Source organism: Lactuca serriola, chromosome 3, assembly GCF_051521515.1.
Source record: "Lactuca serriola cultivar US96UC23 chromosome 3, Lser_US96UC23_V15, whole genome shotgun sequence".
NCBI lineage: Eukaryota > Viridiplantae > Streptophyta > Magnoliopsida > Asterales > Asteraceae > Lactuca > Lactuca serriola.
The window spans coordinates 256,066,225-256,198,482 of record NC_136410.1 but is presented as its reverse complement, the minus strand read 5'-3'; the positions used below and the strand labels follow the sequence as shown (position 1 = coordinate 256,198,482).

General features: G+C 38.3%; 4 protein-coding genes and 1 non-coding gene across 5 annotated transcripts; 4 read left to right on the top strand and 1 right to left on the bottom strand.

Annotated features, from left to right (window-relative positions):
- The first annotated feature begins 34,328 nt into the window (after positions 1–34,328).
- Positions 34,329–35,970, top strand: LOC145093915 (uncharacterized). Its single transcript, XM_079032159.1, has 5 exons — positions 34,329–34,505; positions 35,099–35,213; positions 35,297–35,386; positions 35,490–35,588; positions 35,693–35,970. Exons 1-5 carry the CDS (start codon positions 34,438–34,440, stop codon positions 35,801–35,803), a joined length of 483 nt encoding a protein of 160 aa, XP_078888285.1. The 5' UTR covers positions 34,329–34,437; the 3' UTR covers positions 35,804–35,970.
- A 1,497-nt stretch (positions 35,971–37,467) lies between these two features.
- On the top strand, positions 37,468–40,045 carry LOC145096197 (uncharacterized). Its single transcript, XM_079033959.1, has 3 exons — positions 37,468–38,610; positions 38,687–39,153; positions 39,226–40,045. Exons 1-3 carry the CDS (start codon positions 37,468–37,470, stop codon positions 40,043–40,045), a joined length of 2,430 nt encoding a protein of 809 aa, XP_078890085.1.
- A 22,106-nt stretch (positions 40,046–62,151) lies between these two features.
- ARP9 (actin-related protein 9) lies at positions 62,152–66,618 on the top strand. Its single transcript, XM_079032158.1, has 18 exons — positions 62,152–62,282; positions 62,398–62,470; positions 62,759–62,877; positions 62,979–63,038; positions 63,105–63,170; positions 63,265–63,552; positions 63,656–63,776; positions 63,891–63,955; positions 64,038–64,127; positions 64,237–64,287; positions 64,562–64,693; positions 64,782–64,871; positions 65,331–65,401; positions 65,488–65,707; positions 65,825–65,874; positions 65,956–66,001; positions 66,099–66,149; positions 66,378–66,618. The coding sequence occupies exons 1-18, from the start codon at positions 62,280–62,282 to the stop codon at positions 66,519–66,521; spliced, it is 1,740 nt and encodes a 579-aa protein (XP_078888284.1). The 5' UTR covers positions 62,152–62,279; the 3' UTR covers positions 66,522–66,618.
- A 241-nt stretch (positions 66,619–66,859) lies between these two features.
- On the top strand, positions 66,860–66,987 carry LOC145096506 (U11 spliceosomal RNA). The gene has a single exon (XR_013703911.1). It is a non-coding gene; the product is annotated as a U11 spliceosomal RNA (small nuclear RNA).
- Positions 66,988–77,579: 10,592 nt separating this feature from the next.
- On the bottom strand, positions 77,580–80,577 carry LOC145093912 (1-aminocyclopropane-1-carboxylate oxidase homolog 1-like). Its single transcript, XM_079032157.1, has 4 exons — positions 80,427–80,577; positions 79,178–79,224; positions 78,008–79,099; positions 77,580–77,942 (listed from the first exon to the last, which is right to left on the bottom strand). Exons 3-4 carry the CDS (start codon positions 78,827–78,829, stop codon positions 77,691–77,693), a joined length of 1,074 nt encoding a protein of 357 aa, XP_078888283.1. The 5' UTR covers positions 78,830–79,099; positions 79,178–79,224; positions 80,427–80,577; the 3' UTR covers positions 77,580–77,690.
- Between the last annotated feature and the right edge of the window lie 51,681 nt (positions 80,578–132,258).

Below are 132,258 nucleotides of genomic sequence, written 5' to 3'. Positions count from 1 at the left end.
CACCCTCTTCTTCTTAAACAAAGGATACAAAGATCCAAAAGTGACTTCTTCTCTCTCAAAGCGATTTAGCTCTCTTAGGGTTCTCTCAAGGGACTGGTAGCCGCAATGGGAGGCTATAAGTGCCCTTAAATAGGCTCCAAACTCGGGGAATTAGGGTTTCATTAAACAGCATGGACTCGCCGAGTCCGGACGCAAACCCGCACCCATAACCGCGATCATACTCGGTGAGTTTGGGCTCCAACTCGCCGAGTCTCCTCACAAATCACCAAAAATACAATAAAAAATAATACCTGGGAATTTGGGATGTTACAGTACTGAAGAGTCTGTTGCACGTACTCATGCGCTTATTTTGGACGCGGACCCGCATAGGTACGCTGGGCGTAGCTGGCCCAGATGCAAAACCCTAACCGTGGCTTGAGGACTATAAAAGGAATGATATGGTCTTGTCCCCACCCACCATTCCATAAAGAGAAACCCTAGGAGAGCAATATCATCATTATTAAGTGCCTTTTGTGATAGTGAAGAAGAAGAGGATGTTCATTCTTAAGTGCCTTTTTGTGTGTGGGTGTCTTGAGCTAGAAAGTGCCTTTTTGTGATAGTGAAGAAGAAGAGGAGGTTCATGTGGAGGCTAGAAGTTGGAGTACAAGCTTGGATCTGAGTTCTACAGAGGGCGGAGCTTCACTTGGAGGTAAAAAACTCAAAGCTTTCCTTATCATTTTTTATTTGTGCTTCATGGACCAAATTTTAGAGGTTTTGGTCCCAAGGTGGAGACTTTATGAGCAAATGGTCTCCATAAGCTTAGATCTGCCCTATTTCAGAGTAATATGAGTTGTGGGTTCATAAAAATCCAATCTTGGACGTTAAGATTAAGCCATGCATGAGATTAGGGGTTAATGGGGAAAGAGGTTACATGTTTGAAGTGAATGGTGACCTTTACAGCCATGCAAAGGCTTAAAGGTTTCGACTTTATGGCTTAAGAGGCATTAGAGAGCTTAGATCTGGAATATGAGCCTAGGTCTTAATGGATTCAGACTAAAAATGAAGGAAATATGAAATTCGGACTTACGCTGGGCGTAATCCCAGTACGCGCTGCGTAGGGGGTCGAGTCCCCCGATTCTGGTTAGTCGGAGTACGCCCCGCGTACTGCTTGCTGTTGACTTTCATTGACTTTTAGGGTTGTGGTCAACATTTGGACTTTTGGGTCAAAGAGGGGTAAAATGGTCTTTTACCCTTCTGTGGGATTGTAGAAAGAGTAACCTAGCCTTTGGGAGCCGTTATTTAATTGAGGAAATTGTTTATGTGGTTAGGCGGAGGCTAGATCAGTATTTCAAGAGCGAGATTATCCAAGTTACCCGGGGTGAGTCTTTTCACTATACATTACCTAGAGTGGTATCTATGTGCAGACTGGAGGGTCTTATGTGTATGTGTATGCTTGAGATTTTGTATTGTGATATATGTATGTTATGTGTTGTATAGACCGGACCGAAGGGTCCAACGATATAGACCGGACCGGAGGGTCCAATGATATAGATCGGACCGGGGGGTCCAACGATATAGACTGGACCGGATGGTCCAACGAGTTACGGGACTGGAGGGTCCCGCTGAGACACATCGATCGGAAGGTTGTATCGAGATATAGCCTCGAGTGGCGTATGTGTTGTATGTGATATTTTGGGGAACTCACTAAGCATTTATGCTTACCGTGTTATGTGATATGTGTTTCAGGTACCAACGAAGATCGTGGGAAGGCGCTGACATGAATCGTACACACTGAGGGATTTATGTATTGAGATCTTGGGATTTTTTTATTCGGATAATATGTGAAACATTGGATTTTGGAATTTCCTTATGAATGAAATTATGTGTTAAAAATGAAAAATTGTTTTGAAAATTTACGTTGTTACAACATCATATTTATATTTTTTTAAATGTCATTCCTTTTATGTAGGGGTTTTTCCTATTTATACAATTTAAAATATAAAAATTAATGTTCCAAAACTCGTTAAACGTTTCCAAGGCCGCCAACTAGTGCCTAGCGAATATTGAGTCTAGGCGGAGAGTATTCGGATGGATAAATTATATGAACTTAATTTTAGAAAAATTATATATATATATATATATATATATATATATATATATATATATATATATATATATATATATATAAGTTTAATAAAAATTATAACAAAATAGAAGAATATCAATAACAATTATATATTTTTTTCTAAAAAAGTCAAAATTTTCAAGTTTTTCTAATTTTGAACGATTTCGAATTTTTCCGATTTTAAACGAATTGGAGCCGATTTTGACTGCTTTTGACCGACATTGACCAATTTTTGTTGATTTTGACTGCTTTTGACTGATTTTGATAGAGTTTGACTGGTTCCGAGTTTTTTGGCTGATTCCTAATTAAGTACATCGGCCCCTACCCGATTCCGATTAATCGGCTGTCTAGACCGAGTTTTGCAACACTGATAAAAGTACATACTTTTATGTTTTCTAAAAGTATAAATATAGTTTTCGAAAGATTAATGGTGAAGTATAAATACATATTTTTTTGTCATTAGAAGTAGAAATACATTACTAGATGGATATGTTGTTTTATTTTATTTTTTAGAAATCTAAATACATATTTTTATATTTTGCAGAAGCATATATACACTATTTATAAGTGAAAATACATATTTTTATGTTTTTAGAAGTATAACTATAATTTTTTAGAAATATTAATATATATTTAGAAGTATAAATACGTATTTTTATGTATTTAACATAAAAATACATATTTTTATGTTTATGTAAATGTAAATTCTTTTGTTCATATAAACACATTTTTTTATTGATATACCTCTAAATATATAAAAATCCATATTTATACTTCTAAAACTCATATCAATATTTCTAAAAATGTAATTATTTTTCTAGAAAATAAAAATATATATTTATATTTCTAAAAAATATATTTATACTTCTAAATACATATTTATACTTCTAAAAAATATATTTATATTATTAAAAACACATTCTTATATTTTATAACTTATAAATAAGCTTAAAAACCCCATATTTAAAGAATTAGCATCTAACAAATTGTGAATATGATGTTTGAGTAAACGTTTTCCTGTATAAATACATTTTTTTTCCTACATGAATACATATAATATGATCGAAAACAAAAAAATAATTAGGGTACAAACGTAAAAGATTTATAAACTTAAGGGTTTTTGTAACACCCGTAAGTTAGGGCTAGATGATTTAGGTGATTATAATAAATAAATACTCATTTTATTAATTGTTAGCGGTACGCAAGAAATAAATACGTGTTACTGACTATATAAATCTTTTATCATTGCGCAATAAAAATAAATTTTTTGATAAAAGATTATTTATGATAAATAATCTTTATGAGAGTTGTATCAGTCGCGAGGAAGATTTTGTGGGTATATAGAATGCTCAAATCTAATTGTGTATGAAGAAGTTATGATTGTTCGAAGTTACACATTCGACCTTATACGGCAACGTGTGCCGTAAAAAATAAATTAGAGATAGGTTGCTTGTAAGAATAAGTAATCTAAATGAAAATCGTAGTAATAGTAAAATTGATAATATACATATAGATAACACCAAAATCTGACTTTGTATGAAAAAGTTATGATTTTTCAAAATTTCGGTACAACAGTGCGTGACACTGAAATCGAAATTAAAATCGGTTGGGTATTAGCCAAAACAATGTTATCGAGAGTTGAAGATCTTGTAAAGACGAATCTGTCAATATAAAGACAATCAAGAATGAAGTTCGCATGAAAGAGTTGTGATTTTTTGACGGATTTTAACAGTCTAATATCTATAAAAACACGAATTTAAAATAGAGTTAGAAATAGTTGTTGAGACCTAAAGAAAAGTTATAGTGCTCGTCGAGAGGATTTCAGGGAAATAAAGAATATCAAAAACGGAACGGGTATGCGAAAGTTATGGTCATTCGAAGATTTCAAGAAAATACTTGACTTGATGACGTGGCAGCTCGAGAGCACGTCATGTGGCAAGTCGGCGACCAAGTCTCCGGACCGACATGATCACATGGCTCCAAAACTTCTTGGCACATGGCGCCATAGAAATGGGACATGTGGCGCTCTTCGAGAAGATGGGATGTGGACCACCAGAATTTAGACACGTGGAAGTGGAGCAATGGAACAACACCATCCATAGGCATGGCGCACCTATGGTTAGGGGCGCAACACGCCTCACATATAGTCTATATATAGATGCCGAAAATCACTTCTTTTCTCACACATTTCAAACCAATTCTCTCTGAATCTCTTCCCACCCTTGAGCCCAACTTTTTCCGAGATTCTAGCCACTTTACCAAGGCTCTAAGATATCTAGAAGCCCTACGAGAAGAGCTTTCGATTCGGAGTTCAGCCCGCGTAATTCCTGACTTTTCGCTAGAAACTCTGTAAGTTAAGCTAGTGTACCTTATGTTTAAGTTCATTATCGTTATTATAAACCTATGAACAAGATTTACCATTGATCCCATGTCATAATATTGATTAATCTACTTACGGGAGTGATGTCTAGGCTATATCTAGTGATGTGTATAAAGTGGGATTTCCAAACAGTATACTATGTATACCAAATGGACTGTACCTCTAATATGATCTTACCTGGTTATTCCTTATTTGATAGATCTCGATGTATTCATTGTTATTGTTAAGGAATCTAGGAATTAGTATAAATACGAACGAGTATTGAAGCATAATAATATTCGTATTTAGGATGTTGGAAGGGATAATCTGAAGTGTTAGCAGAGGAGATAGCTTTCCCGTGGATCTCCCACCTAAGTCAGGTGAGTGCATAGTTACTTTTATGAACATGATTTTAATACAAGTATTTATTAAATGTATTAAATATATTTTGAAATTTTATATGTGAATTACATGCCTATTATCTAGAATATATGTTAAATGAATATTTTATGATATACGTTGTGCGAGCCAGATATGGTTCTACATGTATTAAGATGTATATATGATATTATTACCTAATAATAATAAAAGTATAACTACTAAGAAGAGAAATGTATATTAATACCTAATACTCGGTGTTAAATGTATACACTAAGTTAGGATAGTGTTGCCTAAACATGGTTGGTATTGGAAGTTAATTATAAGCATTATAGTCTTGCCTAGTGATAATATAAGACTCATAAAGAATGCTTAGTTTAAGTTAAGGTAAAGAGATGTTAGATTTACCATGTACTGTAAAGATATGGCATATGCGGGAACTCTGGGATGATTATGGGTATCACAATCTTGTTTATTGATACCCTAAGACATAAAAGAGATGCTTAATTCAATTAAGTTTGGATATTGGGTATCATCTTATCAAGGGTACGTGTGATATGGGAATGGATAATAGAACTTTGTTCGATGATATTGTTGATCGGTGGGGCACGGTTTACGTACATGAGTGCTATATTACTATTCCCGCTCCTTTTCTTTTGATGAGCTTTGTGGGTCATCGTTTCCATTTTTGAGATTATCGGATGAGCTTCGTGACTCAGGTCAACACTACGTATTTTTGATTCATTTTTTCGACTGATGGATAGAGTGCACCAAAGGACCACCGTTAGGCATGTCTGAGCCATCTAGTGGAGTATTGCTGACCACCCTTGACTTATCTATCTTGTGGTGTAACGAAACACACTGATCCTAGAGTATTGATATTGTATATTCATTTGAGTACTCCATTCCCTTCATTTGTTCTCTTTCTTGATCCTCGTTGGCTGTCAAGGAATCCCCGAAGCAGTATAGTCGACTCGTTGTTTATAGTGATCCATCATGATAGATCTTAAGATCACCGTATAAGATAAGTATGTGAGGATAGATAGGACGTGATAGATTGTTTTATAGATATGAGATTTATATTAGTGTTATTGGATGGCAATTGGTTTTGCAGGTTATTAATTAATATAACATTATGGGATTGAAAACCCTATGTATCTCACCAGGTTTCCCAACATGACCCACTCATTTTATATACATCACATGTAGCGATGTTTAGACTGTTGAAGACTGGAACATGATGCAAAGTGATTGAAGAGAAGACCTGAAATAGTATTGAGGACCGTTAGGTCTTTATGCTATAACATATGATGTGCAACGTCTCGAAAATAATAGTATTTTTTCTTTTCTTAATCAGTGAAATCATTCATTTATTTTTTCAAACCAATCAGCGTAAATTGTATTTTTCAAACATCTGAGTAATATATAAATAATCGGTGCGGAAGAGCCATAAGGGGATGTTGTGCAGTCAAGCTGATCCCTTCCTTTTGAAACTGGAAGTACCTGAAAATGTCAAACCACAAACCGTAACCACAAAAGTTAGCGAGTTTCCCAAAATACCACATACCATACATAAAATTTCCATGAACTACCCCCATGGTCTTTTCCCTAGAATGCAATGGGATACCCCCAAGGTCTTACAACCAAGTGTCATGGGCTACCCCTATGATCCTTACTTGAAATGTCATGGGCTACCCCCATGGTCTAACATCCAAGTGACATGGGCTACCCAAGCTATTTGTGACAGCAAACTTCGAGGATGAAGTCTAATTCATATGGAGGAAAGTTGTAACACCTATGTCAAGTATGAGCTAATATAGTGATGTTTGAATTTCATTCATGGGTAGCCACAATGTGGCGATAGTTTTCTTGGTCGAGAGGTTTAATGACCCACCATGGCATGGCTATAAGGGCCACAACGTAGTAGGTGATTTTAATGAAACCCTAGATTTCCAGATTGGAGCCCTATTTAAAGGAATAAGGAGGCTAGGGTTTGCTCACCCTCAACCTCCACCAGCCTCCTAAAGCTCTAAAGAAAACTCTAACCTCTTTCTCCTATTATTGAAGCCCTTTTTGGTGTTCTTGAAAGTTTTAAAGATATAAGGAAGAAAAAGGAAGTTAAGATCCAACAAGCAAGTCTCAATTCTTCATCCTAGCACTCTTCTAGACCTTTGTAAGTGTCCAAGACTTGATTTTTATCATGCTAGGTTGCTAGATCTTGAGTTTTAGCCCATAATCTTCTTGTTATTGATAATTGGAATGGTGAAACTTCATAAAGGTTGCGAATTTATGAATCTTTGGAGCATTTAGTATGATTGTGGGTTTGGATCTGAAGTGTAGTTGAGTTTTTGAGCCATGCATGAGATTTTTTTTATTAAAAATCCATATTTTGGACCCATTATGGCTCTAAGATATGCATTGGACATGCATGTCTATATATTGATGGGTTTTAGGTAAAACAAATAAACTAGAAAACAATTCCTAAGTTCACATGCAACCTACTTGGGATCTATGTTTTAACTATTTAACATACAACTTTGAATTTCAAAACAAGAACCCTAAAGGAGAGGGGCTAATTTCGAAATTAACAAACTAGGGTTAGGAGTTACATACCTTTCAATTGTTATAGCAAACAATTGACAACTCCCTGGATCTTGATCTTGATCTTCTTGGAAGCTTAGCACCACAAGTGTAATGCCTCTAATGGAATCACACCCAAACTAGAAAGAAGGAAAGTAGGAGAAAGGGGAGAGGGAGTATGCAAAATCTCGGCCTTAGGGTTTTTTCAAAAGAAAGAGTGACCAAAATATGAACCAGGAGGCTTCTTATATAGCTGAGGGATCTAGGGTTTAGTGGAAACCCTAGTTATCCTTTGCTTAGGGCCTAAGCAAACCCAAGGGCCTTATCTTGGACCCCTTGGATGAATTCTCTAGGGTTTCCCCTAGGGTTTTCGTCCACCTCCTTCCAAGGGGGTTCTGGAACCTTCCATTCAACTATCAGTTAATTGCAAACTAGTCCCTGCACTTTATAATTAATTCTTTTAACCCCAAAATTAATTCCAATTAATTTCTGGTTAACAATTAATTAAACATAATGATTTCTTATTAATATATTAATCTTTTAACATATTAATAAATTCATTTATATTAATTTATTAATCTTATAATAAATTAATATCTCTCCTTTCATAATTTCCTTGTCTGGTTGCTAGGTTTGAGGGCAACCCAAAAGGAATGTGCTGCTATCAATTCAAGTATATACCAATTATAGTTATGGGCTTAGACACCTAATCCAACAGTCTCCCACTTGGATAAGTCTGTAACTATAATTGCTAATATGCCTTCTAAATTTGACCAGCAAATTGTAGCTTCCAAAAAGCTGCCACCGAACTCTGACCCAGTCAGTTACGTGTCCTAAGATAAGTGATCATATAATCCTTCGTTCTGCTAGATATCCCCAGACAAAAGACATGGAATGTAATCAATCTCTTTTGTCCAGAATCTATGTTTCCCGATTCCTGATTTGTGATGATATAGGACTTCTAATCGAACACATCAATTCAGTCCTGGCTGGGCCCAGCACATAAGTCAACACCAAATCATCGAGGGGCCCACATATATCGCTTTTCCTGTTAGGGAAAAAGGAACGAATAAACATTGACTCATATTCTTGTATCGTTTACTCATCAAACCATACATGACAATACGTTTTATAACACCAAGTTACTGATGCGTTTTCGTATTACAAATGTATAGCCGAATTGCAAATTACAACTCATATATCTCTGTTCCAAGATTATAGATATTATCGTCTCAGTATTACTCGTGATGAATTACATGAAGTAATACTCTGAGCGTGGGTTTATCCAATACTCAAATCCTACTCTCTGAGTACTCATGAACATTGTAGGTATTCTATTGCCATGTCTATCCTTAGACAATCTGCAATCCAATTCATGACAGTCTTAATTCACTACTTACTTCCAAAATTACGAGCGACTGTGGAGTTTGAACAATCATATTATTCGGGAAGTAAAACATGCAAAATATGAAACACAACTATAAACAATTAACAAAAGGTAGTAAACCCATAAATAATACTTTATTATTTAATCACCAAAAGTCAATTACATTTACTTTGTTACAAGTTTCAGGACAAAACTAATCTAACTACTAAAAATAATATCATCTTTCAGACCTATGCTCCGAGCATGCTGTATATGCTTAACCCTACTCAGACCCTTTGTGAGGGGGTCTGCTGGGTTATCTTCAGATGATACCCTCTTTACAACAAGATGGCCTTCTTCTATTCTATGCCTGATGAAATGGTACTTTCTGTCGATATGTCTGGTTTTACCATGATCTCTCGGTTCATTTGTCAAGGCAACCGCTCCTTCATTATCGTAGAACAGTTCCATAGGCTCCTGGATGGTTGGAACAACTCCGAGATCCCTGATGAAGTTCCTTAACCAAGCTGCTTCTTTCGACGCTTCACTTGCTGCTATGTACTCTGATTCACAAGTAGAATCAGCCACCGTATCTTGCTTGGAACTCTTCCAAGTAACTGCTCCTCCATTCAGTAAAAATACCCAGCCCGACTGAGAATGGAAGCTATCTCTATCCGTCTGAAAGCTGGCATCACTGTAACCATCTACTCTCAAAGTATCATTGCCACCAAGCACAAGGACCCAATCCTTCGTCCTTTGCAAATACTTGAGTATATTCTTTACGGCTGTCCAATGAGCTCTACCCGGGTTTCCCTGATAGCGACTGACCATGCTCAAAGCAAAGGCCACATCAGGGCGAGTACATGTCATAACGTACATGATCGATCCGACAGCGGAAGCATAAGGTACACGACTCATGTCTGCTATTTCCTCGTCTGTACTAGGGCATTGAGTCTTACTCAATTTTGTGTTGCTCTGGATAGGCAGCTCTCCCTTCTTGGAATTTTCCATACTAAACCTCTTTAGTACCTTATCCAAGTATGTGCTCTGACTAAGTCCAATTAGTCTCTTCTTTCTATCTCTCAATATCTTAATCCCAAGAATATAGGTAGCTTCTCCAAGGTCTTTCATGGCAAAACACTTTCCAAGCCAAGACTTAACTTCATTCAAGGTTGGAACGTCGTTACCAATGAGTAATATGTCATCGACATATAACACCAGAAAAGTTACTATACTCCCACTAGCCTTGATATACACACAAAACTCATCTTCACTTCTAGAGAAACCAAACTCTTTGACTTTCTCATGGAAGCAAAGATTCCAGCTGCGAGATGCTTGTTTTAATCCATAAATGGATTTCTCAAGCTTACACACTCTATTGGGAAACCTTGCATCGACAAAACCCTCTGGCTGATTCATGTAAACATCCTCAACCAGCTTTCCATTAAGGAAGGCAGTCTTAACATCCATCTGCCAGATTTCATAGTCATGAAAGGCAGCTATGGCGAGCAATATCCTGATAGATTTGATCTTGGCTACTGGTGAGAAAGTTTCATCATAGTCAACCCCTGGGGTTTGTGTGAAACCTTTCGCAACCAGTCTAGCCTTGAATGTGTGTACATTTCCATCCATGTTTGTCTTCTTCTTGAAGATCCATTTGCAACCAACTGTCTTACAACCTGGTGCATTATCAACCAAATTCCAAAATTGGTTGTCATACATGGATTTTATCTTGCTTTCCATTGCCTCTTTCTACTTGGAAGCCTCTGGGCCTACCATTGCTTCCTTGTAAGAGACTGGTTCATCTAAATGATGGGTTTTGGTCCTAAGAACATCCTATGTGCTCATACAAACCCTAATGCTTGGATCTAGGTTTCTCTATTGTACATGCAATTCATCCAAGACTATAAACCCTAATTCTAACATTCAAGTAATCATATTAATATAAGAATAGGTTTATAATGTTACCTTTATTGTTATGTAGCAATAACAATCCCAAATCTCCTTGTATTGACTTTGGAAGGCTTAGAGTCACAAGTGTCACTCCTCTAATGGTTCACAAACACCATAAGCAAGAGGATGAAGAGGAGAGAGGATGGAGGCTGCCCAAAACCGTCTACAAACCCTAGAGAAGTCTTAGCCACGTTTTTGTTCCTTAAGGGATCTATATATAGTGAGGCTATTAGGGTTATCTAACAAGGAAACCCTAATTTGGTTGCTTAAGCCCTAAGCAACCCATGGAGCCCTTTCCTTAAGGCCTTGGACGATTTCATATGGGCTTCCCCCATAGAATTCGTCCACCTTATAATAAAAGGCAATCCATGGCCCAAATTGCAATTATCTTATAATTACAATTCCAGTTCCTTAAGTTTAATTAATCTCTTTTAGTCACAAAACTAATTACCAATTAATTATTGACTAATATTAATTAAACATTATGATTTCTCCTTTAATATATTATTCCCATAATATATTAATATAGCATATTTAATCCTTTCTCTCCATAATTCATCCTATCAAGTTGCTTTGGTGAAGGCAACCCAAAAGGACCATGCACCATCGGGTCAAGTACATACCAAAATAGTTATGGACTTAGACACTAATCCAACACTAAATTCACCAGTGTCCTATCACTGATGAATGTGTCACCGTCTGAAGTGATATGAAAACCATACAACTCAGGTGGCACACTCACCCTAATGGATCTACGAAGAGGTAATGATTTATCAACTGGTTCAACATGAACTGTTTCCTCTGGTTGAGTGCTAGTGTCATCTAAGGTTCCTTCATTGGTTGACTCTTGAATCTCTTCAAGGTCAATGGTACTCCCACTGTCCTCTTTGGATATGAGCTCTCTTTCTACAAAGACTCCTCTTCGAGCTACAAACACCATGTTCTCACTAGGTCTGTAGAACAAATATCCAAAAGACTGTTTTGGGTAACGAATGAAAACTCATTTCTCACTTCTTGCTGCTAGCTTGTTATGAGTCTCTCGTCTTACGAAAGCCTCACAACCCCAGACTTTAATATGTGCTAACGGGGGAACTTTCCCCGTCCACATTTCATGAGGTGTTTTGGCAACCTTCTTTGTTGGGACAAGATTTAGGATGTGGGCGACTGTTTCTAAGGCATAGCCCCAAAAATGAATTGGAAGTGGAGCACAACTCATCATAGAACGAACCATGTCTATCAAGGTTCGATTATGCCTCTCGGCTACACCATTTAACTGTGGTGTCCTAGGAGGAGTCAATTGTGAGACTATCCCACATTCCTTTAGATAGTCGTTGAACTCAATGCTAAGATACTCTCCGCCTCTATCGGATCTAAGTACCTTTATTTTCTTGCCTAATTGATTTTCAACCTCATGTTTAAACTCTTTGAACTTTTCAAAGGTTCCTGACTTATGTTTGATTAAGTATACATAACCATATCTACTATAATCATCAGTGAAAGTCCCATAAAATCGATTAGCATCTCTTGTGGTTGATCTGAAGGGCCCACACACATCTGTGTGTATGAGATCCAACAGACCTTCACCTCTTTCACAAGACCCTGTGAATGGTGATTTTTTCATCTTTCCCAAAAGACAAGATTCACACAGATCATTTGATTTTAGGTCAAATGATTCCAAGACTCCATCCTTTTGGAGTTGGACTATGCGTTTCTTGTTAACGTGTCCAAGACGACAATGCCACAAGCATGCCTTGTCTGCACTATTAGACAAGTCAATATTAAACACACTATTTCCTAAGCTATCAACACAAGTCACTGTTTCATACACGCCATCACAAGGTAAAGCTTCAAACACAAAAACACCATTCTTATAAACAGAAATTGAACCATTCAAATCATTAAAAGAATATTTAAAACCTTGTCTGAACAATGCATGAAATGAAATAATGTTTCTCGTCATCTCAGACGAATAGCAACAATTCAACAAATCTAATCTAACATCATTATTAAGCAAAAGTTGATAAACTCCGATCTTGGTTACTGGTGAAGACATCTTGTTTCCCATGATCAAGTTTATCCTACCTCGCTCTATCTCCTCACTTTCCCTTAGCCCCTACAAATCAGAACAGATGTGAAAACCACACCCTGTATCAAGGACCCATGAACGAGGAGAAACGAGTTATTAGAAGAAATAGTGTAAATACCTGCCGAAGATGGCTTCACTTTGCCATCTTTGATGTCCTGCAGATATTGTGGGCAGGTTCTCTTCCAATGCCCTTTTTGATTGCAGTAAAAGCAAAAAACTTCCTTTGGATCAGAGACACGGGGAATGGAAGCATTGGGCTTGGCTTTCGGGCCATTGCTAGATGACCCTACTTGGACCTTTTCCTTCCAGTTTTTCTTGGGAGGACCTTTCCTCTTTTTCCCCTTTCCCTTTCCAATAGCTAGAACAGGAGCACTTGCAGGGGTGGGGGCTATACTTTTACCCTTCATCCCTGCTTCAGCAGTCTGCAACAAGTTGTGCAATTGGGCCAATGTCTGCTCAGTGTTGTTCAAATGGTAAGTTAAGATAAACTGACCATAACAATCAGGCAACGAGTTCAAGACCATGTCAATGGCCAATTCTTTATCAAAATGAATGTTGAGCTTGACCAAACGCTCTATGTAGCGTTGCATTCTTTGCTCATGAGACACAACCGATTCCCCCTCTTTCATCTTACAAGCCATGAGTGACTTGACTACTTCAAACTTTTCTTGACGAGCTCGCTTATGGTACTTTTCCATAAGGTCCTTGTTCATCTCAAAAGGCCAGTAGTCCTCATAGTACCTTTGCAGTTCAGGGGACATGGTTGCGACCATGATGCATGCCACTTTGGTAGCATCATCATAGTGCTTCTTGTATGCAGCATACTCTTCGGGAGTGGCTTTGGACTCATCAAGTTCTTTGAGCTCTTTTTCAAGGACATACTCTTTGTCCTCGAATCTGAGCGCCATCTTGATGTTACACATCCAATCGTTATAGTTCGAGCCATCCATAACGACTTTAGCGCAAATGTTGAGCAAAGAGAAGTTGTGGCTGGAGGATGAAGAAGCAGAAGTGTTTCCAGGAGTAGACATCTGAAAAGAAGGATAGTTTTAGTTTAGATTTCAAGACACCTCAATATAATAACCCAAAGATATCATATCAAGGTTAGGACCCAACTATGACAATTTACAACTTAGAAATGGGATGCCGAGATCCAAGTTCAAATCTCATAAAGGTAGGTGAATGACGATTCACCAATTCCACCATTAGACGAAATGAAATTCCTAATTCTTTTGAGATACATTAAAACTATTTAATGGCATGTTTTAATCTCGGATTATGCTCTACTATTTGTGACTGGGATACCGAGGATCACAAACTAGATGTGAATAACCATGCAAATGTGTTTGGTAACCTTATTGTCTTTATCATTAACTATTGATGTGCCGGTAAACCACACACGCTCCATCAAAATGATAATTATAAGATACCCATTACTACTCTTTATTAGTGCCTTTTAGTGTGCTGGTTAACCACACACGCTCCACTAACGACCAATAAAGCATAATGTGCAATTTCATGGATTAGCATACTTGTCACATTTTTCCTAAAGTAGCTAGAGTTGGGATTTTTAAAAATAATGTTCTAGTACTTTCTTTAATAGCATTATACTTTTAATGAGAAGTAGTTGTCCTATCAAATATGTTCTGCTAACGACCCTCTACTAATCAAGGAAGCGGTGGGTGAGAGTGGACACCCATTCAACTACCATTTTATAGGCAGTTTCCTTATACCCCCCTTATAGATTAGCTTCGTGAATGAGGCATACTAGCGATTTGACTGACCATATTCTTATACATATATAATATTAAACTTTTAATTATAATATATATAAGGTGTGTTTTAAAATATTTTAAAACTCCAAGGGTTTATATAAACTTCGAAATTTAAACTATTAAATTTAAAATTTAAATAAACCAATTATTTAGATTTAATGTTTATCTATTAATTAACTTTTAATTAATTTATTAAATCTTGTAAGGATTATCTAATCAAATTAATCAATTAATTTAATCCTAATCCTTATCCCTCTAAATTTCGAAAATTAGGGGTAAAGGATAATTATCCAATTAATCTAATCAAGTAACAATTATCCAAAACAAGAAACCCTAAAATTTCTAGCATATTTCGAAATTCACAAAGGAGGAGGCTAGGGTTTACAAAGGAGGAGGCTAGGGTTTTCAAAACCCTAACCCTAATTTCGATTAGGGTTCTTTGGAGGCTAGGGTTTTCGAAAACCCTTTGATCCACAACCCTAAAAATCGAAAAAAATGGCCATTAGGGTTTAATAGCTATAAACCCTAATTTGCAATTCAACAATTGTAGCAATTCAATTTAAAACAAACAATGGCTCTGATACCACTGATGGGTTTTAGGTAAACCAAATAAACTAGAAAACAATTCCTAAGTTCACATGCAACCTACTTGGGATCTCTGTTTTAACTACTGAGCATACAACCTTGAATTGAAAAACAAGAACCCTATAGGAGAGAGGATAATTTCGAAATTAACAAACTAGGGTTAGGAGTTACATACCTTTCAATTGTTATAGCAAACAATTGACAATTCCCTTGATCTTGATCTTGATCTTCTTGGAAGCTTAGCACCACAAGTGTAATGCCTCTAATGGAATCACACCCAAACTAGCAAGAAGGAAAGTAGGAGAGAGGGGAGAGGGAGTATGCAAAATCTTGGCCTTAGGATTTCTTCAAAAGAAAGAGTGACCAAAATATGAACCAGGAGGCTTCTTATATAGCTGAGGGAGCTAGGGTTTAGGGGAAACCCTAGTTATCCTTTGCTTAGGGCCTAAGCAAACCCAAGGGCCTTATCTTGGACCCCTTGGATGAATTCTATAGGGTTTCCCCTAGAGTTTTCATCCACCTCCTCCCAAGGTGGTTCTGGAACCTTCCATTCAACTATCAGTTAATTGCAAACTAGTCCCTGCACTTTATAATTAATTCTTTTAACCCCAAAATTAATTCCAATTAATTTCTGGTTAACAATTAATTAAACATAATGATTTCTTATTAATATATTAATCTTTTAACATATTAATAAATTCATTTATATTAATTTATTAATCTTATAGTAAATTTATATCTCTCCTTTCATAATTTCCTTGTCTAGTTGCTAGGTTTGAGGGCAACCCAAAAGGAATGTGCTGCTATCAATTCAAGTACATACCAATTATAGTTATGGGCTTAGACACCTAATCCAACATATATCACCCACCTTTATGTTAGATCTAGTATTAGAAACCCTTATGGAGTGGTTGGGTTATGGACTTTTTCGGATCAAGGGATTAATGGTTAAGACATTTTTGTATTTAGCCTTATTGGACCTAAGGTTTGGGATTTTTGACTTTTGGGGTGGCTCTAACGGATATAGTTTTGGATAAAGTTGGAAACTTTATCCTTTTAGACCATGTTTTAGACCAAATTTGAGTTTTGGAGCTCTTGGAATCGAGGTAAACGACTTAACCCATTAAGTTGTTGAAAACCTAGTGCCCATGATGTGGCCTTAGGTCGCTGCATTGTGGTAGTTGGGAAAAAGCCTGTTGTCTCGATGTATGAAGGACACGACATGACCATGTATGGCCATAACATGGTGGTTGACTAAAGTCACTCCTATTTTTAGAAGAATAGCTAAGGTTTACCTTGTGTAATGGTATAGGTGGTGTGTAACATCGATATTTATGGCAGTAAGAGGAGTAGCAGCTGAGTATCGACTGAGAGGTGAGTCTCTTCACCATACTCGGGGGTCGAAGGCACCAATGCTGACCCACTAGATTATGTTTGTAAGATGATAGTTGTCTTTGTGACACTTTTTGATATGCATGTATGTGCATGTTGTCTTTGTGACTCTTGCTAATATGAACGTATGCTTAGATGTAGTGTATGAAATAGACTCATATCGGTTGAAAGATACCAAAAGAGTTGAAATAGACTCAGGGTGAAATAAACTTGTATTGGTTGAAAGATATCAAAGGAGTTGAAATAAACTCAGGAGTGAAATAGACCCGTAACGGTTGAAGGATACCGAAGGATTTGAAATAAACTCTGGGTGAAATAAACTCGGTTTAGCTTCGTGTTGATATATGTTTAGTAAAGGGTATTTTGGGGAAATTCACTAAACTTTGTACTTATGGTATTATGTTTATGGTTTCAGGTACATCTGGTTTGAAAGGGAAGGGTCCGACATGATCGCACCACATTCACTGGTGTTCCACATTTTATGATCTTGTACTCTGATGATTGTATGACATATTTTATACTCCATTGGGATTTTCTTAATGATTGAATGATTGTTTGTTTGATTTAAAAGAAAAATTTATACTTATAATTTTTGGGACGTTACAAGTACGTTGATACAAAAGTGCCTTCTTGGTTCATGATGGTGAGAGTCTGATTCAGTTCATATGCCCTTAGTGCACTTTCTTTGCCAAATCTTTCATGAAGGTCTGACCATATTTAAGAACCAATATTTGCATATTTAACGCTAAATATGACCCCTTTCTCCATTGATGTGGTGAGCCAACCCTTCACCATATCATCACACCACATCCATGCCATGTAGTGTTCCATTGATGAAACCTACTTTGTTTTTGGCGAATAAGGAGTTTAACATCTCTTGCGACCAATCATTGTAGTTGCTGTCGGTGAGCACATCATTGACTTGCAACTGTCTAGGGTAGTGTGAAGCATGTATGTAATAAGGGGAGTTTTGTTGGTGATTTGTAATCGTCAATGTTATTTAAGTGTAATGGGATTACTTTGTTAACCAAAAGTGATCTTGATAAATATTAAACAAGTAAGGAAGGTGTGGAGTACACACTTGTTTAAGTTTGATCAGGTTTCAAAGAACACTGTCATTTAGGGGCGAAGCCCCTAAACGAACGGGGGTCCGGAGGAAGCGCCCCTGGGAGCGGGGTCCAAGGGGCAGAGCCCGGATTTTTTTTATAGGGAATGTTACTATATTAAAAATGCATTAGAAAATCAGTTTTTTGGAGAATTGACCACTGGTTTGACCCTTATCCAAATATCCATTTTATGTCAGTTTTTATGGTTTTATGACTGTGAAACTATCATATGATAGTTTTCAGCCAGAGATGTAAAAGTTAGTTTAGGTCTCATTTCTGGTACATAAAAAAACATCATCAAAACACTCTCTATTTGTAACATCCCGACTCCCAGGTACAATATTTATGCATTTATTTCTGAGATGTTTGGGCTAACTCGAAGAGTTGTGTGCCCAACTTGTCGAGTAGGGTCGAAATGGCCACGTTGGTTTAATTACTAACTCGACGAGTCAGAGATCCGACTTGTCGAGTTGGCGCTGTGTGAGGAAATCCTAAATCTCCAGGTTTGGGCCCAATTTAAAGGACCTTAAGCCCTCATTTTCGCCTCACCAACCACCCTACTCCCCTGTGTGAAACCCTAATCGTTTGTAGTGAGCTAACAGAGAAAAGAGCTAATCCTTGGGCATTTTGGTGCACCTTGTGAAGAAGAAGAGAAGAGTATCAAGAAAGGAACGAGAAGAGGTTGTGGGATCTGGTTTGATTTCATCCAGAGCTTGTGTTGAAGGTTAAAAGTCTATACCTTGCTTACTAGTTTGATTAGATCTCACTTTATGGAGTTTTGGGGCTTATTCCTTCCTCTTGAGGCTTGGAGTGTGCCAAGTGATTTAGACTTCAGATATGGACCTTGTGAGGTCCCTAGAGTCCAAAGGTCCCAACTTTATCCAATTAATAAAATAGCCTTCGTGATTAAGGCCCTAAATGAGAGTTGTTTTGGCATTTCAAGCCCTAAGTGCCATGCATGAATGTAAAGCTTGCAGCTTTACATGACATTCGAGCCTTAGGAGGCTAGATCTAGAGTTTGTGGTCGTAAATTTGATTTAAAACGTTTGAATGAGGAAGTAGACTGAATGGACTCGCCGAGTTAATGAGCTGACTCGACGAGTCGGCTAGGGCTTTCCCCGATGAGTCTGCATATGGGTAACTCGGTAAGTTGACGAGACAACTCAACGAGTTAAGTTGGATTTTCGCGACATATCAAAGGAAACAAGGGGACTTAACGAGTCACATAGATGCACTCGGCGAGTCGGGTCAACATGGACTGTTGACTCGAGTGTTGACTTCTGTTGACTTTAGGGTTCTGCTCATGTCGGGGATTATGGGGACCATGGAGGGGTAAAATGGTCTTTTATCCATTTCAAGAGTTTGAGAGAGGAAACAATTTAGAGTCGTGTTTTAAGTGTTAATTAGAGATAATTATCCTATGTGTTAGGCGAAGGCTAGTTTGAGATTCGTGTACGAGGTTATTTGCTTGCTTGCTTACGATGTGAGTCTTCTCACTATACTTACCTAGAGTGGAAATCTTTGTGTGACCGGAGGATCTTATAGGCTTATATTGAGTATTGTGATATCATGCATTATGTCTTTGTGATTTGTGATGTCTATTATCCAGAGCTTACTGAGTTAGGACCATAGGGTCCACCCGAGTTGTGGGATCGGAGGGTCCCACCAAGACACATTAACCGGAGGGTCTTATTTGAGTATATCCATGAGAGGTTAATGATATATGTGTGGTATTTTGGGGAACTCACTAAGCTTCGTGTTTACCGTATTATGTGTTATGTGTTTCAGGTACTTCTCAGGATCACAGGAAGGCACCGACTTGATTGTACACACACGGGTTGGAGATATATTTTGGAGGATCCTGGATTGTGTTTTAAACAATTTATGAACATGTGTTTTGATAACTCGATATTGGGGGGGGGGGGGTTATGGTTGTGTTAATAAAATTAATGTGATGATGGGCATTACAAGTTTGTGGTGATGTCTTTCGGGTTCACCAACGCACCGGCGACATTCATGGATCTCATGAATTGGGTGTGCAGGCCCATGTTGGATTGATCGGTGATCATGTTCATTGACGATATTCTAGTGTACTCGAGGACCAGAGAGCAGCACGGGGAGCATATGCGAGAGATTCTTGGTATATTTAGAGCTGATAGGCTTTATGCCAAATTCTCTAAGTGTGATTTCTGGTTACGAGAGGACCAGTTCCTGGGGCATCTCGTTAATCATAATGGGATATTGGTCGACCCGGCAAAGATTGAGGCAGTTTTGAGATGGGAGGTGCCGAGATCCCCATCCGAGATCAGGAGCTTTCTGGGTCTGGCAGTCTACAATCGGAGATTGTCAGAGATTTCTCCAAGATCGTTGTTCCTCTCACCAGATTGACCCAAAAAGGGTGTTACTTTTGTCTGGGGGCCCAAGCAGTAGGCCTCATTTGAGATTCTTCTCTAGAGATTGTGCGAAGCTCCAGTGTTAGCACTTCCGAAGGGAGTGGAGGACTTTATAGTTTACTGTGATGCATCTATATCAGGATTGGGTGCGGTGTTGATGAAGAGGGGGCATGTGATAGCTTATGCATCAAGGCAGTTGAAGCCTCATGAGAAGAAGTATCCCACCTACGATTTGGAGTTGGGGGCGGTGATGTTCGCCCTCAAGATCTAGCGTCATTACCTGTATGGAGTCTGGTGCACCACATACACGGACCATAAGAGTCTGAAGTACCTCATGGACCAGTCCAACCTGAATATGAGACAGAGGATGTGGCTGGATGTAGTGAAAGACTACGAATGTGAGATTTTATATCACCCCGACGAGGCTAACATGGTAGCCGGTGCCTTGAGTCATAGAGCCGAGAGTGCTCTGGTTCGAGACGTATGCATGAGGATGATAGTGATGACTCCAGTCCTAGATGTTGTTTTAGATGTCTAGGCCCATAAATATTATTGGTATGTACTCTACCTGAGAGTAGCATGGTCTATTTGGGTTGCATATCATCAGGACAATTTGTTAGGATGGACTTTTGAGAGAGAAGGCTATATATGATTTATTAATATATTATAAGTTATAATATATTAATATGAAATCATATGTTTTAATTAGTATTGATCAAGAATTAATTTAGTGATCAAAAGAGACTAATTAAATCTATGGGGACTAATTATAGTAATTAGTTATATTTATATGTGTTGGGCTTATGATCCATGTTGGACGAATTTTATGTATGGATACATAAAGAGTTGGGCCACATGAACCATGGATCATAACATCCATGGGTATGGATTTAGGTTACACCCATGACCCTTGGAACCCTACATATAAATAGGTGAGTACATAGCCAAAAACGGGACCAAGGTTCTTGGAGATCATATGGATGGTTTTTGGTGTATGAAGATTCTCTCTCAAACATCTACCTTTGTCCATGATGTGTTGTGACTTCATTTGAGGCTTCCACACTATTGGAGCTAAGCTCTTAAGGCTAAATACATCAATACTTCAAGCTACATAAAAGGTATGTTACCGTAACTAGTATCTTATATGGTTTATGTCAAATGCATGCTAGTTATAGGTTTAATGCCTTGGAAACATCATTGCATGTTTAATTAGTGAAAACATAGATCCAAGGTATTTAGGGTTGTATGTGCACCATAGGATGTTGTAGCATACAAAACCCATCACTAGATACCATCTGGGAGGCTCAGGTGGAGGCTGTGAGGCTAGAGAACCTCAAGAGGGAGCGAGTGATCGAACATGTTTCCGAGTTTGGGACGGATAGTCGGGAGCTTATGACTTTCCATGGGCGGATTTGGGTACCCTATATAGGAGGAGCTCGGCACATACTGATAGAGGAGGCACATAGATCGAGATTCTCGATCCATCTACGTGCCACTAAGATGTATTTGGATCTGAAGAGAGATTATTGGTGGCCCTGTATGAAGAGGGACGTGGCATGGGTTGTTGATAGATGCTTGACCTGTCGTCGAGTTAAGGCGGAGCACCAACGTCCACATGACCCGTTGTAGCCTCTAGAAATTCCCCAGTGGAAGTGGGAGCAAATTTCCATGGATTTTATCACCAAATTACTGAGGACCGCGCGAGGTGTCGACGCGATATGGGTAATTGTAGACCGGTTGAAGAAGAGTGCTCACTTCCTTGCTATCAGTGAGAGCTCTTCTGCAGAGAGATTGCTCGAGATTTATGTTAGAGAGGTGGTGGCACGGCATGGGGTGACGGCATTGATAATGTCAGATCGGGATGTGTGTTTTACTTCCAGATTCTGGAAGAGGTTTCATGAGGAGTTGGGTACCCGATTGCACTTCAGTACCATGTACTACCCACAAACGGACGGGCAGAGTGAGCGGACGATTCAGACGCTTGAGGACATGCTGCAAGCATGTGTTATGGACGAGCATGTGTTATGGACTTCGGAGGAAGTTGGGACACCTATTTGCCCTTGCTTGAGTTTTCTTATAACAACAACCACCATTCCAGTATTGGTATGCCTCCCTTTGAACTCTTATATGGGAGGAGGTGTCGGACTCCAACTGTTGGGGAGAGGTAAGGCGGAGAGTGATAGATAGCATTGAGATAGTGCTAAAGACGACTGAGCAGATTCAGCAGGTCAAACAGAGGTTACTAACAACCTAGAGTCGCCAGAAGAGTTACGCAGACCGAAGACGATCCGAGCTTGAGTTCCGGGTTGGAGATTTTGTCCTTCTGAAGGTATCCCTATGGAAAGGGGTGATCCGATTCAGGAAGCAGGGAAAGTTGGGTCCCAGATATATCGGTCCTTTCAGAGTGTCTGCCTGAGTGGGGAAGGTAGCTTACCGGTTGGAGCTACCTGCAGAGTTGAGCCAGATTCATAACACCTTCCACGTGTCTCAGTTGAGGAAATGTGTAGCCGATGAGACGGCAGTGACAACCTTAGAGGACATTCAGGTAGATGCTAGCCTAAATTACATTGAGAAACTGATAACAATTTTGGACAATAAGGTGAAGACCCTAAGGAACAAAGAGGTGCGACTGGTTAAGGTGCAGTGGGAGCACCGCAGAGGATTCGAGTAGACTTGGGAGTCAGAGTCAGAGATGCGCGAGCAGTACCCAGAGTTATTTCTGGAGCATGACTTTGAGGGCGAAGTATGATTCTAGTTGGGGGTAATTGTAACATCCCGACTCCCAGGTATACTATTTATGCATTTATTTATGAGATGTTAGAGAGATGACTCGTCGAGTTGGCGCTGTGTGAGGAAACCCTAAATCTCCGAAGTTGGGCCCTATTTAAAGGACCTTAAGCCCTCATTTTCGCCTCACCACCCACCCTACCCCCTGTATGAAACCCTAATCATTTGTAGTGAGCTAACAAAGAAAGAAAGCTAATCCGTGGGCATTTTGGTGCACTTTGTGAAAAAGAAGAGAAGAGTATCAAGCAAGGAATAAGAAGAGGTTGTGGGATCTGATGTGATTTCATCCAGAGCATTTGTTGAAGGTAAAAAGTCTATACCTTGCTCACTAGTTTGATTAGATCTCATTTTATGGAGTTTTGGGGCTTATTCCATCTTCTTGCGGCTTGGAGTGTACCAAGTGATTTAGACTTCAGATCTAAACCTTGTGAGGTCTCTAGAGTCCAAAGGTCCCAACTTTATCCAGCTAATAAATTAGCCTTTGTGATTAAGGCCCTAAATGAGAGTTGTTTTGGCATTTCAAGCCCTAAGTGTCATGCATGAACGTAAAGCTTGTAACTTTACTTGACATTCGAGCCTTAGGAGGCTAGATCTAGATTTTGGGGTTGTAGATCTGACTTAAAACGTTTGAATGAGGAAGTAGACTGAATGGACTCGCCGAGTCAACGAGCTGACTCGACGAGTCGGCTAGGGTTTTCCCCGATGAGTCTGGACATGGGTAACTCGGCAAGTTGACGAGACAAATCAACAAGTTAAGTTGGATTTTCGCGACATATCAAAGGAAACAAGGGGACTCAACGAGTCACATAAATGCACTCGGCGAGTCGGGTCAACATGGACTATTGACTCGAGTGTTGACTTCTGTTGACTTTAGGGTTTTGGTCAAGTCGGGGATTATGGGGACCATGGAGGGGTAAAATGGTCTTTTACCTATTTCAAGAGTTTGAGAGAGGAAATAATTTAGATTCGTGTTTTAACTTTTAAGTGTTAATTAGAGATACTTATCCTATGTGTTAAGTGGAGGCTAGTTCGAGATTCGTGTACGAGGTTATTTGCTTGCTTGCTTACGAGGTGAGTCTTCTCACTATACTTACCTAGAGTGGTAATCTTTGTGTGACCGGAGGATCTTATGTGCTTATATTGAGTATTGTGATATCCTACATTATGTCTTTGTGATTTATGATGTGTATTATCCAGAGCTTACTAAGTTAGGACCAGAGGGCCCACCCGAGTTGTGGGATCGGAGGGTCCCACCGAGACACATTGACAGAAGGGTCTTATTTGAGTATAGCCATGAGAGGCTAATGAGATATGTGTGGTAGTTTGGGGAACTCACTAAGCTTCGTGTTTACCGTATTATGTGTTATGTGTTTCAGGTACTTCTCAGGACCACGGGAAGGCATCAACTTGATTGTACACACACGAATTGGAGATATGTTTTGGAGGATCCTGGATTGTGTTTTAAACAAGGGAAAATGACTTAGGAGGGTAACTACTTCTTATCCGTGTTCACATATTGACAACTTTTTTTTTTGTACATAAGAAAGCAACTAACTTGTTTTAACTGTTTAAATTACACCAATATTACCGGCTAATACCTGTTTTAACCGGTAACTCAAAGGTAAAATGACTTAGGAGGGTAACTACCTCTTATCCGTGTTCACATATTGACAACTTCTTTTTTGTACATAAGAAAGCAACTAACTTGTTTTAACTGTGTAACATCCCAAAAATCATGACCAAAAAATATCGTTTTTAATTTAATACTAAAACCATAATTTCCAAACCATTAATGAAACGACCCAAAAATACGACCCAAAAATTTCATTTTTTTAATATAACCAAAAACCATAAACTGAGTGTCATATCATAAAACCATACGTGATGTATCCCAAACATAATAAAAACACTGTGCGGAAAACTGTATCATATCTATGTCATATCAAAATCAAAAATTGAATCAACTCCCAGGATAAAAGCTGAAGCTGTGGTGTGTGCGATGCCATCATCCCGAGCTCTTCCCTCTGCTTGTGGAAGTACCTGAAACCAAAACTGAAACTGTAAGCACGAAGCTTAGTGAGCTCCCCCAAACTACCACATACCACACAATAACATATAAAGCACGTACTGGGCCTTGCCCACTGCATCGGACCGAAGTCCGGCTAACCGGGGCCTTGCCCCCTACATCGAACCGAAGTCCGAAGCTGGCTGAAACATCGGACCGTAGTCCGAAGCTGACTGGGACCTTCGTCCCCTACATCGAACCAAGTCCGAAGCTGACTAGGACATCGGACCGAAGACCGAAGCTGACTGAGACATCGGACCGAAGCCCGAAGCTGACTGGGACCTACGTCCCCTACATCGGACCGGAGTCCGAAGCTGACATCGGACCGAAGTCCGAAGCTGACTAGGACCTTGTCCCCTACATCGGATCGGAGTCCGAAGCTGACTGAACATAGCATAAACATATCATCTATCATAAACACATAACCCTGTCTGAACCACAAAGGCATCAAACATACTGACTACTACATCGGACCGAGGTCCGAAGCTGACTGCTAGCTAAACGGGCCGACATTATGGCCTTAGACCCATTACTACTGGAAGGAACACTCACCTCGTGAACTGGCTGCTGTGTGAATGGCTCTGGAAGCTAACTGCTGCTGCTCCGGTATCTCCCCGGCTACAAGGCCATAAACACACTCAATCAAATACTAAACACTGCACTGGGGTAAAATGACTCTTTTACCCTTGGTCAAAGTCAACTCTCCCGGTCAAAGTCAACCCACAGTTGACCTGACTCGCCGAGTTGGGCCACCAACTCGCCGAGTCTCTAATCTCATTTCACAACCCCACTCGTGGCTACTCGTCGAGTATGGCATCAACTCGACGAGTACTCTTTCTATCCAAGAACTCAGACAATCTTCATCCGACTCGCCGAGTCATATGAACAACTCGACGAGTTGTTCTTGAGCTCAAGAAGATTGCCTTGGACTCGCCGAGTTTTATGAACAACTCGCCGAGTCCCTCCATTATTGAGTCTACCCTCAAACTCGCTGAGTCCACTCCACTACTCACTGGTCCCACTCGACACCGCTCAAAAGGAAGAAATCGGGGACTCGCGACTCGACTCGCCGAGTTGTTCTTCCGACTCGCCGAGTCACAACCATGCAACTATTCTACACTCGATTCTGCTTGAATCCATTACATACAACTGATAGATCTGAGTCCAATAAGCTGATTTACCACGTAAAGTTTCCAACTTTACGTGTACAAACACATGAAAAAGGGGATAAAGGCTAAAAAGGCACTTAAAAGGGTAGATCTAGGGTTATGATGCAAAATAGCTCCATAAAGGCAATAGATATGGGCTCTACAACTCCTAAATGAGCAGATCTAAGGATATCTCGACATAATAGGGCTTCCATATCAACATAAGGCTTGAGAATAGCATCAACTAGATCTAGAGGGGTTTTTAAAGCATAAAAGGGAAGGAAATCCAAAGAATACCTCAAAGAACTCTGGTTTTCCCCTGAATCTTTGCTCTACAGCTCTTCTCCTTGCTCCTTTCTTCTTCTCCTTCTTCAAGCCTTCACAAATGCACACAAGATCACATAAATCACTCAAGAACGAATTAGGGTTTTCTCACAGCTCTCTGAGGGTGAAGGAGGCGAGATTGGGGGCTATAAGGTGGCTTAAATAGTGGGCAACCCGGGGATTTAGGGTTTCTCACAGACAGGCAGACTCGCCGAGTCCAGAATATGGACTCGCCGAGTCGCCAGCTAACACGTGCACGAAAATCCCGTCCCTACTCGGCGAGTCAGGCTATGAACTCGCCGAGTCCCTCTTGCAAACTTCAAAGTAAATACCATGGAATCATCATACCGGAGACGGGTCATTACAATTAATTGAATACTCCGGCATCGGGCCGCTCCGGACATCAGGCCCCGCCTGGCATTGAGCCTCGCTCGATATACAAATTTTTCTCTCTTGGGCCCCGCCCGCTAAACACATACAATCATATAACATGCTAACACGTAAAGGAACATACTCTACTGTATCCCTATTCTAAGAAACATACTCTACTAATAATGAGATACGAAACCTCATCCGTACTCAGCTAGTGATGAGATACGCGACCTCGCCCAAACCTACCTCCCTGCCAGGCACATACAAGTATCACACAGACAACAAGTATAAACTAACATGCAAACATTCCTCGGGCACCCGCCTGACATCGGACCTTGGTCCGGAATAACATACTAGCATACAATGCCTAGGGCTAACCCTCGGGTCTTCCTACTCATAGACTACATGGGATGGCATTGTGGCCTTAGACCCATTCACACGGAGATGAGACTCACATTGCACTGCTGAAGCCTTGGCTGGAACTAGCTAAGTACAGACGAAGTTCCATATCTCATTATTAGCAGAGCATGTTTCTTAGGACAGGAATACAGTAGAGTATGTTTCCTTATGTGTTAGCATGTTATACGATTGTATGTGTTTAGCGGGCGGGGCCCAGAGACAGGCGGGGCCTAAGAGAGACAGATCTGTATACCGAGCGGGGCTCGATGCCAGGCGGGCCCGATGCCGGAGAATTAAATTAATGGTTTGACAATTATGGTTTGAGTATTAAATTAAAAACGAAATTTTTGGTCATGACTTTTGGGATGTTACACAGTTAAAACAAGTTAGTTTCTTTCTTATGTACAAAAAAGAAGAAGTTGCCAATATGTGAACACGGATAAAAGGTAGTTACCCTCCTATGTCATTTTCCCTTTGAGTTACCAGTTAAAACAAGTATTAGCCGGTAATATTGATGTAATTTAAACAGTTAAAACAAGTTAGTTGCTTTATTATGTACAAAAAAGAAGAAGTTGCTAATATGTGAACACGGATAAAAGGTAGTTACCCTCCTAAGTCATTTTCCCTTTAAACAATTCATGAACATGTGTTTTGATAACTCGATTTTTTTTGGGGTTGGGGGGGGGGGGGGGGGGGTTATGGTTGTGTTAATGAAATTAATGTGATTTTTAAGTGAAAATTTTGTTTGGAAATTTATGGTGTTACACTCTTCTTGATCTCTGAGTATTATCCGATTTATGAATATTGGAAGTACCACTCAAATACTTTAATCTGAAAGTGTTTAACACAATTCTCAGAATTTCCAAGCCTTCTATACCCAAATTTCTAACAAGTTTGTATCGATGGTGTTGTTGGTTCCATCGGTCTTCAAAGGAGTGGATCCTCCATCATCTCTAGCCATAGTGCCTTTGTTATAAACATATATGATCTAGACCTGCTCTGATACCATAAAGATTTTGGTATTAGAAAAAATCAATTCATTCAATAAGCAATCGATAATTTTTATACAGGAGAAACTAGAAAGTAATAAGGAAACTAGAATCCTATATTAAAATAAAAGAAGCCATCTATAAGAAAAATAGATAAGCCTTGGAGAACAACGCAGGAAGGATTCGATTTCCTTTATAGTATTAATCCAAAGACTATTTTGTAAATAGTTAGAAGTTAAAAGTTGTAATGTTAAATGTAAAACCTAAACTGTAATCATAAATTAACTCAAAAATTTTCTAAAACTATTTACATAATAAACTGTATGCATTATGTGCAACGCACATACATTTGTCCAGTATATATAATAATAGATACATATTTTTAAGCGCCACATGCATTTGAAACCCTAAAAAAATGCATCAAATTTCAACATAATATATCTAATATATTAATTTAAATATGTTATTAAATGTGAAATACTATAAGATTAATGTAGACATAGAAAACGTGTCGTGTTGTGTCGGGTTCGTGTCGTGTCGATTCGTATCGTGTCAAGACATTAAACGGGTTGAAAGAGCTTGACCCTAACCCGACTCGTTTAATTATTATGTCATGCCGTGTCAACCTGTTTATTTTCGTGTCGGTTTCGTGTCAAGTTTCGAGTTAAGGTTTAGACATTGTAAATATGTTGTGTCATGTCGGGTTGAAATATTTTAAAGGTTGGAAAATAGGAGTTGTGAAGGCAAAAAGGAAAAAGTGAAACACTGGAGTTATGAGATGGAATGACAAAACTTATAGTAAGTTTAAAAGGAAAAATGAAAAGAATTAAAGTTGGGGAGCAAAAGGGATAGGTTGTGAGAATGATTAAAATTAAGTAACTTTGAAATTTTGAATATTACTTCTAATTATTGAGTTTGACCAACTACAAGTCTATAACATATAATATATTTATAAAATATGAAATTTATAATAAATAATATATAATTAAACGAGTCATATTCAAGTCATCTTCTAGTTGAAAGTCTTGACCCTAGCCCTACCCGTTTAATTATCGTGTCGTGTCGTGTCAACCCGTTTACATAAACGTGTCGAAATTTCTGACCCTAACCCGCTAATTTCGTGTCGGATTTGTGTCGAGTCATATTTTGCGAGGTCTAGATTAATTGTAGCTTTTTTGAATTTTCAATTAAATATTGTTAAAATGTTAATTTAAATATAATGTTAAATACAAAGTAAATAAAATGTCATTTATGTATTATATCAAATCCAAAGTTATCAATATAATATACTTAAAATGTTAATTTAAATATAATATTAAATCCAAAATATAAATAAATATCATTTATATATCATATTAAATCCAAAAGATAAATCAAAATATCGAATAAACTTAAAAATAGTAAGAATATTTTTTAAAATTAATTTAAAACATTTAAATGTTTTAAATGTAAAACCTAATTTGACATGTCAAATTAAATAAAAATACCTAAAAATATTATTTATAATAGTATTTTTTTCTCAAAAACAAGTGGTTTCTTTTATTAGTTTCACAATAACAATAGTTAAAAATATCATAAAGTTATGAATGACATTACATTACATTACAAATTGGTCAAATAATCAATATTTAAATTAAATAATAATAACTATCAAAAGTAAAGGTTAAATCAAACGTTCACAAATCAACGCGAGTAATGACTATTAAATAATAAGATTTTAATAGATATTATAATATGATTTAAAATTGTTACAAATATATATAACAAATTATGTAAGAAAATATTATTTCTTTTTTAACATATATAACATAATTATTTTTAAAATTATTTGTAAAAAATTTAATTATATAATTTTATTTTCCGCGTTATATGCTTATTGTTGGACACATAGCGTTTAAAAATTTGTAGGAGCTTTTAGCATTTAGCCTTTAAGAAAAACTCAAAAAAGACCTTGTTAGCATAATCTTTTAGCTTATAAGTTAAACAAAGCGTTACAAATTCAAAAGCTACTTCAAATAGCTTTTATTAACTTTTAGTTTTTAGTTTTTAACAAATTTTACATATTTAAAAGCTAACAACTACTTTTTCCAAACACTAATACATAAATAAAAACTATAAATTTTTGTTACCAGGTAGTTTTGTCAAACACACATCTGTCGTATGATGTGTTGTCGTGTTCAACAAAACTAGTTGGTAGCAGGTAGCGTCATCAGATAGCTGATAACTTTTTGTTAAACGTTATGTGAAATAGTTTTTTTGGATTTTGAACGTTTTGTTTAAACTAAAGGCTAAAAGTTTTTTTGTTAAAAAACAGACATTTAGAAGCTCTAAGTTCCAAAACGATCCCAAACGTTTTGTGACAAACACACCCTTAAGTCAAAAGATGTCCATTGTCTATAAATACAAAGGGTAGACTTTAAACAAGTTACACATAAAATACCATAATTTTTTTTTTTATCATATTCTTGTTTATTCATTGCTGCTCATACATTTATCATAGAAATATATTCTTAGATATCGATTTAAAAATACGGTATAATCAATACCAAGATCGAAGGTATTTTCCAGCCTCTGACTTTCTCGATGATCCAGATATCCATCGTTATCTTGTGTTTGTTTATTATGATATACGCTTTGTCCTTTAAAATTCACCACACTCCGTAGTTCAATATTGGCGTGCAGTTCATTTCTCAGCCAAGTCTTATTTCTTAGTAATAAAATAGGAAATAATATATATGATATTAAAAATGCTTTCTCAATTTATTTTATATGTAAGTGTCCGGAAGGTGCTAGTTTTTAACTCCTTTAATCTTAAAAAAATAGTTTCACCAATAATTATATATTTAAATATTTCCAATTTTGCTAATATAATAAACTATTATCGATATTCTAAATATGTTCAAATTGTTAATCGTTAATAAATAATATTTATAAGCCCGAACTATTTTCACCAAAAAATGATACATTACTTAAAGAGAAAAAATATTATAATATTATTAATATCTCAAGAAAAAAAAATATAAAAGTTAAATACAAATAAAAATATATTAATATTATAAATAAATGTATGTGTTATATATATATATATATATATATATATATATATATATATATGATTATTATTATTATTATTATTATTATTATTATTATTATTATTATTATTATTATTATTTTGGTATTTTATATATATATATATATATATATATATATATATATATATATATAAAATACCAAAATAATAATAATAATAATAATAATAATAATAATAATAATAATAATCTCAGATCTTATAGTATAAAATTTATGAGGTGCACTTGCGCCAACCTTTATTGAAAGGTGACATAGAAAGTGTGGTGGAGTTGTGGTACGTTGTATGAAATTGAGGAATGAGTTGTATGTTCTTTTTACTTCAAGATTCACTTTATTCATTTATTTACTTTTATTTTTAACTTCTAAAGAAGGATTCCAAGGTGTTTTTATTTTAATATTATTTCTACAATAATTTTAAGATAAAATTTTGCACCTGGACTTATTTCTTTCGTATGTATAATGTTAATATTTTAATTATGCAACGTATAAAATAAATAGATCGGAATGTGTCTAAAGTCTAAACATATCGGGATGGGTTGACTCCGGACATTGGTTGTATGTTCTCTTTATATTTACCATAGATAGTAAATATGTTTAATTTGAAACTATATTATTATTATTATTATTATTATTATTATTATTATAAGATTGTATCTTATTCAAAAGTATTTGATCAACTTTTATTATTAGTTTAGGATCTGTCTTCATGTCAAAACGAATATTAGATCTATTTAAGAGACATTATATTATTTATGAGATGCTAATGAATCATTATTTGATATGCTACAAATCTTAGTGTTAGAATATAAGGTCGTAATAATTTATAGTTTAAATTTTATTGTAATGATCAGAACAAATATTTTAGAATTAGATAACATTTTTTTTATAAATAAAACTGAATTTTTTATAATTAAACTTCACACATTAACCATAAGACCTTAAAGTTGTCTTTATCTTAACTCTTAAGCACTTTGTATCTTTGTATGAAAAGAATCCTTTAGTTAAACCTCCATTGTCCCCACTTATACATCACTTTACATCCTCACAGTATTGTCTAACTTGCATTTCTAACCCCTTACCACTAACTTCTGTAAATACGGGTCAAGTGGGATAAAAAAATGTTAAGAATATTTTCATTCAAAAGCAACAAACAAAGTATTAAGATTTTAATGACTAAAAGCGAACGATTTAAGATAATAGAGGGATTAGTTTTGTAACTAATAGAAACTTATATAAACTCACGCGCGTACCTAAGAAATGACGTCGCACTTGTTAAGTAATAGCCACGTGCATGACGCGTGCGCAGCCGGCTGCTTGCTATTGGTCCAACTACGTGTATGACCACTAGATGCCACGTGGTACGTTGTTAAAGGACGTGGACACCACGTAGCTTGAGGCCGCGCGTATGATTAAGCGTCATGTGATTTTCAAAATCCATTGTTTACTAGTCAGCTATGAGCAAAGGGTCACCTTCTTGCCTTGATGATATCTTGTCAGTCAAAATATTGCCTCTCACAAATAAAAATGACATTCTACCCCTTCTTTTGCACTTGAGATAGCAAACCAATAATAGTACATTTATGTTAAAACTAAGAGGAATAGTAATATGAGCAGACTTTTCTTTAAAAGAAAATCAAAATTAGTTGTTTATAACCTAAATATTCAGAATTTTAACCTTTTAAAACCACTATAAATATTAACATTAACCTTCATTTGTTATTACATTCAAACCTTCACAAATTTTCAATTACTTCTCTCAAACTCTCTATATTTGAGCTTCAAAATGTTTCTCGAAAAACTCCAAGAAGCTACAAGAAAACATCTACAAACCCTTCTTCTCCAAACCCTCCATCACCCTTGTTCTATCAACCTCATATATATCATCCGATCTATTTACCACCCATGTAGATTATCATAAGAATAATTCATATGGACCTAACCAATTTCAATTTCAATCCCAAATGTCACTCACACCCCAAAATGACATTTCTTATTTGCCCGAGAATGAATGTTGCATTGTTGAGAAGGTGAATGCAAAAATTATGAAGAAATATAATCTCTAAGATATGCGGGCTTTTAACTCGTGTTCTAAGTATTTTCATTATGTTTTACTGTGTTTTAGATGGTGTTATTTTCCCTTCAGTCAATGAAATTCTAGTTTTTAAAAAATCGTTAAGTTAACCCATCCCGCTAAATGACATGGTAAGGATGGTGTGTGGCAAAACTTATTTGACAATGATATAGCAGACACAAAATTGAGGTTGCAGTGCATCAAACGTTATATCACTCCTGCCAGCCCAATAATGATGTGTGTGTGTATGTATATATATATATATATATATATATATATATATATATATATATATATATATATACACACACACACACACATACACATACACATGTCAAAAGGAATGAACAAAACTAAAACCGAAATTGCAAAATCAAAACCAAACCTAAACTGTTGGTATCGGATTTAGATTTTTTAACCGAAAATTTGATATTAATTGGAATAAAAACGATTATAATTAAAAGGGAAAAACAACAATATAATTCCATATACAAAATACAATCGAACAAAAGTAATCGAAATAGATATAGGGTTTGAAATATTTTCACATACAATTGAAGAATTGGAAGTGATGTGTATTTTATATCATATTTTTAACCGACAATTTATCCTAAAATGTACAAATAAATTTTATTTAAAACGTAAATAATAATATAATTTTTTTCTGAATTTAAATATGATATAATCTATTGAATCTATTCAACATAACATAATATAATATCATATCGTATTTTATTATCTTGTTTATGCTGTACATTTAATCCCATTTATAATTATATTCGATCGTAACAAAAAAACTTCAAAACTATAATACTACATATCAACAATCCGTTTATTCTTGCCCTTTAAATTTTGACTTTTTAAATGAGAATATTGAACAGGGGAACAAACCGTTCATTTTTAAACCAAGGGTCCTCATTTTGATAAATACACGTAACTTTGAGGGGTAATAATGTAAGCTGTTTTTTAAAGCGGTAGATTTGCCCAAAATTTAAATAGGATCCCAGTGCCCATCTCTTCTCCACGACAGTCGCCTCAGTCTCTCTTTCTTTGTCTTCGCCTCTTTGAGTCTTTGTAAAATTCCAGAGAGAGAAACAGAGCTTGCAGCTGCATCAATGGCGTTCTTATCTTTCGTCGGCCGTGTTCTTTTCGTCTCCGTCTTCGTTCTATCTGCGTGGCAAGAGTAAGCTCCATTTCTTCAACTTCAGATCTGTCTCCTTTGAAAAATTCAGTGTGTTTTGTACGTCATCGCAATCTTCAGTACTGTATTATCCGATTCTTTTTAAATTTCACCTTTGTGGTTTCGGATCTGAAAATTTGAATTCTGTTGAGTTATTTTTCTCAGTATGTCTTCGAATTAGATGTGGTTCTAAGATTTTTGATCCATGGAACTATAATTGTGATTTACTATTTGATACGAAATTTCATGGGAGATTTATGGTCTGGTAAGGTTATTAGGTGTTTTGTTTCCAAATAGAACCAAATTATTTTGTAGTTATGGCGTAAGTTTGCTTGATTGATGAAATTGAACTCTTCGATTTAATATCACACCTTGAATTTTACTATACTCGAAGCTGAATCTAGCTCCTCCCATGAAAATAGCACAAATAGATCTTGTCATGCAAGCTATTAACCTTTTGTACTATTTCATATGATAGCTTCGACATCATTTCAGAAATCTTAACTCTTCAATCATTGCAATTAGGAGTAGATGCCCTTTTCATAGTTGATAATCATAATGCTCATTTCCCTCATGGTGTACTTTGTTTCTTACAGGTTTAATGACTTTGGAGTCGATGGTGGATCTGCAACAAAAGCCATTACACCAAAATTCAATCTCCTTTCAAAGCATTTCACAACACATACAGGCTTACAAGTGCCTGATTTTGAGGTAATACATTTCACAATTTACTAATTTACTTTCAAACATCTTTAATTTACATTATCATGGATGATTACAATTTACATATACAGATCAAAATCTTGGTTGCTGGAGCCATAGCTTTTAAAGCAGTTGGAAGCATTCTTTTCATCTTTGGAAGTACCATTGGTGCTACTCTACTGGTTAGCAATTATTTCCAAAAAAAAAAAAAAAATCAATTTTTCTGTTTCTATTTAAAAAAAATTCAATTAGGTAATCTGTAATTGTTTTAACACATGTTTACAGATTGTGCATCAGTTGATTGTTACTCCCATGTTATATGACTTCTACAACTATGACATTGAGAAGAAGGAATTCCTCCAACTTTTCATCAAATTTACACAGGTTAGAAAAGAAAAGAAAAAAAAGGGACATACTTTTCTTTGTTTACTTTTATAATTTAATCTTTTATTTAGAAAATAAGTTTGATTTTTGGTTGGGTTTTGTAGAGTTTGGCATTGTTGGGGGGGCTTTTGTTCTTCGTTGGAATGAAGAACAAGAACTCTATTCCGAAGAAAACTTCTGCAACAAAGAAGAGTCACAAAACAAAGACTGTTTAAGAGAGAGAGATGATTTTGTTTGTAAGGTTGCATTAAGATTTTTCTAGATTTTTGTGCCATTTTATGCACTTCTTTTGTATGGATTATGTTTAGTTTTGTTGTTGTTACGGAATTATGCAAACATTTTTTGAGTTGGTTTTTAGTTTAAGATTTCTATTATTAATTTATTTCGCTCTCTTTTCTTATCTTTACTTTTGATTATTGTTTTTTCCATTTAAAAAAATGCGTTTTTGTGTTTAATGATGTTTGAGTGAATTAGTTGTTAATGCCCAATATATATATATATATATATATATATATATATATATATATATGGAAAAATGAATATACATTACAGCCCCACCTAAGTTTAGGTACTAAACCTCATGAAAATACATTGTTTTACTATATAAAGATTGAAATTAGGGGTTCAATATTAACACTTGAAGATGTACATTAAGGATCGACAAAATAGTTTTGATAAAGAAGCAAGAATATTGATTATTTTCGGCCTTCGTGACAGTGGAAAAAAGTAATGTTTACTAGAATGAAGAAATAAACGATAATGGAGGAAAAAAACATAGATGATAAAACCATAATAAAGGAAAGAAATGTTATAGTGGATGGTATATTACCAAGTGAAAATCAAAACGAGTATATTTCCTAAGTTAAAGCAAAATATTTTAAAGATTTAGTACCTAAGCTTAGGTAGGGCTGTAATGTATATTCTCTAACCCCATATATATATATATATATATATATATATATATATATATATATATATATATATATATATATATATATATATATATATATATATATATATAAAAGTAAAGATGTATCGCTCAAAACGAGGTTCGTAGGCTAATCAAAAGATTGCTTTCATGTATTGTGTAAATGCTTAAAATTAAGAGCAGGGGTTATTTTTATTTATTTATTTATTTTTAATTAGTTGGAGGAGGGTGTTTGGGATTATTTATTAAAATGATTTATTAATTTATTGGTATTTTTTTTTAAATGAATAAGCTAAAAAGGTGTTTGGTTTTATAATAAATGCTTTTTTATTTGGTTTTTTGAAAATAAGTTAAAAAAGTATTTGATTTTGTGATAAGTGTTTTTTCTTTTATTTGGCTTTTTTGCCGAGACATAAAAAAGAGGTTTGAGAAGTAACACATACTTGGCTTTTGAAAATTACTTTTTACCCCCTTTTTACTATCTTGATTTTAGTTTGGTTATTTTATAGGGCTAATGGCACAAAAACCCTCAATTTTGCACAAAATTGACGGATTTGCCCAAAGTTCAAATTTAGGTCCATTTTTGCCTTGAACTTGCATTTATTGTGTCATTTTTGCCAAGTAGCCGGTTTCCCTCTAATCAACCGGTTACCCACTTGCTTAGGTGGAAGGCTAATTAACGTCGTTTGTAAAAATCTCCAATTCCGTTAGATACGTTGTTAAACTGTCGCATCTCATCTCCCTCTATAACCCGATCACTCTTCACCTTATCCCATTTCATCGACTCTATACATAGAGAAAAAAGGGTTTTCTTGGAGACGATTAGGTTAAAAGTGTTCTTCAACATTTCTTCGAAAGGTAAGGTTTTTACAGGTTGACTGAAATTACATTTACATTCAACATTTGTTGAAATGTGTTCCTAAAGTTAGTGTGTTGATGCAGGAGGGTGTAATGGATTCATCAGACGAAGGGTACGCTGACCCCTTTGCTGGCATACATGAGCCATTTGCTGGCTTGACTGAAATGGATTATGAACTCCACGACATTTACATGGACCACGAACCAGAGGAAGAATTTGTGTCCTCACTTGATAAATGTAAGGATATCTTCCTAAATGTTCTATTAAGTGATGAAAACCTACGAAATTCTAGTATGGCAGATGAAATCAGAGCACAAGTATACCATGCTACTGATTGGCAGAGTAACGAAGATGAACAAGAGGTATTGAAAAACAACTATAGAATTCATGACCCAACCATCAAGTGGGACAAGATGGTACCAAAGCTTGGTGACATCTTTGAATCCCCTGCCCAACTAAAGTTTTGTGTCACCAATTATGCAGTCTCACATGGCTATAGAATATACTTTGAAAAATGTGATAGTCAAAGAATTGTAGCTAGATGTGGAAATAGGAAGGAAGAGAATAAATGCCCTTTCAGAATTTATGTTGCATGGATGTACAAAGAAAGATCTTTTCAGATCAAAGCTATGAATGGTGACCATAAATGTTCTAGGCAGTTTAAGTTTGGATCCATTGTGTCCCCTGAATGGATTGGAAGACATTATGTGACTGAAATTGCAAATAAGCCAAAGATGAAACTTCAGGAAATGATTGACGACATCAGACAAAGGTATAGGTGTGTGGTATCTATAGGACAAGTTAGAAGGGCAAGGAAATGGGCCAAAAATTTAATAGAAGGTAAACTCACTGAGCATTATGCAAGGATATGGGATTATGCCCATGAATTGTTAAGGTCAAACCCGGGGTCCACATGTCAAGTTGGTGTAACAACCAATCCAGATGGAAAGAATTATTTTCACAGGTTTTACATTTGTTTCAAAGCACTAAGTGTTAGTTGGAAAAGAGGATGTAGGAGAGTAATTGGGCTAGATGGGTGCTTTCTAAAGGGGCAGGTGAAGGGTGAACTGCTAACAGCTATTGGTAGAGATGCCAACAACCAGGTCTATCCAATTGCTTGGGATGTTGTTGATGTGGAAAATAAGTCCAACTGGACTTGGTTCCTTGAGCTACTCAGTGGTGATCTAGACCTTATTGATGGAAGGGGGTTGGTAGTTATATCAGATCAACATAAAGTAAGTTTCTTTATAACATATTAATCCTTTTTCAAATTACTTATAAATACTTACATGTATGCTGGTTTTTGTATAGGGTTTGCTGCAATCCGTTAAAGATGTATTGCCACATGTGGAGCACAGGCAATGTGCCCGACACATATATGCAAATTTTAGAAAAGCTTACACTGGGTTGGAGTTCAAGAAGCTGTTTTGGGCTGCAGCTATGAGCTGTGTGGAAGGTGATTTCAAGAGACATATGGACAAAATTAAAAAGCTCAATACTGGTGCATATGAGCATCTGATGTCCAAAGAACCCGAAACATGGTGTAGAGCTTACATGAGTACAGGGTATGCATGTGAGGCAGTGGAGAATGGTATATCAGAGTGCTTCAACTCCATCATTGTGGGTGCTAGGAAAAAACCATTGATCACAATGCTTGAAGAAATAAGGATATACATCATGGATAGGTTTGCTCACATGATTGAGGAAAGCACTAGATGGAATACCCGTATATGTCCAGCAGTGTTAAAGAAGATGAAGCTTTTTGGGAAGAACATGAGGTAACACTTTAACATGTAACTTTTGTTTTAATTTCATTAGGTAACACTTGAACACGTAACTTGTGGATGTAGGTTTTGGTTAATAATTCATAGTCAACAACATGTGTTTGAAGCAAGGAGAGGATGTGATAGCTACATGGTGGATTTAGATGGAAGGCATTGTACCTGCAGGTTATGGGATCTGGCTGGGATCCCATGTGTTCATGCAATTGCAACCATCAACTACATCCATCAAACACCCGATGAGTATATTGATGACATGTTTTCCAAGGAACAATTCCTTAAGTGTTACTCTGCTAACATTAGTCCAGTGAATGGTTCAAATCTATGGCCTCAAACTGAATACATAAAGCCCTTGCCACCAGTGTCAAGGAGAATGCCTGGTAGGCCAAAGGTCAATAGAAGGAGACATGTAAGTGAAAATGATGGAAGAGTACACACCCCAAGAACTGTAAGGTGTGGTAAGTGCTTTGAGTATGGCCATAACCAGAAGGGATGCAAGAATGCAACCAGGGAACCTATCCCTATGCCACCAAAGAAGAAAGGAAGGCCAAGGAAGGAACAAGATGAACCCAATCAAGCATCATGTGATAGGTCCGAGAGGCAGGAACCTGTCCCTATGCCACCAAAAAAGAAAGGAAGGCCTAGGAAAGAGAGGCAGGAAGCAGTTCCTATGCCACCAAAGAAGAAAGGAAGGCCAAGGAAAAAGGTCCATTCTGACCCAAATCAAGCATCAGGTTCTAAATCTGTTAAAAGCAAAAATGATGGTTTAGATGGTCATGTTGAAGGTAGGGGATGTGAGGAACAAGTGAAGGATTTGTTTGACAATGAAGATATTGATGATGACAGTCTGGTTGATATGATGTGCACTTTTGAAGCTTCTCTTAGCTAACCAAAGGATAATTATCAGAAAAGTGATGGATTCCAAGATGCAATGGATGCTATTATTCAAAGTATTCTTCATGCTAATGATGACAAAGGTGTTGAGGAAGTTGAACCTGACCTGACAAAACAACTTGATGAGGTTGAAGATGCAATGGATGCTATTCTTAAAGGTACAGATGAAAAAAGTCAGTCTGAGAATGAGGGTAATCCTGAACCTGAATTCATTGAAGGAAATGCAAGTGATGTTCTCCCAGAGATGGTGATGCTAGATCTAGAAAGTGTAGCAGACCTACTTGGAGCAGGATATAGCATGGCTGAAATAGAGAGCTTGAGAGGGGTTAAAGTTGAATTGGATGATATGCCAGCAGTTGAGATGGTTAGTTTCACTCCAACATTTTATAATTGCTAACATTAGTATCAAACATGTTTATATCTTTTATTAATAAGTATTCTTCAAATTTTTATTAACAGGATGTGAATGAAGTTGAGGATATTCCATATGTTGATGGTGTGATGGAAGGAAATGAAGATGATGGTCTTATAAATGATGGTGTGGAGGGAAATGAGGGTCATGGTGAAGGTGATGATGCTGATGAAGTAGCAGGTGAGGGTGATGGTGAGGTTGATGGTGATGGTGCTGGTGAGGGTGATGGTGATGGTGCTGGTGAGGGTGATGGAGAGGGTAATGGTGAGGATGATGGAGAGGGTAATGGTGCTGGTGCTGGTGAGGATGATGCAGCAGATATGGAGGGAAATGATGCTGATGATGAAGGTCATGTACCACCTAGAAGGACAAGAAAGCCCTCAGAAAGGATCATCCTGCAAAAGCTGAAGAAACCTTGTTTTGACAAAGATGGAAGGGGTTCCACATCTAGCTATCCAGTAGATTTGGAGTAGTTACCTAGGTATATGGGGGCAATAGTGGGGATGGTATCATTGGGCAATTGTATAGGTAGCCCTTTTTGGTTAGTTTTTGATATACACCCACTACTTGCAGCATACATCCATTTGTTTAGTGTTACATTATTGCTTGCCTTTTTTGGATATTGTTTAGGCTTTTGGGTACATGTTTTGGTATACAAAATGGATGGCTGCTACATGATAGTAAAACTTATGTAATGGATGCTTTATATTAAGGTTTATAATGGATGCCCCCTATTATGGTAACCATGATGTTTTTATTTTATTTTCTAGTACATGTTAAGCATTAGCAATGTACTTTCATTAGTGCAATTCCTTTTATGCAAGTTATTGCAATTCCACTCATGCAAAGTTTACTTTCATTGTGAATGTAACCAAGGGTATTTTAGTACAATTCCTTTTATGCAATGTACTTTGATTATACTTCCATTCATGCAACATATACATGTGATAGCAATTAACTACCATTAATAACATTACCATTAATACCCTTAATACATTACAAACATGCAACATTCAACCGTATGCAAGTTAGTGCAATTCCATTAATACCTTTCATGCAATTCCACTCATGCAATTCCATTAATACCATTAGTGCAACATTCAGCCATATGCAAAGTAAGATAGCAATTAACACCATTAATAACATTACCATTAATACCCTTAATACATTAGTGCAATTCCATTCATGCAAAGTTTACTTTCATTGTGAATGTAACCAAGGGTATTTTAGTACAATTCCTTTTATGCAATGTACTTTCATTGTATTTCCATTCATGCAACATATACATGAGATAGCAATTAACTACCATTAATAACATTACCATTAATACCCTTAATACATTACAAACATGTAACATTCATCCGTTCAAAAAAAAAACATTACAAAGATGTAACAATTCTTGATTATCCTTAATATATTACTAATACAGGAAAACCAACAAAACTACATCTTAATAACTACTATTCCTAGCATCAGCGATATAACCACTAACAACCCTATGATCACTTCTAACAATGGCTTGATCTTCTCTGTATGACACATCTCCATATTTTGACCTAGTTCTTCATCCGCCCATTTGAAAAAACCATAGTTGCCTCCTTTCACCTACAAAAAAAAAATAGGGTTCTATAACATACGTTCTCTTTGGGTAGTTAGAGCAGCCCTAAAATTTTAGGGAGAAATTAGTACAAAAATAAATAGATTTTTACCTGATAATTAGGGCAGCCCCAAAATTTTCGTCCTGGATTATCAGGTGTTCGTGAGACTGATACACCACAAACATCACCACAGTCGCATCTTATTACCTTCTTGTTCCTCATTCTTGTACCACCATTAAAGCTTGATCTTGAAGACAAAGTTGTCATTTTTCCGTTGTAGTCTGTGACTAATTGTGGCCTGTGGGGGTCGAAGGGATCAATTGCACACGAGGATGTCTATGAAAGAGTTATTAAATGATAAATGCCAAGTATCTTCCACCTAAGCAAGTGAGTAACCGGTTGATTAGAGGGAAACCGGCTACTTGGCAAAAATGGCACAATAAATGCAAGTTCAAGGCAAAAATGGACCTAAATTTGAACTTTGGGCAAATCCGTCAATTTTGTGCAAAATTGAGGGTTTTTGTGCCATTAGCCCTATTTTATATGTAAAAAGTGAACCAATTTTTAAAAACTGATTTATTGATTTTTACCAATATAAAAAACTAATGTAAATATTTTTTTAAAAAAAATTATTTTCCTATACCATCACAAACACACTCTTAACGTCACAAAAGAACCTGCAAATAACCCCGAATTTCACAGGTCAAACCATGAAATTTCAAGTGCATGTGAAATGGGTTTGGATATGGTGGATCTCCACCATATTTAGAGGTGCACAGACATGGTTTTTGTTTTTTGTTTTTTTTTTTGTTTTTTTTTTCTTATTCAAAACCAGATAAACCTGTGTCTATGCAAAAACATATATATCTATAGAAATCGGTTAGGATCAGTTTGAAAAAAAAAAATTTCACAAAATTTTAGAGCACATTTGGTAGTAAAGATATTATAGGTTTTCATGAAAATGAAAATGAAAATTTTAAAAATGCGTTTGGTTGATTCAATTTTCAAAATTTTTATAAAAAAATAAAAATTCTATGTTTTTCAAATTGTATATAAATTAGAAAGTGGTTTCTAAAGTTTTCCAAAGCTTTCTAAATTTCTAAAATAGAAAATTAAAACTTCACTGATTACAATTAAACGTGTTTTCTAAAATTTTCATTGAAAAATAAAAACGAAAACTCAACTCAACTTTATGAAAACGTTTTCTAGAAAAATGAAAACAATGTTCCACAACCAAACGCATTTTTATTATTTTGCCGAACTTGCTTTCGATGTTGGAATTTAACGAAACTTCAACAGTTGATTAGAAGCGAGACTGTTTAGAAGGTAAAAAAAAACATTTTCAACTTTTAGTTTTTAAAAAAGTATTTCATGGATGTGGCTTGTTGCAAGAAATCCTTGAGGGATTCATAAACTCAAGGAAATAAGAGAATCTTGTGGAACTTTGGATATGGGATTTATTAGATGCTTAACTACTTAATTAGACCATATTCATCGTAAAGTATGTTCATAATCATGAATTCATACTTGGGATGTGGTTGGAAGCTAAACATGAATAATTACTTGATTCCTAAGTGATTCTAATGATTTTTTAGCCATAATGTAATACCAAGCTTTGGACATGTTTCTCTTAAAATGTATTAATGTTTCAAGTTTTGAATTTTTGGTGGCCAAGCGTGGTGAATGAGTTCCACAACATGGCCATGGCAAGTGATTTTGTGAAGGCTAAGTAAGTGTCATGGTGTGGCAATCTATTTGCCACGGCGTGGCCGCTGTTTAATGACAAACCCTAGTTTCGGGATTTATGCCCTTATTTAAGGTATGTGATAGCAAGGGTTGTCTACCCCCAACCTCTAACACTCTCCCTCAGTCTCCATAAGCAAACCCTAGCCTCCATTGCTAACTCTTGAGCTTTTGTGGTGTGTGGTGGTTTTTTGAAAAAGAAAAAAGGTGCCCTTGAGCTTTGTTTCAACAAGTAACTCTCCCCATCCTCCTTGTACATGCTTTCTGGACCTTGTAAGTCCTCAAGATCTGATTTTTATGCTACCAACTTCTAGATCTAGCCCTTTTGTCCCTTAATCTTCATGGTGTGAGAGTTTGAAAGGTTGGATTCCATAAAGTTGGCAACTTTATGGATCCTTGTGGTCATCTTAGTGTTATTTGTTTCCGATCTAAGGATCCTTGGAGTTTTGGTCCCATGCTCAAGCTTTGAGTTAATAATTGTCATGTTTTGACCTAAAATGGAAGGGACATGCATTGGACACGCATATCCATAAAGCTATGATTTTTATGGTCCATTAAGTGTAGGAAACCCTTCTAGAAACATTGAACGAGTAACTTTAATTGATTAAGTGCTTAATGGGTGTTTGCATGTCTTGAGTTGCCTCTAAAGACTTAGAGTTTTGACTTATTGAGATGTCTTAATGGATAAAGTTGGAAACTTTATCCATCAAGACCTTGGGATGAACTAGATTTGAGCCTTGGAGCTCGTAGAATCATTGGAAAACAACTTAATATGTTAAGTTGTTCAGACCAGTCCCCAAGGCATGACCTTGGGTTGCCACGACGTGGCGATTGGGTAAGGACCCGTCATTTTTGTCTCTATGCTGCCACAACGTGGCCGATGGATGGGCACGACTTGGAGATTTATTGATTTGGAGTTTTGACTTTTTGACTGTTGACTGTTGACTTTGATCAAGTTTGACTTTAGATCAAATGGAGCATTTTGAGTTATAGATTAAGACTTGGTCCCTATTTGTTGTATAGGTGACCTGTAGAGCCGATATTTGGATCTATGATCATTTCAGATATCTTCTAGACTTCGAGGTGAGTTATCCTCACTGTATTCATAGGTCGTAGGCACCAATGTCAGGCCACTAGATTATGTCATGTATCCTTGGGTATAAGATATTTCTATGCTATAGTGATATGTTAGACTTGTGAATTTGTATGATTACTTGTACTTGGTGGTTATTATTTATCTGTTGCATATGTCGCCATAGGGCGGTTGGGTTGAGACGGTACTATTTTGTGTTATAAGCCAACAAACCCAGGGCAATCTAGTCGAGATATTGTGGGCCAGGGCAATCCATTCGGGAGATTGTAGCCAGGGGTAATCCAATCGAGAGGTTGTATGCCCAAGGGTAATCCAATATTATAACGTGGGCCTTTTCATAAAAACTTTCAGAAAAACCTGATTCGGAACGATTTGAACTTTCAGAAAAACTGTTGCCTTTTCTTTTAAAACCTTTGAACCTTTATTTTCAGAATACGAACATACTCAACTAAATATTTAGAAATCAGATTTTTCTTTGGTTCAGGTTCACTTTATAAAATTTCAGAGCAATCAATCTTATCCTCCACATAAATTTCATTAATGCCACTTTCATCATCAAATTCAAATACATTTTCAACATCAAGAGTATTTTCTGAACTCAATTTAGTGCAAAATGTGTCAAATTTCGGTACAGTATCAGATTTAATTTGCCCTTTATCTTTTTCACTCAATTTTTTTTCAGCATATCCTTATGTTCTTTGGACCGTATGTAAGCTTCAATTTTGTCTAGCCTAATTTTGTAAGAATCTGTGACATCGCCAGAGGAAACAATGGATTTGCTTTTGTAGCAGTATGCATCGATTTCGTCCTTTTTCAGTTCGAGAAAGGTCAAAATCATTTTGTGTATATTATTTCCTATTTCACAATCAAGATGCAGCCGAGTAATATTAAAATAAAGACGTTTAACAATCAAACATAAAATATTTTGTTGTTTCAAAAGCCCTAAATTGTCTCGTTGCAAATAAATCATATCATCCCTAGACCTAGACAGCTCTAACTCCAACTTTTCAATCCACATTCGTCTCTCTTCACTCTTGTTTGTAACCCTGCTGATTTGATCAGTTAAGTTAGAATTACTTAAACACATTCTTTTTAAGTTATCACTAAAAGTGGAAACAATAAATTTTAAATCATCTAATTCAGTTTCGTACCGAGAGACATGAATATTAAGAGTCTCAAGAATAGAGTGTACCTTGCTGATCACTTTCTCGCACTCACTGATCTGCTCAAGGACAGGTCTCGCAGCAAAACAGTTGTCAGAAGCATTGCCGTTGTCGGTTGCATATCCTCTTTGATCCGGTACATCATTGCGAACCATCAAACATTTCCCCTCGTACTTAGGGACTTCGGACTTTGCTACGAAACACTCTCCATGTGTAGGCTTGCGAACTTCTTCATCCTCTGAATCGGTTGACCAGACTTCAACTCTTCCAAACTCATCAACATCTTCCTGCACAATTAAAGCAGGCTTAACATTACCAATGTTTTTCTTCTTTCTAAGCTCCTCTATCTTTCTGAGATAGTAAGCTTCATCATCTTCTTCGTCTTTCTTCTCACTCATTCTTCTCAACATGCACTCTTTGGCCAAATGATTTTTGCCAAGAACTCACCTGGCGAAACGTGTCTGGAGGTAGGGCGAACCTGATAATTCTCATTGCCTTGACGTTGCTTAGAAATTTATCCTTTTCATCCCGAGGGATGTCTTTAATGTCAATAAGAAGAGCATTATATTATGCTTGAGTTTTGATGACTCTCCTAGTTCCCATGTGCATGAAAGTTCCCTCTGTCACGGCTTTCCAGATTGTTGTTCCATGGTCTTCGATACCTAAAACGCATTCTTCAAAGTGTAAAGCCCAGACTACATAGTCTCGTGGGAAGAGGATAGGGATTCTGGTTGTAGATCTGATGTTGCTAGAAAGATTGAAAGATAGAGTGTGTGGATCTTCGTGTTACATGTTGTTGATTCACTAAAAACCATAAAGAATCAGATGTGTAAAACTAAAATCGATTTTAGGGCAAAATAAGGATCAAGATCCAACGTCTACAATCAATGAAAACGATGAAGACGACAAGAATAGATCCAATAAAAGTGAAAAACCCTAATAACACTCGACAAAGAATTGTGTATGGTTTACACAATCTCCTGTTATGATACCACGTGTTAAAACAAATAATAATTGATCGATAGATTCTCAACAGTAATGTAAATCAAACAACAAAAGCAATTATCGAAGTTGTGTTGAATGATTAAAATCAATGCCTTAGAAGAGCTCGATGAAAAACTTCTCTGTAAAGGCACGGTAGGGAATCACAAAACGATTAACCCTAATACAATACATGCATGTAATATTTATAGTCTAACCCTAGCTCATAATGATCGATGGACAGGCCCAGTCTGCTAATAATAAAGACTAATTACAAGCATAACAAAATTGACACAACATAATAAATATCCCAACAGTAGCCCGTTGCTAGACGTCAGCTCATGTCTATGTCAGTCTATAATGAATCTTGTGCAAGTGGGAGATTGTTGAATCTATATGCCCAATAATCATTATGGAGTGATATTGCAAATAATATATGATCCTATAGTGTAACAACCCAAAATACGACCCAAATTTTTTTCGTTTTAACACTACTAAAAATCATATACTGAAAATTATCTCATAAAAACCATACATCAATATCTCAAACCAAAAACAAGTATCATGATAAAAACTGTATCAAATCACATCTAAGGTAAAACTAAACAATCTCCTAGGAATAAAAACTAAAGTTGTGGTGTTTGCGATGCCATCATCCGGAGCTCTTCCCTTTGTTAGCGGAAGTACCTGAAACCAAAACTGAAAACCGTAAGCACGAAGCTTAGTGAGCTCCCCCAAACTACCACATACCATACAAACATATAAACAACTACTGGGCCCTGCCCACCGCATCGGACCGAAGTCCGAAAACTGCATCGGACCGAAGTCTGGAACTAACCAGGGCATTTCCCTCTGCATCAGACCGAAGTCCGGAAACTGCATCGGACTGAAGTCCGGAACTAACTGCATCGGACCGAAGTCCGGAACTGTCTGGGGCCTTGCCCCTACATCGGACCGAAGTCTGGAAACTGCATCAGACCGAAGTCTGGAACTAACTGAACATAGCATAGCATAAATATATCAACTCGCATAGACACATATACTGCATACTGCATCGGGCCGTAGCCCGGAACACATAACACATAAATCTTGTCTGAGCCACGAAGGCATCAGACATACTAACTACTGCATCGTACCGAAGTCCGGAAACTGCTGCTAACTAAACGAGCCAACATTGTGGCCGTAGACCTGTTCCTACTGGAAGGAAACTCACCTCGTAATCTGGCTGCTGAATGAACTACTCGGGAAACTGTCTCCTGCTGCTCTGGTATCTCCCCGGCTACAATTTCCATAAGTACACTCAATCAATTACTGATAACTATACTGAGGGTAAAATGTCTATATTACCCCTAGTCAAAGTCAACCTCTTGGTCAAAGTCAACATGCAGTTGACCTGACTCGTCGAGTTGGGCCGCCAACTCGTCGAGTCCCTACTCTCATTTCTCGTTTTTGCTCGCCACTACTCGTCGAGTTTGGCATAGACTCGACGAGTTCCTCTTCGATACTAACACTCAGTCAATCTGCATCCGACTCGCTGAGTTGTATGAATAACTCGTCGAGCTCTCCTTCATCACATGAACACTCTGGCTGTGAATCGCCGAGTTGTATGAACAACTCGTCGAGTCTGTTCTTGACGTATGAAGATTGCCTTGGACTCGTTGAGTCAGGGCATTGACTTGCCGAGTCCCTCCATGAATGAGTCAAATCTCCGACTCACTGAGTCCACCTATAACTCACTGGTTTCGCTCGGCATAACACATAAAAGGGGAAGAAATCGGGGACTCGCGACTCGACTCGCCGAGTCTGAAGAACAACTCGCTGAGTCGCTTGCATGCAATCACTACTCCGTTGATTCTGCTCAAATCCATTGCATACAACTTATAGATCTGGGTTCCTAAAGCTTGATTAACACGTAAAGTTTCCAAGTTTACGTGTATATAGGCATCAATGCGGGTTTAAAGGCTCAAAATGCACTAAAAGAGTAGATCTAGGGTGTTCATGCAAAAAGGGTTCCATAAAGGCAGAAGATCTAAGCTTCTGGAGCTCAAACATAGATTGATCTGAAGGCTATTCGATAACACATGCTTTCAATACTACTACCAAGCCAAAAATGATAAAAAAAAAAACAAGCCAAACAAGAGATCTAATTGAGGAATGACAAAGGTTTAAGCTTGATACCTCAAAGAAGACTGTGATACCACCAAAAACTCGGATCTACTTGCTTCTCCCTTGATTCCTCCTCTTCTCTTCTCTTCTTCTATTCCACAAATGAACCACAACTTCACAAAGTGAGAAAATCACACCAAAACGATAAGGGTGGCTAGGGTTTTCGTATGAGGCTTTTCTGTGGGTGAGGGAGGCTACTGAATGCCCAAAGAGTTGTTTAAATAGGGTACAAACCCAGGGATTTAGGGTTTCATCTAGACTGATGGACTCGCCGAGTCCCGAATGTGTACTCGTCGAGTCGTCCACTTACACGTGCTCGAAATCCCGTCTCTACTCGACGAGTCGGGCTGCTGACTCGTTAAGTCCCTCTTGAAACTCGAAAAAGAATAACATTTAAATAACATACCATAATCGGGGTGTTACAACTCTCCCCCACTTGTCTCAGACTTCGTCCTTGAAGTCTGTTGCTACTGCTGCATCTGGAAACAACTCTGGGTAGTGCTCCCTCATCTCCTCCTCTGCCTCCCACGTCCACTCAGACCCTTTCCGGTGATGCCACTGCACCTTTACCAACTAAACCACCTTGTTCCTCAAGGTCTTCGTCTTTCGATCCAAGATCGCTACCGGTCTCTCAATATAATTCAGGTTGCTATCAACCTGAATATCTTCCAAGGGTACAACTGCTGACTCGTCCACCAAACACTTCCTCAACTGGGAAACATGGAAAGTGTTGTGGATCTGGCCAAGCTCTGCCGGAAGATCCAACCGATAAGCAATGCGACCCACCTGGGCCAAAACCCTTAAAGGACCGATGAACCTGGGGCCCAGCTTGCCCCTCTTTCTGAATCTGATGACACCCTTCCAGGGTGATACCTTCATGAGGACCATGTAGCCCACCTGAAACTCCTAGTCTGAACGTCTCCTATCGGCGTAACTCTTATGGCGACTTTGTGCAGCCTGCATTCTACTACGAACCTGCTGGATCAACTCTGTCGTCTTGAGCACCACTTCGGTGCTCCCAATGACATGCTGACCGACCTCGCCCTAACAAATCGGGGTCCTGCACTTCCTCCCGTAGAACATCTCGAAAGGAGGACGGTCAATACTCGCATGGTAACTATTGTTATACGAAAATTCCGCTAATGGAAGATACGTATCCCAACTGCCACCAAAATCTAGGATGCATGCCCGTCCGTCTGAGGGTGGAAAGCGGTGCTGAAATGGAGACGAGTACCCATCTCGTCGTGAAACCGCTTCCAGAATCTGGAAGTAAAACAGACATCTCGGTCTGACACCACCGAAACAGGCACTCCATGCCGTGCGACAACCTCTCGCACATAGATGTCGGCTAGCTTCTCCGCCGATATGCTCTCCTGGATCGGTATAAAATGAGCACTCTTCGTCAACCGATCCACAATAACCCAAATCGATTCCATTCCACGTGCAGTCCTGGGAAGCTTGGTGATGAAATCCATGGTGATATCTTCCCATTTCCACACTGGAATGTCTAACGGCTGCATCTTGCCGTGGGGCCTTTGGTGCCCCGCCTTGACCTTCCTGCAGGTCAGGCACCTCTCCACATACCAGGCGACATCCCGCTTCATGCAGGGCCACCAATAGTCGGGTCGAAGATCCCTATACATCTTCGTTGCCCCTGGATGGATGGAAAATCGGGACTTATGAGCCTCGTCCATCAACACTTGCCGTACTCCACCCCAGTACGGTACCCATACTCTCCCATGAAGGGTCAACAATCCTCAACTATCATAGTCGAAGGAAGCTACTCGGCCCATAATCCTCTCACACTTTTGTCTCTCCTCCTTGAGGCCCTCGACCTGAGCCTCTCTGATCTTCTCCAATAATGGAGCTATTATTGTCATCCTCAAACATATGTCCCTGATCGGGGCCGTTGCCGCCTTGCGGCTCAGGGCGTCGGCCACTAAGTTGGCCTTTCCTGGGTGATAAAGGATCTCAAAATCATAATCCTTTAACACATCTAACCATCGCCTCTGCCCCATGTTCAGATTCGACTGATCCATGAGGTACCTCAAGCTCTTGTGATCTGTGTAAATGGTACAACAGACCCCATAGAGGTAGTGTCTCCAAATATTGAGGGAAAACACCACTGCCTACAGCTCTAAATCATATGTAGGATAGTTAGCCTCGTGAGGCTTCAACTGTCTCAAAGCGTAAGCTATCATACGGCCTCGCTGCATCAACACTGCTCCCATACATGTGATCGAAGCATCACAATAGACTACAAAATCCTCTACTCCCTCTGGCAGGGTAACGATCGGTGCCTCGCACAATCTCTTTCTGAGGGTCTCGAATGCTGCCTGCTGCTCAGGCCCCCAACGAAACACCACCGACTTCTTAGTCAGTCGGGTGAGCCGTACTGCTATCTTGGAGAAATCCTGAATGAACCTCCTGTAGTACCCTGCCAAACCTAGGAAGCTCCGAATCTCAGATGGAGATCCCGGGACCTCCCACTGCATCACAACCTCTATCTTGGCCGGATCTACCAAAATACCCTTCTGGTTGACGAGGTGTCCAAGGGAACTGCACCTCGCGCAACTAGAACTCGCACTTGGAGAACTTTGCGAAAAGTCTCTCCCTCCTCAAAATCTCTAGCACCTCTCTCAGGTGCTCCCCGCGCTGCTCCTGAGTCTTGGAATAAACTAAGATGTCATCAATAAATACTATCACCGACCGATCCAACAACGGCCTACAAACGCAGTTCATGAGATCCATGAACGCGACTAGAGGATTGGTGAGCCCAAACGACATCACCACAAACTCATAATGACCATATCGGGTCCTGAAAGCGGTCTTCTGCACGTCCTCATCTCTGACTCGCATCTGATGGTACCCGGAGCGTAAATCGATCTTGGAAAACCAAGACGCCCCCTGCAGCTGATCAAACAAATCATCTATCCTCGGAAGTGGGTAACGATTCTTCATCGTTACCTTATTTAACTCCCGGTAATCTATGCACATGCGGTGCGACCCGTCCTTCTTCTTTACGAACAAAATCGGTGCTCCCCAGGGCGAACTGATCGGCCTGATAAAACCTTTGTCTAGCAGCTCATGCAGCTACGTAGACAACTCCTGCATCTCTGGGGGAGTCAACCGATACGGTGTCCTGGCTATCGGAGCCGCACCAGGGATCAGGTCAATCCCAAACTCGACCTGTCTCTCTGAAGGTATTCCAGGAAACTCCTCTGGAAATACATCTGGGTAATCTCGTACTACCGGAACATCGTCAACTGTCGTCTTGCCCTTCTCCCAGGCATCTAAAACATAGGCAATATAACCGACGCAACCCTGCTGGAAATAGCGCCTCACTCTCGCTGCTGAACACAGAACTGGTCCGCGCTGTGGCCTCTCGCCCTGAATCATTAACTCTTCCCCACTGGGAGCACGAACCCTCACTAACTGCAGCTCATAATCTATCACCTCCCCATTGAGGCTCAGCCAATCCATGCCTACTATGACCTTATTCCCTTGCAGGGGAATAGGGACCAATTCCACCGGAAACTGCTCATCGAATAACTGTAGGGAATGTCCTCTGTGCACTCTCGTAAACCTAACGATCCTGTCAGCTGCTATCTCGATCTCAAGTGGACAATCTAGCTCCCCTGGAGCTCTGCTAAACCTCTTGCTAGGCGCAAGAGAGACGAATGATCGGGTAGCCCCCAAATCAAACAATATTGTAGCTGAAATGTCGTTCACTGAGAACGACCCTATACAAAACATATATCCATAAGAAACAATCAATAATAAAAGCAGAGATAAGGGGAAAATATATACCCGTTACCACGTCAGGAGTCGCTCGCGCCTCCTCTGCTATCAGTTGAAAAGCCCTACTCTTTGCCGTTGGCATCTCAACTTGGCCCTGACGGCCGTCTGTAATCCTCAAGGTAGCAGGGGGCAGATGCTAACACCTTCCCCGCAGCAGCTAAACTCGGACACTGGGAATTTTTATGTCCCCTCTGATTGCACTGGAAGCAAATCAGATCTGATGTCGCAATGGCGGTAGTATTGGTTGTACAATCTCTGCTCATATGCCCAGTCCGACCGCACTTGTAGTAGCCGGAACTCCTTGCCTTGCACGCCCCGTCGTGCAATCTCCCACACTTGCCACACCGACCGTGGCTCTGCTGACTTCTGGATCTGTGATCTGAAACCTTGGGCTTTTTGCCCAAACTCCCTGTACCCGAAGTCGCCTCCGACTTCCTCTTCTTCTCCATCTCGAGGTCAATCTATCTCTCCCAAGCCCTAGCAATCATGTAATCCAGTTTTTTACAGCTAGACCGGCTCACAAACTGACGGATATCACTTCGCAGCATCTCATGATAACGAGCCTTCTTCATTTCCTCATCAGCTGCGTACTAAGGAACGAGAAGTGCCCTCTCCCTGAACTTGGCGGTAATCTCCACTACTGTCTCTGTAGTCTGGGTGAGGTCCTGAAACTCCCTGGCTAACTGTTGCACCTCAATAACCGGAGAGAACTCAGCTCTGAACCTGGTAGTAAATTCAGTCCAGGTCATGGCATCTAACGCTGTGTCATCTCTAATGGCATGTCCGACCTCCTCCCACCAATCCCGTACCCTGTCCTTCAGAAGATAGGCCGCCAATCTGACCCTGTCCCCCTAGGGACACCTGCTCGTGCGGAAAGCGTTGGCCACATCCACCAACCATCTAGTACTCGCTATGGGGTCCCGCGCCCCGTGGTAATATGGAGCTCCACATGCTCGGAACTCCCTAAACGTAAGCGTGCACGACCCCATCATGGCCGCCACCTCGGCACGGAAAGTGCCCAACCTCTCATCCATCAGCTCTAGGATACCCTCCTTGATCGAACCGAAAATCATAGGAGTCTGCTTAAGTATGATACGAGTAATCTCTGAAGAGAGAAACTCCCTGGTCTGCTCATCTAGATGCTCGGCTCCCAAGCCTGATCCTGATCCCTCTCCGGCACATGAACTGTCGCTTGCTGGTCTAGGGCGCAAAACCACCATTCTGAAAAACACATTACGATAAACGTCAGAAACACGGATATATCTCGAGGGATCACTACTACTACTACAGGTCTTCCGGTCTCATCTCAGCCTTCCTCAATTCAAGTACGGATCCTCTGCTTCCAGTAGTATGGGCCCCTACTACCTTCCACATCTATTCGTACTCTCCTCAAGAACCGCCTTGACTCCACCAAGCCATTACTATTGCTGCTGATCTCTATCATCCTAGGCTTGCCCTAGGGAAATCTCTGACTCAACCAAACCAGTCCTCAGCTGCTGAAGGCCTCCTTGTAATGCCAATTAGTCATCACCTTAATACCATCACATGTGACGAGGCTCAGATAATCCTTCGAGTAAAAGACTCGTCCCTACAACGGTTGGACTCAAACAAGAGCTGCGCAGTAGGGCCAAATCCAACACTCTGAGATTATTCAACCTTGATCACATATGATGTGATGTATCCACATAATGGCTAACTCCCATTACTCGGAGTCCCACAAAGCACGAAGTAAGCAACATTTGGAAACGGGAAACTACTCAAGCAATTTTATCCTCATAATGAGAAACTGTACTAGCATACAATACTGAGCTCATACTATCAGGCGTAACCTAAACAAGCTATCCTGTTGCTGTCTACTCAATACTAGCATACAAATCTCATTAAGCTGAAGCACATATAGCAGGCACATAAGGCATCTTCCTAGATCCTTAGTCCTATTCTAGCATGTTGTTCTATTGAAACTGAAACGGATAATCGTAATATAGACTTGTATGGGTAATTTGGGAGTACTTACTTGAGCTCGGCTGATCGCATGCACCACACCCTTTTCTCTTTATCAAACTCTTTTTCTTTCTAAGTTCTTTTTCAAAAATGTTTTTCTTTTGAAAATATTTTACCATTTCCTTAGTTTGAGTTCAGACACACCCGAAAGTGTATCCGAATCCCTCAAACCAAGGCTCTGATACCAACTTGTAACAACCCAAAATACGACCCAAAATTTTTTCGTTTTAACACTACTAAAAATCATATACTGAAAATTATCTCATAAAAACCAAACGTCAAAATCTCAAACCAAAAACAAGTATCATGATAAAAACTGTATCAAATCACATCTAAGGTAAAACTAAACAATCTCCAAGGAATAAAAACTGAAGCTGTAGTGTGTGTGATGCCATCATCCGGAGCTCTTCCCTTTGTTAACGGAAGTACCTAAAACCAAAACTGAAAATCGTAAGCACGAAGCTTAGTGAGCTCCCCCAAACTACCACATACCATACAAACATATAAACAACTACTGGTCCCTGCCCATTGCATCGGACCGAAGTTCGGAAACTGCATTGGACCGAAGTCTGGAACTAACCAGGGCATTGCCCTCTACATCGGACCGAAGTCCGAAACTAATTGCATCAGACCGAAGTCCGGAACTGTCTGGGGCCTTGCCCCCTGCATCGGACCGAAGTCCGGAAACTGCATCAGACCGAAGCCCGGAACAAACTAAACATAACATAGCATAAATATATCAACTCGCATAGACACATATACTGCATACTGCATCGGGCCGTAGCCCGGAACACATAACACATAAATCCTGTCTGAGCCACGAAGGCATCAGACATACTAACTACTGCATCAGACCGAAGTCCGGAAACTGCTGCTAACTAAACGGGCCAGCATTGTGGCCGTAGACCTGTTCCTACTGGAAGGAAACTCACCTCATAATCTGGCTGCTGAATGAACTGCTCGGGAAACTATCTCCTGCTGCTCTGGTATCTCCCCGGCTATAATTTCCATAAGTACACTCAATCAATTACTGATAACTATACTGAGGGTAAAATGACTATTTTACCCCTGGTCAAATTCATCCTCTTGGTCAAAGTCAACATGTAGTTGACCTGACTCATCGAGTTGGGCCGCCAACTCGTCGAGTCCCTAATCTCATTTCTCGTTTCTGCTCGCTACTACTCGTCGAGTTTGGCATAGACTCGACGAGTTCCTCTTCGATACTAACACTCAGTCAATCTGCATCCGACTCACCGAGTTGTATGAACAACTCGTCGAGCTCTCCTTCATCACATGAACACTCTGGCTGTGACTCGTTGAGTTGTATGAACAACTCGTCGAGTCTGTTCTTGAGGTATGAAGAATGCATTGGACTCGCCGAGTCCCTCCATGAATTAGTCCGATCTCCGACTCACTGAGTCCACCTATAACTCACTGGTTCCGCTCGGCATAACACATAAAAGGGGAAAAATCGGGGACTCGCGACTCGACTCGCCGAGTCTGAAGAACAACTCGCCAAGTCGGTTGCAGGCAAACACTACTCCGTTGATTCTGCTCAAATCCATTTCATACAACTTATAGATCTGGGTTCCTAAAGCTTGATTAACACGTAAAGTTTCCAACTTTATGTGTATATAGGCATCAATGCGGGTTTAAAGGCTCAAAATGCACTAAAAGAGTAGATCTAGGGTGTTCATGCAAAAAGGGTTCCATAAAGGCAGAAGATCTGAGCTTCTGTAGCTCAAACATAGATTGATTTGAAGGCTATTCGACAACACATGCTTTCAATACTACTACCAAGCCAAAAATGATAAAAAAAACAAGCCAAACAAGAGATCTAATTGAGGAATGACAAAGGTTTGAGCTTGATACCTCAAAGAAGACTGTGATACCACCAAAAACTCGGATCTACTTGCTTCTCCTTTGATTCCTCCTCTTCTCTTCTCTTCTTCTATTCCACAAATGAACCACAACTTCACAAAGTGAGAAAATCACACCAAAATGATAAGGGTGGCTAGGGTTTTCGTATGAGGCTTTTCTATGGGTGAGGGAGGCTACTGAATGCCCAAAGAATTGTTTAAATACGGTACAAAACCAGAGATTTAGGGTTCATCCAGGCTGATGGACTCGCCGAGTCCCGAATGTGGACTCGTCTAGTCGCCCACTTACACATGCTCAAAATCTCGTCTCTACTCGACGAGTCGGGCTGCTGACTCGTCGAGTCCTTCTTGAAACTCAAAAAAGAATAACATTTAAATAACATACCAGAATCGGGGCATTACATATATGGTCACACCTTTATCAAGTTGGTACATTTTGTATATTTATGTAACGACCCAAAAATCATAACTATAAATTTCTTTTTAAAACATTACTAAAACTATATTTATAAAAATGTATCATAAGTCGTAACATAACTTTCGAGTATTAGATTCAAAACATAATCTCATTATCAGAGTAAAACATTTCCCAGGCTAACTGACTATGGTGTGTGCACTGCAATCTCTCCGAGCTCCTCTTTTGAAAACTGAGTACTTGAAACCAAAACTGAAAACCGTAAGCACAAAGCTTAGTGAGCTCCCCCAAACTACCACATACCATACAATAACATATAAAACACATACTGGGCCTTGCCCACTGCATCGGACCGAGGTCCGGACTAACTGGGGCCTTGCCCCCTGCATCAGACCGAAGTCCGGAAACTGACTGGGACCTTGTCCCCTGCATCGGACCAAAGTCCGGACTAACTGGGGCCTTGCCCCCTGCATCGGACCGAAGTCCGGACTAACTGACTGGGACCTTGTCTCCTGCATCGGACCGAAGTCCGGACTAACTGGGGCCTTGCCCCCTGCATCGGACCGAAGTCCGGACTAACTAACTGGGACCTTGTCCCCTGCATCGGACCGAAGTCCGGAACTAACTGAACAGAACATAACATAAACATATCAACTAGCATGAGCACACATATACTGCATACTGCATCGGGCCGTAGCCCAGAACACATAACACATAAATCCTGTCTGAGCCACGAAGGCATCAAACATACTAATTACTGCATCGGACTAAAATCCGGAAACTACTGCTAGCTAAACGGGCCGACATTGTGGCCTTAGACCCGTTCCTACTGGAAGGAAACTCACCTGAACTGCTGAGCTCTGCTGATAATCCTCTGGCTGCTACTCGACAATCCCCTGAGCCGCTGCTCCTCTAGCTCTCCGAGCTATCAATATCAATGTGACACTTAGTTTGACAGTCCTCTAAAAGTCAACTAAGTCAACTCTGGTCAAGGTCAAAATCCTGGTCAAATTCAACCTTCCAGGTCAACCCTACTCGCCGAGTCCACCTACTGACTCGCCGAGTTTATATGCTCAGGATCCTTCTATTCGCGACTCGACTCGCCGAGTCAGTCCATGACTCGCCAAGTCCAACTATTTCCGAGTCCTGACCTGTCCAACTCGTTGAGTCTCCACCCGACTCACTGATTCGAGTTTCAACTCGAAGGGTTTGGGGTTTCGCGACCTGACTCGCCGAGTCCAAGAATAGACTCGCTGAGCCCAAGGCAATCTTCAACCAACTCGTCGAGTTGTTCTTCCAACTCGCCGAGTTCATGCCTAACTTCATCCGAATCGACGAGTTGTTCATCCCACTCGTCGAGTTCCTCCTCATCTTCATGCTACTCGCCGAGTCCACTCGAAGGACTCGCCGAGTCCATTCAGATCTACATACATGCAGAGGACTTTTGAGTCATGCATGGACTCCAAACTGTAGATCCACTCTTCTAAAGCCTATTCCTTACGTAAAGTGGCAAACTTTACATGTAGCTAACGAGATCTAGGCTCAAATCACTATAAAATAGGGTTTGAGACAAAGGGGCTCAACAATCAACCCATAGACTGATGCTTTATGATTCTCTAGGCCAAGATACACATAGATCTGAAGTAGCAACTTCAGATCTGGGCTTCTAACTCGAAATGGTTCATAAACTTGTCCTAAAAGCCCCAAATCCCATGATAAAGGTTGATCTATATGCAAAAGAGGGAAGGTAGCGACTCATTACCTTCAAATGCTCTGGAAGACCTCACAAACTCTGGATCTACTGCCAATTCTTGAATCCCCAATGTGTGCCTTCTTCCTTCTTCCTTCAAATCACCCAAAATGGCAAGAAAGCTTGAATGAGCAACAATGGAGGCTTAGGGTTTCTGGTTCTGGACTATAGGGCCGCAAATGAGCCCTAGGGAAGAGAACAAGATGCTTAAATAGGGTACCAAGTCCCGAAATTAGGGTTTCCTCGTTCAGACCCAACTCGTCGAGTTCACGAGCCGACTCGCCGAGTTGGTCACTTACTCGATCCCCCGGATCCCGCTCCGACTCGTCGAGTTCCTCCCTGGGCTTGACGAGTCCACTCCTTGACTTAAGGTTTCTTTCCTTTTCTTGGACTTTCTGATCTTGGGTGTTACAATTTATTATTAACGTGATTATTAATAAATAATATCGATTATTGTATTTTAATTAGGGAATAATTATTGTTTTATGAAAATATTAGTTATAAGAGAGTATAACTAGTTATTATTTCATATGGTATGAATTAATAAGTCATACATAATATTTTGGACTAGATGGATTCTTTTTTCTTTTACCTAAAGACAAAGTTTATATTTTATAAACTTGGAGTTTATAAAAAATAAAGAATCCATCCTCTTATGAGAGGCATGGCCTAAATATATATATATATATATATATATATATATATATATATATATATATATATATATATATATAATATTATGGAGGTTTCTTGTCAACCTCCATGTCTTACCCATGCTTCTTGAAAATAGGAGTTTACTTTATATTATTTTAACGTAAAACCATTACCTTCCATGGTCTATATAAAAGACGCATGAGGCTTGAATTTGGAACAAGAAAAACACTATCTTCTTCTTCCTTTCTTCTCACCAAAACCGTAAGTAGCATGGAGCTACTTCTCTTGTTTTTCTTTTGTAGATCATTCAAGTCTTTGGTGGTTCAAAGTGCTTCTCCTTTAGTGCTTATTTGAGTTAAGCACTTAAAGGCTTAAAAAGTACTTTATACAAGGAGGAACAAGCATTCCAAGTGCCTTAATCTTGATGGTGGATACTTGTAGAGAAGATCATGTTCTTTGATCTTTACATCTTCATCAACACCCAAAAAGCAAGTGGGTTCAAAAGCTTCAAAGGTTATGTCTAAAACATCCCATGGTTGTTTTTATTTCATTCTAACCTCTATAAATAGATCCATGATGGTCTGGTTTGTTATGAACTAAAAATAAACTTGTTTTTTTAAAGTCTTCGTTGCCGGTTTGTGTGAAAAACAAACTTATATTTCGTATCAAAAACCAACACGTTGGGTGTACCTGGTAGTACCTTGAGCGTACCAGGCTGGAGCCTCGTAATTAGGAAGGGATTTACTACGTTCAACATAGTGTCTGAGTATGCTAGGCGTACTCATTTTGTGTTGACATCCTTTGACTTTTTGACTTTTTAAATTTGACCTAAAGGCATATTGGGTAATTTATATAGTAGTTGAGATTTAGGTTCCTGTTAATTTTACTGGTAACCAGTAAAGATGGCTTTTGGAGCAGTGATTGGTGTAACTATTCTTTTCAAACTATGAGGTGAGTCTCCTTATTGTACTTGTGGATCGAAGGCACCAATACCGACCCACTGGATTATGTTGTAGGATAGTAGTGGTCTTCGTGACACTTACTGATATGCTTGTATGTGCTTGATGTCTTTGTGACTCTTACTAGTATGATCATATGCTTAGCTATAGGGGTGAATAGACTCGTACCGTTTGAAAGATACTGAAGAGTTGGAAGGGACTCAACAAGTCGGAAGGGACTCAGCAAATCGGAAGGGACTCAGAAATTCGGAAGGGACTCATGGGTGAAATAGACTCGTTACATGTTTTAGTATGATATGTATGTATGGTATGTGGTACTTTGGGAACTCACTAAGCTTTGTGATTACAGTTTATGTTTATGGTTTTAGGTATTTCCATTTCCAAAAGGAAGGGTTCGACTTAATCGTACTGCATCCTCTGGAGTTTTATTCTGCGCTGAATGTTTACAAATTACTCTGATGTTTTGATAATACTTTGACTCTAATCGTCTTTTGGAACAATGAATTAATGACTTTAACTTATTTAAAATGAATTTTTTACTCGGTATTTTTGGGACGTTACATTTATACTAAGACCTCCTGCTAGTCCGTACGTAGGACAAGGCCGTCAGGTCCGACAGGATCCAATGCCTTGATTGGTTAATCGTGCTCCTCGTTGTGCCATAACCAACGATTGGTTTAGGTGGTAATTCTCTAAGCATACTCCTTGTTGTTTGGAGTCGTTAGGTTTGTCGCGGGGTGGAAGGCGCCCGCTGCAAGGTTGGTCCTTTTGTGCGGACGCCCGACTTTGAAGGGATGTCCGCGAGCGCGAGACTTCGTCAGGGCAGCTACGCTGGGAGTAGCTTGGTCTAGCAGTTTGCCTTGAAGAACCTTTAGCGTGGTTGAGTACAACTCCTGGCCCATGCTAAGGGACATGTTATCAGGGTGCAGAATGAGTTTTCAAATCTAAATTTAAGACAAGTTTGATTGAACTTGTGAACGATTAATGAAGTTTTTCTTGTGCATTAGGGTAAGGCACAAGTCAGGACACATACAATATTTAAATGATGACATAGGAGATGTGTTATGTAACAAATTTAATTGTGAGTTCTAATGTCCGATGATGGATTTTCAACGAAGATCCAAACAGTTTTCTAATTAGGTGTTTTGACAAAGTTGTAAGAGTGGAACAAAAAATCATTGTTGTAAGAATGAAACAAAATCATTGGTTTTTTGATGAATGTCCAAACAGATTTCAAAACAGTCAATACCGATTTTAAATTATTGAAAAGACAACATTTCATTATACTTATCAAACCCGACTCATAAAAATGATCAATCATGTAAGAAAGACTTTATGATATATATGTAACAAACATCTATTTTAGTTTTTAAAACCATTTTAATCAAATAAAAATCTACTATTTTAGATTACAATGGGAAGTTAAAAAGAAAAGAAAAAAAAAACCTTCACCAGAATATTTATTTAGTTTAAATATTTTATATAGTTTGTCACCATGTTAACCAGATGGAGGTTCAACGATTCGGAAGAACTTCCTATAACATTCCCTTTACTAACCCAGATTGCTACTGATAAGAACAAGCGGCACTGGTATACTCTAATTGCAGTCCTCCATGGTAAAAGGAAGAACACGCCCTTTTCTATCATCTTTTTCTTCTTCTTCTTCTTCTTCTTCTTCGTTACTCATTATCTGTTCCAATTCTTAAATTTTCAATTTCAATTCCTATGCAGGATTACTCCAAATCAGTAATCCCTTCACACCTCCTCGCCGACCGTGGCTCTAATCTAGTTGTCATCAATCCAGGTAATTACCTTTCTAAACCATAATCTGTACGTATTTCCGTAAGATTTTTATGATTTTTTCTGTAATCATCAACACTGATACTTTCTATTAATCTATTCACTCTTGGCACTTGTCCAAAGCGGTTCAACTTTCTCGCCCAAACTAAAATTTGACTCCAATCCCGCTATTGATTTATGCCCAATTCATCAATGGAAGGGATTTTCTTTCGTCTTTGAAAAAACTTCATTATAACACTTTAGTTTCTCATCTTCTACCCAAAATATACGAAAATTTTGCTTTTTATTCTAGGGTCTGGAAATGTACGAATTGGATTAGCTCAACAGGATGCCCCATTCAGTATTCCTCATTGCATTGCTCGTCGTACTACAGGATCTAATCAATCACCCAGAAGAAACGTGCAAGATCAGGTTAGATTTTGTACTCCTAGGGTTCTTAAACTTAATACCTATATTCTATTATCCATCATTGTCTTTCCAGTTAATTTCTTGTGATGTGATGAACTTACCAGATGCTTAATTCTCAAGTTACAACATCCCAACATGCAGAGAGGGAGAAAGCCTATGACATTGTAAGTTTTTTTTATTCATTTATAAATCTATGTTCATGTTTTTTGAAGATGTTTCTCTTGTTGTAGATAGCATCCTTATTAAAGATACCATTTCTTGATGAAGAAGTAGTAAACAACTCTTACTCACGAAAGGTAACACTTCCTTACTATTTGATAAGATTCTACACATTATTATCAATATAATCAATCTAATTTTTTTTTTATTATATATTTTTATTATCTTTAGACTGGTCGTGTTGATGTATTATCTCAACAAAACAGTAAGAAAGAGAGTGCCTTGACATGGACTGATGTATCCCAGAAAATTACCGATTTGCCCTTGCCAGAAAGTTCATTAGAGAAGAATGAGCTTCTAGAAGGTGAGAAGCAGGAGCCAGAATCAAGTGAGTGCAGGTACAGGGAGTTTGTGTGTGGTGAAGAAGCTATGAGAATATCTCCTACTGAACCTTATTGCTTAAGGCGTCCTATACGTAGAGGACATTTTAATATTTCTCAACATTACTCCATGCAACAGGTACTCAGAAGGGTATTTTGGTCATTTAGTAAAAAAAAAGATTTGGAATTTTTAGTTTTTGTTAATTTCCATCTGTTTTTTTTAAAAAAAATTTGTTTTATAGGTAGTTGAAGACATAGAAGCTATTTGGGATTGGATATTGATTGAAAAACTACATATTCCTCAAAGTGAAAGAAACATGTATTGTGCTCTTATTGTAGTACCTGAAACATTTGACAATCGAGGTAATCATGTTTTTAATCTTTTATATTTTCTTTTTATTGATTTATGATTATGATTTAAAGTTTTAAACAACAAAAACTACAATTTAACTCTTATTTTGGTTTATATTTTTTCAGAAATCAAGGAAATATTATCTATTGTATTACGAGACTTGCGATTCAGCTCAGCTGTAGTCCACCAGGTAATTTTTTATTTTTTTTATTTTTTAGTTTTTGTTAAAAACTTAAAAAATAATACCAATTTTCTTTAACTTATTAATTCAGGAAGGTCTTGCTGCAGTGTTTGGAAATGGATTATCAACAGCATGTGTTGTGAATATTGGTGCTCAGGTCACATCAGTTATTTGTGTTGAGGTGCAAAAAAAATTTAATTTTTTTTGTAGAATTTAATAATTTGCATAATTTGGAACTCAAAAGAAATTTAATTATTTGACTTTCAATTTTTATTTATTGTTGTTGTCAGGATGGAGTTGCTCTCCCTCATACACAGATCACATTACGTTTTGGTGGAGAGGTTTGAAATTTTGAATTCTATTTTCAGATATAATTAATATATTACAAAAACAGTCCCTGTAGTTTTATGATATTAACCATGTTTAGTCCAAAAATAAAACTTTTTCAGTTTAGGTCCTTATTTCAATGTTTCATGTATTGTTAAATCTAACTGATCAAATGTTTTTTTTTTTTTTGCCCTTGGACCAAATCTGAAAAAAAAACGGATACCACAGGGACCAAATCTGTAATTTATCTGAATGTGAGTGGCTTAAGTGTAAATATAACATTTTCAGGATGTATCAAGATGTCTTTTGTGGACTCAGAGGCACCATCAAACATGGCCACCAGTTCGCACAGATCCTCTTACAAAGCCGATAGATTTATTAATGCTGAACAGACTCAAAGAATCTTATTGCCAAATATATGTGAGAGATCATTTAAAATAAATAATTATTTTAAAAAATTAATAATAGTTCACTTTCTAATTTTATAAAACGGTGAAAATTACAAAAGGAGGGTGAGGTTGAAGCTGTTGGGGTGGTTCATTCATATGAAGACGGCTTGCCACCTGGATCTCATAAAACAAGGCTCACCGCTCTTAATGTACGGAACCTTTTTTTTTTATCTGTTTGTTGTACTGTGTTTGACATGCATTGGACTCTGACTGATACTGATGTCAACGAGACAAAATTACAAATTTCTTGTCTCGTCCAGAAAGGTGGGACATGGACTCGCTCTCGATCTTTCGTCTGTGCAAAAGACGTAATCGCCCTTCTCATCCTCACCGTCGAGAATAGCCCTAGAAAGCCTTCTAGGGCTAGTTTTAACGAGGACGAAGAGGGCATTCACGTCTTTTGTACAAACGAGAGATCAGAGCGAGTCCATTTCCTATCTTTTTGGATGAGACAAAAAATTGTAATTTTGTCTGATTGACATCAATATCAGTTCTAGTCCAATGCATGCCAAACACAATATAAGTCTCTGTTCTGTATTACTGTAAACGATAAAGTTAGTTATTATTTATTTATTTATTAATTATGTATAATAATATAATAATAATAGGTGGCGCCAATGGGACTTTTCTATCCAACACTTTTGGTTCCAGATGTTTATCCACCTCCACCTCGTTCATGGTGAGTGTTAACTTTGTATCCATTTTGTAGTGAAAAAATGATTTGATTTAATATTATTATTTATTTTTGTTGTTGTTGTTGTGTAGGTTTAAAGATTATGAGGATATGTTAGAGGACACGTGGCATATCTCAGATGGATCATATCCAGGTGTGAATAATCCGTTACAGATGTGGGATAATTATCCGTATTCATCAAACCAACAGAAAAAAGAAGATAATATTGGGCTTGCAGAAGCAATTTCAAAGAGTATTCTTTCAACAGGGCGTATAGATCTTCAAAGAAAGTTGTTTTGTAGCATGCAATTAGTGAGTTCTATTCCCAATTGTAATTTTGGAGCAATTTTGTATGTTAATTTAATGAGCTTAGAAAAAAAAAATTGTATTTTTAAATTTTAACCAATGAGATGTTTTTTAATATTGTAGATTGGTGGAGTGGCTTTGACAACTGGTCTTATTTCTGCTGTAGAGGAGAGGTTTGGAGTTATTACTTTCTATTTTCAAAACTTCAATTACTTTACTAGATTAAAAATATAAGAGATGTATTTATTTTGCAGAGTTTTACATGCGATTCCCTCAAATGAAGCAATTGATACCGTTGAGGTTATTATTATTATTATTTTTTAATTCTAATAGAGAAAATTAGCCAAAAGGTTTTACATTTATTTTTTCTTATGCAAAATTTGTGTTTCTTGAATAGGTCCTACAATCAAGAACCAATCCGTCCTTTGTTGCATGGCGAGGCGGAGCTGTAAGTCAAAACTCCACCTTTCTATTTTCGATGATGAGGGTATTTATGTCTTTTTCACCGACAAGAGATTGAAAACAAGTCCACATCCCGTTTCTTTTAATGGGATAAAAAGTTACTAGTTTTGTCCTATTACTATCGGTCTGTGTCCACTGTCCTAGTCCAATGCATATCAAACACAGTACAAAGGTTATCATGTTCTGTATAAATGCTTACACTTATTTTATGTAGATATTGGGGGTGATCGATTTCGTTCGAGATGCTTGGATACATCGAGAAGATTGGATTCAAAATGGGATTCATATAGGCGGAGTCAGAAAATACAAAGATTCTTATTATCTACAAGCACAACCAATGTGTTACATTAATTCCTAGAATTTGAAACGTGTTTGTGTTTGTGTTTGTGTTTGTGTTTGTGTTATTACTTATTAACCTCTTCATTTTATTATATACTAATTTCATATTACAATGAGGATTTTGTTATTCAAGTTTCATATTCCTAAATCCTAACTTGTAAAATCCTAAAATCACTATCAAACTTCGAATATAAAAATGTTTTCTTTTGGTTGTTTGTCTCGCATCGACTAGAAGGTTATAATTTTCCATATTTGATGGTTTGTAATTTTGGGGTGATTGTCCCACATCGAGTGGAAGATGAAAGTTTGGTAGGTGGAGGAGAGTATAAGAAGGGGGAAGGTGTAACTTTTAAAAACTAAAAGGGTCGGTTGGCTAAATATGCCACGCTTACCTATTAATGGTGAGTGCCGTATGGATATCAAGACATATGGCCGACATAATTTGTGGAAACTCATAGGGTTGGCTCCCTTTGGCCGACCCTCCATATTTTAAGTGAAATCATTTTTTGTTATTTTGTAAAATATATAATAAAATCATAATATTAATTTCGTTCGTAAGGTACACAAATTGTGACTATAATATGAGACGCCACGTTAACTTTTTTTTTTTTTTTATAGTTTTTTTTATTTCTTACGTTGATTTAAGATTAGATATAATATTAAATGCAAAGAAAATCAACAAAATAACCTATTCGTAACATAAAAAGAAGCATTTTATCCTATCTCTCTAAGTAACATACAAATAAACATTCTTGTTACATTCTAAAACCATAACAAGACCACTATTTTTGATAGCCATCAAGGGGACCCACGTTCTTAAACGGGTCAGGTTCACCTTTTAGTCTACTAGGTGCATCCATATAGAAGTCTCAGGTGCATCCCACTTTAGTCTACTAGGCGATGTGGATACTTTTGGATAGATATATTTATGCACGATTTAATAGTCATTTTCAAAAAACCAAACATACGTGTTAACTTCATATAATCATAAGCCAACCTGCTCCCACCAATCTCAAGCTCGCTCCCTCAAACATCCCGTAGCAAACCTCACATTTGACCCCTCAGGGCAGAAGCTCGTCATCTGGACACACTCAATGTCATCTATCCAATGCCCAGCTGCAATGAGGTGCTTCACCCCAAAGGAATCTGGTGCCCCACATCCCTTAAAATCCTTGAAGGAGAGAGTGCGGGCCCCAGACTGGCTAGCGGCCAGATCGGCCCTAAAGATTCGAAGGCGATCCTCCATTAGCTCGATGATACCCTTCTTGATCGACCCAAACATCATCGAGGTCGCATCAAGGATGACTCTAGTAACCTCAGATGCAATGAACTCGCGTAGCCTCTCATCAATCGGTTTTGTGCTCATGCCCGAACCAAATCCCGATCCTGAACCCTTTGCCCCATGACGTGTCACCATCATACTGAAACATAACCACATAAACAATTAGCAAATACACGAGAAATTTCACACTCTCGAGTTCCCTAGATTCATCATGGTCTTCCTAGTCTTTGGGTATAAATCTTGTGCTTTTAGTAGTACGGACCTAATAATACCTTCCACACCTATTTATACCCTCCTCAAGGACTACCCCGACTCCTCCAAGCCACTCTTCGTAACTAGTACATTCCTCATACTATAAGGCATCCTACACACTAATGCATATCTTAAAGTTTTCCTAGGACTCCCTTCCTTACCCCTCTCTGCTATCAGCTGCAGAATGAACTTCCATTGATACCACCTAACTACTACATAAACACAGTTACATACTACCGGTACTAGATAATTATTTGAATGACAGTCCCCAAACTACAACGATTGGACTCAAACAAGAGCTACGCAATATAGTTACACCTATCCTTCTAAAATTATCCAATCACAATAATATGTAACCTAACGCATTCATCCACTAGTTAGTTAGTACCAATAGTATTACCTGAAGCTCAAAGCATGAAACATTCGAGCATCAGGCAATTCAACTCAAAACATAACCTATACATGCCATCCTATCAAGTAATTGATCTGATACCAACATACGAATCTATAAGCTCATACAAATAGGCACATAAAGGCATCTCATCTATCATTTTATCATGCAATTCTGAGTAGATCCTTAGCCTCTAATCTAGCATGCAATTCTCATATCTTAACATAAAACATATAACATGTATGAGTATTTTGGAAAGACTTGCTTGAGCCGGCTGATTGCACGGATCACACCCATTTTTCTTTTATTAAAATCCTTTGATTAAAAATGTTTCTTTTTATGGAAAAATATACCAAACCCTCTATTTGACTCCAGGTACACCTGAGAGTATGCCCAAATCCCTCAAACCAAGGCTCTGATACCAAATTGTAATATCCCAAAAATACAAATATTTTTTTTTAAAATTCATTCAAACAGAGGATACTCATATCGAAACAGTCAGAAGTGTATCTCATAGCAACACATTATCAGAATACAAATTCCCAAACCCTCAAAATGTAGAAAACATAGGGTGATGAAGTGCGATAATGTCGGGTCATTCCCCTTCGAACTGGAAGTACCTGAAACATAAACTGAAAACCAAAAGCATAAATCCCCCCCCCCTCCAAAAAAAAGAAAAAAAACATACCATATAATCACACATTCAAGCACATCTGGGTGCTTGCAATCCCCTTCGGTCTATTTCAACCGAATACAATCAAGCATATCTAGGTGTTTGCAGTCCCCTTCGGCCTATTTCAACTGGATACATTCAAGCATATCTGGGTGCCTGAAATCTCATTCGGTCTATTTTAATCGGATACAGTCATATGGGTGCTTGCAATCCCCTTCGGTTTCAATCGGATACCGGTTGTATTTTACCCCTACCGATACCACATAATCTCATAACAAAAGAATCACAAAGATATCAAACAATTACAAGCACAACAAACAATTGTCACGAAGACAATCATCATACTACAAACATAACTTAGTGGGCCGACATTAGTGCTCTCGACCCATATATAAAATGAAGGAAACTCACCTCTCGATTGATAATCAACTACTGCTGCTCACACTATCAGCTACATCGGTGCTACTCTACCCTAGATAATCATGCAAGACAAACCTTAAGTCTACCCTCCAAAACCAAGAGTTAAAGTCAACTCTGATCAAAAGTCAATGTCTAGGGTCAAATGTCAACTTTCCCCTTAGTCCACTCTCACATCGTGACCACTAAGGTTCACGTCGTGAGGATGGACTCGACCTGGACCTACTCAACGAGTCAACTCATTTTCACTTATCCAACAGGATCCTCAGATCGGGACAACCATCTTGCTCACGTCGTGAGATTCCATTTTTTACGTCGTGAGATTGGTTCTGACTAACTTTGAGCATTAAGTTATTAATCCTTTAAGACATACCTTGGGACTTTCTAAAACACCTTCCTTGACCCTAAGGACCATAAAAATCGTAGCTTTTCAGTCATGCATGTCCAATTGATGACTTAGACACTAACTAGGTCAAAAGAAATGTATTAAGATCAAGACTCAAGCTTGGAGTCCAAAACTTGCACTAAAACTCATATCCAAGGACTCACATATAGAAGATGTATTAATAATCCATAAAGTTGCCAACTTTATGGATCTCATGCATGTTAAACAACCCAACCATGCAAAGAAAGGTTCCAAAGCTTAGATCTAGCATGCTTAAGGCAAAAAGATAAGAGCTTCATGACTTACAAATGTTCCAAATCCAAGTGGTATACGCTAGATTGCCAAAATGAAACACCACAAGAGCCTTCTTCTACTTCAAAGAACCAAAAACCTCCAAGTAAGCTCTTCAATATCACCGATAATGGCCAAAGGTCTCAATGAGGTCGAATTTAAGGTTTTCAAGGGGCTAGAGAGTGAAAGGGGCTGAGGATGGGCGGCCTAAGCCCTCTAATTCCTTTAAATACTAAAAAATTAGGGTTTTGGGTCATCAGGCCTGGCTCACATCGAGAGACCTTATGGCTCACGTCGTGAAGTTTGAAAATGTGGGTCAAATAGTCAATGGTCACTCTCACACCGTGACCACTATAGCTCACATCGTGAGCCCCCTTAAAAAATGCAATTAATTGAGAATTTAAGTACCTTAAGGTTTCAAATGTTACATTCATATTCTTATTCTCTACAAATATCACGCTGAAAATTGAAAACGATGCATTGAAAACGAAATCAACCTCAAACGGATAAAAATCGGTAATCGATTCCTCAAATTTAGTCATTATCCTATGTCAGTCAGGTAAATTGTTTCTCAAATTTTGATTATTTAGGATTTGAAGGTTTGATTTTGACTTTGGATTGGACTACCAAATGGAAAATGAGGTTATTATGGGGCATGACATTGGGTGGAGAATCATTGTTTCCTCTCGTCTGATTTATGAACCCTAATCCTCTAGTAAGCACTCGGTTTCATGCTTTTCCTTACCACTAAAATTAATCAAAGGAGCAGACATCTTGTCATTTCAGTGGTAAAGAAAGAACACAATTTATTAGCTATAATGCTAATTGCTTGAACTTAGACTGTAACACCCACTTATTTATTAAATAAATAAATAAATAAATGAGGGACTCGTAGCCCTAAAATAAATAATTATGTATAAAAGGATGGTCTCGAGGGGCTAATTCTAAAGATTTTAGAAGATAGGGGTTGTTTGGTAAAAGATGGGACTTAATTTGAAAGGGATTTTCGAGGTCAGGGTTTAAATGGTAACTATGGGGGTTTATTTTGAAAGAAAAGGGAAAGGAGGGACTAAAGATGGTATTATGGAAAGTAGCTAAGGGGACCGGGTATATAAACCCGTCACCCATTCTTGAACCCTAACCTTAGCGGCCTTTATCAGCCGCCATCCTCTCTTTGACCATCTCCAACCACCGTTCTCGTTCCTTCAACCAGTGAAGAAGAAGGTTGCCGATGGAAGCTGTGACGACGAGCTACCGGAAGAAACAAGCTGAGGGCTGTCGTGGTCGCTGCTCTCGGTGGCATACTGAGTCGTTTTTCCCTCTCCGTTCTCCTTCTGTTGTGATGGTCTCAGGTCCTCCGTCGCCGCCTGTGTAATATGTTGTTGCTCCGGTCACCGTTTGCCACCCGAGAGGCGGTCGAGTTCATGTCTCACGTGGGTTCAAGGGCGCTGTTGTTTTAGATTCACGGGGTGTGTTGTTGCTTGTCGGGAAACTGATAGAAACCACTGCCACCACCGTGAGGTGGTGGCTGTCATCGCCAAACCTCCGCTGCCGGCCGCCATACGCCACCAAGAAGGTGGTTGGGTCCTTTTTGCAACCAGAGCATGTGTATGTGGCTATGTTTTTCCATTGTTGGCGTGTGTGTAGTTGAAGTTCTTGGAAATGGCATCACCACAACCATAGGGTGGTGGCCGCCGCCATGAAGCACCATTGGGGTGTGTTTAATTAGATTAGTGTGTGTGCGTGTGTTAATCGGATTGGTGTTGTAAATTGTAACCAAAAATGGAATAAAAGAAATTGAAAACCACCATCTTAGGGTGGTGGCTGTCGCCTCCCGCCGCCACCGGCTGCCGTGTCGGGTGGCGGTGTGCCTTGTCTCGATTGTGTTGATCTGTTTGGAGGGTTTGAAACCCTAATGGGCCCAAGGAAGCCATAATGGGCCCAATAAGACATAATGGGCTTAATAAACCTTAATGGACCCTAATAAAACCCTAATGGGCTTAATGATATTCTAGTGGGCTTAATAGGCCCAACAAAGCCCTAATTGATCTAAAAGCCCAAGAAATTAATTAATGGACTAGTATGGGGTTGGAAACCCTAATTAGGGTTTGGAAAACCCTAATGCCATGAAACCCTAATTTGGGGGAATTAATCGGGACACACAAGAATTATTTAATAACTTGAGATATTAAATAATAAACTTTGGTAAAGATTAATCTAAGCGATAATGGACTTAATGGATTAAGTCCTTAATGGGTTAAGTAGGAAACTTAACCCTAATCATCATTTTATGTGAAACCCTAATTTCACTTGGGTTTATTGTTGGGCCTTTCTATTGGGCCTCAATGTTTGGGCTATTAAATGGACTATCCAAGATCAAGCAAATGGTCTTGAGTAATTTAATGGGCCTAGGGTAAGGCCCATGTAAGGGACTTGGGCCCAATTTGGAAAATTGGGCCATAGATGGGCCATAGTTTGGGCCTTAATGATTATATGATGTTGGGCCTTAGAATGAGACCATGCATACGCCTAGGCCCAATTTGGAAAATTGGGCCATGTGTTGGGCTTTGATTCCTAGTTGACTTTGGGCCTACGGATTGGGCCTTGGGCTTGAATAAGCCAAGCTAGGGGTAATGTAGTAATTACCCAAAGAATGTACTTATGGTTATGTATTGGGACCCAATTATTAATTGGGTGTTATTTTGGTGTTGACAGTTCGGGAATCTGTCAGCCAGCAGTTGGGGTCGAGTCTGCGGGACTTCAGCAAGTGTGGGATTGTGTTTTCAGGACTTCAGCAGTGTGAGGTGAGTTACCTTCCAGTAGCGGTGGGTCTACGGCCACAATGTCGGCCCACCAGTAGGAGTTGTATGTTAGATGATTGTCTTTGTGATATCATCTAGGTTTGCTACTACATGATATGTTATATGCTGGCATGATATGTTATATGTGATAGTAGTAGAGTTCGGTTGTTAGGACCGAAGGGTAGGTCAGGCACCCCAGATATGCCTGACAGCATGTGATGATATGTTTATATGTTGGCATGATATGTTATATGTGATAGTGGTAGTAGGAGGGGAATAGTCCCCAAGTTCGGTTGTTAGGACCGAAGGGTAGTTCGGACACCCCAGGTATGTCTGATAGTATGTTTGTGTTATGATATTTGTGATAGTAGCTGAGTGGGGGCAAAACCCGTATCTCAGAGATAGTGGAGTGTGGGCGAGGCCCGTATCTCCCAGCTAGCGGAGTGTGGGCGAGGCCCGTATCTCCTAGCTGTTTAGTATATGATTGTATATACTTGTATGTTATGGTTTAGTAGCTGAGTGTGGGCGATGCCCGTATCTCAGAGATAGTGGAGTGTGAGCGAGACCCGTATCTCCCAGCTAGCGGAGTGTGGGTGAGGCCCGTACCTCCATGAGTGTGGGCGAGACCCGTATCTCCTAGCTGTTCATTATATGATTGTATGGTATGTGGTATGATGGGGGAACTCACTAAGCTTTGTGCTTACGGTTTACAGTTTTGGTTTCAGATACTCGTTTTTAAAGGAAGGAGCCGGCTTGATTGCAGCGCATCACACTATGTTTTCCGCACAAAAGATCTTTGGGATTACACTCTGATATGGTTTTACGATAAATGCTTTGATTATTGACACTTTGATTTTGATATGAGATATGAACATGAATGTTTTATTACTGATGGTTTTATATAATAATGTATTTAAAAATGAAATTTTTAGCCTTGAATTTTGGGATGTTACATAGACAATGACCGTTTGTACTATAATCTTGAGGTTTTTAACTATGAATGGATGCAAATCATAAAACCTCATTTGCTATTTATAACTTCAATTGATTACAAGTTAAGAAGAAATCAACAAGAATGACTATAAATGGTTTCTTATTACTGTGTATGCAAACGGGAGATAACTTAGAGAAAACAAAAAAGCCTACAACTCAAAACTTTGAATGAAAACAATTGTTGTATGTCTTAATCATCTAAAATAACCAAAAGTCAAGATACTTTATAGTATTTACTTAATATGAGTTCAAACTTATCCCTTATTTATACACTAACCTTCCGAAAATAACTTGTCGCTAAAAATCCCTACATTTTGGATTACTCATACGAGTATTATGGATTTTTGGGAAATTTAAGCATCTAATAATTACTAGGCTTAATATATTTTCAGTGAATATGTGAATTAGCTAATGTCACCCACTCCAATACAAGAATTTTATATTATTTTTTACCTGTAATAGCATTGTATTTTTATTTATTTACGGATAATAACAATGTACTTACATTTGTGATATATAATGTCTCTCTCTCTCTCTCTCTCTCTCTCTCTCTCTATATATATATATATATATATATATATATATATATATATATATATATGTTGCTATTATGGATATAAAGTATTGATTGCAAGTTTCTTTTATTCCAGTAATAATTTTTGTATACTTAATAAGGAAGTTGTTGACATGGTGCACATTTGATGATGAACTAATAAATCGAATTAATCAAGGAAAAAGTATCAGAGCAAGGGAAACAACAAAGGTAAAGATGTTGAACAGGGACATTTAATATTTAATATTGTTTAGTAAACCTTTTGTATTGCTTATTTCGTTAGATTAAAATTCTTTTGAGATGTTTATACCATTTAATATTGATATAATATTTTAAATTATAAGCGATGTAATCATCTAATTTAAAATTTAAATTTTTTTTATGTATGTTTGATTGGATAAGACTATCATAATAAATGACGTTAAGGTTTTAATTAATATATTTTAAACTTTTTATAGAAATATTTATTTTTTGTAATTATATGTTAAATTTGAAGTTATACTAACTTTAGAATTTTGGTATATCTTTTAATTAATAATTCATTTAAAATTATATATATAAAATAATTGATTAATAATTATTAATTTTTACTATGAAAGCTTAATTAATTTTATAACCATGGTTCCTATGTTATAGACTAGTGTCATAATAATAGGCACGTAACAAAAATTAATATGTTTCAAATCATTGATATCGTTAAAATGTAATTTTATTTGGGTTTGAGTTTTAAAATGAGTACGTGCATTGTTATGCTCATAAATGTAGTCCATAATTAAAAAACAAGCGGAAACAAAAATAAAAAAATTAAGCATCTCAAAAGAATTGCTAGGTCACCTTAGACAACTAAAATGTAAAGAGTAAAAAGATTCAGTTTGTGTACATGATGCAATGCATTAACATGGCGTCTTTGAAGTATGCACATTAGCTTTAGTTTACTGTTTTAACATATATCTTTGTCAATTAAAAAGTAAAAATGTTAAACATGTAAAAGCTTATTAGATTATAGGTTTAAAACGGGAATAACTCGGGTTAACATATTAAATGTGATGATATAAGACCCCCCCAAAAACGTGATATGATTGATATGAATTAGTTTGAACAATTTACTATGACGTGTATTAGTTTAAAAAATATTAATTTTAGTTCCATATTATTATGATGTGCAACAGGTAACGCATTTGATAACTACATAGAAAAAGAATATCTAATATTTTGGGCAAATTTTAATAAAGTCTTAAATTTTATTTTTTGAATAAAAAAGTCCTGAGTTTTTCACCTTTTAAATAGAAAAACCCAAGAAACCGGCTGATTAATTCACTTTAGCCTTTTTTGACGTGTTCAGCAGGTCATGAGACTAAATTGTTAATTTTTTGAAAATAATGAGACCTTTTAGCAAATTTCGTCAAAATTTTTATGTAATGTATAAACATATTTTTTACACATCTATATCTACTTTTACGTATTTTTGTATTTTTTATGTTTTTATATGTATATATTTATGTATTTTTATGTATTTTAAATATATAAACGTATGTTTTTATTTATTTATATGTATTTTTTAACAATTTTACATATTTTTTATGTATTTTTATGTGTTATGTATTTATATGTATTTTTATATACTTTAACATATTTATGTATTTTTTTTTAAAGCTTTTTATATAGATGTTTATATATTTTAAGTGTCTAAACATATTTTTTTACGTGTATATATATATATATATATATATATATATATATATATATATATATATATATATATATATATATATATATATATATTAAGTATTTTACATATTTTTATGTATTTTTTAAAGTTTTTTAGATAGATGTTTTTGTGTATTTATTTATTTTAAATGTATAAACGTATTTTTTTCGTATTTATATGTATTTTTAAGTATTTTACATATTTTTTTTTGTGTATTTTTAAGTATTTTACATATTTATTTTTGCGTATTTATGTATTTTTTTAGTTTTTTTTATAAAGATGTTTATATATATTAAATGTTTAATTGTATTCTTTTTACGTAAAAAATATATAAACACGAAAAATAATACAATTAAACATTTAATATACATAAAAATACATAAACATCTACATGAGAAAACTAAAAAAAATACATAACTACGCAAAAATACATATAAATACATAATACATATAAAACACACAAAAAATATGTAAAATACTTAAGAAATGCATATAAATACGTAAAACAATACGTCTATACCTTTAAAATACATAAATATACAAAAACATCTATATAAAACACTTTAAAAAAATACATAAATACGTAATACATAAAAATATGTAAAATACTTGAAAAAATATATAAATACATAAAAAATATGTTTATACATTTAAAATACATAAACATCTATATAAAAAGCTTTAAAAAATACATAAATAAATAAAATACATAGAAATACATATAAATACATAATAAATAAAAAATAACCCATAAAAATACATAAAAAAAATATGTAAAATGGTTAAAAATACATACAAATAAGTAAAAAAATACGTTTATACATTTAAAATACATAAAAATACGCAAATATATACATATAAAAACATAAAAAATACATAAATACGTAAAAATAGATATAGATATGTAAAAAAAATATTTTTATACATTATATAGGAATTTTGATGAAATCTGCCAAAAAGTCTCAATATTTTCGAAAAATTAACAATTTGGTCCCATGACCTACTGAACAGGTCAAAAAGGGAAAAAGTGAATAAATTAACCGGCTTCTTGGGCTTTTCTATTCAAAAAATATAAAAGTCGAGACTTTTTTATTCAAAAAATAAAATTTAAGACTTTATTAAAAATTTGCCCAAAATATTGAGATTTTTCTGAAGATATCCCGTAAAAAAATAAATTAATTTTTGTTAAGAGTTTTTGCTGAAATGATAAATAGGAACCAAAAGATATTCCACTTTAAATCTTTAACGAATCAAGATCTAGGTTTTTGTTTTTTTTGTGGAATTTTCAGTACTTTTGGATGACTTATTAAGCAAAAAGTAAAATGGGGACATTTAAAAAGATAAAATGATAGTTCGTTAATAAATAATAGGTAAAGTAATAACACTTTTTCATTTTATAGAAAACGACACTGAGTTTGATAAATGTGTAAGCGTGATAAAACCTAAATCCTCCAATGAAGCAGCTGAGGAACACCATCAAGGGCCTTGGAGATGGAATGTTGCCCGTATTCATGGTAGGTGGTTTCTCTGTACCTCGGTGGGTTCTCATCGGAAACCAGCTCCGGCAATGGTCCCACCACCTTCTCCGACGGCGCTAAGGAGGTTCCGAAGAAACACGCAACCGACACTCTCGGCCCTTTCACATTTGCCACCACTCTATGCTCCACACTTCTCAGTTTATCATTCGATAAAATCTGAAGAAAACCTAAAAACGTTACACTCCGATTTTGGTTTTTCAGAGTAAAAAATTTGAACTTGCCTGTAATAGATCACCGATGTTGATCACAAGCGCACCAGGTGTTGGAGGAACATCAATCCATTGATTTTGATGGAGGATTTGGAGTCCTCCGATTTCATCTTGTAGAAGCGCTGCTAGAAATCCATTATCTGTGTGTTTTGCTGTACCCATAGTTAGATCTGGTTGTGGACAAGCAGGATAATAATGGCCGGCGATTAAAATCCCTTTGTCAAAATCCAGATCTCCGAAGTAATTATCGTTCAACCCCAAGGCTTCTGAGATCAATCGGAATAGTAAGCTGCCTAGTTTCAGCACATGATTCGAATACTCGATTTGTATGTCCCTGCAAACCTCCGGCAATTCCTCAGGCGGCGGAGTTGACGGACCCATAAATGAAGAGAATGTGTCTCTCCAGTTCGTGGCGGGGGAACTGTAAAGATCGAAGTTGCTATTATACACGACGCTTCTCGAAAAATCTCTCGAGTATAACCGTTTTTTCACCTCCAGATCTTGCTCGTGAAATCTACGAACTCCTTGAAGCATCTCGTCCATAACACTCACAGGGATCCCGTGATTCACCACTTGAAAGAAACCTAGATTCTCCGATGCTGCAAGGATCACCTCCACCGTCGATGCTCTATCGGTTGATCCAAGGTCAACGACTGGAATCTCGAAAGTTGTGGAGGTTGTGGGGGAGGTTTCCGGTGGATGGATGAAGATGCGAGGGATTTGGCGGATTCCGGCATCGACGAGGCCTTTAACACCAGTTTTTGTTTGGTCGAAAGCTTTGAGTTCCGTTGGTCGATCGTAGCCTGGGACGACCGAGGCGGTGGCAGCAGCCATTTTTGACTTTTTGTAAAAATGATGGTGTGCAAAGGCTATATGAGATATGTCCGTTTGAGAGAGATGTTAAGTTGTCGTATCTGTCTTACGCATGAGGGCATTTTGGACATTTCACCTAAGGGTTTACGTAAGATTACTGGAGTATTTCAAGCCATTAATTTCTTTAACTTCAAACTAGATTTCAAAAATCAAAATGAAAAGTGTTCCTTCTTGAAGATAAACGAGAGGACAAGGTCGGATCATATTTAGTTTTCGAAATTGTTCCTAAATCTACAAGAAAGAAGAAATTGCCATGATTATTGTTTATCGACATAAAATAAAGAAAGATATTGAACTTCATTTCCATACCTTAAGCCCAATATAGGCTCCTAGGTGTCTTCACCCTTTCACATGATCTAATCAAACAAAGAAAAAACAACAAAGTCAAATCACCAAAATACCCTCAGGCCTCAACTAGCTAGTATTAGTAATGATACCTCAACTAATACTAGTTGAGGTATCATTAGTAATGATACCTCAACTAATACTAGTATCATTACTAATACTAGTAATGATAAATAAATGACTAAAATGCAGCTAGTATTAGTAATGATAAATAAATGATTAAACTGCAAATTTGGTCCTTGTGGTTATTAAAAAAATATGAATGAAGTCTAAAAAGTTTCCTACTTGCTCTAAAATCATAAATTTTCCGTGGATTTGTCCCTGATTAATTTGAAATGACTTTTTTATCCATTTAATTTCTTTTTTACATTTTTTATATTTATTTTAACTATTTTTTAAATCAAAATTAATAATAATAAAAAATAACCAACCCAACCCACCCACCCCTCTACCGTACCCTCTCCCATACGGCCATACCTATACCTATACCTCTCTCTCTCTCATACACACACAAACACAAAAGATCAAAAAAATCGATCGATCAAACCCAACGTCTTCTTCATCTGGCACACCTTCTTCCTCCGGCATCCCTATTTTCTTAGTTGCCCACCAAGATCACAACAGCTAAACCACCACCAATCAAACCAAGATCATAAGAGTTAAACCACCACCAATCCACACCAAGATCACACACACAAACACATCATTGATCAAACCCAGAAGGCCATAACTTTCTTTGGCGTACCCCCTCTTACCAACAACAACCTTTCACACACACATCCTCATAATCTTTCAAACCCAGATTTCTCCCCTGTATATTAGAATTCACACAAGCACTGCATATTAGAATATCTACAACCCACCAAGATATCCCAATCCCCTTCTTTTGTGTTGTTTCTTGTTATTGTCATTCTCCCTGTACATATAATTACTAATCACACACATATAACTTACGAAACCTACATACAAAACTATTTGTCTTTTATTTCTAACTGAAAACCTCAACAACCACCAGATTTTTCACATCTTTCTCACAATCTAGTAAAAACAAAACCCAAAATTCTCATCAAATTAAAGTTTAGATGAAAAAATCCAACAAGCCTTATATCTAGAATCAAATTTCGTTCCTTTCTGCTTGCAATTGATCTATAAATGATGTAAAAATAATGTGTTATTTCTTCACTGGAAGAAACATCGCTAGTGGAGAACAGACCTGGAAGAACAAAACCATCCGATCAGAAACTCTAACCATGTCGTCGCCTCTATTGGTCGCGTCCACTTTTTCTTGGATTTCTTTTGCCTTGTGCTTCTCCGACTTCACTTTTCCGAACACTAGGTTTCGATTGAATGAAAATGAGAGAAAATGGTAGATGAGGAAAAGGGCAAGTTGGTGAACAAAAGAAATAGTCAAAGAGGAAAAGAAAGAAAGTCAAAGGAATATAAAAAGAAAAAGAATGGGGTGGGTACGAGTGGATGGTTGGGATAGTTTGATTTTCTTTTATTAGTTTTAAATTAAATATATGTTAACATACATATAAAAAATGGAAAAAAGAAAATTAAAAGGGTAAAAAAGACTTTTCACTTTTATCAGGGACTAAAACCACGAAAAAGATTTAATTTTGGACTATTGGTGTAAGTCAAAAACTTTTTGAACTCCATCCACAATTTTTGACAAACCACGGGGACCAATTTTACAGTTTAGTCTAAATAAATCAAGTGTGTTCAAGAACCTGTACTTCTAAATCTTTCACATGCATATTTATTCAAATGATCAACAACCAACCTTTGCAATACAATTTTTTGTAAAAGTTAAAACAAAATGCATACACCAATTATAGAAAGTTATCTGAATTCATCCACTATTTAGGATTTGGTTCAAATTCAAAAACATATCAATTATTTTATCATAAAATTTAGTCATTATATACCCTTCAAAAACTTATGAAACCATAGATGGCGGAGTTAAGAGTATTTTGCAGTGTTTCCAACCATAATATGCATGCATTTTGATTCTTTTTTTGCCTCCGAACATAAGGACCGCATGTAAGCTTCAAGAACACCATTCAATGACCATTAGAAAAGGATGACTAATGATGAAAAAGAATGCATACAACCAACATGGCCCATGTTATAATAGATTTTCCATCTCTATTAGCTGAGCAAAGTTCCTTCAAATTTGACCTGAATTAGATTGCAAGTTCTTCACAAAACTCCACCTATTGTAATTTTATCTTTTTCCGGGACCTACAAAATGTAATAGCTCTCAGGAGCTTAATAATAAACTAGAAACATTTTAGGCGTTTTTCAAATCAACCATTTTGAAATTTCCAAATAAATCATTTTAACGTTATATTAAGTCATAATGGTTCAATTAGAAGTATTTTCGAAATTTAAGTTGTTTGATTGGAAAACAAAAAAATATAAGTGGTTAAATCACAAGATTGCTCAAATAGTCAAATATAATGGGTTTTCTATAATTTCCCCTTTCATGAATTGTTAAAAATATGTTGCATAAATTGGAAAAAAAAAGTAAAACATTGTTGCATAAATACGTATTTAACCCATGAGACGTTTTCAATATAGTAGATTGGTGGAGTGACTTTGTATAAAAGGAGCCCCTAAGTGTTTGACCAAGCCTGGACTGATTTGATTTGCTTAATTAGTCGGTCGTCATAAATCAAAAATCGGGAAACAACAGATGGATAACGAGAATGATTGTAATCCATGTCACATGTCCATATGATATCTAGAATGGAGGAATATATGATCCCTTATCTAATGTATGCGTCATTGACTAGGTCAAAGTTCGAAAACAGCTTTTAAGAGCTACGATTGCTAGTCGGGTTGTGGAGTCGTACTTGCAATAATAGTTATTAGACTTATCCAAGTGGGAGACTGTTGTATTAGGCGTCTAAGCCCATAACTATAATTGGTATGTACTTGACCCGATAGTAGCATTGTCCATTTGGGTTGCATATCACCAGGACAATTTGATAGGATGAATTTTTGAGAAGAGGATATTTATGATTTGTTAATATATTATAAGTTCTAATATATTAATATGAAATCATATTATTTAAATAGTATTGATCAAGAATTAATTTGGAATTAATTTTGTGATCAAAATAGACTAATTAAATATGAGGGGTTGATTTGGTAAAGCCATTCATTCTTATGGTGTGGGCCAATGATCCATGATTCCTTCGGTTGGGCTAAATCCATGTGACAACCCATGGATGATCCATGGAGGTTTAAACCCATGGAGCCTAATGAATGTGGAAGGTCATGCACATTAGGGTTTACATGGTGTAACCCTAATCTTGCCACACTATATAAGAAGCCCCTTAGCATCCACAATTGGCGATTAGACACACTGGTGATCCTTGGAGATCCATAAGCCGATTTTAGTGCAAGAAATACTCTCTCAAAAGTCTCCTTTGTTCTTGGTGTGTTGTGATTCCATTTGAGGTGCAACACTTGGGGCACTAAATTCTTAATGGTCAAACTCAAGAAGTTCTACAAGCTACAACAAAGAGGTAACTTTACAACTCAATTCCATGTTGTTTATATTAATTGTATGCTAGTTGTAGGCTTAATGCTTTGGAAACAATATTGCATGTATAATTAGAGAAAACATAGATCCAAAGCATTTAGGGTTGTATGTGCACCATAGGATGTTGTAGTATACTAAAACTCAACAGAACCCACAAAGAAGCAAGGAAACAACCAATCAAAAAAGAGGAGATTTTCACAATAGCGAGACCCAAACATCAAGACAAGTACCAATGGACGGCCAAAGGCGATGCAATTCCACCCAGAGACACTCTAAACATCAGTTTCTCGCCATTAGACCCGTGAGTGCCCGACTGGGACCCAACATATCCAATCATAATCCCCGCCAAGTTCATACAACAGAAGACCTGGCGAGCCTTAGTCGATCGAGGTAGCAGCATCGATATCCTTTACGAACACCATTTCAAGCAACTCTCGCCATCCTAGAGAAGGAACTTGAAACCCCTAGCCCAGGCACCACTCGTTGGCTTAACTGGACACAAGTTGTGGCCACTCGGCTCCATAAACCTACCATTGACTATAATCAGAGTCGATAAGAAGGAACAAGTAACTAGGATAATTGAGTTCTCGGTGGTCAAGCAAAGATTTGATAATGATATAAACCTTGGGCGCCTGACTCTTTTTAGGATAATTGAGTTCTCGGTGGTCAAGAAAAGATTTGATAATGATATAAACCTTGGGCGCCTGACTCTTTTTCAATTACAGGCTATCCCATCGACAATACATGCCACAGTCAAGTTCAGAACAACCAAAGGTTCAAAAACGGTCACAGCCATTAAACACGAGCAAGGCTAGCCTGAGTAATCGCCGCGTAGGTCACCACGCATCCCAAAAAGAAGACGGACCATGATACTCACATCCAAAATGGTTAAAGACGAGAAGAAAGACACCTATACTCCCGATAAGAAGAACAAGCGAAAGCCCCGTGCATGTAGCCTAGGGGGGATGGGAGCAGTAGCAACAACATTACCACAAAAGATACATCGCGTATTGTTAGCATGAACACCAAGAAGGGATGTGTATCACTAAGCATATCCACGCGCCTTCACGAAGTGAAGACACAAAGTACGGAGAAGAATCCTGACAAAAAACAAAACCAATGGATCACAAAAGTCGGGGAGGGAAAGACTAAGAACCGCCTTACAAAAGAAGATACATACAGAGGCTACTATCAACAACAAGAGTCTGCAGTTGGCAGAATTGTAACATCCCAAGTCAGAATCAAGAGTTCAGGGGGAGGGGGGGGGGGGTAAAGTGTAAGTTTGGAAAAGAAGGACTCGGCGAGTAGGAGCTTCAACTCGTCGAGTCGAAGCGTGTGCCGGGCACATGTTAAGCGACCCGACTCGCCGAGTCAGTGGCTGGACTCGACGAGTCAGTGCTGGAGCGAGAAACCCTAATTTCTAGGGTGTACACCCTATTTAAAGAACCTTAAGCCTTCATCCCAGCCTCTTTAGCACCCCTTGACGTCCAGGAGTTTTCCCCCATCGTTTTCAACCCTAAATTGTGAGAGAAGGAATTTTGTGTGCTTTGGGGCTTAGAGAATAAGGATACTTGAAGTATAAGTTGGTGGGATCATAGAGGAACGAAGTAGATCTATTTTCCTTGCTTCTTGGCATCAAATTTAAGGTAACAAGCTGTTACCTTGACCTTGTTTCAAATAGATTGCTCATGGATGAAGTTTTAGGGCCAAATTGTCATATTAAGAGTCCTTTTCGTGTATTGGATCCAGATCTGAGGTTGCTACTTCGGATCTAGACTTGTCTTAATTGTAGAATCTAGAAAGTGATAGCTTTGGGGCTTGATTGAGAGTGTCCTTGACTTAAACCTTCATTTTTAGCTTATTGGAGCTTGTTGAGCCTTGCATGCACGTAAAGTTGGAAACTTTACGTGTGAATCTGGCCCTAGGAGTCCAGATCTATGTATTGGAAGCAACGAAATGGCCTGTAATCGTCAGAATGAAGATGTCACGTTTAGACTCGGCGAGTTGGTAGAACAACTCGGCGAGTCTGTTGAAGATTGCCTTGGACTCGGCGAGTCTGGTCGTGGAACCCTATCCTTTTCTGGTTAAGCCGTGCCTCGGTGAGTTGAGCAGGATGTGACTCGAAGATTATTGGACTCGACGAGTCTTGGGGTGACTCGGCGAGTTGAGTCGTGATTGGGAGTTTCTGAGTATAGGGACTCGACGAGTCAACGCGTTGACTCGACGAGTAGGGTCAACCAGGAAGGTTGACTTTGACTGAGGACTTTGACTTTGACCAAGGGTTGACCATTTGACTTCCATGGGTATTTTGGTAATTATTGGTATTTATTGGATTTGGTTATTTGGTAATGTTCAGTGGTGGAGTTCATGTCGGTGGTCGGAGCAGCGTGATCTTATTCTTCAGTCGGCAGTTGCAGTTGAGTTATCCTCACTATATCGACAAGGTCTAAGGCACCAAGGCCGACCCTTTATCGGATTGAAATCCGGGTATATGTTTGATATGTTATTGCTTGCTATGTCTGTATCCTGGTTATTAGGATGGTGTATGTTAGAGACCTAGTTAAGGTCGGTATCCTGGTATATAGGATGATGTTATGTTAGTGACCGGTTAGGTCGGTATCCTGGTTAGGATGTTGCTATGATATGTGATCTACTAGATCGGTTTGATTAGATGTGAATTGTTATATGATTATATGTTTATGTGTACATGGTTGTTTGGACTGGGGTTGGGTTGAGGCGGGTCCTGCTTTGTGTTGTAGGCCAACATACCCAGGGCGGGCCGGTTAGACCGAAAGCCTGGAGAGCGGTCCGGATAGGCCGAAGGCCCCAAGAGGGCGGACTAGACGTGCCGAGGCTCGGAGAGTGGACCAGATAGATTGAAGGCCCGGTGCGGGTGGACCAGTCATACTGTAGACTCGGAGAGTGGACCAGGTGGATTGAAGGCCTGGTGCGGGCGGACCAGTCACACTGTAGACTCGGAGGGAGAGTGGACCAGGTGGACTGAAGGCCCGGTGCGAGCGGACCAATGACACTATAAACTCGGAGAGAGAGTGGACCGGGTGGACTGAAGGCCTGGTGCAAGCGGACCAGTCACACTGTAGACTCGATATGCATGGTTGTTCTGTTTATGATATGATATGATATGATATGTGTATGATATTGTGGTTGGTATTTTGGGGGTAACTCACTAAGCTTTCGGGCTTACAGTTTCAGTGTATTGTTTCAGGTACTTCAGGAGATCGTGGTAAGGCGAAGGCGTGATCGTACCGCTCCTCAGTTTTATGTTGATGTTTCTGGGATACTCTGATAATAAATGAATTGAAAACCTTTTTGTAATAACTTAATGAATATTAGTTGCTTTTGGAAAAGTTTATGATGAGAATAAATCTCAGATCGTTTAGATCTTTCACAGGTAAAAAGATGATGAACGAACAATTCAAACACAATATGATTATGAACACAGTATGGAATCAACGTAATGCTTATGATTCAAATATAGTCACGCCTCAGCAGAGCTCGATAAAGAACTTCCACTGTAGAGGCGAGCTAGGGTTTACAATATTTGTGAGAGAAAATAATAAAAGTGTTATTAACAAAGGATGCATGCATGCACCTTAAATATCAAAACCCTAGATGAAAAACATGCACGGTTGGACAGGCCCAAACCGGAAACCTAAACTGGGCTAAGGATCGAGCCCATGACGCAACACTATAAGCCCAACAATCTTCCCCTTTGTGTCAAAAGAGGCGAGAAATCATTTCCTTTGAGTAGGCTTCACGGTCTTCACCACCTTGAACAGCCGAGGGATAATAGCAAGAAGAGTCTGCCGAAATTGAATATGCCATCTCAGCATATCAGTAAACATCTTCTTGTCGGTTGCTGTGTTCTGATTACACCTCTGGATAATCTCTAGAATATGCTCCAAGCAAGCGGTTAAGAAAATGTGCTTGTCAACAAGAGCGAACATACATTTCTGACCTTTGCCCCTGATAAACATCACCGTGTGATACTTTGAGTCGATTTTTCCCTTGACCATTGTATTCACATCGCCTGCTCTGCCCATCGTTTTGATCGTGGTTCGCTTGTGAATGGCAGAGGCGACCTCTAGATCCATCTTTGCTACTTCGTGAATGTAGCAAACAAGCATTCGCTTGATGTGATCTATAATCGGCTGATACTCCTGAGGATTTGACAGCAAAATGTTGTTGAGGAGTATCCAGTCGTGGGGATTGAGGTTCGGCAGATCAGCCAGAGTGAAGTTATGAACCGAGCCTTCAGAGCCTCGAGTCACTTTAAATTTCACGTTAACGAACTTCCCTGCTGAATAGGGCTTCAGAACCTTGACAGTTGTGATCTTCTGCGAACTCCAGGTCAAGTACTGGGGCTGAGCGAACTCCAGATAGAACTCTAACATATCCCGATCCACCTTCGGGTATGGAGAAGGGATTGCAGCAGTTGAGTTGAAGCAGTGAAAGATGAATGCCTTTCGAGTGATTGGCATGTCAAACTGTGCATCCTTGGAGTTTTCAAGCCCAAACGACATGACTGGTTCGAGCCAAAGAACACTTGGTTCATCAATAACACACCTTTGGAGCAATTCAAGGGTCCACTCTAGAAAAATAGACTTCTTTTTCTCCAAGAGCTCCTTCTCTTTTTGCTTCTTCTCCAGGCCAGCCGTTTTCTTCTTGAACTTTTCGGCAAGCTCTTTCTCAGAAAGTTTTGTTTTCTGATAAGGCTTTTCAGGAATTTCACCCAAAGTATCTTCATAATCATCTTCATCATCAATATCATCTTCACCGATCTTCTTTTTCCTTTTGCTGCCCGAAGCTTCATTAACCTTCGATTCAGCTGTTGGCTTCGGTTCGGGAGGAGGTTGAGTTTTCGCCTTCTCCCCCCTTGTTTCGGCTGGACACCAGTCACCGAAACACCCTCAATATGACTAAGAATGTCCAGTACAGGTTTGAGTTTATTAGCTAAATGCCTTTGGATGGTAATAGTTATGATGGGATCATGGGAATCAAGGAGGTAAAGCAAAATGGAATGAACATCGCCAACAGAGCTTCGAATAACCTCCCGTTCAGACTTCAAATCGTTAAGCTCAGCTGTTGCAGTGCGAAGCTTGAGGTTTTGCATCTTTAGCTGAGAGGTTCGTTTGTCCAGCTCATCCATGATACGATTTTCCACAGCCAACTCTACCTCCAGTTGAGTCAAACGGTCATTGACGTTATCATGCAGAATGGAATTGGCAGCTTTGATGGCTTGACGAGAAGCTTCAAGAGTGGACCTTTCAGCTTGAATAGAGAGCTGAAGGTTATCAACTGAAGCGTTCACGGTCAGAGAGTTCTTCTGAGCAGCTTCTTGCAAAGAATCCAAAAAGAGACGAGCCTCATAAATTAGTTTATCGACTTTTGCGGTCGCATCTTTGCATTCCTTCGTGGAAGCCTCAACATCAAGGGAGGCCTTCTGGCATTGGGAAGTAGAGGTGTCAATAGCCTTAGCTGCAGTAGTGAGAGAGGCATTATGTTCTTGGACAACGGAGGAGAACAATGCTTTGAAAGCAGCATCTGAATAGGCACCAGAGGAAGAGGAGGAAAGCAGTTGATCAAGTTTGTCATTGACTGCTTTGAGATGGCGTTTGGTGACATGAGCATCTTCGTCTTCATCACTTTGTACACGGTAAGGACTGAAATAAGTGGAATCAAATTCCAAGTCCTCACCGCCAAGAACTGGTGTGGTGTCAGTGGATTGGGTAGGTTATAAGGGTTTGTAGTGACAAGAGGTTCGGTTGTAACTGGTGGTTCGGTTGTGACAGGAGGTGTGGGTGCTGAAGAATGAGCCCCCATAGTAGTTGTGGTAGTGGTAGTTTCTGTGAAGATTGGATCAGGGATGAGAATAGTGGTTGATGGTTGAGAGGTAGTGATGGGAAAAACTAGAGGGATTGAGATTGGTACAGAAACAGGTTGAGGAGAAGGGGGTTGGGAACGAACATGTATTTCTGGGGTAGGCGAGCGAGGCGGGGTATCACCACGACCCGAAGCCTCCTCATCAGAGCTTTCGCTTTCTGAATCTGAAGGAGCAGTAGATTTGTGTTTAGGAGGAACATACTCTGAGTCGGAATCGCTTGAGGATTGAAGTATGAGTCTCCGAGCGTGCTTCTTCTATTTCTTTGGCTGAGGCTGTGAAGGAGCAGCCTTATCTGACTTTCGCTTCTTAGGTTTTTGACCCTTGGTTGGTTTTGTAACTTTTTCCTTCTTCTGTGTCTCTGTTTTCTTTCCCCTCTTGGCTGGCTTGTCAGCCTCTTCAATGGAGCGAACCATGGCTGGTGTAAGTTCCCTTGGACCCAAAGAGGGAAGGTTCTAGTATTGCTGAAGAGCATTGCTTGCTTCAGACACACATGAAAGCATGGCGTCAGGGATTGATACAATGAAGGAATACTTGGTGGGATCAGTGAAGATTATCTTTGTTGTGTGAAAGGTGGTGATGGAGGAGAGAAGAGAGTCCGCCATGATTGGAACTTGGAGACAATCCATTGCCCACTTTGTAATGATGGACCAATACCTTCCACATGAGATCTATGAATGTCTTGATGAAGAATACAAGTTTTGAACCAGTTGTCGCTAGATGATGATCCCATAGTCCAAATTAATCCCGTGATACAGCCCATAAGGCACAATCATAAATGACTTGCTTGCTCCATCTGAACCGGTGCTTCGCTCAAAGAGTCCTTTGAACAGGAGAGTGAAGAGGCCATTCCATTGAGGAGGAAGGTAGGACTTCTTGAACTTGGTAATGGTGGCTAGGGTTTCAGTGTACCCCATTTGATAAAACATGGAGAACAGTTGACCAGTAGTGATTGATTCAGGGTTTACCAAAGTTGGTTCTTGAGAGAGACCAATTAGGGCACAGAAGCGGTTCTTGGAGATAGAGGTCTTCTCATTGTGGATTTCAAAATGAATCCCCTCAGCAACCTTGTCGTAGTAAGCAGTTGTGTCACACCCCCGAACCAGACGGCGGAAACGTCCGAAGGCTCGCGTGACTTTAATTGAATATCATCACAATGAATATACATGAATCATAACATAAACGTCACCATGCATCAATATATTACAACTATAATTTTTCACATCAAGTACATTGTTTTAACATACACATTCATAACATAAATTGTTTGAGTGCTTTTAACAACATAACATCCTAACATTACTTCATATTACTCTTCCGCTTACCTGTTACCTGAGAATACAAGTTATTTTGGAAAAACGACAACATATGAAATGTTGGTGAGTTCATAAGAAATGTTGTGATAAAATGATTTGCGTAGTTTGTAAAACCCAAAAAATCCGATATTTTCTGAAAAGACATTTGTTTATCAAAGTGTGAAGATCCATAAGTTGATGCATGAATGATTTCAAAAACATATATATGAAGGGTATTTTGTATTATAGCTATAAAATTTCGAGCGAGTAGTATTGAATTCTCCGGAAAACCCGATGTTTTCCGATGTTGAAATGTATTCATGATTACTGATTTTTGTATTGTCTTAACGAATGAATATTGATTAATCCACATTGTATATCGTCCTAATTTCGTCTACTTTGACTTCTCGTAAGCCTTAGCGAACGAAGACAAGGGGAGCATTATGTCCCACTATTATCGTAACTACCTTAGGCTATCGTGGATGTGAAAGACACGATGGTCCAACTCACATTTGGTTACTGTGGCCTTACTAGCTTTTCTAACAGGACACTTTGGCCCACTAGCACATAAAAGCTATTGAAAGTCCTTTTATAAAATATTGGGTCATTGAAGGCCCAAAGATCATGTTGGTGGGCTTGCAAGGCCCAACAAGCATGATTTGAAACTCACAAGCCCAAAGTTTGAAGATTTACTCATTTTAGTCATCACGTATCTATTGGAGTGTTTTGATTTAACGATTGTTGTTTTGTATTGATTCGAGACCGAATCAATTCGTCTATAACGATATTTGGTGTTGAATGTGTATTCGTTTTCTGTTTTGTCGGTAGTCATGGATCTTGTAATTTGTCTTAATGAATTAATTTGTTTAAAAGTAGGATTTGACTTTTTCACTACCTTTCTTTTATAAAAATTACACTTTTAGTCCTTTATATAAAAGAATTTCATTTTTAGTCCTTAAAACATTTTCTTGACACTTTTGTATCATAAACTTGTTGAAAAGACAGTTTTAACCCAAAATTTATTTTGCTCATAGCTTTAGCCCTTCCAGAATGGAGTTTCTCGGTTAGAACCCCATATTTCGCAACTTTTACTGTTTTGGCCCAAAATATAAAAAGTTTACATTTTTGATCCTTTTTGGAATTGAAAAGCATTTTTGACCTTTGAAATAGTTTTATTGCACTTCTTATCCCCTGTTTTGCAGAAATTTTCATTTCAGCCCCTTTAAACTACATTTTTCGCAATTATGGCTTATTGGGCCAAAAAGCCCAAATTTAGCCCATTAAGCTAAAAATTTGCATTTCAAGTCCTTTGGAAATTCTAATGTTTAGAAAAATGATTATAGAAACTGTTTTGACCCTTTTGACCCTCAAGAAACCGTGACTTGACAGTTTTTAACCCAAGTTTTGTATTTTGACAATTTAAGCCCTAAAATGGGTTTTATGTTAGAATATGTTCCTCATAGCCTTATAAGCTATTTTTCTTGACTTGTTTAATGTAAAATAACTTAGATTATGTTTGTTTCCATTCTCATGTCATAGATCTCGAGTTAACACCCCATTTGGTTACATATTTATCACAAAAACACATAAAATCACACACATACATGCATAAAATCACACATAGCATACACATACACATAGATCTACACATTTTCTTGTATTCTCCCCCATAAAACATATGAAAACCGAAAAGAGAGGGGTATGAAGCTCACCTTGAGTTGTGGTTTCGGTTTTGAAGAGAGGAGTGAAGAAAATTTCGATCCTAGTAAGCTTTCTTGGATGATCTCGAATTTAGAGGCTTCTAAGAGATCACAAGATTGCATGGATTTAGAAGAGATTTTTGATGAAATGAAGTAGTTAGATCATGGATTAAACATCAACTTACCTTAGATTTGTGATATTAAAAAGAGATTTCCTTGTAGCCCTTGTGATTCTCGAAATTTTTGAGAGAGAGTGTAAGGATGTTCTAGTGAGAGCTTGGGAGAATGGAAATGAATTTTGTGAGTGTGTGTGTGTTGTGTTCGGCCGAGAGAAGAATGGAGAGGGGAAAAGAGAAAGTTGATGAGATGATTGCTTGGAAGCATGGGATTTGCATGGAAACCCACCAATTATTAGTGAGGTGGCAATGAGAAAGTCAACTCCTCTTTCTCTTGTGGGTTTGGGCCGAGAATGGAGAGGGGAAGAGAAAAGATTCGGGCTTTTTGCCCTTAAGCCCATATTATAGTTAAGTTAGATGATGCTTGGCCCAAATAAATCAAAGTATAATTTTTATGACCTATTAGGGCTAAATTAAATTGGTTGTGACCCATTAAGGCCCAAAATATTATGTTTCGTGTATATGGGTCCAATTAGGGCCCACTAGAGAGTTCTAGGTTCAAGATGGATAAATTGGAAGTTTATTAGTCTATTAGGCCCAATAAGGAAATCCTAGTCCAAAATGGACTCAAACCGGGATTTCAAATTTGTTGACCATTTGTAGTGCTAGAATGAAGTATTTGATGAACTTTTGTTGTTATAGAATAAGCATCATGCATGCTTTCATGTTATTGATTCATAGTTGTTATAGGTGTTGTAGTTAGAGGGCACCAAAATTCCTAGTTGTGACATCATCCCCCCGTTAGAGGGAATTTCGTACTGAAATTCTTTTGAAAGCTAGATTTGAGAATGCGAGAATAGATGAAGGTACTTCTTCTTCATTTGATATTCGCGTTCCCATGTGAATTCTGGTCCGCGTCTCTCGTTCCATCGAACTTTCACAATTAGAATGCGGCTCTGCTTGGTACGCTTCACCTCTCGGTCCATGATTTCAACTAGCTCCTCGATGAACAGAAGGTTCTCATTGATTTCAATCTCCTCTAAAGGAATGATGAGAGTCTCGTCGGATAAGCACTTTTTCAAGTTAGAGATGTGGAACACAGGGTGTACACTGCTGAGCTCGGCGGGTAGCTGCAGTCTATAAGCCACTAGACCGATTCGGGCAAGAATATCGAAGGGTCTAATGTATCAAGAGTTCAGTTTTCCCCGCTTCCCAAAACGAATCACCCCTTTCCAAGGAGAGACTTTTAGTAGCACCCTATCTCTGACTTGAAACTCCAAGGGCTTTCGTCGTTTATCGGCATAGCTCTTTTGTCTGTCTCGGGACGATTGCAGTCGTGCTCTGATATGAATTATCTTCTCGGTCGTCTCGTGTATGATTTCCGGTCCCGTTAAGGCGTTGTTCGACATTTTCCCTCTCGCTAGTTGGGTGTCTCCTACCTCAGCCCAACACAATGTTGATCTACATTTACGCCCGTATAATGCTTCGAAAGGAGCAACTTTGATACTTGAGTGATAACTATTGTTGTATGAGAACTCGATTAAAGGCAAGTGGGTATCCTACGATTTTCCAAAGTCTATTACGCACGCGCGAAGCATATCTTCTAGCATTTGGATGGTTCGCTCGCTTTGGCCATCCGTTTGTGGATGGTAGACAGTGCTCATGTCGAGTTGTGTTTCCATAGCTTTTTGAAGCGATTTCCAAAAGCGGGATGTAAACCTACTATCTCTATCTGAGATGATAGATACAGGTACTCCGTGGAGTCTCATGATTTCCTTGATGTAGATTCTTGTCAGGCGCTCAATCTTGTAGGATTCTTTTATTGGTAGGGAATGGGCGGATTTCGTTAGTCTATCAACTATTACCTAGATTGTGTCCAAACCGTCCGTCGACTTGGGTAGTTTGGTCACAAAATCCATGGTAATCCCTTTCCATTTCCTCTCGGGAATTACTGGTTGCTGTAGTAATCCAGAGGGCTTCTGATATTCCATCTTTACTTTAGCACAAGTGAGACACTTGCTCACATAAGTGGCAATCTCTGCCTTCATATTAGGCCACCAATAATGTTGCTTAACATCCAAGTACATTTTGTCTGAACCCGGATGGATGGAGTATCGCATCTTGTGGGCTTCGTTGATGACTACCTCTCTGAATCCCCCAAGTTTAGGGACCCATATGCGGTTCATGAAGTAATATGTTCCATCTTCCTTCACCTCCAAGTTCTTCTCCATTCCACGCATCGCTTCACTTGTTTTGTTTTCCGCCTTCATGGCATCTGATTGGGCTGTCCTGATTTGCGAGGTCAGGTGGGATTGGATGGTTATTGAGAGAGTTTTCACACGACGATTTGAGTATTCTTTTCGAATTAAGGCATTGGCTACCACGTTAGCCTTGCCTGGATGGTACTTGATTTCGCATTCGTAGTCGTTTAGCAGTTCGAACCATCTTCGTTGCCTCATGTTTAGCTCCTTTTGATTCAAAATGTGTTGGAGACTCTTGTGGTCAGTGAAGATAGTGCACTTGGTACCGTAAAGGTAGTGTCTCCAAATCTTCAGGGCGAAGACCACTACTCCCAGCTCCAGATCGTGGGTCGTGTAATTCACTTCGTGAGTCTTTAGTTGCCGGGACGCGTAAGCTATCACCTTTCCATGCTGCATGAGTACACAGCCTAAATCCTGATTTGACGCATCGCAGTAGACTATAAAGTCTTCCGTTCCTTCGGGTAGCGATAGCACCGGCGCACTGCAGAGTGCTTGCTTCAGAGATCGAAACGCGGCTTCTTGCTTGTCCGTCCATACGAAGGGTACGCCCTTTTGTGTAAGCATGGTAAGCGGTTTGGCCGTCTTAGAGAAGTTCTGGATGAATCTCCTGTAATAGCTTGCGAGACCCAGAAATTGACAAATTTCTGTGGGTGTTGTTGGAATTGCCCATCCTTCGATGGCTTGGATTTTAGAAGGATCCACATGAATTCCTTCCTGACTAACAACATGGCCCAAAAAGTTCACACTTCGGAGCCAAAACTCGCACTTAGAGAGTTTTGCATACAACTTTTCGGTTCGCAAGGTTTCCAGGATTTGTCGAAGATGTTGGCCGTGTTCTTCTTCGTTTCGGGAATATACGAGGATATCATCAATGAAAACGATTATGAAGTTATCAAGAAAAGGTCGGAAGATTCGATTCATTAGATCCATGAATGCGGTAGGAGCATTCGTTAGACCGAAGGGCATTACAACAAATTCGTAATGTCCGTATCGAGTTCGGAAGGCGGTTTTTGGAATATCCTCCTCCCAGACCTTGAGTTGGTGGTATCCAGATCGCAGATCTATCTTCGAGAAGTGACTAGCTCCTTGGAGCTGGTCAAATAGGTCGTCGATTCGTCGAAGCGGATATCAGTTTTTGACAGTGAGCTTGTTAAGTTCTCTATAGTCGATACACATCCTGAAGGTACCGTCTTTCTTCTTAACGAAGAGAACCGGAGCTACCCTAGGTGAGAAGCTGGGTCGGATGAATCCTTTGTCCAAAAGCTCGCTGAGTTGACTAGACAACTCTTGCATCTCTGTGGGAGCCAATCTGTAGGGCGATTTGGCGATGGGGTAGCTCCTGGTACAAGGTCAATTCGAAACTCGACTTGTCTTTCTAGGGGTATCCCCAGAAGTTCATCAGGAAAGACATCTGGGAACTCACAAGCTACTGGAATGTCTTGAATGTTGACCTCTTTCTTGGATTTGTCTACTATGTGATCCAGGAACGTCAAGTCCCTCTTTCGTAGGTACTTTTGCGCTTTAACGCATGAGATAAGACGGAGGTTCGTGCTGGGTTTGTCCCCGTAAACAACTAGGGTTTCGTGATTTTTGAGATGAAGGCGAACGACCTTCTCGTGACACAAAATTTCAGCATGTTGGGGGATTAACCAATCCATGCCGATAATCACATCAAAACTCCTAATGGAAACAGACATTAAGTTTATTTGAAAGACGTGGTGATTTAAGGCTAGGGTACATCCGATATAGATTTCCCCAGTGGATTCTATCTTCCCATTAGCCATTTCCACCATGAAGGTTTCATTAAGCTTCTGGGGTTGTTGATTTAACAAGTGTTTGAATTTATTGCTCACAAAACTCCGTTCTGCTCCGGTGTCAAATAGGATGCATGCGTAAGTGTGGTTTAGGAGAAACGTACCAGTAACAACAGCAGGATCCTAAATCGCTTCTCCCTGACCCATAGCTAGCACCCTTCCTGTTCCTACGTTCCCAGGGTTGTTGGTGTTGGGCCAGTTCCGACGGATATGCCTTGTCCTTCCACATCCGTAGCAAGTGGGGCTTGATCCTGTGTTATTGTTGCTGTTGTTGGTGTTGTTGTTGTTGCGGTTGCTGTTGATGTTGTTGTTTCCTTGTGGTTGATTCTAGGGAGGATAGGTCCTGCAATACTTTGCTGTGTGACCCTTCCGATTGCAACTAGTGCATTGCATTTCCCTGCATTCACCATTATGGTGGTAGTCGCACCTGTTGCACTTTGGGAGATTCCCAGAATAATGTTTGGGAGTGCTTGGATTAGCTGAGGCTGGAGCATGTAGTGTGAAGGGTACTTGAGTGGTCGCAGCATTGACCGTCACTGTTTGTTGTCTCTTCGCTGATTCCGAGCCTTGTCGCCCTTTTCTCTTGTTATTCTTTCCTTTCTTGTTGTCATTCTCTTTCTTGCCTTCAATTTCCGTTGGCTTCTCGCCCTTTTTGTTGTTGTGGTCGTACAGTTTCTTGGCCAATCTCTTGGCACTGTCGAACGTTTCAGGTTTTGCAGCGATCACATTTCCTTGAATTGGGGAGGTCAGTCCCCAGATGAATCATTCAATTTCTTCCCTTCAGTCATAATCATGCCAGGGCACAATAATGACAGCTCGCTAAACTTTGATATGTATGCATCTATATCAAATTTTCGGACGGTGAGATCCCACAGCTCTTGCTCCATCTTCTGGATTTCGCCACGAGGGCAGTACTCAGCCATCACCATTTCCTTCAGCTCCGTCCATGGCATAGAGTTGGCTACAGGGAGAGTCATGGCCTCTATATGACCATTCCACCAGGTGAGAGCCTGGTCGACAAAGGTGCACGCGACAAACTTCACTTTCACTTCCTCGGGGCATTCACATATTTCGAACACTGATTCCACCTTCTCAATCCACCTTTTCAGGGCTATTACACCACCCGTGCCATTAAAGGTTCGCAGCTTGGCATTGGTGAAATCTTTGTAGGAGCATGTTTTGGTCGGTCCTTGATTGATCCCGTTGTTCGAACTTCCTGCCCCTTGTCCGTTGACTCCTCCATTGTTCCCTTGGTGAATTTGTGCCATTGCTGCGGTGACCGCATCAGACACAGCTGCTTGGAATGCAGCTGAGTCAACTTCTGGAGGGGTTGGTCCAGGGTTACCGCGAGTTGGTCATTGAGGCATCTTTCTGTCATGGAGCGGAAAGATGTTGAGTGCCTATGGTTTTGTGAGATTGTGATCCTATAAACTAGGTGTGTGGCACGAACTTAAGCAATTTCACAATTTAGCATACAATCATGGATATATAACACATAGCAGATTACAACATCACAGTAGAACACATAAAACCTTTCATTAATATTATCCGCATTTTTGATACATGAAAGTTTTGCTCAAAAGAGCATACATAAGTGGTGCAAATACGGCAGCATAACGGCTCTATGCGTAATGTAATCACTTAAACATAGAGTCGGGGTACATAGCATAGATTCTAATACTAGTAGGGTAAGTCTACTCCTAACACTCGATGGAGTGTCCTACGACTACAACGAGGTCATATGCCGAAGTGTTGTGCCAACAACTGGGCCATCTCAGTCATATCCCCAATGACTTCATCCCTTTCATGCTCAGCTCGCACTGCTCGTGCTTCCATAGCGAATAATTGTTGCTGCAGGGCGGCAATCTCAGCTTCTGGGGAGCGGTTCTCCCTTGCGGGATTTACTGGTGGGGCGGGATGGTCCGGCTGCGCCTCGCTGACAGGTGCCGTGGTAGTGTCCTCGCCGGTGTCTTGTTCTTCCTCCATGTCATCCTCAGCCTCATCGAACTAGTAGTCAGTGTCTTTATACTCATCAGGTCCCACGGCGTGTGCTCCCCCTGATCTCCTTCCGGCTCATCTTCGATCATCCCGTGGGCTACTAGGACCTGGTGAAACTGAAGGCCCTGGTGTTCTCCTTCTGTTGGGTCGTGTTTTGTTATGTATTGCGTCGATTGGGCTCGCTAGTTAGTCCAGTTTTGTAACTCCGGTTTGGTCCTGTCCAACCGTGAGCTTGATAGGGTTTATTATAAATATAGGTGCTTGCATGCATCTTAAAAAAAAACGACTGAAACGATAGTAACCAAAAGAATAGATCGATCAGAATAGTTTCATTAGCGTTCTGTAACCCTAAGTCCTCTACAACGGAAGTTCTTAGTCGAGCTCTGCTGAGGATTGTTTGAATCAATCATTCGACATATTGTGATTCAACTTTGTCTTGTTTATTGTTTATGTTCTTCATACTACCTGTTACAAAGATCTAATCGATCTTCAAGTTTATTTAATATCTTATCAATTGGTATCAGAGCAGGAGGCTGTGTAATTGATACACATCTTTTCTGTGAAAAAGGTTGCGATTAGGGTTATTCCGCATTAATCAATATTTATTGAGCCGTCATCCCATAATTGACGTAACTCAGCATTTATTTGTTTTGCCCTAATTTAATTCATTATAAGTCTGATCTTTTAAACAGGTTATTCGATCAAGCATGGACGAGTCACAATCCAATCCCATTAACATTCCAAACAACATTGGATCAATGACAAAGATTCCCATTCTTTATACTCAGGATTACGAAGTCTGGGCACATCATTTTGAAGATTATGTCATCGGATCTGAGGACAATGGATATCTCATCTGGGAAGCAATCGTATCTGGACCACTTGCTCATTCAGCAACTTCAAGAATTATTAAAACTCAGAAGGAGTATAATGATCTTTTGAAAGATGTTAAAGATATTGCTCAAGACGAAAAAGATAAGTTTCTGTGCAATATTAAGGCATTGAGACTAATCAGATTCGCTCTTCAATCTAATACGTTCAGGCTGGTAAGTTCGTGCAGCACTGCGAAAGAAATATGGGATAGGCTGCGAGAGTTATATTCCACAGACGAAGATCTTGAACATTCCATTCAAACCTTACTCTTGTCCGAGTTTGGTGAATTCAAGCAGGGTCCCGAAGAAACTGTGACTCAAACGTTCGATCGCTTTAATCATCTTCTTAGCAAGATGATCAAACATGACATTGAAAGGAAGTTGATTGAACAAAAGGTTACGTTTTTAAACGGACTTAGATCTGAGTGGAGAGCTGTTGTGTCCACTGTCAAAGCACATGAGCAATTCAAATCTTACTCTTTGGCAAAGCTGGTAGGGATTTTGAAATCCCAAGAAAAGATTGTGTTACAGGAGAATAATGTGGTTTCAAGCTTGGGTTCATTGGCCCTTCTGTCCAAAAGCAAAGCTGTGATGGAAGATGAAGACCTCAAACTAGAGGATTATGACCTTACCTCTGAAGACTATGCAATGATGGTGTCAAACCCAAAAAGGTTCATCAAGAAAAGGTTCCCCACCAATAAGAACCGAAATTGGCAGTGAAGTTATAGTTCTGAAAAGGTCAGGGAAGAACCGAAGGCAGAAGAACCAAAGAAGGAACCGAAAGCTGAAGGAGATTTGGGAGTGAGCTGCTATTATTGTGGAGGAAAGAATCACTATGCCAAAGATTGTGTTCTTAAGAAAATGGCAGAAAAGGATGAGGAGAAAGATGAAGAAGCAGTGTTGTTGAAAAAGCTGGAAGAGATCAAGAGAAAGAAATCTACTGCTAACCCTTCTATGAATGCTTTAATTGTGCAGGGTTCGGTAGCGAATGATGAGTTCGGTGGCGTGGAGGTCTGGTCAACCGACTCTGAGGATGATGAAGTAAGGAAGCCTTCGCATGGAAAGGCTTATGTGGCGAAAGATGAGGGTAGCGGTGGAAAATGCTTGATGGTGTCTGATATATGTCAGATGAGGGGATACAACACAGATGGTGGGAATGAAGACACAAAGGAGCGAGAGGACTTATGCTTCACAGCAAAACCACTCAGCGTGCAGTTCAACGAACTTGATGAATTAATCAAGAAGGTACAATCCGTTTTTATTGCATTCAAAGTCCCACAAAGTTCATATGAAAAAGAATTAAAAAATGTTAATTCAAGAATCTCTCATATAGACAGCAGTTTAACTCAAACACGTGTCACCAATTCTAACCTAACTGACCAAATAAGCAGGGTGTCTTCAAAGAGTGAGGAACAGAGGATGTGGATCGAACTGAAGGAGTCAGATTTAATCAAAACCAAGGATGAAAACATTTATTTGCAAAGAGACAATTTAAAACTTTTTAAAACAGAGAAATGTCTTTTGTTTAATTGCTAAGCGTCTTTATACTAATATCACTTAGCTTCATTTGGACTGTGAAATAGGACAGAAAATTCATCGCATGATTTTGCCCTTCCTTGAGTTTAAGGAGGATGAAATTGATGCTGAAGCGTATAATTGTGAAAGTGTTGTTTCGTCTGAGGATGTTAATCCTACATATATGTTTAGTCTAGACAAAATCGAATCTTTCATAAAGTCCAAGGACCATAAGGACATGCTGAAAAACCTTTTGGATGAAAATGATAAACTGAAACTAAGGACCGAAACCATACAAAAGTGTGACTCATTGAGTACCAACTTGAGCTCAAAAAATAAAATTGATGTTGAAAATGCATCTGAGCTTAATGATGACGATGATATGAGTGAAATTTCTGTAGAGGACGTAGTTGACTGTTCTGAATTTGTCAAGAGCGAACCCAAAAACCACAAGAATCTTATTTTAGAAAATTCTGTGGAGTTTGCTCGTTTGTCCCAACAAAAGTCCCCGATCCTTGAAGAAAAGGCTGTTGTATACCAAAAGGTTAGAACCACTCCAAATCAGGTGTATAAGGTCACAGGTGTAACCGAACATCAGACAGCTGAACTCACAGCCATTGTAAACAAAGATAATGCTGATGGCTACGATGAGTTCTTCTGGTCAGCTCCTATCGACAATGCTGACGAAACAGTTGGTCTGTCAGAAAGGACATCATGGAAAACCAAAGGCAGATATGTTCCAGAACCTTTGAACAAGCCTGATAGCTTCGACGTGCCAAGTACTAGTGGTACAAAAGATGTTCCTCAAGAAAAAGGAATTCATGCAAAAGAAGTCACTCCTTTAAGCAAAACATCATCAGTTCGGAGTAAACCAGATGACGGAAAACAAAAACCAAAAGCGAATATCCATCATCAGCCGAAGCAGGTGAGAAATCAAAAACAGCAAAGGAATCAGAGATACAAGAAGAATCTCTCTGAAAGAAAACAGTTTTGGCGATCTCAAAATGCCTATTTCTCATATCGTGACAGAAATGTAAAGTCAGAGAAAAGTACTGTTAGATCACAAGAGAACAATATCAACCGAAAGCAGAGGTTCGGTTCAGAAAACAATATCAACCGAAAGCAGAGGTTCGGTTCAGAGAACAATATCAACCGAAAGCAGAGGTTCGGTTCAGAGAACAATATCAACCGAAAGCAGAGGTTCGGTTCAGAAAACAATATCAACCGAAGGGAGAGGTTCGGTTCAGAGAGCAAAAGCGACCAAAATTCTAGGTTCGGTCCCACTAATGATCAAAAACAAAAGGGTCACCTAGAATCTCAAGTCAAGAAATCATCTCAGTCTAAATTCTCTCATTCTAACTCTTCTAATTCCTCTCAACCACATTCTAAATTCTATTCTGTTCACTCTCAAAAACCTAAATCATCAACTGATCTGAAAGGAAAATTGAAGGTTTCATCAGTTAAACCAAAGTCCAAACCAAAAGCAACAAATCCCAATAAAATTAAGGTTTTCACCATCAAAAAGAAAGATGAAACAACACTAATAAAAAGAACATATCTTGTTGACATCTCTCTTACTATTCCTATTCCTGTGAAAGGCTCACGTGGACCCAAGAAACTTTGGGTTCCTAAATCTGCTTAATTTTTGCATATTATCAGTGATGAGTAGTTTGACGAAGATTGGTACATTGATAGTGGCTGCTCACGTCACATGACAGGAAGGAAGGAAGAACTAAGGGAATTTAGGTCTCTTTCAAACGGTGGAAATGTCAAGTTCGGGAACAACTCCTTTGGCACCATAAAAGGCTATGGAATGATTACAAACGGTGATTTCACGATTAGGAAGGTTGCATACGTAGAAGGACTACAACATAACCTCATCAGTGTATTCCAGCTTATTGGAGGTACCGGTCTCAAGGTTTCATTCGACGATGAGGGTTCAGAAATAATTGAGAAGAAGAAGAAAAGAGTTATTCTCAAGTCGGAGCGCAAATGTGAAATGTTTCCCCTAAACCTCAAACCCATTAAAGGGAACCCAACTATCTGCCTGTTATCCAAAGCACAATCTGACGAAAGCTGGTTGTGGCACTGAAGGCTCTCACATCTCAACTTTAAGGATATCAACAAACTTGTCACTAGAGGTCATGTTCGAGGTCTTCCATTGCTCAAGTATGATAGAGAACATTTGTGCGCTTCATGTGAAATGGGGAAGCAGAGTCGTCAAAGTCATCCATCAATAATAAACACTAAAGTTGTTGAGCCACTAGAGTTACTTCATATTGATTTATGTGGTCCATCATCTATCGAAAGCATCGGCGGTAGCAAATACATCCTTGTTATTGTTGATGACTTTTCGCGTTTTACATGGGTGTTCTTTCTGAAGCTTAAATCTGAAGCGACTCACAAGCTAAAGATGTTCATCAAGCAGGTTGAAGTACAGCTGAAGAAAGTCGTTCGCAACATCAGGAGCGACAATGGGCTGGAGTTCAAAAATAAAGAATTCGAAGAATTCATGGCAGAAAAAGGAATTAGTCACAACTTCTCAGCTCCCTACACACCTCAACAAAACGAAATTGTCGAAAGACGAAACCGATCTTTGTGTGAAGCGGCCCGAACCATGCTAAGTTTTGCTTCTTTACCTTTATATTTTTGGGCTGATGCTATCTCTGCAGCTTGTTTTACACAGAACAGGTCATATATCAATAAGCGATTCACTCTCACTCCTTATGAGATCATCAACAACAGGAAGCCAAATGTCAAATTTTTCCATGTGTTCGGTTCTCGGTGCTTCATCTTCAATTCTAAAGAACACCGCAACAAGTTTGATGTCAAAGCCGATGAAGGAATTTTTCTGGGCTATTCTCTCACTTCTAAAGCGTACAGGGTATTAAACAAATGCTCGAGGAAAATAGAAGAAACTTATTACGTGACTTTTGATGATAGCTATGTCAAAAAGCTAAAAGCCAACGTAGACACAGCTGGAGAAATCTTTCCTCAAACAGGTCAAGTCACAGCCTCGATTGCAAACCTCTTTGAGAAGTTCGTCGAGTTATTTGATGAACCAGAGAAGGCTATTCTCTCGGAAGCCAACGCAGCAGACAACAGGGTAGATCATCTGAAGCAACTTGTCGAAGATGCTACAAAGCGAATGAATGAAGGAGTATCCAGTTCCAATGAATCTCCACTGCACAATGCTTCAGTCAAGGTGGAGGATCCATCTTCGTCATCACAGCCGAGCTCACATGTTGAGAGGGAGAACAGTTCTCAAGCTGCTCCCGAACGCTCTTCAACAACCGAAAGTGCCTCACCACCCGAAGGTGCATCAACACCCGAAAGCTCACCACCACTAGAAACCTCTGTAGCTCAAGATACTCAAGAAATACCTGAAAGCTTATCTATCGAGGGGGAGAATGCCGATATGCTTTATGACGATGAAAGTCAATCCGAACTAGAAGAGATGGTAAACGTTGAATTGGATCCATCCTATGATCCAAATTACCCTCCTCTCGTCAAATGGACTAGAGATCATCCTGTCTCTCAAGTTGTTGGTAATGTCTCTGAAAAGGTTCTGACCCGATCACAACTTAAGGCAAAACAAACTTCCTTATTTTCAAAAGTAGAATTCTGTATGTTTAACTCCTTCGTATCAAAAGTTGAACCAAAGACAGTTAACACTGCTCTTGATCACTCCGATTGGGTTCAAGCTATGCAAGACAAACTGAATGAATTCGAAAGGAACACAGTTTGGCGCCTCATTCCAACTCCTCAAAATGCCTCAGTTGTTGGTCTCAAATGGGTATTCAGAAACAAAATGGACAAGGAAGGGAACGTAATACAAAACAAAGCACGTCTGGTAGTGAAATGATACTGTCAGGAGGAAGGAATTGACTATGAAGAAACTTTTGCTCCTGTAGCTAGGCTGGAATCCGTTAGAATATTTCTTGCCTATGCTGCACACAAAAACTTTGAAGTCTACCAAATGGATGTCAAGTGTGCATTTCTAAATGGAGAACTTGAAGAAATAGTGTACGTGGAGCAACCTCCTGGATTCGTAAATGAAAGGTACCCTAATCATTGTTATATTTTGGACAAAGCCGTATATGGACTGAAACAAGCTCCGAGAGCCTGGTATGAAACGCTAACAAAGTTTTTAAAGATGTCCAAATTCAAACAAGGTTCGGTTGACCCAACCTTCTTTCGTAAGAAGGAAGGTAACCACCTTATGATTGTTCAAATTTACGTCGATGATATCATCTTTGGCTCAACAAATTCTAGCTTAACGGCTGAATTCAGAAAGCTGATGGAGACTAAATTTGAAATGAGCTCAATGGGTCCAATTAACTTTTTCCTTGGTTTAAATATTAGACAGGGACCCGAAGGCATCTTTATCAATCAGGAAGCTTACACAAAGACTCTCCTGGCAAAATTTGGCATGATGGGAGATTCAAAGGTTAAAGTTCGAATGGCGTTCGGCACCAAGCTCACTCCATCCTTGGATAAGCCAGCAGTTGATATTACGCTATATCGCCAGATGATAGGTTCTCTGATGTATCTTACTGCTAGCAGGCCTGATATAATGTTCTGTATGCTATTGTGCTAGATTTCAGGCGAATCCACGTGAACCTCATATGCTTGCAGTGAAGAACATACTTCGTTATCTCAAGCAAACTACCTCTTTAGGTGTATGGTATCCTTCCAACTCGGGCTTCTTCGTTCAAGCCTACTCAGATGCAGACCTTGGAGGTTGTGGACTAGACAGGAAAAGCACCACCGGAGGCTGCCAATTCCTCGATGGGAAGTTGGTTAGCTGGCAATCAAAGAAACAAACTTGTGTGTCTTTGTCTACGGCTGAAGCAAAATACATTGCAGCTGCCTCCTGCACTTCTCAAGTGATTTGGATCCAAAGTCAACTCCGGGACTATGGACTCAATATGAAAAAGATCCCACTATATTGTGACTCTGAAAGTGCAATTAGGATCTGTCATAACCCAGTACAACACTCCAAGACCAAGCACATAGCACTGAGGTATCACTTCATTAAAGATCATGTGGAAGATGGGAACGTTGAAATTCATTTTGTTAGAACCACTGGTCAACTGGCTGACGTCTTCACCAAAGCCCTTCCTGAAGCGTCGTTCAACAAAATTCTACAAGGGCTAGGCATGATGTAATCAGAGTCAGTACCACAAATCACCTCTCAAACTCAAAAGTAAGAAGCGAAATAGACCGAACGTTCGGGTTCGGGTCTTGTACTCATGTACCGAAATGAACCGAACGCTCGGGTTCGGTTGGATAATCTGCTTTTCGCTCATCAATCAGAGGTGGTTTTCTTGGTTGTAAATTTCATGTATAATTGTTCCAAATTCATTTATCTTATTGTCAAAAGTATTCCCTTTTTGAAAATCCATTTTGTTTGGTAACCGAAATAGACCGAACGTTCGGGTTCGGTTCCTCAATTTTTCTCACCCGAAATAGACCGAACGCTCGGGTTCAGTTCCAAAGTTTTTCACAACCGAAATAGACCGAACGCTCGGGTTCGGTTTCTCAAATTCTCACAACCGAAATAAACCGAACGCTCGGGTTCGGTTCCAAAGTTTTTTTTTTTTTTTTTTTTTTTTTTAAAACTTTTTATCTTCTTTTTCAGTCTTATTTTATTTTATTTTATTTTATTTTATTTATTTTTTTCTTTTCACTATTATTTATCAAAAATTCCAAAAATATTTTTCTTAATATATAATATCAAAAACTCCAAAAATATTTTGTTCTTTATTTCCTTTTTTGCTTTAATTTTATTTATGTGTTTGTTTATGGGGAAATTGTTAAATTAGTTAAGTGTCCCTAGAAGCATGCTGCTGTATGTGTCCAAAGCCTCATCTGATTCTGAATAATAGCCTTAATGACTTGGTATACACAAACCTTGTCTTCCCAATTAGGCTATCACATTTATTCTAATCGTGAGCTACCTAACTCTCTTCTCACAAGAGATAAGAGTTTTCTGCTTAGTCCTATCTTTCACAGCAGAGGTACTTTTGATTTCTTACACCATCTATATTACATTTCTCCATCCCACTCAGTTCACAAACGTAACCCTTGAGACTCTCAGAAATTACCACTGAGGTTTATGGTTACCCAATAACTGCGTTCATGATCTTAGTTTCGTGCCACTACGAGCTGAGTGAAACCCAAAATTCAATACCCAATCTGAATTGACGGCGAACAATTAATTTGCTCTAGTTTTCACTAATGAATTGACGGACGTATCTTCATGAAATCTCAAAATTTTCTTTTGTGTGATTCCTATGAAATTGTTAAAAACCATAACATTTCTTCCCTTGGGATCCAGTTTTTAATTTTTGTTGAGAGTTTATATTTCCCAGCCAATTTACAATTATTACCAACCTACTTGTTCAACAGACTACACCGGTCTCACAAGTACTTTGCTCACTTTGTATCTTATTTCAAGATTAGGACTGTTGAATCAAAGCGAAAGCCACCCTAAGAAGCCTAATTAAAAGAAGCCTTTCAACACTTCTTAATAAGTGTTTGACCATTATTCCAACAGGAAACCAAACAAACACTTTAAGGTCTCTCTTGACTTTGAAGAAAGAGATTCGTGCCCGGGATCATTTGTTTCGTGTCTTTATTGACATCACAATTTTTCCTAAAAGGTATTGCTTTATTTCTTTTCTTTTACACCCTTAGCACGAAAATCTTTGATTTTCCAAAATTCCGGTTCTATTAATTACAGGCATTTTCATTGGATTGGTGGTTGATTACAAGTTGTGGTTCATTTTAATCCACGTGGGAGCATTTTTCAAAAGATGTCGTTACAATTTGAACGGATAAGATGATGACATGCTGACTCAGGCGGGAGTCTAATCGATTTGATTTCAAACGACGCTAAAAAGGAACACGTGCGAATTGGAAATGTCTTATCTCCAAATGGCGTCGCAGAAGCGCGTGTGAATTTGAAACGGTTTATATTCAAACGACGCTTGATGGGAGACATGTTCTTAGGGGTCTGACACTCTCTCTGTAGTGACAAAGAACCTGGTTTGACATGCGGAATTAAAGCTTGCACAATTGAACATGGTGATTTGGGTGTTTAAGAGATATATTGAATGTATATGGTGTTACACAAAAAGGATCTAGATCTAGACTACATAATTAACACACACTTACACACTCACTTTTACATCTCTCAAGCACACCTCTACAAGTGGTATGAACCCACTATTTATAGAGGTGTTTACATGTCTCTCTCTCACTCTAACATGTAAATGGGTCTAAAGGCTAAAGCACCACATGCAAGTGGGTTTTACAAAAGTCAAACATTTACAAAGTCATGAATGAATAACTTTGCAACCCCAACATTCTCCCCCTCATAGTTAGGAATGAATGACCCACTTCAAATCTTCCAAAATCAAGCACTACGCGGTTCGAGCCTCAAAGGTGACACATGTCGAAACAAACTTCAATCTTCAATTCTTCCATGACTCTTTAATTTGGGCTCTAGGATGTGAGACCATACAATCCGAGCAGCAACGAATGATTAATTCCAAATAATCACCCCAAAGTTGCGCATAAAAACACACCCCAAAAATCTTCAATAAACCAAACCCATTTCGAATACATCACTTCCGAACTTCCAATTGCATCATCTCGTGAGCTTTAAAACTTCAAGATCACTTCGGTCTTCAAATCCGCTTAATATGAAAAATTCAAGTTCGAATTTCCATATAAAACTTCTCCCCCTTTTTATAATCGAAATTTGATTATAAAACTCCAAGGAAAAAGAACGTGCTCTATTCGTAATTTTTCATGTCAAAACTCCCCCTTAACATGTGGCATAAACATTGTGCTTAAATCCGAAAAATCCAAAAAATATTGAGTTTTTAGCTTCGTTCACGGATCGCCTTTGACAAAATTTCTCAAAAATGGGTAGAGATCGTCAATTTCAAAATTCTGCAGTGACCCGTTGCGCCCAAAACAGCCAAATATGCAAAACTCTCCCCCTTTTCCAAAGCTGGGTAAAAAGTGTTAATTTGCACAAACTGCAGGGACCAGATTTGAAAATTCTGCAATTTCAGCATTTTATGACCCCATTTGCGAAGTTGGGTACAAACTGTCAAAAATGCGAAACTACAGGCATTCGTTTTGATAATTTCTGCATAATCTTCAAATTTGCGAAGTTGGTTAGCTTTTGTTATTTCTTGAAAAGAGCAAGGACCAAATGCGAAACTCTTGTCTTTCTTCCCCAATTCACATTTTACTGTAAGAGCTTTCCCAAATCACAGACTTCACATGTTTCAATTTCTTCGCACATTTTGACTTCGCATTTTGACACTTCGCATTCATCAAATGCGAACCATGTTTGACACACCCAAATGCGAATACCATTTCTTTTACAAGTGAACTGCTCCAAATGCGAATTAAACCATCCTTGCATATGCAGTTACACAAATGCGAATTTTGACAACAAAATGCGAACCAAAATTTTGTATGCAAATCCAAAATTGTTACAATCAACAACCCAGTAATCAAGCTTCCTTACTCCTTGCGAACATAAACACGCACAAAATCGATCAAGCTTCGCGTTTCAGTCAAGAACAACACCAAATTTGCGAACAGTACTCCTCAAGTCTTAAAATCGATTCCAAAATCACAGAAGTACGAATCAAAATCAAGTTCCAAAATGAAACAATATCGAAACAAATTTTTCTTTTCGCATTCTCTTCCAATTTCTTCATCTGTTCATTCTTCATTCGCTCAAACAACCAATCGATCCTCAAAATTGATTCCAACTCCAATTTCCAGTAACTCAAAATCAAGAATGAATTCGCAATTTTCACCAAACGCGAATCCATTCAAAATCTAAACTTCCAAACATTGATCGACTTCTCAGAAACAATCGACTGTTCGTTCTTATCTGTTCATTCTCGTTTCATTCGTTCGTCACAGTATTCATTCATCACAAATACAACTTATTCAAATGCGAAATCAATCTCTAAATTGAACTTGATTTCGACATTTTCATCCCAAATACAACTTGTATTAACACATTTCAGCCTCAATTTCATCGAATCAACACTTAAATCGCAGCTTTTTCACCGTTTGACTTTTAGACTCAACAAGCCATAAACAAGAAATCGATGAATCTAATGGCTAATTTTTAGATCAAACTGTGATTTTATCACTGTTCTTCATCACGAATCATGTGTTCTTGATCAATTTCATTCAAATCAAAGAACCAATTTCGAAATTCTTCACACTAAATTGATCATTATCGATTTCGTGAATCGATTCACAAGTTGAAATCAATAGTCAAAATAAATCGTTTAATCAACATCGATTCAACAGAAAGAAAAAAATATGATCGAGAAATTTAGAAGCCACAGTCGATTACGAAGAACATTAGTTGCGTACAACTCTTCAAAGCGTCAGATGATGAACGAGTACAACTCAGTAAAGATGAAAGCGTTGGATGAAGAACGATTTGTGAGATTTATTCGCAGTAATCAGTAAATGATTTATGAATTGGGCTTAATTGAATCGGATAATGAATAGTAACATTTCTTTTTGATTGGGCTCAAATTGGTTGAATCAAATATCACTCATGGATTGGGCTTCAAATATATGAACAGTAAGATCAAGACTTGATTCAAATTGTGTTTATCAAATTAAGGGCTAAATGTTGATTCAAAAGAACAATTACAAATTAAGAATCAAATCAAACAAACGAATAGGATTGGATCGGGCTTGATCAACAAAAAATTTATTGGATCACAACAAATGGGTTTTTCAACAAAAATTTAGATCCAACGAGTTAAATGATCACAAATCAAAAACGTTAAGCACGAATCAAATATTATGAGAGATCATAGAGAGACTCACCAAAATTGCTCAAAATTGTGACAAAAATTGCCAAACCGAGAATCGTTCTTCAAAAGTCACGTTGATCGTGAAAACCAAGCTCTGATACCAATTGTAGTGACAAAGAACATGGTTTGACATGCGGAATTAAAGCTTGCACAATTGAACATGGTGATTTGGGTGTTTAAGAGATATATTGAATGTATATGGTGTTACACAAAAAGGATCTAGATCTAGACTACATAATTAACACACACTTACACACTCACTTTTACATCTCTCAAGCACACCTCTACAAGTGGTATGAACCCACTATTTATAGAGGTGTTTCATGCGTGATCATTGGCAACCCCAACTGTCACGCATCAGTCAACTCCGAAAAACCCTTCCATTCTCAATCGAAGATTTGGGAAGATCTTTCTCTCTCCTTAAAACCCAGTATAAAAGGCAACACAATCCTTCATTTACCTCTTTACCGCCATCAAAATTCCCAGAGAGCCAAAATTCCTTGATTCTTCCCTGTTCATCATCTTCTTCACTCTCTTCAAACAATGGCAGATTTATCTTCTGTTCACGCAACATCCCATATACTTCCCATTCGCCCTCAACAAAGCCTCATCATTGATTTAACTCCTCAGTCTTACGATGCCTTCATGTTCCCCATAATCGAGTGCTTGCGATTTTCTCCGATCGCTCCTGCACTTACAAGGGCTGAATAAGTTCCAATGGAGTTCTTGTCGCAAATCTTTGCGACTGCTCACTATGACAAAGCGGTTGACAGAATCTTCTTTGATGTTTTTCAGCACAAAGCATCAATTTCCAAGCAACGATTTTGCTCCCTGTTAGGGTTTGAAGCTGACTCTACAAGGGTTAATCCTGAGACGATTCCAATGGGGCACTTGTTCAATATGTTTTACAACATGGGTTATACGGAGGTGCTTACTTCAGTCGCGAAATTCAAGAAGTCGTGCCTGCCTCAACAGTGGAACGGGATGTTCACTGTTTTAGTCAAAGGCCTTTCTGAAAGGAGTGCTGGCTCTGATGGTGCCAGTCGACTATTTCTGTCAATCATGTATGGTATCTACAATGGCATCAATGTAGATTATGGGTCTGTTCTTTGGCAACAACTCATCCAGAGTCTCTCCTCTTCCTGAAGGCATTCAGAAGTTTCTTTCGCTAGGTTTTGGACCTTGATCACGAAATGGGTGATGGACAAGTACCACGTCCCCATTGTCGCCGATGCTCCAATGTCTTCGATTGGTACATTTCATACCACGAAGATCATTGTCTCAGATGCTTCCAAATTTCCATTCAACGGTTCAATTCCGGAGTCTATGTATGGTGACGTTCCAGCTGATAGCCGGATTATCAGAACTTACAAAGAATTTAAGCGTTCCGGTCCGAGGGATCTCACTCCGGAAATGTTGAAGTCTATTCATGACGCCAACAAGCCTGCTCCAAGAGGCAAGAAGGCTGATAAAGGGAAACAAGTGGCGAAAGGAGCTAAAGGCCCGTCTCCAAAGAAGAGGAAACCCACAAAGGCTGCTCAGTCTCCGCAACAAAAGAGGCGAAAAACCCAACCCAGGAGAAAGCTGGTTATCGCTTCCTCCTCAAGCGAGTCTGAGGATGAGAGTTCGGATTCTGACGACTCTCCACGAGGCAACACTCCACCTAGATCTCCTACCCCTGAAATTCAAATCCCTCCTTCTCCAATTCCCTCTCCTCCTAAAACTATTCCTACTTCTATTCCCACCATAAACCCCTTTACACACATTCCAAACACTTCAATCCCAATGCCACCACCAATATTCACCGATGCAACCACAACATCCACTGCAGATGTTAGAGCCAACGTATCTGATACGGGGGTTCATACTGATGCAACCGAACCTACACCAGCACCCGAAACCACAAACACAACCGAAGCCCCAAAAGCACCCAAACCTACCCCCACACCTACACCCGAAACAACCCAACCCGAACCTACCCATACTACTGTACCACCTGCTTCTCCACCACAACCATCTCCCGGTCACGCCTCCGAGGGAGATGAAACATTCCTTGGCGGGGAAAATATGACGTTTGACTCGGTCTACTATAGTCCGTTTCAAGTACAGAGCGATGATGATGATGACGCTCCGGTTACAAAGAAACATCTCAAGGAGCTCCATGACAAGGTTGACTTGCTCATTGCCTCTTCTGCCACGTCTCAATCATCACTTTCTGAAGCTGTAGTTCAGAAGATTGTTGATGCTTTCTCAAAGGCTCAGCAAGATTCTCTTGCTTCTGCAACCTCCGCCATTGATGCCTCAACAAAAGCCTATCAGGCGGCGACTGAAAAAGTCGATAAACTATTTTCTGATTCCTCTGCCCTGTTAAAGTCTTTACAGGAGAGTGCAAATGCTGCTAAGACTACGTTGGAACCGATTGTTCAACAGTTGGCCATGTCTGTCTCCACTGAGTTGAAGTCCTTCGCTTCATTTCGTCAAACGCTCTTAGACGACAACTCAACATTTCGTGCTACTATTGACGAGCGTCTCTCAAAGCTCCAAGAAGATTTGGCTGCTGAGAACTCGTTGATGGATGTTTTAGCCAGGAAGACCACCGCTCTGAAGATCAAGAGTGTTCAACTCTCCAACTCTCAGCAGGAGGTTGATTCTCTTCGGTCCGAAAGGGAGGTGATTAAGTCATGTGTTTCGGATGTCCACTCTGCCATATCCAACATCCTTGAAGCACATGATCCCATCTTGAACTACACTGTGAGGCGAGACCTTGCAGAGAAGCTCGCTCCCGCCCTTGCCCTGCTCAGCAAAATTAAAGGGCTTCTTGATTTTGTGTCCATTCCGAAACAAGGGGGAGAGAAGGAGTCCATGTCTCAACCACCTCCATCCTCAAAGGCAACTCACACAACCAGATCTCCTCCAGTAGGTCAAGCCTCCGGTTCTGGTGTGAAAGATAAAGGCAAGAATATTGCTAAGGATGAAGATGAAGACAAAGAGACTATCGCTGATCTTTTAAAGCGAAAACGTCAAGTCGATGATGCTGATATTAATGCTCGTGTGGCTAAAGAAGCTGAAGAAGCAAAAAGAAAACAGAAGGAAGCACACGACCTTCTTGAGAGTAGGAAAACTCTTTTTCCTGTCTGGACTCTCAAGAGGATGATAAAAGAGGCCATCGACACTCCAAGCATCTTGTGGCTGGAACCTGTTATATCTCTTGATTGTTCCAACACTGTCGACTCTCAATTCGACATGCCTCTGACCCGAAAGGCGTTCATCTTTCATGCCTTCGCCAACGTTTCAGACTTCCATCATCCTCATCCACAGGTTGATCGGGACTTGATTAATTTCTATCTGAAGGCTGCTCATCCTCCATATCAGACTTGGAGCGCTCAGAAAATTATAAACGTTCGGGTCTTGAAGCCGTACAGTGAAGGGAACTTCATCAACGTTCGGTTCAAGGTGCTTCGGGGGTCTGCCAAAACCGAACATGCCATTTCTTTAGCAGATCTTCCGAACCTCAATCCCCATGATTGGATAATCTTGCACAACATCCTTCTGACCAACGAAGCTGAATACGGTCCGATTATCGACCATTTCAAAAGGATGCTCGTGTGCTACATCATGGAAGTTGCATTGATGGATCAGGAGATAGCAAGCGTCTTCAAGAAGAAACCAACAATATCTCCTGTTGGCTCGGCCAGTGATCTGAACCAAATGCAGATGGGCAAAATTGACTCAAGACGGAATTCAGTCATGTTCACTAGGAACGAAGGATAGAAATGTCTTTTTGCCTTAGCTGATAAACATCTGTACACCACTGCTTGCCTAGAGCATGTGTTGGGGATCATCCACAGATGCAAGCAAAACACGGCGGATGATATCAAGTACTTCGACGACATGATACATTGGTACATTCGGTTCAGACAGACGATCCTTGCGCTAATCTCTCGTTTGTTTGATACCACGAAGAAAGTTCCCTCTGCTGGCCCAAGCAAGAAGAAGTAGTCTCGCTCCAATTTGACGCAAAAGGGGAGATTGTTGGGTCGTGTTTTGTTATGTATTGCGTCGATTGGGCTCGCTAGTTAGTCCAGTTTTGTAACTCCGGTTTGGGCCTGTCCAACCGTGAGCTTGATAGGGTTTATTATAAATATAGGTGCTTGCATGCATCTTAAAAAAAACGGCTGAAACGATAGTAACCAAAAGAATAGATCGATCAGAATAGTTTCATTAGCGTTCTGTAACCCTAAGTCCTCTACAACGGAAGTTCTTAGTCGAGCTCTGCTGAGGATTGTTTGAATCAATCATTCGACATATTGTGATTCAACTTTGTCTTGTTTATTGTTTATGTTCTTCATACTACCTGTTACAAAGATCTAATCGATCTTCAAGTTTATTTAATATCTTATCAATTGGTATCAGAGCAGGAGGCTGTGTAATTGATACACATCTTTTCTGTGAAAAAGGTTGCGATTAGGGTTATTCCGCATTAATCAATATTTATTGAGCCGTCATCCCATAATTGACGTAACTCAGCATTTATTTGTTTTGCCCTAATTTAATTCATTACAAGTCTGATCTTTTAAACAGGTTATTTGATCAAGCATGGACGAGTCACAATCCAATCCCATTAACATTTCAAACAACATTGGATCAATGACAAAGATTCCCATTCTTTATACTCAGGATTACGAAGTCTGGGCACATCATTTTGAAGATTATGTCATTGGATCTGAGGACAATGGATATCTCATCTGGGAAGCAATCGTATCTGGACCATTTGCTCATTCAGCAACTTCAAGAATTATTAAAACTCAGAAGGAGTATAATGATCTTTTGAAAGATGTTAAAGATATTGCTCAAGACGAAAAAGATAAGTTTCTGTGCAATATTAAGGCATTGAGACTAATCAGATTCGCTCTTCAATCTAATACGTTCAGGCTGGTAAGTTCGTGCAGCACTGCGCAAGAAATATGGGATAGGCTGCGAGAGTTATATTCCACAGACGAAGATCTTGAACATTCCATTCAAACCTTACTCTTGTCCGAGTTTGGTGAATTCAAGCAGGGTCCCGAAGAAACTGTGACTCAAACGTTCGATCGCTTTAATCATCTTCTTAGCAAGATGATCAAACATGACATTGAAAGGAAGTTGATTGAACAAAAGGTTACGTTTTTAAACGGACTTAGATCTGAGTGGAGAGCTATTGTGTCCACTGTCAAAGCACATGAGCAATTCAAATCTTACTCTTTGGCAAAGCTGGTAGGGATTTTGAAATCCCAAGAAAAGATTGTGTTACAGGAGAATAATGTGGTTTCAAGCTTGGGTTCATTGGCCCTTCTGTCCAAAAGCAAAGCTGTGATGGAAGATGAAGACCTCAACCTAGAGGATTATGACCTTACCTCTGAAGACTATGCAATGATGGTGTCAAACCCAAAAAGGTTCATCAAGAAAAGGTTCCCCACCAATAAGAACCGAAATTGGCAGGGAAGTTATAGTTCTGAAAAGGTCAGGGAAGAACCGAAGGCAGAAGAACCAAAGAAGGAACCGAAAGCTGAAGGAGATTTGGGAGTGAGCTGCTATTATTGTGGAGGAAAGAATCACTATGCCAAAGATTGTGTTCTTAAGAAAATGGCAGAAAAGGATGAGGAGAAAGATGAAGAAGCAGTGTTGTTGAAAAAGCTGGAAGAGATCAAGAGAAAGAAATCTACTGCTAACCCTTCTATGAATGCTTTAATTGTGCAGGGTTCGGTAGCGAATGATGAGTTCGGTGGCGTGGAGGTCTGGTCAACCGACTCTGAGGATGATGAAGTAAGGAAGCCTTCTCATGGAAAGGATTATGTGGCGAAAGATGAGGGTAGCGGTGGAAAATGCTTGATGGTGTCTGATATATGTCAGATGAGGGGATACAACACAGATGGTGGGAATGAAGACACAAAGGAGCGAGAGGACTTATGCTTCACAGCAAAACCGCTCAGCGTGCAGTTCAACGAACTTGATGAATTAATCAAGAAGGTACAATCCGTTTTTATTGCATTCAAAGTCCCACAAAGTTCATATGAAAAAGAATTAAAAAAATGTTAATTCAAGAATCTCTCATATAGACAGCAGTTTAACTCAAACACGTGTCACCAATTCTAACCTAACTGACCAAATAAGCAGGGTGTCTTCAAAGAGTGAGGAACGGAGGATGTGGATCGAACTGAGGGAGTCGGATTTAATCAAAACCAAGGATGAAAACATTTATTTCCAAAGAGACAATTTAAAACTTTTTAAAACAGAGAAATGTCTTTTGTTTAATTGCTAAGCGTCTTTATACTAATATCACTCAGCTTCATTTGGACTGTGAAATAGGACAGAAAATTCATCGCATGATTTTGCCCTTCCTTGAGTTTAAGGAGGATGAAATTGATGCTGAAGCGTATAATTGTGAAAGTGTTGTTTCGTCTGAGGATGTTAATCCTAGATATATGTTTAGTCTAGACAAAATCGAATCTTTCATAAAGTCCAAGGACCATAAGGACATGCTGAAAAACCTTTTGGATGAAAATGATAAACTGAAACTAAGGATCGAAACCATACAAAAGTGTGACTCATTGAGTACCAACTTGAGCTCAGAAAATAAAATTGATGTTGAAAATGCATCTGAGCTTAATGATGACGATGATATGAGTGAAATTTCTGTAGAGGACGTAGTTGACTGTTCTGAATTTGTCAAGAGCGAACCCAAAAACCACAAGAATCTTATTTCAGAAAATTCTGTGGAGTTTGCTCGTTTGTCCCAACAAAAGTCCCCGATCCTTGAAGAAAAGGCTGTTGTATACCAAAAGGTTAGAACCACTCCAAATCAGGTGTATAAGGTCACAGGTGTAACCGAACATCAGACAGCTGAACTCACAGCCATTGTAAACAAAGATAATGCTGATGGCTACGATGAGTTCTTCTGGTCAGCTCCTATCGACAATGCTGACGAAACAGTTGGTCTGTCAGAAAGGACATCATGGAAAACCAAAGGCAGATATGTGCCAGAACCTTTGAACAAGCCTGATAGCTTCGACGTGCCAAGTACTAGTGGTACAAAAGATGTTCCTCAAGAAAAAGGAATTCTTGCAAAAGAAGTTTATTTTTTATGTTCTTCATACTACCTGTTACAAAGATCTAATCGATCTTCAAGTTTATTTAATATCTTATCACCTTCCATGTCGACTGAGAAGATGCATGCGAATAATTATCATCACTCCTATGACGCTTCTATTATTGTATAGATTAAGTTGCTGTTCTCTTTTTGTTGATAAAGGGGTATGTTTTTTTAGGTTTTCCTACCATCGCGATTTCCTCGGGACACGTGATAGTTGTACCTTGGAAGAAAGGTAGTTGATCAGGCTACATCCTCTCCTTGATACAACCATGAACAGTCTCGGCTTACCCGAGATGATAGCATTATCTTGTTTGGTTTGGCATTATATTATGTTTCCTAATTCACACAGACAAAGATGTTTTATAGTTGTGTTTTTATTTGTTTTGTTTTGTTTAGAGTTGGGTTAGTCCCTTTTTGGTTTATAGTTGCATATCAATGTGTGGTTAGATATGCTAGTTCACTATAAACAATGCTCTGATACCAACCTGTTACACCACCGAACCAGACGGCGGAAACGTCCGAGGGCTCGCGTGACTTTAATTGAATATCATCACAATGAATATACATGAATCATAACATAAACGTCACCATGCATGAATATATTAGAACTGGAATTGTTCACATCAAGTACATTGTTTTAACATACACATTCATAACATAAATTGTTTGAGAGCTTTTAACAACATAACATCCTAACATTACTTCATATTACTATTCCACTTACATGTTACCTGAGAATACAAGTTATTTTGGAAAAACGTCAACATATGAAATGTTGGTGAGTTCAAAAGAAATGTTGTGATAAAATGATTTGCGTAGTTTGTAAAACCCAGAAAATCCGATATTTTCTAAAAATATATTTGTTTATCTAAGTGTGAAGATCCATAAGTTGATGCATGAATGATTTCAAAAACATATATATGAAGGGTATTTTGTATTATAGTTATAAAATTTCGAGCGAGTAGTATTGAATTCCCCGGAAAACAATGTTTTCCGATGTTGAAATGTATTCGTGATTACTGATTTTTGTATTGTCTTAATGAATGAATATTGATTAATCCACATTGTATATCGTCCTAATGTCGTCTACTTTGATTTCTCATAAGCCTTAGCGAACGAAGAGAAGGGGAGCATTATGTCCCACTACTATCTTAAGTACCTTAGGCTGTCGTGGATGCGAAAGACACGATGGTCCAACTCACATTTGATTACTGTGACCTTACTAGCTTTTCTAACGGGACACTTTGGCCCACTAGCACATAAAAGCTATTGAAAGTCCTTTTATAAAATATTGGGTCATTGAAGGCCCAATAACATATAAGCGTTATCCCTTTGGGCCCAAAGATCATGTTGGTGGACTTGCAAGGCCCAACAAGCATGATTTGAAACTCACAAGCCCAAAGTTTGAAGATTTACTCATTTTAGTCATCACGTATCTATTGGAGTGTTTTGATTTAATGATTGTTGTTTTGTATTGATTCGAGACTAAATCAATTCGTCTATAACGATATTTGGTGTTGAATGTGTATTCGTTTTCCGTTTTGTTGGTAGTCGTGGATCTTGTATTTTGTCTTAATGAATTAATTTGTTTAAAAGTAGAATTTAACCTTTTCACTACCTTTCTTTTATAAAAATAACACTTTTAGTCCTTTATATAACATAATTTCATTTTTAGTCCTTAAAACATTTTCTTGACACTTTTGTATCATAAACTTGTTGAAAAGACAGCTTTAACCCAAAATTTATTTTGTTAACAGCTTTAGCCCTTCCAGAATGGAGTTTCTCGGTTAGAACCCCATATTTCGCAACTTTTACAGTTTTGGCCCAAAATCTAAAAAGTTTACATTTTTGATCCTTTTTGGAATTGAAAAGCATTTTTGACCTTTGAAATAGTTTTATTGCACTTCTTATCCCCTGTTTTGCAGAAAGTTTCATTTCAGCCCCTTTATACTTCATTTTTCGCAATTATGGGCTTATTGGGCCAAAAAGCCCAAATTTTAGCCCATTAAGCTAAAAATTTGCATTTCATGTCCTTTGGAAATTCTAATATTCAGGAAAATGATTATAGAAAATGTTTTGACCCTCAAGAAACCCTGACTTGATAGTTTTTAATCCAAGTTTTGTATTTTGACAATTTAAGCCCTAAAATGGGTTTTATGTTAGAATATGTTCCTCATAACCTTATAAGCTATTTTTCTTGACTTGTTTAATGTAAAATAACTTAGATTATGTTTTTTTCCTTTCTCATGACATAGATCTCGAGTTAACACCCCTTTTGGTTACATATTTATCACAAAAACACATAAAATCACACACATACATGCATAAAATCACACATAGCATACACATACACATAGATCGACACATTTTCTTGTATTCTCCCCCATAAAACATATGAAAACCGAAAAGAGAGGGGTATGAAGCTCACCTTGAGTTGTGGTTTTGGTTTTGAAGAGAGGAGTGAAGAAAATTTCGATCCTAGTAAGCTTTCTTGGATGATCTCGAATTTAGAGGCTTCTAAGATGCAAGATCACAAGATTGCATGGATTTAGAAGAGATTTTTGATGAAATGAAGTAGTTAGATCATGGATTAAACATCAACTTACCTTAGATTTGTGATATTAAAAAGAGATTTCCTTGTAGCCCTTGTGATTCTCGAAATTTTTAAGGGAGAGTGTAAGGATGTTCTAGTGAGAGCTTGGGAGAATGGAAATGAATTTTATGAGTGTGTGTGTGTTGTGTTCAGCCGAGAGAAGAAGGGAGAGGGGAAAAGAGAAAGTTGATGAGATGTATGCTTGGAAGCAGGGGATTTGCATGGAAACCCACCAATTATTAGTGAGGTGGCAATGAGAAAGTTAACTCCTTTTTCTCTTGTGCGTTTGGGCTGAGAATAGAGAGGGGAAGAGAAAATATTTGGGCTTTTTGCCCTTAAGCCCATATTATAGTTAAGTTAGATGATGCTTGGTCCAAATAAATCAAATTATAATTTTTATGACCTATTAGGGCTAAATTAAATTGGTTGTGACCCATTAAGGCCCAAAATATTATGTTTCGTGTATATGGGTCCAATTAGGGCCCACTAGAGAGTTCTAGGTTCAAGATGGATAAATTGGAAGTTTATTAGTCTATTAGGCCCAATAAGGAAATCCTAGTCCAAAATGGACTCAAACCGGGATTCTAAAGGTTTCCAATTCTTTGTTGACCATTTGTAGTGCTAGAATGAAGTATTTGATGAACTTTTGTTGTTATAGAATAAGCATCATGCATGCTTTCATGTTATTGATTCATTTTTGTTATAGGTGTTGTAGTTACAGGGCACCAAAATTCCTAGTTGTGACATCATCCTCCCGTTAGAGGAAATTGATTATGGGCATAAGGAAATTGATTATGGGCACGAATCTCTTGTTGAGACATAAGGAAATTGATTATGAGCACGAATCTCTTCCTTCAAAGTCAAGAGGGACTTCAAAGTGCTTGTGTGGATTCCCATTAAATAACGATCAAGTATATGTTAAGAAGTATTGAAAGGCATCCTTTTAATTAAGGCTATAAAGGGTGGCTTTCGCTTCAATACATGATATCGATACTTGATATAAGACCAAAACTGAACGAAGTACTTGTGAGACCAATGTGATTTGCTGAACAAGTAGGTAGGGAAGATATTTATTGACTTGTGGATAAATGAGAAATCTCAAAAAAACTTAACTGGATCCTTGGGGAAGAAAATATCTTGGTAATAGAAATTTTCAGAAGAATCACTCAAAATAAAGAAGAGATTTCATATAAGAATTGTAACATAGTGATGTTGTACCGTCAATTCATTAAAGGTGTTGAATTGTGGGTTTCACTTAGTATGTAGTGACACGAAACTAAGATCGTTAACACAAATTTTTGTATAACCATAAACCTCAGTGGTTAATGCTGAGAGTCTCAAGGGTTACTTTGGTGAGATGAAGTGTAATGAAGAAAAATGATATAGGTGGTATAAGAAGCGAATGTACCTCTACTATAAAAGAAGGACCAAGCAGAAAACTCTAAGCTCAATATGAGTAGAGTTAGGTAGCTCATGATTAGAGTGAATATAACAGCCTAGTTTGGGAAAACATGATTTGTATGTATCATGTTATTAAGGCTTCACTCAAAATCTATAGAGGATTTAGTCAACATGCAACAACATGCATCTAGGGACACGTAGGAATTTTATAGAAAAGAGATTATACCTTCTAGAGCTTCATCATCGAGAGTAACACTTATACAAAAGAGCGTATTAGATTAAAATTAAATATATATATATATATATATATATATATATATATATATATATTTGTATTTTGTGAAAGTGTTTAATTAAACGAAAGAGAAAAATATTTTTGGGTTTTATGAAAATAAGGAAAACATAAAAGGAAGTATTTAAAATAGTGTACAAAAGAATACAATCGAAATGCCTTGATAAGAAAAAGAAGCGAACAAGTTCAGAAGGACCAAACCCGAAATAGACCGAACGTTCGGTTCATTTTGGTTCTTGGTCGAACCGAACCCGAAATAGACCGAACTTTCGGTTCATTTCGGTTCGCTTTATTTCACTTCTTACCTTTATTGAAGCGAAGGCGATTTTGGTACAGATTCTGCTTCCATCATTCCTAGGCCTTGCAAAATTTTGTTGAAACTTGCTTCAGGTAAAGCCTTAGTGAATATATCTGCCAGTTGATCAGTTGTCCTTACGAAGTGAATTTCCACGTTTCCATCTTCCACGTGATCTTTGATAAAGTGATACCTCAGTGCTATGTGTTTAGTCTTCGAGTGTTGCACTGGGTTGTGACAAATCCTAATTGCACTTTCAGAGTCGCAATATAGTGGGATTTTCTTCATGTTCAACCCGTAATCTCTAAGCTGACTTTGTATCCATACAACTTGAGATGTGCATGATGCTGCAACGATGTATTTAGCTTCTGCAGTGGAGAGAGAAACACAAGTTTGTTTCTTTGATTGCCAGCTAACCAATTTACCGTCGAGAAATTGGCATCCTCTAGTGGTGCTTTTATGGTCTAATCCACAGCCACCTAAGTCAACATCTAAGAATGCTTGGACAAAGAATCCTGAGTTGGCTGGATACCACAGACTGAGAGAGGAGGTTCGCTTCAAATAGCGAAAAATATTCTTCACAGCCAGCATGTGAGGTTCGCGTGGGTTAGCTTGGAATCTAGCGCAGTAGCAGACTGAGAACATGATGTCAGGTCTGCTAGCTGTTAGATACATTAACGACCCAATCATTTGTCGATAAAGCGTTATGTCAACAGCTGGCTTTTCTAGCGAAGGTGTAAGCTTTGTCCCAAAAGCCATTGGAACTTTCACTTTGGAGTCTCCCATCATGCCAAACTTAGCAAGCAATGTCTTGGTGTATGCCTCCTGATTGATAAAAATGCCTTCGGGTCCCTGTCTAATGTTTAAGCCAAGGAAAAAGTTAGTTGGACCCATTGAGCTCATCTCAAATTTAGTTTCCATCAACTTCCTGAATTCAGCTATTAAGCTGGGATTCGTGGAGCCGAAGATGATGTCATCAATGTAAATTTGGACTATCATAAGGTGGTTACCCTCTCTCTTATGAAAGAAGGTTGGGTCAACCGAACCTTGTTTAAATTTAGACATTTTTAAGAATCAAGTGGGAGTTTCATACCATGCTTTGGGAGCCTGCTTCAGGCCATATACCGCTTTGTCTAGGATGTAACAATAATCTGGATGCTTTTTGTTCTCGAAACCTGGTGGTTGCTCAACGTACACGGTTTCTTCAAGTTCTCCGTTGAGAAAGGCACACTTGACGTCCATCTGATAAACTTCAATGTTTTTGTGTGCAGCATAGGCAAGAAAGATTCAAACTGACTCTAATCTTGCAACTGGAGCGAACGTCTCTTCATAATCAATACCTTCCTCTTGGCAGTAGCCTTTCACAACCAACCGAGCTTTGTTACGAATCACATTCCCTTTCTTATCCATCTTATTTCTAAAAACCCACTTTAGACCGACAACTGAAGCATCTTTTGGAGTTGGAATTAGACGCCATACTTTGTTTCTTTCAAACTCATTTAACTCGTCTTGCATGGCTTGGACCCAGTCAGAATGGTCAAGAGCTGAATTAACAGTCTTCGGCTCAACTTTGGAAACAAAAGAATTGAACATGAAAAATTCCACTTGGGAAAATAGTGCAGGTTGTTTCGCTTTGATATGTGATCGAGTTAAGACATTTTCTGAATATTCTCCAATAATTTGACTTTGAGGATAGTCTTTGGTCCATTTAACAAGTGGTGGGTAGTTTGGATCACAAGAGGGATCCAATTCTGCATTGATCTCTTCTTCCAATTCAGATGATGTATCATCATCATTGACATGTGTACTCTCCCCCTCGAATGATGATAGGAGTTCAACATCTAGATCAGAATGTTCCCTTTCGTTTGGTTTTTCGGTAGCCCTGGATGATTGGGATGTTGAATTTTCCTCCTGGAATGAAGAAGCCTGATCTTGTTGTAGAGACAGACCCTCCCCTGGAATGAAGAACCTTGATCTTGTTGTAGAGACGGACCCAACCCCTGGAATGAAGAACCTTGATCTTGTTGTAGAGACGGACCCTCCCCCTGGACAGAGGGATGGTCACCAGAAGGTTCTCTTAAGACTGGTGTTTCAGTTGCTTTTGGTTGATCGTCAGCCATCTTTCGTGCAACATCGTCAATGACTTGCTTTAGACTGTCAACTTTGTTGTCTTTCGCCTTTGATTCAGAATCGATTGCCATTTGAGGCTCATCAAAAGAAGCATATATTGCTCGAAAAGATTTGAGATAGAAGCTGTAACTTGACTGGTCTTTGGAAAGATTTCCTGCATTGCACCTTCGGTTGTCTTCATCTTCTTAACATAGCTATCGTCAAAAGTGACATAGTATGTTTCTTCAATCTTCTTAGAGCGCTTGTTTAGAACTCTATATGCCTTAGAGTGCAGGGAGTAGCCTAAGAATATTCCTTCATCAACCATAGCATCAAACTTGTTTCGATTCTCTTTAGAGTTGAAGACGAAGCATCTTGAACCGAACACATGAAATAATTTCACATTCGGTTTGCGATTGTTCAAGATCTCGTAAGGAGTGATAGAGAATCGCTTGTTTAGATATGATCTGTTCTGAGTATAACAAGCAACAACAATAGCATCAGCCCAGAAATATAAAGGCAAGGAAGCGAAGTATAACATCTTTCGAGCTGCTTCACACAGAAATCGGTTTCGCCTTTCAACGATTCCATTCTGCTGTGGAGTATATGGAGCCGAGAAATTATGATTCATTCCCTTCTCAACAAGAAAATCTTCAAAATCCTTGTTCTTGAATTCCAAGCCATTGTCACTTCTTACGTTACGAACAACTTGTTGGATTAATGTCTAAGTCCATAACTATAATTGGTAAGACTTGACCCGACCCGGCATGGTCCATTTGGGTTGCATACCATCATGCACTTGGATAGACTATAATGAGAGAAATAAGACACTTATGGTTATTAATATATTATAAGGTCTAGTATATTAATAATAAGAATAATAAGATTATTTAATTAGTTTTGATCAAGAATTAATCTAGGATTAATTAAGTGATCAAAAGAAGACTAATTAAATATATGGGTTGATTGTGTAAATCAACCATACTTGTATAGTGGGCTAATGCTCCATGGATAATCAAGTTGGGCTAAAACCCATAGGACGGTCCATGGATGCTCCATGGTGTATTTGTACCCATGGATCATGGAAATGAAAGGCCATGTCAATTAGGGTTTACATGGTGTAACCCTAACTATATAAGCATCTTATTCTTGACCAAAATCGGCCACTAGTGTGAGGTAAAAGGGCTAGCCGATTTCATGAGTTGTAGAATTCTCTCAAGTTATTCTAAGTGTTTTGGTGATTGTGATTCCATTTGAGGTGTCACACTTGGGGCACTAGGCACTCAAGCTTCATGAAGACTTTCTACATCAAAAAGGTATGTATTCTATCTTGTTACACTCATTGTTTTTGTATGCTAGATTAGGATAATACCTTGGAAGTTCTTATTTGCATGTATAATAGAGAAAACATAGATCCAAGGTATTTAGGGTTGCATGTACACTTAGGAGTGTTAGAATGCTCAAAACCCAACAGTGGTATCAGAGCCTAGGCTTGTTTTCTTGTTATACTTGCAAAACTGCTTGAAAAATCGAATTTCTTGCTGTCTGGTCATCAGACTCGGCGAGTCCATCAGGAGACTCGGCGAGTCCATGCCTAAAAAGTGATGAATTCGATCCAACTCGCCGAGTTGGTTCATGCACTCGACGAGTTGGACCCCCAGACAGCATATTTTCGAGTTTTTTTGGCTAGAAATGGACTAGGAACATTACCCTAAGTTGTTTTTGAACTTATAAACTTGTTTTTGATGTGGTAATGTTCATGCTAATCCATTTTCAAAGATAATTGTCAATAGATTCATGTTTTGTATTAGTTTAAGGTTTAGACTAATTACATGAAAAAGTTTGATTTGAATTATCTTGTTCTTATGAGTTGCTTAGATTAATAGAAAAGTTAATTGAAATAGTTGTTTTCAATCCATTTTAATCTAAGAGTTGAGTATAAAATGTGTTTGTGTAACTTGTCCTCAAGTTACATGAAGAGTCACATTAAAGACTCATAAAATTCATAAGAGTTGGCAATGGTTACAAAATGAAGAGTCTTGTGTCATTGAATAATTTTTATGACTCCATAACTTGTCCTCAAGTTATGGAAGTTCAAGAGTCACTTCATTAAAAGAAAAATATGTAACCATAATTAAGTCCATAAGTTATAAAATAAAGAAAAAGTTAGTTCTTTTATTAGTTTAAAGTCTTCCATAACTTTTCCTCAAGTTATGGAACTTGAAGAGTTTTTGGATTAAAACTACTTTAAACACATAAGTTATGGAATTAATTAGTTTTGAATAGTTTCAAAACTTGCCCTCAAGTTTTGGAATTTGAAAAGTTTTCACTTATGAATACTTTAATTCCAAGTTAGCCCTTAGAATTTTAAAGAGTTAAAATTCAACCCTTATACTTTATAATATTATAAGTTAATAATATATATATGTATAAGAGTAAAGTCAGTCTTACCGCTAGTACGCCTCATTCACGAAGCCGGTCTATAAGGTGGGTATAAGGTTGTTGCCTATAAAATGGAAACTTAATGGGTGTCCACTCTCACCCACCGCTTGCTTGACTGGTGGAGGGTCGTTAGCCGAACGGGTTTAACAGGACTAGTATTCTCCCTTCATTAAAAGTATTAATGATAATACTAAGTAACTAAACTCTTAATAATACCCAATCTTAGTTACTTAGGAAAATGTGAATAAGGTGCTAACCCATGAAATTACACTTTACACTTTGTCTAAGTCGTTAGTGGAGTGTGTGTGGTTAACCGGCACACTAACTTGAACTTAACAAGGTAGGTAAAGGGTGACTTAATGTTTATCATAGTATCGATGGAGCGTGTGTGGTTAACCGGCACATCGATTGAGGGGTAAACACTTAAGGGTACCAAGTAATTTGCATGGTTACTTCACACCTTGTTTTGTGATCCTCGACATCCCAGTCACAAAACCTGAAGGGCACAATCGAGATTGAAACATGCCTTTGAACAGTTCAATGAATCTCAAAGATCTAGGAGTTTCAAAACCATTTAAAACCTAATAATACATTTCGTTTATCTTGGTGGAAATTGGTGAATCGTCATTTACCTACCTTCAAATATTTTATAGCTTGGATTACGGCATACCTCTTCTAAGTTATAAAATAGTTTGTTGGGTCCTAGCCTTAATATTTCATATTGGGTGTCATATCAAGGACTTAAAATCAACTATCTTGAATATCTCCCAAAAGATGTCTGGTTTAGACACCTATGATCTTCCCAAATCTCTTGAAACAAGGTTTCCTAATGAAGATGATGTCCCATGGATATCATACTTCTTTCACCTCCTCTAATTATTCTCCCCAACCCACAAGTTCTTGAAAAAGTTTAAGGTCACTCAGGCCCTATTGGCAAGGCAAGGTCTAGGTGTGGTCACGTCTTGGAGATGTAGTCACATATTGACAAGCCGGGAGAGTTGGGTGTCAAAGTCTTGAGAAAGTCGGTGGTTCAATCACTTTCTAAGTCACATAGTGAGTTCCTTTGGGACACCTATGAAACAGACTATGACAGGACCCTTAATGATCTTATCTATTTGTTAAGATCAACTTCCTTAAAACTTGATGGACATTGACAATAGTGACACAGGAAATCCCGGAAAGCATTCTCTTCCCAATGGAAAGGGATCGGCCATAGTCAACTCGGTTGACCAAATGGTAAAGAGAAAAGCTAAGTCTGTGATAGTCCCGTGTACCATTATCAAAGGGTCCATATGTTTATATTGCCAAAGGAAGGGGCATTGGTCACGAAGCTGCCAAATTTACCTAAGGATGTTAAAGTCAATAAGTTTGAGTCTACTTCAGGTAAAGTCCACTATCTAACTCTGTTAAGTTTCTATTCTGAGATTCTTGATACATGATGTGACTGGGTCACATGGTGATGTTTTAAGAATCAAAGAAAAGTGAAGAAACTTAAAGAAAGAATATGCTGAATCTGATCACATAGATGGATTTCTATCGCATAGTTTGAAAAATCGGATTCTTGAGCTACTTCTTAGGAGTTATGAGATATTGCTTAAGGAATAGATAACAACAAGTTTTCATATGGATTGTAAGGATAAGTTTTTCGCAAAGTTTTAAAATAAAAGAAAAATTTTTGATTTTATTTATTTTAAAATATCCTTACAATGGCATTTGAGGAAAAATTGTTGCTTATAAGATTCCATTAACAACAAGAGTGGAAATATGAAATTGATTCTTTCATTTGTGGTAATGTCTAAATTTACCAAATAAGGAAAGATTCTCATCAACCAAATTTCAATTGGACCGGAACTTGGAATCATGCAAGTTGTATAGCATGATGAATGAGAACTTTCAAGTTTTGGAAAAATTAAGACTAATTACTCGTTCACATGGATGTGTGAGTCAAGTAAAGGACTAAGGGATCGAGTACACATTCTTGTGCACTGATTAAGTCCACCACAAAAGATTGATAAGACTATTCGTCATGATTTACTTAAGTTCAGTAAATATGATTATACTTACAAGCTTAAGTGTAACTCTGAGACATTGGAAAAGGTTTCAATGTATGCCAGAGCGAATAAGAAGAATCAAATTAGGCAGAAGGATAAAAGTTTCTCAAATCTGAAAAGATGGGAGAGTACTTTAGTATCAGTTTTGTGATCATCTTAATGATTAAGAAACCATATCAAAATTATTTCTCAAAGGAAATCTTAGTGCATTCTTATGACTAAGAAGAGGAACTTGATTTGTTGAAATGGTTAAATCAAGAAGATGAGTCATACTTCGTTCCAATACAAGTCTTAGAGTCATACTCCAAGATTGTAACTTGAGTGACATGTCTTAAAGAAGGTTTAAAACACTTGTGAAATGTAAGAGTAAAAGTTTTCTACTCTTGTACATTTGAAATTGGTAAGTTGTGATGTTTTGGATAAAACAAAGACCAACTAAGGCCAATTGTGTGAAGTGTTTGACTTGATTAGAATCCGCACTATCTCTTGGATGTTTGACAAGGGAGTCTTATATGTCAAGAGGACAGTGGGAGTGTTAAAGGTCTTGAAAGTTTCAAGAACTAATCAAGAATAAAACCTGAAGTTCTTCACTAGCACACGACTTGAGGTTTATAACCTATCGTGTTGACATATTCTGTGCCCATTCCAGTTAAAGTTGGTTTTGCATATGAGTTCTTAGAGTTCTCAATTGGTTGCACAACAACTTGGAAGCAATGGCAGGCCCTTGAGCTGCCAGGTGGCAAGAAATTAAGATTGAGTTCAATCCATATGGTTTTGGATTTGTCATTATCTGTGTCTTGTGATTATGGTTTTGACAAATTCACATGGATAAGAACACATACACCATTAAAAATCTAAGTGTCATAAGGTTTCTCTCCGATTCATGAAAATGATGGTGAGGAAACACTTTCACTAAGTAGATTTTAGCTAGATAGCAATTGTGATATTTGAATTCTCAAAGTCGTTAGTGGAGCGTGTGTGGTTTACCGGCACACTAACCTGGACTTGTGAGAAATGGCAAAAAGGTCTAACCATTATGATTACGGCATACCTCTTCATAATTGTTTAGACACACAAGTGTGCTATCTAAGGGAAGGTGTATGATTTTGATAAAGTTTTATCAAAACAATCTAGCATCAGAAATCTGAACTTTGGTAAGAAAGTCAATGAAGTATTGATTTCTAGAAGTCCAGGTGATTTCTGAGAACATGTCAAAGCTAGTGGGAGCATAAGTGTTATGCTAATAATCATCATGTTAGTGGGAGCATGATAATTATGATAAATATTGCAAGTTAGCAATGTTAATTATAGAAAACAAAAGGTTTCAATTGGGAAAAGTTGTTTTGCTATAATTAAGGGAGAGGAAATTATACTTCATCTCAAATCTATAAGCTTAGATCGTGAGGTTTTAATCATTTAGTCAAGGATATATATGAATTTCATGATTGGAATGGCTCAACATAAGGAAATTCTGTATACGGGTCCATTATTTGCGTTCTAAAATTCGATTATGATTACGGCATCCCTTTTCATAATCTGAATTATGAGAACTTGGCAAATTGAAATGGACATATTATAGCAAAAGACTGGTTTAGTCTTTATGTGAGACATCATGAATCGTGTCCCATATGCTTCGGATATAGGATCGATTACATGTGCTATAATCATCCGTTCTAAAATTTTCCAAATGCCTGGGGCATTAAGAAGGGAAAAGGTTTAGAACTGGATATGACTAAAAGGATTAAACAATTGTCGAGGACAATCTAAGGTTTACTAAAGATTGGTTACTCAAGGACAATTGGAAGTATAGTGATAATTCTGGAAGGACCATATTGACATAATCTGTAAGGAGGCAACTCTTGCTCAGAAGTGATAGTCAAAAATGGAATCTGGAAATGTTTCAAAGTTAGAATTTTCAATCTGTGTAAGATTAAGGAAACTTAATGCAAGAAGGATGTTTCCAAGGAACTGATCTCCTTTGGAATGCTCTGTAATGTTTGTTGTCAAGTCTTTATGACTTTGGGCATAATCATTACAAGAGGACCAATGCATATAAGTTTAGAATCTAACAGATTTCAGTAAATGGCATGAATTTGGAATTCTTGCATTTGCGGTAAGGATTTGGGAGTGTGAAAAGAGAATCATTGAAGTTATGTTCAATTGATCTAGTTCACAAAGTAAAGATCATAGACATAGTATGCATACTTGGTGTATGGCATGACTAGTGTTTAAGAAAACATAGTGTACATGCTTGGAGCATGGGACAACTATTGTTTTAAATTCAAGAATAAAGTTGATAGCTGAAACAGTATACAATGAATAATGTGTAATCATATGGTGATAAATAAAAGGTGTTTTATTTATGTTCAAAGGGTTGATACCATATTGGATTCAATTATTATTGTGTTTCATTTTGCATGTTTTGACTTCCCGAATAAACTGGGTTATTCTTCCGGAATGACTAAGTTATTCAAACCATCCACAGTCGGTCATATGTTGGAAGTAGATATGAATTAAGACTGTCATGGGTTGGCTTGTAGAGGTCTAAGGTGTTGGACAAAGGGCTACAACACTCATGAGTGCTCATAAGTTCTGAGTATTGGATTCAACCCGCGCTCATTGAAATCACTTCATGGATTTTATCACGAGTGATCATGAGACGATAATATCTTATATTCTTCAAACCTAGAGATATGAGTTGTTACTATGAGTTGATAGTACATTGATTACACGAAAACGCATTTGGTAACTCGGTGCTATAAAACGTGCCTTTGTGTATGATTCAACAAGTAGTAGAACAAGCCATATGAGTTGAAGTTTATCCGTTCCTTTTACCTTCGGGATAAAAGCGATATCTGTGGGCCCCTCGATGATTTGATGATGACAAATGGAAGTGCTCGGCCGGGCCAGGACTGATTTGATTTGTTCAATTAGTCAGTCGTCATAAATCGCAAATCGGGAAACAACAAATGGACAGAGAGAATGATTATAATCCATGTCTCAGTCCATATGATATCTAGAATGGAGGAATATATGATTCCTTATCTAATGGACAAGTCATTGACAAAGGTCAGAGTTCATCTACAAGGTCAGAGTTCGACAGAAGCTTTTGAGAGCTACGATTGCCAGTTGGTTCCTGAAGTCATACGCAATAATAGTTTTAGACTTATCCAAGTGGGAGACTGTTGGATTAATGTCTAAGTCCATAACTATAATTGGTAAGACTTGACCCGACCCGGCATGGTCCATTTGGGTTGCATACCATCATGCACTTGGATAGACTATAATGAGAGAAATAAGACACTTATGGTTATTAATATATTATAAGGTCTAGTATATTAATAATAAGAATAATAAGATTATTTAATTAGTTTTGATCAAGAATTAATCTAGGATTAATTAAGTGATCAAAAGAAGACTAATTAAATATATGGGTTGATTGTGTAAATCAACCATACTTGTATAGTGGGCTAATGCTCCATGGATAATCAAGTTGGGCTAAAACCCATAGGATGGTCCATGGATGCTCCATGGTGTATTTGTACCCATGGATCATGGAAATGAAAGGCCATGTCAATTAGGGTTTACATGGTGTAACCCTAACTATATAAGCATCTTATTCTTGACCAAAATCGGCCACTAGTGTGAGGTAAAAGGGCTAGCCGATTTCATGAGTTGTAGAATTCTCTCAAGTTATTCTAAGTGTTTTGGTGATTGTGATTCCATTTGAGGTGTCACACTTGGGGCACTAGGCACTCAAGCTTCATGAAGACTTTCTACATCAAAAAGGTATGTATTCTATCTTGTTACACTCATTGTTTTTGTA

Bases quoted from the DNA above. Each gene is read 5' to 3' on its own strand.
- LOC145093915 (XM_079032159.1), top strand. From the start codon at position 34,438: ATGGCGTTCTTATCTTTCGTCGGCCGTGTTCTTTTCGTCTCCGTCTTC. The intron at 34,506-35,098 runs GTAAGCTCCATT...TGTTTCTTACAG, and splicing joins GTTCTATCTGCGTGGCAAGA to GTTTAATGACTTTGGAGTCG. The intron at 35,214-35,296 runs GTAATACATTTC...TTACATATACAG, and splicing joins TACAAGTGCCTGATTTTGAG to ATCAAAATCTTGGTTGCTGG.
- LOC145096197 (XM_079033959.1), top strand. From the start codon at position 37,468: ATGGATTCATCAGACGAAGGGTACGCTGACCCCTTTGCTGGCATACAT. The intron at 38,611-38,686 runs GTAAGTTTCTTT...GTTTTTGTATAG, and splicing joins TTATATCAGATCAACATAAA to GGTTTGCTGCAATCCGTTAA. The intron at 39,154-39,225 runs GTAACACTTTAA...TTGTGGATGTAG, and splicing joins CTTTTTGGGAAGAACATGAG to GTTTTGGTTAATAATTCATA.
- ARP9 (XM_079032158.1), top strand. The intron at 63,777-63,890 runs GTAATCATGTTT...ATATTTTTTCAG, and splicing joins TGAAACATTTGACAATCGAG to AAATCAAGGAAATATTATCT. The intron at 63,956-64,037 runs GTAATTTTTTAT...TTATTAATTCAG, and splicing joins GCTCAGCTGTAGTCCACCAG to GAAGGTCTTGCTGCAGTGTT.
- LOC145093912 (XM_079032157.1), bottom strand. From the start codon at position 78,829: ATGGCTGCTGCCACCGCCTCGGTCGTCCCAGGCTACGATCGACCAACG. The intron at 77,943-78,007 runs GCAAGTTCAAAT...GGTTTTCTTCAG, and splicing joins ACATCGGTGATCTATTACAG to ATTTTATCGAATGATAAACT.